Consider the following 144179-nt stretch of genomic DNA (forward strand, 5'->3'; position numbering starts at 1 on the left):
CTGCATCGTACTCCCAAAATGAACACAGCATTATGGTAATGCTACTGGAATCATAAAGCAAAAAAACAGTATGGAAAATAAAAAAAATATTTTGAAGGAACATTCGCATTTCCTGCCAAAGTTAATGTGCGTCAGCCTTTTCCCGACTAAGAACCACATCTGTCCATGCGTCTGTTCAAGGAGGCTCTTCCATCCTCATTTGGAGCAGAAATGTTTATAATTCTGGATAATACTATATGTTTTACGGTAGCGTATTTGGAAGAGCAGAGGGTCTGACTGGCTTGGAGGTGGCTCATCAGAGGCAGATGGCACAGCAGCAACACAGGTAAACGGGAGAGAAAATACACATCAAGATGGCGATTCCTACAAATAAGGAATCCCCTTCCGACCAAGATACCGCAGGACCCAAATCACGGATTTAAGTCCCTTGAGCTGGAGGTCAGATCGTTCACGGTATCCTTTTGGGTCCTCATGTGATTTAATAAGGAGGCATCACCCATCATGTATGAGCAGAGCATTCCACCTGAAGAGCACAGGTGCCTCCTTATGCAGCAGTGATAACGTCCAAACACATCCTATTTCTTTTCTCTTAGGGACATTCCAGTCTTCAGAAGTGACCGGCTTCATGGGCTACCCTTTCTGGCCCGCTCAGTGAACTCAGTGTTTCCATGTTGCTAGAACATCCTATGGGCCCCTGGGGGAACAGATATGGTGGCCAAATGCTCGTAGGAGTGAGGCAGCAAAATGTCCCCACCTGGCCTTGTGGAGAGGAAGGCTGGCAGCTTTTGGAATTTGACCAGGTTGTGTACCCCACGCACGCTGGGGGGGTGGGGGTGGGGGAGGCAGTGCTTCGAGGTGTGAGGAGACCGGGGACAGGAGGGGCCAGATCAGGACCCTCACCTTCCCCTTTCTTGTAAGGGTGTGTGTTCCATTCTAGGTAAAGTACATTTTCACAGGTCCAGCTTGCAGCAGGACATGGGATCCCAGTGGAGACTGAGTAGTTCTTGTCACCTAGGGGTGCTAAGTAACCCACCTGTCCCAGGTGGACATCCCAGGGGACTTCCCACTGAAAATTCCAGTAGCTGATGCCTTTCCCGGGTGTGATGAGGCTTGCCATTCTCAGCACCCTGCACACCATCTGGATGCGAGCAGGGGTCCTGGTCCGGCCTGTGGGACAACAGGCCCTCCCATTTGACCGTTCAAATATCTTGAAGCCTGAGGGTCGGTCAGGCCGCTCAGCCAAGGCAGTTTTGCGTACTAGTAACTTAACCTGCTGCTCTAGTCAGTCCGCTTTCCCTTCCCATAACCCCGCTCCGTGGGTTAGCAGGAAGGTAGACCTTCCATCCAACGTCCTGCTCTCAAGCCATCCTTAGATTCCTCCCTTGGAGAAAGGGCACTACCATGGACTGGTGAATCCCTCGCCAGGTAGGAACTCCAGGGAATGGTCCTGGACTCCTCCGTGGTTGCCCGGGGACGTCATGGAGCACACACAGGACACGGTGATACTGCGTGAACCTGGTACCCATACTTCAGGGACAATCTGGCACTTGTCAGCGTGCCATCCCACGGGGTTAAGACCTTCCTACGCACCCAACCCGCTGCATCTACCAAAGGGTCGGCAGCTGGGGCTGGTACTCGAGCGAGGGCTTCAGCTCCCAGGCTTTGAGGGGGTGTCACTGCCCTATGAGCCAGGAGGAGGAAGGCAGGGAGGACACCCCAGGCTCTTGCAGACAGACCTAACTGTCTTGCCACATACATTCTTACCCTGCAGGGGCCTAACCAGGATCACCCACCTGTCCGCTTCCCCTTGTCCTAGACAGTCCACTCACAGTCCATCCCCCGGCTGTGGAGAGAGGCCCCCAGCTGCGGAGAGAGGCCCCACCTGGAGGGGTGCCGTGAACACCTCGGGGAGCTGGTGCTTTGTAGGGGTGTCAGCTTTCTGTCCCCTTCCAGAGCTGTGACCAAAGTCCCAGGGACACTCTGTCTCTGCCGCAGTGCCCGCCCCGTACCTTCTGGAGTCATGCACGCCTCTAATGCACACAGCAGCCCTGCTTGAGAGATGCCCAGAGCAGTGACCTGTTTGACTAGCATTTTTGCTTTCTGGAGGTTGCTGCTACTCGGAGCCTGGATCCACATGTGCCCTCTCTTGGCCACGCAGCATAAAGGACAGGAACACTGTGCCAGAGGGGGGGGAATTAAATCCCCCATGTCCCTACAAAAGCTTGCATTTCTTTCACATTCTTAGGAGTTGTATAAACTTATAGCTTATTAATCATAGCTTTTGGGACAACAGGTGTCATACCTGGCCAGATGACACCTAAAACCTGACTGTAGTATCCGGGCCTTGAATTTCGTGTGGGTTCGCTGCCCATCCTCTTGTAGGGGCTCCAGCAAAGCCTGCAGGGTGTCCTGGGCAGCAGGGCGTAGATCTCCACATGTTAACATCATGTCACAGCCCATTTCCCTGGTGAGGGGAACCATCGCACGACAGAGGGTGGGACTTGGAGGTGGTCTGGGAGGAGCCCTGGAGGGTTCACTGCTGCCCCTGCTCCATATGAAGGTACCATGCATGTCCTGGAAGATGAAGCTATTCCACAGGGACACTCTAGCAAGAGCATCAGAGTAAGACAGTAACTGTAAAGGGCGAGACTTTAGAAATGTTCGTAATTAAAGATCTGGTAAGTTCACGGTAGTGCCAGTGACATGGGCACTTGGCTATTTCTGTGACATACGACGTGGCAAGAGAACAGGAATTATGACTGGGACATGGTAAACTTTTAGGGACTTCCTGCAAATAGAACCTAAAGGTTCAGCCTTTCTATTTGACGATGCTTCTCATGTCATTTAATAAAGAAACCTAATTAGCTTCTCGCTCTCCTGTAATGAGACAATATGTCTTTTGGGAAGTTGCACGGATCACGGATCTCGTGGAAAAATTCCAAAGTCAGCTCAAGGTCAACAAGACTCCACTTAGAATCTGAGGTTTTAAAAATGCATAAAAAAGTATGAAAAGTTATACTCATCGAATAGGATCTGTTTACCTAAAATGACAAAGCTTCCCAGGCAAATGCAGAATGTTACCTGGGAAAAAAAAAAAAAAAAAAAAAAAAAAAAGAAAAAGAAAAAGAAAGAAAGAAACTGACTTGTCTTAATAAAGAACATTTTCTTAAGCAACCAGGGCTTTCAAGGCAACCGGAGGCCCAGGAAAGGACAGAAGACAGAACCCGTTTCCAGGGCAGATCAGGTCAAAGGTAAAGAGGAACCCCGCACCTTCTGCCCAAGCACACGGCAGCGGCCCCAGAAAGCGGGGTCCCTGCAGCAGATACTTCCTTCTAAACATGCAAGGTATTGAGAGCAAAGCTGGTTTCCCTTGAAGCTGGTAAAATAGAGCCCCCCGCCCCCCCGCTGAATGGATTTTGGTCGTACCGGTGGGGTGGAAAGCCTCACAGCAATGAGCCCCCCAGCCTTGGTGCTCACCCCAAACCCCCAGCCCCCAGCCTGCTGTAACACAGGAAACTCAGATCATAAGCCTCCAGATCTGAAGTGTGTCTCCGGCAGACGAACAAGCTACCTGCTCGTGGGGATGAAGTCCCCAACAAGGTGGGGACTTCACCCAAGGGTGTCCCCTGCCCCTCAGCTGTCTTGTGGCCCAGCTGAAGCCTCCACAGGTCGCGGCCAAGGTAGTGGTGGGGGGGGGATTCAGGGTGGTCCTCGCTAACACTCGCCCCTCTAGCAGTGGACAGCGTAGGGCCACTTCTATCTCCTCCCCATCCTGCGCAAGTCCTCTCTGGCCCCACATCCTGGGATTCCAGCCCCCTGCGCCCCCGAAGCCAACCCACTGGCCGACCCCGCATGTCCCACATACTGCAGCCCTTCAACTTCCCTCAGTCCCCACCTTGAGCACCAGGGGCCGGGCACACATCCACTGCAGACACCAACCCTCCGTGCAGCCACATGCCTAGAACTTTCTCAGGTAAGCACAGCAGACTACCTGGCCTTTCCATGGCATCCTGTGTCCTCAGGGTGATCCAGAAGCCTCTATTGGATGGGCCACCCATCCCCCCCAGAGCTGGATGGCCAACTCAGGAGCCCACTGTCCCCTGCCAGATGCCTCCTCCCCAAGACCATGGCCAACTCAGGAGACCTCCTCCCCAAGACCATGTGCAGGCCACCCATCCCCACAGAGCTGGATGGCCAACTCAGGAGCCCCCCCACTAGATGCCTCCTCCCCAAGACCTTGGCCAATCAGGAGACCCCATCCAAAGACCAAGTCCAAGCCACCTATTCCCTGCAGAGCTGGATGGCCAATCAGGAGCCCTCCCCTCAGATGCCTCTTCCCCAAGACCATGTCCAGGCCACCCATCCCTGCAGACCTGGATGGCCAACTCAGAGGCCCCCAGATGCCTCCTCCCCAAGACCTGGTCTTCAGTCATGTGGCTGGCTCACCAGTTGTTCACACACTGGCCCCCACACGTGGAAGGCTGGGAGACTCCACAGAGGCAGGTCACTCCAAATTGGTAGGTGGCAGTTTTGGTAGGCAAGGACACTCACATCTGAGGAGTCCTTGGGTGTCCTTGAGGAGTGTAGCTCAACCTCCCTCACCCAAACTTGAGGTTGAGAGAGACATTCGCCCTGGGTTCAGCCCCATAGACGTATAGCAGATAGCTTCAACACCTTACTCTCTTGACAATGGTTCCCACTCTGGGAACGGTGGACAGAGCTACATTCCGAGGGTGGAGAAGGTGAGGGGCCTCCAGGTGTGTGGGGCCAGCTTGTAAGAGTCCACATCCTTGGGCAGCCTGGGTGGCTCAGCGGTTTAGCACCTGCCTTCACCCCAGGGCATGATCCTGGAGACCCAGGATCGAGTCCCACATTGGGGTCCCTGCAGGGAGCCTGCTCCTCCCTCTGCCTGTGTCTCTGCCTCTCTCTCTCTCTCTCTGTGTCTACCATGAGTAAATAAATAAAATCTTTAAGAAAAAAAAAAAAAGAGTCCACATCCTCTTCGTGACCTCAACACGCCAGACTATGCACTACTGACTGTTCACCTAGATCCACCCCTCAGGAGAACCAAGTGAGCACCCTGTCCCAGGCCTAGCTCTGCCCCGAGGCCCCCAGCTTCCAGGCCAGCTCTCCTGTGCTCTCCACCACCTTGGACAAGACCAATGTGATGTTCATCTGTTTCCCTGGACACCTCAGGCCAATAGCACCCACCTTTCCATCTTCCCGTCCCCAGAGGGGTTCCCGTGGGATCCCCATCCTCCTCCCAATTCCTTTGCTAGAACAATAGAAAACTGAAAATCCATACAAAATCCAAACACTGGCCAGCATCTATCTTCCAAAATTACAGACATTAAAGAACATAATATAAGGGCATTAATACAGCAACGACAAGGATCACGAGATAGTTTTCAGACTTTCCACCGTGATATAAATGGAGTTAAGGCCTTTCATAAACGGCACAAGATCCAATAGCGATGCTGTAAGCAACAAGAGCCATTTAGGGACCCACCTTCAGACGCAGTTTCACATCATCCTAGAACTGAAGAACCAGAGGAATTGAAGCAAATCCAACCACATTAAGTAGCAGTTGAGATGCTCTCTGTCTCCTTTTACTCCAAGTTTTATAGCTTTTTTTTTTTTTCTTTCCTTCTGATTGACCTGAAATGCTCAGCTTTTCTTATCTCGAAGAGCAGCCTGGGACCCGGAGGCAATTAAAATATTGATTAGCCATTGCCTAAGTTTTAGCATTACTGTTGCAAACGGAGGCATGTTAAAAATTTTCAGAGTTTATTTGAGCAAAGATCGATCAGAATCCGGCAGGACGGAGCCAGAGGGCAGGCAGGAGCCCCTGCGACACAAGACTCCTGTAGAGAAAAGGCGGGAGCGAAGCAAGGGAATCGACTGGCTCCAGCTGGAAGCCTGGCCCGCTGGCTGAGGCCCGTCGTCCTTGGGCTTCTGTCTGTGACCTTGAGGCCTCCTGGGCTGCGCCCTGGGTCCCGCGGGTCATCAGCCACGACCGTCCAGCCACCTCCGGCCACTGGGGCTTGAACTTACCACTTCATGGTCTTTCCTCATAAAGCCTTCACCTACTCCCAAGGGCCCTGTGTTTTATGTCGTTGGATGGGATCCAGAGAACATCTGCTTTGGCAAAACAGATGAAAGGCCGGCTAGGGGCGAAATCTCATGCCCCTTTGGTGTTCACTGCTCTGTCATCGACTACTGACCAGTCGTTAGTTCGGAAGTGGCTGCTCTCGTGTGCGCCTAAGAGGACGCACATATCCATACCTGGGGCCACACCAGGGCTCGGGCTCGACGTTCTTTTTTTTTTTTTTATATATATATATTTTTTTAATTTTTATTTATTTATGATAGTCACAGAGAGAGAGAGAGAGAGAGAGAGAGAGAGGCAGAGACACAGGCAGAGGGAGAAGCAGGCTCCATGCACCGGGAGCCTGATGTGGGATCGGGCTCGACGTTCTAACAGGAGCCGGCTTACGGGAGCTCGGGCGCATCCGGGGCAAGGGTTTTCCTCCCAGCCGTCCACTGCAACAAACCGTGACGGGATCTGGCCCGGCTTATAAACAAAGGGAAAAACAGAAGGGAACTTGCAAAGTCACATCTAAATAAGAGTAGAAATATCCACTATACCTTTTAGAGGTTTACCATTTAGGTCTCAATCCTCAAAACAAAATCTTATGCCCAAATTATGGGGTGAGGTCTGAGGGCATGTTCTTGTAGTGTAGGCATCAATTGCCAATTGGCATCGCAGGTGGTAATTTTTCGCCCCTCCAATGAGTTTATTCAACACTTAAAGGTCCATGCTAGTATTAAATGTCTCTCCCTAAAGGGTCTCCAGTTTTAATCCCAAAAGCACCACACCGCAGGGCCCAGATGCTAACTGTCCCGAGAATGACCGCTCATTTTTGGTCTGATACCAAAAGATTAGGATTTTGTACCAAGCGCGTGCACAACAGAGATCTCTTTGAGATCTCCGAGATCTCTTCGAAAAAATAACTTGAAAACCAGTGAGGTCACCTGGGTAACTTTGATACAGAGGCCCCTTGAGAGTCTTGCCGACTAGGGAAGATATGCTATTTAATCAGTTTCTTGGTTTTTCTCTTTCACTTAGACTTGGATCCATCCCCATCCTTGCCATAGTCCCAGGAATTACACTCTTGCTGTTTGGGGACTATGGTGAGCTCCCTGCGGGACAGACTTATTCCTGGAACATGGTTTCTGAGGCTCTGCTTTGTCACCATTTATACTGACTCCAGCATGCAGCCCCTGCCACCTGAGGGGGGTGCATTGGGGGTCCTAATATACCTCTTTGGTGGGGCTTCACATTGAGGGTTTATAGTTGGCACATTGGTTTCAGGTGTGCAGCCTGGTAAGTTGCTGTTACGCTACGCTCCCATCCACGCCCATATGACGCTCTTACACCACCATTGTCTGGCTGCACCTTTCACCCCCATGACTCATTCACTCCAGGCCTAGAAGCCTGGACCTCCCACCCATCCCCCATGCCTCATGCCCTCTTCCCTCTGGCAACCTGTTCCTTCCCTATAGGTCCCTATAGTTCATTGTTTTGTGTGGATTCCGCATGTAAGTCACATCACATGGCATTTGTCTTTTGGACGACTTTCACTTAGCGTAACGTCCAGGTCCGTCGTTGTTGTTCCAGATGGCAGGATCTCAGCCTTTATGTTCGCGTAATATTGCATTATGATGTGTGTAGGTATCTATTCCTTATCCATTCATCCAAATAATTTACACTACCCTTGTTTCTCTGTCATCCAAGGTGGTTGTACCTTCCCCTAACACCTTTCCTTATAGAATCGCTTCCAGAGAAGTTCATTCTGTATTTTAGATCACAGAAAATCTAGGTTGTGTTATTCTGAGCTCTTTCTATAGCTGCTTCTTTGGATAGGAATTCTCTTCAATTTGATGAGCAACTTAGGTTTATACCCTGCTTACACAGCCAGATTATTACTTGCTCAGGTACAAATAGCCTATGGCTTAAGATCGAGATAATAAAAGTTCTATGACTATTTAGGATTACAAATTTTACTTTTATGTAATTGGAGGAAGATGAACACCCATTTAACTTTCCAGACTTTCTTCAAGGCACGGAGGGGACGAGACTGTTCCCCATGCCTCACAGAACTTTTTTGAAGAGTCAAGGATGTGCTATAAAGTAAAAGCTAGCTACGGAATATTATTCAATGTAAATATTTCCCTACGTCCCTATGATCTTTCTGATCAGGAACAAACAGGATTCTGGGTAAATGAACTGATGTAGTTGAGGCAACCTAAAGTGTATTTTAAGAAATCTAACTTCCATAAGTCCTCCCTTAATTATGATCATTATGATCATTTCAAGCAACACAATCTAGACTGAAAACGCGCAACATGAACCCCTCAGCAAGGTCACTGACATCATGAGGACCTCATTTCCACTAATTTTCCTTTTCTTAGTGTCTGCTCCCTTCTGGCTGCTGTAACAGAACAGCACAGGGTGAGGACAGCAATTTCTCAGTTCTGAGGCTGGAAGTCCAAGCTCAGGCACTGAATGGTCTGATGTCTGAGGAGAGGCTCCTTCCTGGTTCACAGACCAACTTTTGCTGTGTCCTTTGGGGCAACTGGGCTCTCTGGGCCCTCTCCATCAAATTCCAACTGGGGGGGCCCCAGCCTTCTGATCTAGGCACTTCCCCCAAAGCTCTTCCCTCCTAATACGCTTAACTTTGGGATAAGGATTTCAACAAATTCCGGGAAGTATAGGATGGAAAAGTTTTTTTCTTCCCTCTTAGGTTCTTTTGGTGGCCTAATAATTAAATGGACACAAGACAAATTAAAAGAAGAAAACAAACTGCATATCCATAGGAGTCTCAAGTAGACCCATAAGAGGTCAGGAAATGGAACCTTACAGGCCGTCCTCAGCTAAGGAGAGCAGCTGTGAGGCTTCCAACAGGGGGAAGACAACTCTTGAGAAGATGAGAGCAGATGTTCGGTCATCAGACCTCCCTGCCCAGTCATGCACATAGTCTTTCTGATGTAACAAGCAATCTGGTAATAGCTCTTTTTCTGGTACTGAATCCCCTAATTAAGTTCTTTTAGGCAGTTGAGAGAAAGGTAAAGGCTTTTTCTGAGCCTGCTGGGTGTTACTTCCCTTCAGCTCAAAACAATCCACATGCCAATGTGGAACCTGTTGGGGTGACGTGTTCTGCTCCCCCCATTAGTCCTGTCAAAGATTTTCCAAGAGGCCTCGCCCAGAAGCTGAGGTGGCAGGCTGCTGCTTCACCTCTTTGAATTAGTCCTGACAAGAGGTCAGTTCAACTCATCTGACATAGAGAGGTGCGTGGGCTTCTGTATTATACAAGCAAAACAAAACCAAAACCCAGTGATTAATGCTCAGAAGCATAAATCACACACTCGACTGTAAACCCAGCTTGAGTTCTGAAGGCTGCCAGTCGAAAGCGTTTTTAGATGTCAGGCTCAAACCAACCTCAGACAGCATTGGAGCAGGCCTGCCAAGGACAGCTTGCTTTCTTTCTAGTTCAAAGGTCTCTCAGGATCTGAGAGGTCACACAGCAATAGGCACAAGGATTATCCCATGGGAATAAAGGGAAAGGAGAGAAAATGAGTGAAAATATCAGTGAGGGTGACAAAACATGAGAGACACCTAACTCTGGGAAATGAACAAGGGGTAGTGGCAGGGGAGGTGGGCGGGGGTTTGGGGTGACTGGGTGATGGGCACTGGGTGTTATGCTAGATGTTGGAAAATTGAACTCCAATAAAAAATAATAATAATAAATCAAGAGAGAGAGAGAGAGAGAGAGAGAATTATCCCATGGGAGCTGTAGTGGTGGGTTCTCTGAAGCCGGTACCAACTTGGCCACCTGTAGCCTTGCTGGGCTTCAGGGAAAGGGCAGCTACAGCTCTAGCGGCTCCAGGTGAGAAATACTGTAGAAAACAGAAATGTTACTTTGGGGACAAAGAGTCCAATATTGGAGAACCCAAAGGAATTCAGGATCTAGTTACCGTAAGAAAACAAAACTTCACAAATAATGCTACTAGGATCTAGTATGCATAAGGAGTATTACAGAAACATCCCCGTACAGTTACCCCCAATTTCTATCAAAGGTAATTAAAGACTGATTTCTTTGAAAGTCGGCCCTGTCTGAAATTTTAGCCTGATTATTTACACAAGTGCAATATGAACAGTAAATGGCCAAACAAGATCTTTTAACTCGGGTTTGCTGGAACTTTTCATAAATGTCAGATTGAGGGGGGTGCCTGGCTGGCTCTGTCAGCGAAGCGTCGGACTCTTGATCTCAGCTCAGGTCTTGGTCTCAGGGTCATAAGTTCAAGCCCCACACTGGGCTCTGTGCTGGGTGTGAAACCCACTTTACAAAAAAAAAAAAACAAAACAAAAAAAAAAAAAAAAAAAAAAAAGGCAGATTTGACTTTTAAAAGGTTCTCAAGGATGGGGAGGCAATCCAAAAACTCACCATTAGATTTCAGCTGCAATACATTTGGATTTGGGTGAATTCCTGTTTTCTCGAGGTCCCTGGGCCTGTAAGGTGGAGCCTGCATCAGCTGTGAACTCTGCACGTAGGCCTTGATACTTCATAATTTCACAGCAGGGTCCGTGGTCAAGAGTCCTTGGTGAGGTCCTTTCTTTAAATCTCACATTTGCAAAAGCATCTAAGTAAATCAAACTGTAAATAACCCTTTAAAAATGCCTGTGGGTTAAAGTTCTGGTGTGCATTCACTTTATAAGGAAACGTAATTTTTTCTGTAGCATGCAACCATTCAAGAACTAACTGGACAATAAATATTGACAGGTTTCCATAAACCCCCAACGATCTCTGGGCTGTGTTAGTGACATACCCACGGATACAACCCTAGGAAGGTTTATCACTTATTTGACAACACTTCCTACGTAATTTAACATACGAAGTCAACCAGAGTACTTGCAAATCTCAGTGTTCGCTTGCAAATTGAAAACTCCACGTAGAATTTGATTTTGGGAAAACATCAAAATATCCGAACGTGTGATTAAATAGACTCACAGATTAGAAAATAATATTGGGAAAAAAATAATAATATTGGGTTATTTAACCAAAGTAACAAGATGGTAATGCAGGGATCCCTGGGTGGCGCAGTGGTTTAGCGCCTGCCTTTGGCCCAGGGCGCGATCCTGAAGACCCGGGATCGAATCCCACGTCGGGCTCCCAGTGCATGGAGCCTGCTTCTCCCTCTGCCTATGTCTCTGCCTCTCTCTCTCTCTCTCTGTGTGACTATCATAAATAAATAAAAATTTAAAAAAAAGATGGTAATGCAAATGTACAAGATCACGTAGTTGTGAAACTCCTCAGCTCCCCTATTGTGGAGAGAACTGGGTTTTCCTCAGGAAATGGAAGCCCTGACCTGACCAAGACAATATGAAGCATGGCAAGTTATTTTGCTAAGACAAAAATCTCTGCTGTCCTGGGAAATCATTTAAGACAAAAGAAAAAAAAAAAAAAACAACTACTTGATTTTAGTCTAAGAGCAGATCGATAATCTAAAACAAAAAACTGGATCCCTGGGGGGCTCAGCGGTTTAGCGCCACCATCAGCCCAGGGCGTGATCCTGGAGACCCGGGATCCAGTCCCACGTCGGGCTCCCTGCAGAGCCTGCTTATCCCTCTGCCTGTGTCTCTGCTTCTGTCTCTCTCATGGATAAATAAATAAAAATCTTTAAAAAAATAAAACCCATTCTTTGAAAACTTAAATCCATTCCAGTGTTAGAGTTGGCCCACACATAATATTCTTGCCCCAAGATTCCTTTCCACAGAGCTCATCTAACTTCTATCCACCCCTTATTTTGACCTGTTTTTCCTGTTCCCATTTCTTTTCCTCTCTTGGATTTCATTTACATAAAAACACTATTGATATTAAAGCTTTTTTAAAAAAGACACTTGAATTTTAGCCTGAGCACAGAAGAAAAATTACGTCTCCCCTACCCAGCTTTCTATATGTGTTTAGATGGTTTTCCTTTGTCCTCTGAAGCAGCCCTTGTACTACTCTTTTAACAAAACCTCTTCCTGTCTCATAACTTGCGTTCTCTAAAACACATTCTACTTTCTTCAGAAAAAGTTTCCCTTATTTTTAGTAGTTTTATTAGAATTATTAGCTCTTAGAAACCTTCATTTCTAGTGAAAATGAAGTCAGCAATTTTGAACTGTAAAATACAGCATTCTTTAAATTGCTAAATTAATATATTTTGCAATTTCTAGAGGCAATATGCTTTCTCAGTACTTTTTAAAAAATATGGCCCAAGACCTATTTACTCCGATTCATAGATCTTTAGTTTTTCTGTAATAAGCACCCTGAAGTGTATAAGCCTACATTATGAATGCTCCAGAATTATATGTTATTTAGGTATCACCTAGATGTTCCATGAATTTCCATCACTTAACTTCAGTTAGCAGGCCTCTAAGGGTGGAAAAAATGGGGGGAATGAAGATATGCCATAAAACACATTTAGTATTAAGTTCATTTATAAGTTTTTATCTCACATCTAAGTAATTTACTTGTTACATTTCTATTACTCATGAAAAGTTCATGAGACCTTCAAAAGCAAACAATCACGTGATTTTTCTTGCAGACGTATTTTGCAGTAGAGGCCACATGAGCTTATCTACTAACCCGAGTAGGATAGGAGTTGTAGGTCTGCGCTGTAGCTCATCTCGGTAACTCTGAGGACAGGTCTGTTTTAATTAAGCCAACAAACAAACTAGATTTACTGAGGATTATCCCAAATGTTCTTAAGCAGTATCTGGGTTAGTTTCTGTTATATTTCTGAGAGTCAAAGTGTTTACCTTGGTGAGTCCTTTTTCCCTTCTTTAAGCTAACTTAGACAAGTTTTGGCATCATTATCTAGAGGAAGAAAACACACACACACACACACACACACACACACACACACACACCGGCATACCTCAGAGATATTGCAGATTCCCTTCCAGATTACAAAGCAAGTGCAATAAAGTAAGTCCATTGATTTTTTTTTTTTTTTTTTTTTGGTTTCCAGGAACATACAAAAGTTCCATTTGTGGTCTACTGTGTGTACTATGCTATAATCTACTAAGTGCTACAGCAGATCTTAAACATCTTAAGTGCTTTCATTACTAAAAACTGCTAATCATGACCTGATCTTTCGGTGGATGTCCCTTCTGCTGGTGGCGGGTCTTCCTTGGGTGAAGGCAGCTGACTGATCACCGCCACGGAGGGTACAGTCTCTGAAAGCCAGGGTGGTTATGTCAAGAAATTGCAAAGCTTGCTGCATTGATGGACTCTTCCTTCCATGAAGAATTTCTCGGAGCCGGCAATGCTATTTGGCAGCTTTTGACCCACAGTGGAGTTTCAGAATTGGACTTGATCCTTTCAAATGCTGCTGCTGCTTTATCAACTACGTTCATGAAAATTCTAAATCCTTTGTTGACATTTCAACAGTCTTCACAGCATCTTCACCAGGAGGGAATAGATTCCATCTCAAGAACCCACTTTCTTAGCTCATTCCTGAGAGGCAGCTCATTTTTGAAATTTTGAGATTGTAGCAATTCAGCCCCACCCTCAGGTTCCAATTCTAACTCTGGTTCTCTGGCTATTTTCACTTCATCCGAAATGAACCCCTCAAAGTCACCCATAAGGGTTGGAATTATCTCCCCAACTCCTTTTCACGTTGGTATTTTGATCTTGTCCCATGAATGATGTTCTACAACGGCATCTAAGGGCATCAGTTCTTTCCCGAAGGTTTTCAATTTACTTTACCTAGATCCATCAGGGGAATCACTATCTGCGGCAGCCATAGCCTTACAACAAAGCGTATTTCTCAAGACGTGAGAGTTGAAATGACTCCCTGATCCATGGGCTGCAGAATGGATGTTGTGCTAGCAGGCGTGAAAACATGAATCTCACTGTACAGTCTCCATCGGACTTCTTGGGTGACCAGGTGCATGGTCAGTGAGGAATCATGCTTTAAAGGTTTCTGAGCAGTCTCAGCAGTGGGCTCAAGATAAACCATGTTATAAACAGAGGAGCTGTCATCTGGGCTTTGTCCCGTTTGCAGAGCACAGGCTGAGTAGATTCAGCATAATTCTTAATGTCCCTAGGATTTTCAGGAATGTTGATGAGTGCCAGCCTCAACTTAAAGTCCTCAGCTTCATTAACTTCTCACGGAGAAGCCAGACACTGACTTTGCCTCTATGGCTGTCAAAGTCCTAGACAGCCTCCTCTTCCTTTTTTTTTTTTTTTTTTGACAGCCTCCTCTCCACCGTAAGGCTGTTTTACCCACAGTGAAGATCTGTTTAGTGCTGCTACCTTCGTTACCTTAGCTAGATCTTCTGGATACCTGGCTGCTTCACCCTACACAGAGATAGCTTCTCTCCTTAAAAGTCATGAACATCAACCTCCGCCAACTTCAAGCATTTCTTCTGCAGCTTTCTTACTCTCTTGGCCTTTACAGAATTGAGACTCGAGGCCTTGCTGTGGATTAGCCTTTGGCTTATGGGAGTGTTGTGGCTGCTTTGATCTATCCACACCCCTAAAACGGTCTCCACATCAGCAGTAACGCTGTTTTGTTTTCTTCACATTCGTGTGTTCACTGCAGTAGAACTTTTAAATTCCTTCAGGAACTCTTCCTTTGCATTCACAACTTGGCTCACTGGTGCAACAGACCCAGCTGTTGGCCTACGTCAGGTTTTGGCATGTCTTCCTTGTCAAGCTCAATCATTTCTAGCTTTTGATTTAAAGAGACGTGTGACTCTTCCTTTCAGTTGAAGACTTAGAGGCCATGGCATGGTTATTGATTGGCCTGATTTCATTATCATTGCGTCTCAGGGAAGAAAGAGACCTGAGGAGGAGAGTGATGGGGGCGGGTGGGGGGGGAGGCAGGATGTCCAGTGGGTGGAACACTCAGAATGCACACATTAAGGTCACTGTCTCATATGGGAGTGGTTCATGGTACCTCAAATACTATTGTAGTTACAGTAGTAATGTCAAAGCTCACGGAGGACCATAACAAGTGGGAAATTTGAAATGCTGTGATAATCACCAAGATAGGACACAGACATGGTGAGCAAATGCTGATAGAACAATGGCACTTGAGTGAAATAAGTCAATCAGAGAAGGACAAACATTATATCGTCTCATTCATTTGGGGAATATAAAAAATAGTGAAAGGGAATAAAGGGGAAAGAAGAAAAAATGAGTGGGAAATATCAGAAAGGGAGACAGAACATGAAAGACTCCTAACTCTGGGAAGCGAACTAGGGGTGGTGGAAGGGGAGGTTGGTTGGGGGTGAGGGTGACTGGGTGACGGGCACTGAGGGGGGCACTTGATGGGATGAGCATTGGGTGATATGCTATATGTTGGCAAATTGAACAGCAATAAAAAATAAATTTATACAAATTTTAAAAAGTTAAAAAAATTAAAAAAAATTAAAAAAAAGAACAATGGCACTGACAGGCCCGCTTAGTATTGGCTGGCCATAAATTTTCACTTAAAAATGAATTTGTGAAGCACAGTAAAGCAAAACCCAACAGAGGGGCATACCTCCGTATGTATCATACACAAAGCTAAAAATGCGGAGACCCTATAGCTTCTGTTTCAAACTTCAGCCACGAAGTAGGTACAACACAAACACGCAATTTATGAAAATTGACTGAATCCAAATTTGATGCTGGCAGATGTAACCACGAACTTACACAGCTAATATTTTGGTTCTTTATCAAGATTTATGGAGAAGACTTTCAAGATAGGTATTTGCCTTTTGCTAGTAATCTTATGGAGGCTCTGGAATAGATTTTAGTAGGTTTTAAGAAGGCTCTTTTCCAGGGTACCTGTGTGGCTCATTTGGTTTAGTCTCTTGGTTTCAGCTCATGATCTTGAGGTCCTGAGACTGAGCCCCACATTGAGCTCCCCACTTCGCTGGAAAGTCTGCTTGTCTCCCTCTGTCTGCCTTTTCCCTGGGTAATGGTCCTAAATTAATCTTTTTTGAAAAAAAAAATTCTTTTTATTCTCTTGCAGGCAGTGTCCTTGATGTTTTAGTTACCTCCTGGGCTGTTTTTATATCAAAGACATGGTGAGATTTAGAGATCTTCAATGAACAGAAGCACACTCCTAGGAATTTTGAGGTGTATTTCTCTAGCATGAGAAGTCTGGGGGGATTAATATTTAAGGTTTGCCTTCATTTTCTTAAGAGCAGTACTGGTCTTTCCCCTGAAGTCCTCCTCTTTCACAAGATCTACAAGCACGGAGATGAAAAAGAGAGGTTTTCAGGATTTCAACAGCAGCTTTGAATGGTTTCTACAGTTCTATCCCTGCTTTTATGACTTTTTCAGAATGACAGTTGCTTTTAATTCTTCAAACCATTGGGTTGATGCCTGACCAATACCAAGGGTTGTTGATCTGCCCCTGTTACTCCGCTCTACTTCTTTATTTATTTTTTTTTTCTACTTCTTTAGATCAAGGAGTAGACACCCCAACCCCAAATGCCTGATGGAAGTGAAACAATTTCTGGGTTTTGGAGCAGTAGGGTTTGAGGCAGGTGGCCTTTAGAAGTCCATATAAAGCATTCAATGGCAGCCTTTCATTATTTTCCTTTTTCTGAGTGTATGATTCAACCCCAGGGCAACACAGCTGAGAAGGAAAAGCCTCTGCTATTCCTTGTATTTCTAAGGCCTGAACACTGGCCTCCAAGATGATCCATTTCCTGATGTTTGTAGGTGGGCCTGGGAGACATTCTGGTCATCTGCTTTCTCAGTGAGGAGTTGTGTGGGGTGTTGGGGAGGCATCTGGTTTGTCTCTGGACTTCAATCTAATCATGGTGGGAAAGATCACCCTTAAGCAGCTAGTCAAGTGTCCTGGGAGTAGTGAGGAGACCTTTCTGTGTCATTTTAATTCTTCTCTGAATTGGGAAGGATCTTCTGAGAATGGGTAATTTAAAAGATCTGCTGCTGGCCGTGGGCCGTGAATTCTTTGCAGCGAGGGATCCGGGATATGGCTGCGAAGAACCTTGCTTGGGAAGGCCTGAGCGACTCCTGTTCTGGACTTTCTGCTCAATGCTCTTCCTGGCTTACAACATTTACACAAACACCTGCTTCCTTGGTCCTGGAGATGGGGTAGGAGTGCTCTCTGGAAATTCTGTAGGGAAAGGGGAAGGTAAAATGAGCAGCTTATATGTAATGGATTTTCTGGGAAGGGCAGAGGACTTTGGGGGCTAGAGAATTTGCTGAGGACATGAGGCAGGGTCTGGAGAAGGGAAATTGATATTGCATATGGACTTTAATTTTTGTTCTACATCTAGTATCTGTCATCCTGTTATGAGACTCCCTAGGGTTAGTGATTACACTCCTGTCTTTCATTTTGGTCTTTCCATAGGTAACAATAAGAGAGTTGTTTAGGATAGGGGTGCTCTCTCTCTGTAAATGGTTTTTGAATATACAAGTTTCTCCAAATCAAGGATCCCATCATCTGGCTGTTAAAAAATAGACTTTTTTTTTAAAGGATTTTATTTATTTATTAATGAGAAATACAGAGAAAGAGAGACAGAGATGCAGGCAGAGGGAGAAGCAGGCTCCCTGATGTGGGACTCGATCCGGGGATCACGCCCTGGGCTGAATGCGGTGCTAAACTGCTGAGCCACCTGGGCCGCCCAAGTAGACCTTTCTTAATGCAACCCCAACAGGCCTTTTCATGGCAGAGCAAGGGGCATAAGCATCCCCCAAAAAGGCTGCAAAATCTGCAGCCCTCACAAGATGCAAAAGCTCACTCCAGAATTGGCCCAAGAAAGCCAGACCTCTGTTGCACGGGCAAGTAAGGATGATGTGGTGTAAGCAGCATCTCTGGTTTTTCACATGTGAGACTCCTTCCAGTCACAGACCTGCTAACCTGTGACACTGGGCGGGCACTGCCGATGGGACCCTTCTTGTACCGACAAGACAATTAGGGTCAAGATGACAAAGGCCTTTACAGACCGGGACCCCTTATGACAAACCCCTGAGAAGCCAGGTTGGCCCGACGGAGAGGGTGCTGATGGGGACTTCCTGTCTGGAATCCCAGTCTACTCAACTGGCCACCAGAGTCTAAGTGCACCCTCCAGAAGGGAGGGACCTGACGGAACTTTCTCCCAGGTCATGGAGCCAAGCTCTCAGGTGAAGAACACAAGGAAGATGTCATCTGGTTGTTAGAAGGGACCCACAGCAAAGTTTGTCTAAACAGACGCCCAGCTGGTGAGAACCATGAATGCGCCAGTCTGGGGGCCTGGCTCCAGCAGCGGGCTAATGGGGCTGTGCCTGTGTACTGCCCTCTGGTTCCCCTCCTCCTGACAGAGGACAAGACAGAGGAACACAATGGCCACCTGCAGGAGGAAACAACAGGACTCACTTTAAGTCTTTACCGGAGTCATCCACCTGATGCACTAGGCTCCCCAAGTGATTCTTCTGACTAATCCTAATTTGGAAAAAGGAAAAGGAATGCTCAGCACTCCCACTTTCACCAGACCTTGCCGGCAGAGATCCAGGAGACCCACACGTTTAAAGTTCTTCATTTCTGCCAGCTTCTGTCGGGAGTCCCAAGATCTCCCCTGCAGCAGTCCCCAGAAAGAGGGGTTCTTGGTGGAGAGACTTTTAGAGTTTTTCCCAATCTGAAGGGGTGGGCAATTTTTCCCTCTTCCCTTTTAGGTTCTTTGGTCTAATTAGTAAGACAGATTGGCAGGAGAAAAACTTTATATGTATAGGAAAACTATAAAATTAGAATCACAGGTGCTCAGGACATTGCGCCCTGGACACCACCATCCTTAGGAAAGCACAGTAGGGCTCCAGGATCCTAATAGGGTGAGAAGCCTCAGGAAGAGGAGAAAGGCTGATGTTTGATATTCAGACATTTGCACCATGTAGAGAACTAGAGCAGAAAGGTTTGTCCCTGGTACAGGTTCTCTGTAAATTCCTTCAGGCAGTTAAGGGACAAGTAAACACCTTTACCTGAGTCTGCTGGGTCTTCTATGCATTTGGCTCAAAACCAATCCACATGCCAACACAGAACCTCTTGGGGTGATGTGTTCTCCCCTCCCCCGCCTTCATTCTCACCTGTGAAACTTCTCCAAGCAGAGTCCTAGTTGGCACATGGTTCCATCTCAACCAGCCTCATGGCTCTGGTCAAAACTCATCTGAGCTAGTTCTGTCTCATTTCTGGAGGTGCAGACACAGGTGGGCTCCCAAGTTTGGTCTATATTGTGCAAGCAACCATATCTAATAAACCACTTTCAACGGAAACAAAAAAAAATGGCTAATGATTACAACAGACCATAATCCCAGGTTTGGAGTCCTGAATGCAGCCAGTCACAAGAATGTCCTAGATATTGGGCAGAAGCATCTGCATGTGGAGTTAGGGCAGGAAGTGGCATCCTGACATTTTCCAGATTTCCAAGTTTTAATTGCTCTGGTGATCTGAGTAGGTGCACACAACAGGCATGAAGATGGCCTGTACGTGAGCTGTTGAGGAAGGTGGTTTGCTTAAGTTCATATCAAGTTCTTCCCTTTAGCTTGCATGGATTCAGAAAAGGGGCATTTTTTATTCTTAGTGATTCTAAAACAGAATAGGAAAAAATTAAATTTTGGAGTTAGATCCAAATATCAGAGAAACTTGAACTCAGGATTCAGTTTGTAGGTAGAAAACAATACGTCTGACATTAGAAGCCTTAGAATATTTACCCACAAAGGTTATTAGTAAATAGTTTCTCTACAATTACTTATTTCTAGTCAAAGATAATAAAAAATTATTGTTTGCCAAATAGTGATTGGCCAGATAGCTTAAGTCTGCTTTACCAGATTTTTAAGGAATATCAGATTCGACTTTTACAATCTCAAGATTAAGAAGCCAATCAAGACGCACCATCAGATCTCACCTGCAGTGGCTCTAAGATTGGAGTTTTCTTCAAACTGCCCCAAATACCCAGAGGCTCCTGGGCCTGCCTAGAAGTGATCTTTCTCACTCAACCATATCAGGCTGCTGGGAACCCTGTAACAATACACCAACACCGATTTTTCTAAGGGGTGTTACTGACGCCATAACTCAACTTAGTCCCTCAAAGCTCTTGGGTCAGCTCTGAGTCTATACCATTTTCAAATATGATGTCTTGGTCAAAACCTTGCTAATATAGCCAAAGCTTCCACTTGGGTCCTGTTACAAAAAAGACAGGTTCTTATTAAACTTTTGGAAGTAGTATTGTTATGGCAATAAAGCTAAGAGCTTCTGCATTCTGGAGGGATCAGATAGGAAGGAAAAGATTAATCATCTTCATTCACAAAGGTCTATTTTACCCAATTGTTGATAGCTTAGGAATAAAAATAGATTTGTATAATCTGGAAAAACAAAACAATGCTTTTGAAACATCCTACAGGTTTTAAGAGTCTCCCTGAAGATGAAACAGTTTTATACACACACTTTGCCAAAAGCATCAGAAAAAAAAATTACTGTAAATGACAAAGACTTAGGAATGGCCATGGTTAAAGTATTGTTCAGAGTTCACAGGATAAGCAGGTGTAGTTATTACGAGGCAATAATTAAGTGACAATTTAAGGTACTTAGTGGACATTTTTGACAAGTTTCCATGAACTGCAGGTGCTTTCTATAATACCTGTATTAGTAACATACCCACATATATAACTGCAGGTTTATCATTACTTGACGATGCACCCTGCATCATTTAGCAAACCAAATAAACCTAGTTAATCTAACATCTCTTTTACAATGTGAAAGACAAATATTTTGAGATTTTCCAGAGACTTGCTGGAAAATCTCAAAGTTAATTTGAACACAGACTATTTAGCATTTGATTTTGGGAAACCACCAAAACGTTTGAACATTTGATTAAATAGGATCACAGATTAAAATACTGATTTAGGGGACATGGGAACAGGATTCTAAAAGCAAGTACTGAACTCTACATAGGTGTGAAACTGCTTAGCACCCCTGAGAACAAGAGACTGGGTTTCCTTAAGAAATCAGAAAGGATGAAAACCTGAAGCTCAGGAAATTACTCGGTAAAACACACAATTTTTGCTATGCAGGCAGATTGCTTAAGAAACATAGGGTTCCTACTGAAGGAATGTCAATAATCTAAGAAAGCTTTTAAAGTAGAAAACTCAAATTCTAATTTTGCTCTAGTGTACTGATACCGAAACTCATTTTTTTTAAATCTTAAATCCATTCCCGTCCTCGCTTGACTACACATAAAGTTCCTCTCCCAAGATCCCTTTTCCATAAATCTTCTACAGCCTTTTTTTATGTATGTTCAGATGTTTTTTCCTGGTTCTTCCCCCTTTTTCTCATTCTGGAGCAAGCCATCATTTACTTTCCTTTATTATTTGAAAGTAGTTTTAATTACATGTATTGATCAGACTTTTGAACTCTTAAAATCCTTAATTCCTAGTGAAAACTAAGCAAGCAATTGTGGATATTACCCTTCTATTCTCTGGATTGGCCAACTGACAAATGCACTTCCTGAGTTGTAGAAACATTTTTCCCGATAATGAATTCTCTGTGGCATCATTCTGTGCAGGTTTCAACCAATCAGTGAATAATGTTGTGGCTGGACCAGCCCCTATGGTTCTTATGAGTGCCAGACCCCCTCAGCAATAACCATCAGGAAACTTTGATAAAATAAAGGTTTATTCCTTACAAGAGCTGGAAATTACAGAACACACCTGGGGCCACACAGTGAGGTCACAGGTAGAAGGAGAGCGTGCACATGGCCCTGGGCTTGTGCTCCTTTTGAGGGCAGGGGTCAGGGGGCACCCAGGGTTTTCTAGGCTCACTGTTCAAAGAGCAGAGATTTAAAGAATGGTGAGAAAAAAAGCAAGTGGCTTACATCGTCGGGTATCAACGTCAACCAAGATCTCCAAACACAGAAGCCTGGTTCATTATTAAGTCATGTGCTGGAAACACGCTTATTGGAGAGCTCCATCACTGGGGTGAGTGCCTGGGAAATCCATGTTTAAGGCTGAAAAGTAATACACACCACTCTGGGCTTTCAAAAAGGGACAAGACAGGTTTGCTTACAGACCCAAATACACAGTTCCTCTGTAAAAGGAAGCGAAGAGGGGATAAACCTATGTTCAGTGGTTAACGCTTCAGTATTTTATTGTATTTGGAAATCACTACAAGGAATGTCCAGCACCTGTCTCCCTGTAACTCTGAGGCTTCAAGTCACCAAAAAGATTTTTGAAACTATTTTAAGGCGACATACCATAAAACGTAATTTGTTGAAAATTTCACTTCTTAAAAAAGAATTCACTTTTCACATCTTACAAGTATTTACTTGTTCTTTATTATGTTTAGTCCCGAAAATGTCACAATGAACTGCTAACCATCTTCAGTTATCTTTCCTACTGCAAAATTCTGTAAGAAAGAATATGAGCTTACTTGACTATTAGTGAAAGCAGTAGGATAAAGTATTATATTTAATGCCGATAACTCTGAAGATGTGGACTATTTTAATTAAACAATGTAAGCCATATTTATCAAAGATTATCCTAGACCACGGGATCTTGAGAAATATTTCCTTTCTCTACTTCTGAGGGTACACCTGATTTATATAAACACTTGTCCTTAAGCAAATTAAATGGAGTTCTTTGGATGGGTTCACCAAAACTTGTAGAGGTTAAAAAAATAATAATTTAGAATATAGACACAGACATATAAATATACAATTGGAATCAGATCTCATAACTTCACTTTAAAATTTTAGCCTTACGACATTTACAATAACCTACGACTAATTGATAAACAGCTGGATTCATGCTATTGTTTCTGGAGAATAGAAGACACTTCCTTGCTCAGATGGCTCTTTTTTTTGGCTAGTAATTGTGGAAGAAACCTAAGATACTTCCTAAGACTGGTTTTTCAACTATCCTTTTCATCTTTAAGCTTCTGGAAAGAAGAATTACCTTGTTTCCAGAAGAAAAGGTACAGCTGCCAGTTCCACCAGGAAGGACGTTTGTACCCAAAATTCAGATCTTTTACAGGATGTGAAAGCCTTTTGATATGAATAAGGGGGGTTTTGGTAAGAACCCACACTGCTCCAACTGCATTATCTTCAGTTTGCTTCTTTGTATCAGGGAGATGACCCACAACTAAGACAGAAGTCAGGAGGTTCCTACGATCTGGATTTAAAGTTATATATCTTTGTAAATTTCAATAAGTCTTTCCTCAGAAGACTTAGAGTGTTTTTCTTTCCCTCTTGTTTGTACAAAGTTTTATTTTTAGCTTAGGAGACAAGGCATAAAAGAAAGTTCTTCTTAACAGGCTGTGCATATAAAGCTTCTAATCTGGCCCATTTCCGAACATAAAACCACTCAAACACCTTTTAAATCTCTTGTCAGGTTTCAGCCAGAATAGTAAAAAAAAATTTCTGGCAATATTCAACTCTTTGGATGCAACAGGCATTCCCAAAGAGGATGAAAAACATGCCACCTTCCCAGGAGCCAGAGCCATTCCCAAGGTTGGCCAGAAGATTGACTCAGACGATTCCCCTGGGGGAGTGGGGTAAGGCAACATTTAATAAGACCCCAGCTACAGATCTACTACAACCGACTTTTGTGTTCAGCCACATTTTTGGGGCTTCCCTCAAAACTAATAGTCACCAACCCAAGTTCTTGGTACCCAATGGGTACCTGGAGGCAATTTCAGGAGTCACAACTCAAAGATCTACTTATATGTATTTTTGCATGTCACCGCGACTATCTGGGAAGGAAGGGACAACAGGAACATTACTTTCCTCCTCTGCCCAGGCACAGCAGAGATTGAGAGAGTTGACCGGCAAGAATTCTCACCTGTGGCTGGATTCTGCCATTGCCCCCCCACCCAACAATGCCATTGGGAAAGGGTGGGGTGCCCAAGGGGGTCTCATCCTGGTCCAGCACAATCTGTGCAAAAAGAATAAAACAACTCTCCCTCTCTTCATTATGGGGAGTGCTTAGCTGAGACCCCTCTCTCTCTAGGACGCCTCATAAACACGAGGTAAGCTTATGTAGGCTGAACGGTCTCCACTGTGGTCACTGTAGTTCAAGATGACCTTTCATGGGGTTGACCTGCTCACTCAGCCTTAAAGCAAAATTTGATTCACCCCAGGCTCCCCAGGGGAAGGGGGTGATCCACTGTGCATCGCACGAGGACCCAGTCTCAGCTCTGGAACTAGGGTCCAGGATTTGCCAGAGACCTACCCATGACCTCCAGAGGTGTCAAGAAAGCACCGTGCTCAAGGGGCCCTCAGGTACCTTTGCCCGGCTGCTTGCTGCTCCTGGGGGTCAGTGAGAGTCTCCTTTGATCTCCTCTTCAGACATTGGAGCGGCTGTAAGATAAAATGAGGCCTATTAAAATTAAGGGGTTTTTCTCTTTGAGCCAAAATGGGTTTAAGCCAGGCAGCATTCCATCTCACAGATGGGAGGTCCAAGTTGCTGTACAAGATGGAAGAGTTTTAGAGGCGCAAGGGAGTAGGAACAAGGGGGTTATGCTAGACAGAAAAGCAGGTTGGTTAGTGTAAGGTCGCTGTCCTCAGGGGATGGCAGGGCTGTCGGGCAGATGACCTGACTCATGCAGATCAGAGGTTCCCGGTTGAGCCGTTTGAGATTCCATTTCTGGAAGAGGTTCTAATTTTGTCTTGGTTTGGCGACCATGGGGCTCAGGATAAGGTACTTTATTTTGGGTCTGTCATCTTGTTTTTAATGAGGGAGCATTCACAATCTTATTAAGAGCAGACCAGAAGTCTGAGAAAATCTTTCATCTGCTGAAAAGACAAGGACAAAGTTTTAAGTTTATACGAGCACACTACTGGTATGAAAGCTGCAGCCGCCCCGGAGGGAGTGGTGACCACCAGAGGTGCCCCACTTGTAGGGGAGACCAATGTTTCCCTGCTAGGTTCTTTGGCTGGCCTGATTATTAATGGTCATTAATAGAAGACAAATTTCATATGCACAGGAGCCCCATAAAAATAGACTCACAGGGAACCAGGCAATTCAAATATTTGTCCAGCCATGAAGTCTCAGAATACAGAAAGTTCAGCTCTGGGAAGAGTCCCCTTTCTGGTATAGGCCCCCTACCTAAATTTTCAGGCTTTTAAGGAGTTAACAAGTTCTTCCTGAGTTTGCTGGGTCTTAACTGATTTTTAGCTCAAAGAATCCACGTGCACCCTGGTAGTGCATTCAGGGATGGTCTATCACACTCTCCCTCAGAGAGTGGGGAGAGAGACAGACAGACACGTTCTCAGCCCATAGCATCCCACACAGGGGACACAAGAGCAGCGACAGCACCGCTCACATACCTCCTAATACCATCATACAGGGGTCAGAGTTGAACACAAACTTAGGAGGCATCATTCCATCGATAGCACTTAGGTTTGAGGAAGTCTGCTTACTACCCTAATTTGCTCCTAGCACTAACGCCGACAAGGACAAACATTTACCTTATCTGTGTTTCCAGGCACTCCTGCTTTAATTTGGTCATGAAGAACTGGTCATTGCAAATGCGTGAAGGACACCAGAAGATGCCAATATTTTGGATCACTATAGATCATTCCTGCATCGGAGAGAAATTCCTAAATAAGATACAAGCATAGTGATGTGGGCATCTTGGTTATGTCAAAAGATGCTAAAAAAAAATGTGGACCGATATATTTTATGAGGTCTATCAAACCTCTCAGCTTCAGAAAAATGCTCAGTTTGGCAGTGGCTACTTTGAACCATAAGAAGTATCTGATTATAATCCTTAGAGAAGGAGCATGAAGCATTTATCTTGTGGAATCCAGACTCTACAGTTCCTGATTTGTCGGCAGGCTCTCTGGGTCTTAAGAACAAGTTCTAAAAATAGGACCTTAACTCCTAGCTTAGTAAGTAGGTAGGAATAACTCTTTGTACATTAACTTTTGCAAAGAGAAATGGATAAATTCGAGTGATGAGGTAGCCCTATGGTTCAGGATTGTGACCCTGACCCCCACACAGGTCCATGTGCATGGTCTGTCCTTCACTACTCGTGTGGGGACAAACATGTTACTTGGACCCTCTGTCTCTGAGCTTCAGGTTACTTCATAAAATGGAGACAACAGTAATGAAGCCTACACCTCATAGGACCATTAGGAGAATGGTGTTCCTCTTTGAAGCCCTGAAAACAATAGCTCAGTGCCTGCTACCCAGAATATAAATGTTAAATGTATAGTTCTTCACAAGAATCCATCTTGAAGGAAGGTCCAAAATACCTACATCTTACAGGATCCCATCAACTATGCCAAGTGGCACCCAAATTCCCATCTCAACCTTGTAAGCTATTCAGGGGAAGAAGATCCTTCTAGGAAAATCAGCCACTGCTGGTAACAGGACAAGATCAGTTCAGGCTAACTGGTGTCTCAAAACTGAAGACATTTGTACAGGAAGTCCAAGTACCCCAATACCAAAAAAAGAGTAAACTTCTTTAAAAGGTGCTAGAAAGTATACATGTTACTCCTTAGAGTGTATCTGAATAAGATTTTGATAAATGGCCAGTACACAAAATCATGTTTATGAAATTATCTGAAAGGGGAAGAAAACCTTATACACAGATGTATTCAATATCCACTCCTAGTAAAGACTCTACTGTAATAAAACTGGGAACTTTAATAATTTCTGATATGTTTTTAAGAGGAAGTCTTGATTTGTTTTTATTGAATTTTGGTAAGAAAACCAGTATAGGAAGGGATGATGAAGTAAACAATACAAAAGGGTTTTGAAGACTTGCAAGGGGTTATAAAACCTTCTTAGGCTAGAAAAATAAGACATTCTAGACTGTGACAGCTCTATAGTTGACATGTTTGTCTTGATTCTCTTTCCCTTTTTGCTGTTTCAAAATTATTTCAAACTTTTAATTTTTAATATAAATGTATTCACAATTTATAACATTTAAATGTTATGAAATACTTGCTAGAGCAAAGTTCTATAATGCTTCATAACCATTGATCTGATTTTTATTGAATTGATAATGTCTAAGAATTTTCTATATTTTGAAATATAGAACATTTTGTTGTTCCATAAAAGCTCTGTAATTTAGATTATATATAATCTTTTGGGTTTTTTGTCATTTTTAAAAGTTTGATGTGCCTGTGTCTTTAGGTTTTAAAAAATAAAAGGCTTTAAACAGGAAGGGAGCAGTGATATAATTAAACCCAACAATTTAATACCCGCCAAAATTTTAACATACAAAATAAATGAACTCTAGTATCCACTTAAACAGCTATTTATTAATCCCATAACTAGAGCCCAGTTCTCAATGATCAGCACCCCTCGTAATATGATTTCAACATCCTGGATGTGAGTTATTTAGCCCTTTCAAAATTGTAGAACACAGGAGAAACAAGTTTCTTTCCTGATTAAATCACATCACCATATATACCTATCAAATGGAGTCTTGATTTTAAGGTAGAAAGTATAACAAACCCCATTTTGCCTACCACACTGTTTAAGAAATAGAGTAATAAGTACACCTCTGAAGCTCCTTGTAAACCCCTTTTTATCATGACCTTCCTCACACTCACACTGATTTCCTCAGACTCAAGGCTCACCACAATGAGTTTTAGGTTTAATGATCACTGTGTTTTCCCTTAGAGATTTGTTACCTACATACACATTCCTTTTTTTTTTTTTTAAGTTTTACGTGTATATATACTTTTATACATGAAGTTCACAAATATATACAGAGATGTGTGTCTATATACATTTGCATATTATAGTTATCTAGAAATAAACAGCATGTAATTTTATATAGTTTTTTGTTGTAGGTTTTTGGGGATTTACCTATGTTTGAGTGAAGATGGAGTTCGTGACTATCATGCCCTTTTGGGGTTTTTATTGAAGTGGTGGTCCATTGCTTATTTCAATAAAAGTATACTTAAGGTGTACAACATGGTGATTTGATACTCAGAGTGAAATGATCAGTGCAGTCAAGCTAATTAACGCCTCATCCCCTCACAACCACTGTGTGTGTGTGATGAATGCACCTAACTATCTACTCTTAGCATGTCCAGTATTCAATACAGGATTACCAGCTGCTGGCCTTCATGCTATATAGGAGATCCCTGGACTTATTCTAGAGCACACCAACTTTGGGCCAATCTCCCCCATTCCCCTACCACGTACTCTCTGCTTCCACATATTCAACTTTTTAATTTCCACATTTTTTTTCTTCTGTATCCAGCTTATTTAACTTAGCATGCTCTCCAGACTTATCCATGGTGCTGTACATTACAGGGTCTCCTTTTTCATGGCTAAATATTTTGTTGTATATATATATATATATATACACACACACACACACACACACACACACACAACAATTTCTGTATCAGTCTGTGGACACTTAAATTGTTCCCTCTTTAAACCATTGAGAGTAACGCTGTAAATGAATATGGAAGTGCAGCTATCCAGATCCTGATTTCATTTCTTCTGGGTAAATACCCAGAAGTGAAAGGGCTAGATCATATGGTAGTTCTAATTTATTGAGTTTCCATGTTGTTTTTCCATGGTGGTTGCACCAATTTATGTTCACACAAACACTGCATGGGAGTCCCTTTTCCCTATATCTTCATGGACACTTGTTATCTTGCATTTTCTGAATGGCGATCCTAACTGATGTAAGGGGATATATCTCATTGTGGTTTTGATATACATTTCCTTGGATCAATGAAGTTCAGTCCCCTTTCACATCCCTTTAGGACTTCCGTCTTTTGAGAAATGTCCATCCATTATCTAATGTTTTTTCTCTTGAGCCATAGTTCATTACACATTTTGAATATTAGCTCCTAATCAGTTACATGGTTTTGTACAGATTTTCTCCCATTCTGTAAGATGATTTTATCTTGTTTACTGCCTCTTCTGGTGCGCCAAAGCTTTTAAGTTTGATGCAGTGTACTCATTTAGTTTTGTTTCCTGTGTTTTTGTGTCACATTCAAGAAATTATCACCAAGGCCAACGTCAAGGAGCTATTTCATGTTCTCATAGGAGTTCTGTGGGTTTAGGACTTTTGTATTTAGCCTGATTGAGTTATTCTGCATGTTTTAAGACAAGGGTCCAAATTTCATTATTTTGAATGTGGATACTGTTTTCCCAACACCATTTCCTTGAGATTGTGTAATTTTGGTGCCCCTGTCAAAAACTGGTGGACAATATATACTTGGATCTCTAGGGTCTCTGTTCCATAAGTCTATGTTAGCTCTCATGCCAGTATCCCAGTTTCAGTTACAGTAATGTTCACTTATAAAAAGCCCATAGCTAGCCGTCGACAATGGGGAAAGATAAAAAGCTTTCATTTAATAGCACAAGGCAAGGATGTTCAGTCTTACCACTTCCATTCAACATAACTGCCTTGAGAGCAAAAGCTAGCAGACCCAGAAAGAAAAGGTATCCCAAAACAGAAGAAATTATCTGTTTACAGGTGACATTCTCACATGTAGAAAACCTTAAAGACTTCCCGAAACTGTTGATACAAATTCCATAAAGTTGCAGAATAGAATACAAAAATAGGGGATCCCTGGGTGGCTCAGCGGTTTGGCGCCTGCCTTTGGCCCAGAGCGCCATCCTGGGGTCCCGGGATCGAGTCCTGTGTCAGGCTCCCGGCATGGAGCCTGCTTCTCCCTCTGTCTGTGTCTCTGCCTCTGTCTCTCTGTCATAAATAAATAAATAAATAAATAAATAAATAAATAAATAAATAAATAAATATTAAAAAAAGAATACAAGAATAAGTTGTATTTTTGCACATAAATAATCTCTCAAAAAGGAAGCAGAAAACAACCACATTTAAAACAGTATCAAGAGGAGTTCTGGTTTAAGACTTAACTCATCTCCTTGAAATGCACCAAATTACATCTATTAATTTAACAATTCCTTCTGAAGAAAACCTGAGGGCTTACTGAACAGCTATCCAATAACTGGAGAGAGAAGAGCAAGAGACAGAGACATGGTGACAAAGGGAACCCCAACTCCTCAACACTGTGATGGGCAATGAGGAAAGGGTACTTAGGAACCAGGAACAGATCCCTCTCCATACTTGGACACAGCAAAAAACTGTCATATTAAAGAGGAATTAGCATACAAAAGAGACGACACTAGAACTCTAGGAAGCAGTAGAGGAGCTGTAGGAAAGCTCTCCAGGTCAGAGGCACTGGAGAACTACAGTTTATGTTCCTACCCAACCTTGGAAGTGCCCACCCAGAGCAGTGCCGGGACTCCCAAATGGGCAGATTTGCTCATCTCAGTGAGCTTGCAACTTCAGTGAGGCCAGAGTCCACTAGCCCATGCCAGCCCTGGCTGCACTGAGGCACAGGAAAAGCAGCCACAGGTCAAAGGGTCAAGTGGCTATGTGAATGTTCTCCACTTCACCTGAAAAAAAACAGACCCAAGTCTGGATGTCATCAGGGGCAGGTTCAGAAGCCATAATTTGGAGGTCACAAGGCTCTACCAGGCAAAACCAGATGCCGTCATTGGAAGCTGTCTCCTCACAGGGAGCTCACAACCTCATCAAGCCCAGGTGACTTACAAGTCACCTCCTGTGATGCTGGGGCATAGAAAACAAGGCTTTTTAATATTTTTATTTTTTTTATTTTTAAAATTTGTTTTTTTATTGGTTTTGTTTTTGCTTTTTCTTTATTTTTTTTAATTCTGTAAAAAGCCACAGTTTAATAGCCATAGTCAGCAAAAGACACCAAGCACACAGTCTGCATAACAGACACTATGCACAAGACCACTCCAACTTTAGGAGAAATAACATTTCAGCTAACCCATAGAAACACTGTCAAGCAAAATGGGGAGACAGAGGAATATGCTCCAAAAGAATACAAAAAAAATCTCATAAAAAGAACTAAATGAAGCAGATAAGAAATGTGTCTAATAAAGGATTTAATGTAATGTTCATGGGCAGCCCGGGTGGCTCCGTGGTTTAGCACCTGCCTTCAGCCCAGGGCATGATCCTGGAGTCCCAGGATTAAGTCCCGTGTCGGGCTCCCTGCATGGAGCCTGCTTCTCACTCTGCCTGTGTCTCTGTCTCTCATGAATAAATAAATAAAATCTTTTAAAAAAATAATGATCATAAAGATACTCACTGGGCTGGAGAAGAATGGAAGAACTCCATGAGACATATAATAAAGAAAAAATAGAACCACAGTTGAATAAACACTTCAGAGAATCAAGAGTAGATTAGAAGAAGAGCATATCAGCAATCTAGAAGATAAGGTAATGGAAAGCACACAAGCTGAACAGGAAAAAAAAAACCCAACTTAAAAAAAAAAAAAAGGAGGATATATGGGACACCAGGGTGGCTCAGCACTTGAGCATCTTCCTTTGACTCAGGTCATGGTCCTGGGATGGAGTCCCACATTGTGCTCCTTGCACAGGGCCTGCTTCTCCCTCTGCTTGCGTCTCTGGGTCTCTCATGAATAAATAAAATTTAAAAAAATAATAAAAAGGATATATTAAAAGATCTCCAACATCAAGCGAGTATTCACAGTATAAGAATCCCAGAAAAGTGTAGAAAACTCATTTGAAATAACTGAAAACTTCCATAACCCCCGAGGGAAATGAATATCCAGGCCAAGAAGCAGAGTTCAAAACAAGATGAACCCAAAGAGGTCTAAGCTGGAGCACAAAATAATATGTCAAGGGTTAAAGATAAAGAGAATCTTTGAAGGAACAAGAGAAAAAGTTGCCTAAAAGGGAAAACCATTAAGACTATATCAGCTGATTTTTCAGCAATACTGCCAGCCAGAAGGGAGTCCCATGATATACTCAAGGTGTTGAAAGGAAGAAATCTGCAGACAATACTTTACCTGGCAATGTTATGTAGACTTGGAGAGTTTTCCAGAAAAAGATAAAGTTTATCCGCCACTAAATGAACCTTATAAGAAAGATAAACGGTGACAGTAAGTACATACCTATCAATAATTACTTTGAATGTAAATGGACTAAATGCCCCAACCCAAAGACACAGGGTGACAGAATGGATAAAAATGCAAGACCCATCTCTATGCTGCCTACAAGGACATGCTTGCAGATCAAAGACACATGCAGATTCAAAGTAAAGGGAGGGAAAAGCATTTATCATGCAAATAGAAGTAAAATGAAACCTGGGTTGCAATACCAATATTAGACAAAATAGATTTTTTAAACAAAGACTAATGAGAGACAAAGGAAGACATGATGTAATCCTAAAGGGAACAATCCATGAGAAGATATAACAATTGTAAATATTTATGTATCCAACAAGGGAGCACCCAATATATAAAGCAACTAATAACAAAATAAATAATAATAAGAGTAATAGAAGACATTAACACCTCACATGTATCAGTAGATAGCTCAAACGGGAAATCAACGAGGACACACTGGCTTTGAATGACACATTCCAGCAGCTATATCTAACATATTCAGAACCATCCATGCTAACAGAACACACGGTCTTTTCAAGTGTACGTAGAACATTCTCCAAAATAGATCATGTATTAGGCCACAAGTCTCCACAAATTCAAAAGGAAGTCACGCCATGCATCTTGTTTAACAATGCTATGCAACTAGAAATTAGCCACAAGAAAGAATCTGCATAGACCACAAATACATGGAGGTTAAATAGCATTCTATTACACAATGAATGGGTCAACCAGAAAATCTAAGGAAATCATAAAACATATGGAGACAAATGAAAATGAAAACACAGTAGTTCAAAAATCTTTGAGGTAGAGTGAAAACTATTCTAAGAAGTTTATAACAACGCAGGCCTACCTCAACAAATAAAAATCTCAAACAAGGTAATTGTATTTGAAGTAGTTAGAAAAAACTCCAAACCAGTGCAAAGGAAAGATTTGAGCAGAAAACAAGCAAAATAGAAAAAAATGTAGATGGAACCATAAGATGGCGCTTTGAAAAGTTCAATAAAATTAAACCTTTAGGCAGACAGCTAGGGAGAAAAAAATCAGAAATGAAAGAACTAACACCACAGACATACAAATGCATATAAGAGATTATCATCTTATGAAATATTATATACCTAATTGGGAAACCCAGAGACATAGATAAATTCCTAGAAAACATAAGCTCCCAAAACCGAATTACTAAGAAATACAAAATTTAGTCTATCAACAATGAAACTGAGTAATCAAATTTCCAACAAACAAAACTCCAGGACCAGAGCACTTCACAGGTGAATTCTACCAAACATCAGTAGAAGTATATCTATTCTCTTTCCAAACTATTCTGAAAAACTGAAGAGGAAGGAAAGCTTCCAATTTCATTTTGTGAGGCCAGCATTACCCTGATACCAAAAGCAGATAAAGATACTAAAACAAAACAACACACCACAGGTCATTATCTCTGATGGACAGATGCAAAAATCTTCGATATGAGCAAACTGAATCCAACAGCATATTTACTCATTCACAGATCAAGTGGGATATTCCTGGAATACAAGGGTGGTTCAATATTGGCAAATCAACATGATACATATAAACAAAAGGATAAAAAATTTGTGATCATTCCAATAGATGAGAAATGGCTTTTGACAAAATACAACATCCACTTGTGATAGAAATCCTCCAAAAATTAGATTTAGAGGGAATATGATAAGGGCCGTATATGAAAAATCCACAGCTATCATCTTCCTCCATGGTGAAAAATGGAGCTTCTCTCTTAAGATCAGGAGCAAGAAAAGGATGAACACTCGCCACTTTTAATAAACATAATATTGGAAGTCAGTCACATCAATTAAGAGGCATTCATATTGGTAAAGAAAAACTATCACTATTTTCAAATGACAGTATACATAGAAAATCCTAAAGATAATCATCAAAAAGCTACTAGAATAAATGAAATCAGGAAAGTGGCAAGATACAAAAATTAACACCCAGAAATTGATAGCATTTCTATACCCTAATAAAGTTGCAGAACTTATAAAGACAATCCCATTTACAATTTCACCAAAAAGAATAAAATATCCAGGAATAAACTTAACCAAAGAGCTGAAAGACCTGTACTCTGAAAACTAGAAAAAAAAAATACACTGCTAAAAAATTAAGAAAGATGGAAAGATATTCCATACTCCTGGATTGAAAGAATTTATATTGCCAAGATGTCCATATTACCCTGTCTACAGATTCAATGCAATCCCTATTGAAATACCAACAAAACTAGAATCCTAAACTTTTATGGAACCCCAGAATACCCCCAAATAACCAAAGCAATTCTAAGAATAAAGCTGGAGGGATTACAACTTCAGATTTTGATATACATTACACAAAGCTATAGTATTCAAAATGTATGGTATTAGCACAAATACACACATAAGACAACAGAACAGAATGGAGAACCCAGGAATAAAGCTACAATTATACAGTAAAATAGTCCCTGACAAAAAGATGTAAGAATATACAACCAGGAAAATAGAAGTCTTTTTAGTAAATAATGCCAGGAAAACTGTACAGCTACATGCAAAGGACAACACTGAATCACTTGCTTACATGATACACAAAAACTCAAATGTGAGACCTAAAACTAAAAATCCTAGAAGAGCACAGTCATTTCTTTGATATGGGCTATAGCAACATTTTTCTAGGTAAGTCTCCTGACGCAAGGGAAACAAAAGCAAAAATAAACTATTGGGACTACATCAAAAAGCTTTCACATTGCAAAGGAAACCAACAAAACTAAAAGACAACCTACTGAATGGGAGAAAATATTTGCAAATGACCTATCTGATGAAGGGCTAGTACCCAAAATACCCACCATTTGCTTCGACGGGGATGGAACTGGAAGGTATTATGGCTGAGTGAAGTAAGTTAATCAGAGAAGGACAAACATTATATGGTCTCATTCATTTGGGGAATATAAAAAATAGTGAAAGGGAATAAACGGGAAAGAAAAAATGAGTGGTAAATATAAGAAAGGGAGACAAAACGTGAGAGGACTCGTAACTCTGGGAAAGGAACTAAGGGTGGTGGAAGGGGTGGTGGGTGGGGGGATGGGGTTACTGGGTGATGGGCACTGAGGTGGGCACTTGATGGGATGAGCACTGGGTGTTATTGTATATGTTGGCAAATTGAACACCAATAAAAAATAAATTTATAAAAAAAAAACATGAAGAACTTCTACAACCTAACACCAAAAAAAAAAAAATTCTAATTTCAAAGTGGGCAGAAGGCATGAACAGATATTTCTCCAAAGAGAGCATACAGATGGCCAACAAACACATGATGAGTGATGCTGAACATTTTCTCTTCAGGGAAAAGCAAAACAAAACCACAATGATTTATCACCTCACATCTGTCAGAATGGCTAAAATCAAAAACATAAGAAACAAGTGTTGGTGAGGATGTGGAGAAAGCTCTGGTGCATTGTTAGTGGGAATGCAAAATAGTCTAGCCACTTTGGAAGACAGTTTGGAGGTTCCTCCAAAAATTAAAAATAGAATTAGGAAAAATAAAATAAAAAAATAGAATTAAGGCATATTCGAGAATTATCACATGTAATTCTACTCACTATGGGGTATTTAGCCAAAAAATATGAAAACAGTTTTGAAGAGATATGTTCCTCCAGTGTTTGTTGAAGTATTATTTACAAAAGCCAAATTACGGAGGCTACCTAGGTGTCCAAGACAAATGGAAAAGGAGATGTACATACATTTACACGGTTTGACATTATGCAGCCATAAAAAATGATGAAATCTTGCTATTTGCAGCTATTTGGATCTAGAGTGTATAATGCAAAGTGAAATAAGTCAGAAATACTGTGATTTCACTTATGTGCAATTCAAGAAAAAAAGACCCCCCCCCAAAAAAAATACCCCAAAAAACAAAACCCAGACTCTTAACTATAGAAAACAAATTGATGGTTGCCATGAAGGAGGTGGGTGAGGGGGTGGGTGAAATAAGTGAAGGGGGCCAAAAGTACACTTATCATGAAGAGCACAGAGGAATGTACAGAATCATTGAATCACTATATTGTACACCTGAAACACTATATATTAACTATGCTGGAATTAAAATTTTAAGAACAGACTAAAGTCCTTAATATAGCCTTTTCTGATAAAGGAAGCAATTGTGTAGCAAGAAGAAAAAAGATGTTCAAGGGACCTTTAATTGGATAGGAAGTGGTCATAAGTAGACATAAGAAAAACATTAAAAATATGTAAAATATGACAATGTATACATAAGATGTGGAGAAGGGAGTAAAAAGCGGAGAGGAAAAAATCTTTTAGAATATGATTGAACTCAAATCACCATCAAATAATTGAATGTGATTCAACTTTAATCATAATTAATAGAGACTGCTATTTACTTAGAATGTTATACATGAACCTCATGGTAACACAAATCCAAAACTGAGATATATCCAAAAAAAAAAATAAATAAAGAAATCCAAACACTAAACTCATTCAAAAAGAATAAGAACTAAAAAACAAAACAGAAAACAAAATTTTAAGATGAAGTACCTATCAATAGTTACTTTAAATGTAAATGATCAAAAATAAATAAATAAATAAATGAAAGAAAGAAAGAAAGAAAGAAAGAAAGAAAGAAAGAAAGAAAGAAATGTAAATGATCTAAATGCTCCAATCTAAAGACAAAGTGGAAAAATGGAGGGAAAAAAAAGGTCATCTACATGCTGCCTATAAGATTCATGTCAGATCTAAAGACCCACGTAGACAAAGTGAAGGAATAGAAAAACATTCACCATCCAAATTGAAGTAGGAAAGAAAAGCTAGGATAGAAATACTTTTATCAGAGAAAATAGACTTTAAAACGAGGACTGTAACAAGAGACAAAGGAGGCCATTATAAATTGATAGAGGGATCTATCCAACAAGATGATTTAACAATTATAAATATCACAAGTGCCCTCCTCCGTGATATCCATCACCCATTTAGCCCATCCCCTGAGGAGCACTGGGGATTATACATAAGTGATAAATCACTAAATTCTACTCATGAAACCAATATTATACTCTATGTTAACTAGAATTTAAATAAAAACTTGATGATAAAAATATAAGTATCTATGCACCCAACAGTGGAGCACCTAAATACATACAGCAATTATTAACAGGAATAAAGATAAACTAATATCAATAGCTAGATCATCCAGACAGAAAATAAGGAAATAATGTCTTTAAATAAAACATTGGACCAGATGGACAGAAGATATATCCAGAACATCCCATCTCAAGACAGAATCTACATTCTTTTCAAGTGCATATGGAACATTCTCCAGAATAGTTCACATATTAGGTCATAAGACAAGCCTCGATAAATTTAAGAATGAAATCATAGTATGCATCTTTTCTAGTCACAACTATATGAAACTAGAAATAGATCACAATAACTGGGAAAACACCCATGGAGACTAAACCACATGATACTAAATAGCCGATGGATTAATGAATCAAAGAAGAGTTAAAAAAAATACATGGATACTAATGAAAATAGTCCAAAAATCTCGGGCACACAAGGAAAGTAGTTCTAAGAGGAAAGAATATAGCAATACAGGCCTACCTCAAGAAACAAGAAAAAGCTCCAACAATCTAAACCTTACACCCATAGGAACTGGAACAAAGTGAGCCCAGGGTGAGAAGGATGGAAATAAAGATTAGAGCAGAAATAATGTAGAGACTAAAAAAATTGAAAAGATAAAACTGACAAATGTTTAGCTAGACTCAAAGAAGAGAAAGGACCCAAATAAAATAATAAATGAGAGAACACAAATGACACTACAGAAGAAGAATACAATGAAAAATAATATGCTAGCAAGCTTGGCAACCTAGAGAGATGGATAAATCCCTGGAAACCTGTAAATCTTCCAAAACTAAACCAAGAGGAAACAGAATCTGGACAAACTGATTGTAAGTATTGAAATTGAATTGGGAGGAAAAAAAACAAAAAACTACCACCAAAAAATAGAAATTCAGGACAAGATGGATTCACAAGTAAATTCTACCCTTTGAAGAAGAGTTTATCTATCCTCCTCAAACTATTCAAAAAAAAAGGAGGGATCCCTGGGTGTTGCAGTGGTTTGGCGTCTGCCTTTGGCCCAGGGCGCGATCCTGGAGACCCGGGATCGAATCCCACGTCGGGCTCCCGGTGCATGGAGCCTGCTTCTCCCTCTGCCTGTGTCTCTGCCCCTCTCTCTCTCTCTCTCTCTCTCTCTCTCTCTCTCTCTGTGACTATCATAAAAAAAAAAAAAATTAAAAAAAAAAAAAGGAAAAGGGAAGTTTCCAAACACATTGTACAAAGCCAGGATTACCGTGCTACCAATAACCAGATGAAGACTTCACACAAAGAGCAAAACTATAGGCCAGTATCCCTGATAAACATAGATGCAAAAATCCTCAAAATAAAGGCAAAAAAAAAACAGTAACAATACATCAAAAAGATCATTCACCACAATCATCTGTGACTTCCAGGATGCAAGGATGGCTCAATACTCACAAAATCATCCTCCAGCACATTGCACCACCATTACCCTCCAGCACATCCTCCTTCCTCATCCTCCAGCACATCATCATCCAGCACAGCAACAAAAGGATAAAAATCATGGATCATCTTAATAGATACAGAGAAAGCATTTGACAGGATTCCACATGTATTCGTTATAACAAAGTGTAACAAAGTAGGTTTTGTTTAGAGAGAACATACTTCAACATATGTAGGGCCATATATGCAAAGCCCACAGCGATCATCCTCCTGAATGATGGAAAACAGCTTTCCCCTAAGGTCAGGAGAAAGACAGGATGTGCACGCTCACTGCTGTTATTCAACAAGGTAGTGAAGTCCTGGCCACAGCAATCAGACAAGGAAAAGAAATGAAGCATCCATAGTCGTAAAGAAAAACAGTCACTATTTGCATATGACAGGGTACTGACCATGGAAAATCCTGAAGATACTACCAAAACACTATTAGAATGAGTGAATTCAGTGAATTGGCAGGACACAAAATACCCAGAAATTGGTAGCATCTCTATATACTAACAAAGTTGCAGAAATTAGAAAAGACAATCCCATTTACAATAGCACCAAAATAAAATAGCTAAGAGTCAACTTAAACGAAGGAGTGAAAGATCTGTACTCAGAAAACTACTGATGAAAGAAGTTGAGGAGGACACAAAAACATTCCATGCTCATGGCTTGGAAAAATTTATATTGTCACGACGTCCGTTCACCCAAAGCAACCAACAGATTCAATGCAGTTCCTATTGAAACACCAACAGCATTTGGTGGTGTCATGCTAAGTGAAGTCAGTCATGCTAACACAAGTAGGTTTCCACCCACGTGTGCAATCTAAAAAAAAAAAAAAAAAAAAGAGAGAGAGAGAGAGAAAGAATGAGAACTACAAATACAGAGAACTGATGGTTGCCAGAGTAGGAAGCAGCAGTGGGGGAAACGTGATGGGTGCGTGATGGAAACGCACAGGGGGAGATACAGGCCCGCAGGCAGGGCTTAAGTTCCAGGAGTAACAATCAGAGCATAAGGGATATGGTCCATGATATTGTAACGGTGATGGAACGGGACAGACGACAGCAACACTTGTGAACACAGCATACTGTTTAGACTTGTCTAACCACCAAGTTGTGCACCTGAAACCAATGTGACATGGTGTGTCAGCTTTAAAGGACACTATCAGGAAAAAAAAAAATTGTATCCAACACTTATCCAAGAAGATCTGGACTAAATGTCACAAAAAATACGGATGAAAGAAATTGAAGACAGAAATCAAAGATCTCCCCCAAGTTCATGGATTGGAAGAGGACTGTTAAATTGTCCTTACTCTCCAAAGCAATCTACAGACCCAACTTAATCACTATAAAACTAAAACAGCGTTTTCAAGAAAATGCTATAATTTATATGGAATCAAAGACCCTGAATAGACAAAGCAATCTTTAAAGAATTGGTGGCATCAGACTTTCTCATTTTAAATTCTATTTCAAAGCTTACCCTCTTTTTCTCATAACAGTATATTGTAGAGTATTTGACCAGGGTAGTCTTTTTTTAAATTTTAAGTGAAATTTTGTAAACTTTTGGGATGAGAGAGACCTTTTCTATTATTTGGGAATTTTTTATATGATTTTATATAAACCTATATGTATATCATATGTATGCTATGCAAGATATATGTATTTTCTGCCTGGGAGTTTCTCCCTGATAAGAAATTTCCCTCTGGGAAGGCACTTGGAGCTTGCTAGTTTTGAAGATTTTAGGCCATTCCACAGTGGACATTCCTGTTATTCCGATCCATTAATTGGGGCCTGAAATTCCTTTCCAGTTGCTGCGACTAAGGTGATCTGTCCAGCATCCCCTGCCAGCTGGGGGCACAGACATTTTCTGATGTAGGGCCCCCACGAGACTTTGGAAATACTTCCTCCTGTCCAGTTTCTAGTACCACATAGATTACTCTAGCTTCTGGTGCCTTTTACTCCACAGATCTCTGAAAATTTGGGGGATAACTTACATAATTTTACTATTTATTCAGCCTGATTCTCAAGGGTTTTCAGGAGAGAGAAACCTAAGCATCACCATTTCCTGAGAGTCTCCTTTGATTTCATTTGATGAAGAGTTTCATTAGAGCAATTGGATCTTTTTATAACTTTTTGAGCCTTAAAATTTCTTACTAACTTGACATCCATTCATAAAGCTATCTTCTTTCTCTTCTAGATATATTAAAGTTTTGCTTTTACATTGCTCTAATACATCCTTCTCCCCATCTCCCTGCTCAGGGAAAACAACAGGACACCAAAAGCCCCACGTCAATGCCCCCACTGTCAAAATGGGGCATTGTTTATCATTTCTGTCATGCCGGGTTTGCCGTTTGTCAATGTCCATTTACATGTAGAAATGGTTTGCATTTCTATGTTCTAAGTCATTGATCAACTCTCTTTCCCTGCAGAGAAGGCATATTAGTGTTTTCACAGTAATTGATGGCAATGTATATAAATAATTTTGTAGATGATATTATACCCAAATCTGTTAATAGCTCTTATTGGTGCTATAATTTCTATAGATGCCGTTGGGGTGTTTTCATCATTTACAATTCATAGAGCTTTTACATCTGTTTTTGTTTTGCTGTTCTTGTTAGTAGCTTCTGCAAATATTATAAGTCAGGGTCCCTGGGAGTTTCTAATTTCACATTAGCCTACTTGTACTTAGTAAATATAAGGATTTAGGGTATTTGACAGATAAGTATTAAACTAGTATAAAGTTCATTTCTATTTTGAGTTTGCTATTTTTTTTAAAAAAAATTCAAGTTTTGCCTAATTTTTTTTTCTATTAATCCCTTTTGTGAGTTCTAACACCCATGGAAAAGCATTTAATAACCAAATATAAAGAATGACGTCACAGAGTATAGTTGTTCTTTTGAGGGGGAGCAATGTCAGAATGAAATATTCAGGAAGGATATGCCACCTGAATGTGGGGAGTGGGGCTGAAGCACCCCCTGCACCAAAGACAAAAATCAGATGATGTTGAAGAGGAACAGCTGCACATTTGCCACACTGGCCTTCCCCCAGGACAGAGCAGCACCAGATGCTTCCCCTGAGACTCCAGTTCCTACAGTGGGAATAGAGGGTGTAGGGGAGTCAACCCTGCCTCCACTGATGGATGGGTTTTGTTACTGATCAATCACAACCACTAAATCAAGTAACAGGTAATCCCTGGCATGCTGTCACTGCCAATTGCTCCACCTTGGGGAACCTCAAGGGGACTGGACAAACCGAAAGCATAGCTCCTGCCTGGACTGGCCAACACTGCTGCTAAACCACCTTGGTTAAACCCATCTCAAGAGCCAAGCAAATAAAGAGACAAGGGTTTGAAAAGGGGGAAAATTGGGGTGCAGGCAGCCAAGGGAGGTAGCAGACTCAAACCTTAACAACAAGCCTTCTCCCTGGGCAAGACAAATGCCTATACTTTTATAGGGAGATGTTCAGGGAGGTTTGTTCAACAAAGCCAGCAGACGGCATGTGAGCATGGGCAGAGACCTGTTGGATGTAGTCTTCTACGGATTTGACTGCAATCAGGGATTTTCTGGCCTGGAAGCTGGAATGTTCAGACCAACACCTCAAGAAAGCGTGAGAAGAAATAAGAACAATGGGTCTCAGTTGGGCAGAAGTTAAGTGGTCTTTCTATTTCTGACTATAGCTGTCAGGGTCTTATTGACAGTTTCGCCTCCCCCTCCCTTGAGGAACCATAGGAAATCTGATCATGATGGAGGATGAAGAGCTGCTTACAACCATCATCTAGATCTCGGCAGATGGAGCTTGCCACTGCACATCCCAAATAGTCTCAAAGAGCTGCTTTACTCACTTCTGGAACCTACTTGGTGGTGCAGTGTGACCAGGGGACTTGGCAGATGTGTGTTTGCCTGATTCATGTCCTCAGACAAGTTTTCCCAGCCCCAGAGCCTGGTTTACCTACCTCAAGACAAGTATCTCACAGACCCACCCACTGCAGAGTGTGGCCCCCAACCCAATCTGAAGGGAAGGGCTGACTATAATACCTGGAAATGCCTGTGTAACCTAGCCAGGCTCAAGCCAGGAGGCAGGTGGGCAGAACCAATCATCCTCAGATCAACAAGAGTGGCCAAGGAACATGGAGCACAGGTGAGCTTTAGTGGAGACCACAAATTAAGGGTCTTGTGACTTTGGAGCTCCCGGTCTACTCCCTTGGGCAGGGAAATTCAGAGCCCCACTCACCCTGGAATGCAGCCTTCGCACTGCCTGATGGGGAAGCTAATCAGAGTGCATGGAAGATGCATTTCCCCTTCAACAGTTCTGCTTACATGGCACTTGAAACACAGCCCATGATTTCTTCTGTCTGCACAGTAAAACTGGTGACCTAGGAATTCAGAGCGCACGATGGCCTGGATCCAGGTCTTCAAACAAGCTGTGCAGGCCCTCAATCGCATCCTGCTGTCCAACTTGGGCAAGGAAGCAAACTCCATCTCACCTACTTCTGAGCAGCACAGTAGTCAGTCCTGCCCAGAAACTCCACACAACCACTGAGCCCATCCTACAGCCTTCACATGGGCAGGTAACCAAGCCAACAGTCCTACCCAGCAATTGTCATTCAGTCGCAACCAGTCCCCCAGCACCCTAATAAGCCTGACCTCAGTGTTCAAAGAGTTGTCTCACCCTAAAATAGACCCTAATAGCAGACCCCATCTGCCCAAAGACATTACCAGCAGACAAGTCCAGAAACCTAAACAAAGCTGGCTTCTGAAAAAGGCTCTGCCAAAGCAAACCAGCAAAGTCTGGAAGAGAATGTTCCAACATAAGGAATCAGGAATGATGAAAAATATCAGGTAAATGGGACACCAAAGGAAACTCCTAGGATTCTACTAACGGACCTAGAAAATGGAGATCTATGAACTGCCTGAGAATTTAGAATAAGCCTCTGAAATTTCAGTGAATAACAAGAACACAAGAAAAATGAAGTTACAAAAACGTATTTAAAGAGGAGTTCAGGACTTTTGGGGAAGATGGTGGAGTAGGAGCACCATAAGCTCACATCATCCCATGGATACAGCTAGATAACACCTCAGTGTAAAAAAACCCAGAAAATGACCCAAAGACTGGCAGAAACACTAACTGTAGGGAAGAGACTACACCTGAGAGGATAGAGAAGGCAAAGGCTGGGAGCCACAGGGACCCAGAGTTCTCCGTGAGGTACAGTGTCACAGGCATGATTGCCCTGGGGAGCCCATGCAGGGAAGAGAAATCCCTGTAACATTTGGGTTTGAAAACCAGAGGGGACAAATTTCTGAAGTTCTTATCAGCAGTGAGATTTAAAACCTGGATTTTTTTTTTTTTTTAAAGTCTGTAAACTTTCTGTAAAAGAGCCACGGGGGCAAAAGGAAATGGACTCCCTGCCTGTTAAGGCAAACAAAGCTCTGTGGAGATACAGCCTGGAAGTAGTAGTTTGAGAAACACCTTCCGTCGCTCACCCCCAGCATAAGCACACAGCCACCTGCAGGAGCCAACACAGCAACAACACTTGCTAACACCATTGCCCTGCCCCCTCCAACCAGCTCTTGGCCAAAGCCCATGCAGGTTGGTGCCACAGGCCTGAGTGTGTGCTAACAGCCTTGACAAGGACGAGCACCACTACACAATGACTTCTACACCAGAAAGAGGAAAAGATAACCACACATACCTGCAGACTGGGACCCCACAGGGGGCTGGGGGCAGACAACTCTTCCGACTGCAGGCCCTGCCCACCAACAAAAGCTTCTTAGAGGACAACACAGGACACCTGCATTGTGGTCCTACTCCATCTCTAGCCAATGCATGTTCTGACTCAATCTAAACCCAAGTGGGCCCACCAATTAAAAAATAGGGACACCTGAGTAGCTCAGCAGTTGGGCGCCTGCCTTCAACTCGGGTCATGATCCCGGAATTGGGGATCGAGTCCCGCATCGGCTTCCTGAGAGGAGTCTGTTTCTCCCTCTCCCTATGTCTCTGCCTCTCTGTCTCTCCTGAATAAATAAATCTTAAAAAATAAAAAACAAAAGATAGAACATAGCAATAAAATCAGGAGCAGATTCTTTAAAAATATTAATAAAATTAAGTCTTTAACCAGACTCAAAAAAAAAAAAAAAAGCCTCATTTAAGAAATGAAAGAGGAAAAATACTACCACAGAAATACAAAGTATTTCTGGAAATTGGAAAACCTAAAAGAAATGAATTCCTAGAAACATGACCTTCTAACAATGAATCAGGAAGAAAGAGAAAATTTGAATAGACCTTTATCAGCAATGTAATTGAATCAGTACTCAAACTTCAAAGAGCCAAAGTCTAGGACAAGATGGCTTCACAGGTGAATTTTACCAATAATTTAAAGAATTTATACCTATTCTCAGACTCATCCAAAAAAAAAAAAAGGAATGAAAGCTTTCAAATTGATTAGGGCAGCATTACCCTGATACCACAGCAAGATAAAGACACTACAAAAAATAGAACTATAGGCTAATAATATCTCTGAAAAAAATGCAAAACTTCTCAAATTATTAGCAATCCAAATCCAACATTTAAAAAAAAAAATCATTCACCACTATCAAGTTGGACTTATTCCTGAGATCTAAGAGTGAGTGGTTCAATAGTCACAAAATCATGAGATGGCTGGGTTGCTCAGTGGTTTAGTGTCTACTTTTGGCTCAGGGCATGATCCTGGAGACCTGGGATCGAGTCCCGCATCGGGCTCTCTGCATGGAGCCTGCTTCTCCCTCTGTCTTTGTCTCTGCCTCTCTGTCTCTGTCTCTCTCTCTCATGAATAAATAAAATCTTTAAAATTGTCACAAAATCAGTGTGATATATCATAAGAGAAACATTCTTTCAATGGTTGCAAAAAATAAAATACAACACCTATTCAAGATAAAAACCCCCAACCAAGTAGAATTAGAGGGAACATATCTCACCATAATGAAAGCAATCTATGGAAAACTCAGTTAACAGCTTTGCCCCTAAGGTCAGGAATAAGACAAGGATATCAACTCTCACTACTTTTATTCAGTATAGTACTGGAAATACTAGGCAAATCAATCAGATCAAAAAAGGGGAAAAAGGCATAGCAGTCTTCCCAATTGGTAAGGAAGAACTAAAACTTCCATTATTTGCAGATACTATGATAATATATATAGAAAATCCTAAAGATGTCACCAAAAACCCACCAGGACTGATACATGAGTTCAGTAAGTTTGCATCATTAAAAAGAAAAAAAAAATCACGGTACAAAAATTTGTTGCCTTTCTATATAATAAGCAGTAAGAGAAAGAAAATACCTAGGAATAAACTTAACCAAAGAGATGAAAGGCTTGTACTCTGAAAAATACACAAACACTAATGAAAGAAAATAAAGACACAAAGAAAGGGCAAGATATTCCTACTCAGAGATTGAAAGATATTATTAAAATGTTCATACTACTGAAAGCAATCTGCAGACTCAATGCAAGCTCTACTGAAAAATCAATGGCATTCTTCACAGAACTAGAACAACCTAAAATTTGTACAGAATCACAAAAGAACTAGAATAGCCAAAGCAATCCTAAGAAAAAAAGCTGGAGCAATCATAATTCCAGACTTCAAGTTATACTATAAAGCTGTAATAAAACGGTATGGCACTGACACTAAAACAGAGATATAGATCAACATCTAAAAAGTCCAAAAATAAACCCACTATTATATGGTCAGTCTGACAACAAAAGAGGCAAGAATAGGCAACAGGATAAAGACCATCTCTTCAATAAATGGTGCTGTGGAAACTGGACAGCTACATGCAAAAGAATGAAGCTGGACCATGTGCTTACACCATACACAAACTAAATATGGATTAAAGACCTAAGTATGGGACCTGAAACCAGATAAACTCTAGAAGAGAGCACAGGCATTTCTGACATTAGCTGAAGAAACACTTTTCTAGATAGGTCTCCTGAGGCAAGGGAAACAAAAACAAAAATAAACTATTGGGACTATATCAAAATAAAAAACTTCTGCACAGCAAAGGAAACAATCTAAAAGACAATCCATGGAGTGGGAGAAGATATTTACAAATGAGATATCTGATAATGGGTTAGTATTCAAAATATGTACTCTATAACTCAACACTCAAAACACAAATAATCTGATTAAAAGTGGGAAGAAGAAAAAAAAAATGGGTAGAAGACATGGATACATGTTCCTCCAAAGCCATTCAAGATGGCTGACATGTAAAAAGATACTCAGGGAAATGCAAATCAAAACTACAGTGAAGTATCCCCTTGCCCTATCAGAACGCCTTAAAAAAGAAAACAAGAAATAAGTGTTGGTCAAAAAAAGGGAACCTTTTTTTGCACTGTTGGTGGGAATGCAAACTGGTGAGGCCACTGTAGAAAATAGTATATAGTTTCCTCAAAAAGTTAAAACTAGAACTACTCTATGATCCTATAATTTCACTACTGGGTATTTACACCCCAGACATGAAAATACTAATTCAAAAGGCTATATGCACCCCTATATTTGCTGCTGCATTGTTTATAATATCCAAACAATGGAAGCAGCCTAAGTGTCCATAGATGGTTCAATGAAGATGTGGTATATAGACAAATACTCAAGCGTAAAAAAAAAAAAAAAAAAAGTCTTGTCATTTGCAACATCACAGACAGGGCTAGAGAATATAATACTAAGTGGAATAAGTCAAAGACAGACATCATGTGGTTCCACTCATCTGTGGAATTTAAGAACCTAAAATGAATAAAAACAAAGTCTCTTAACTATAGAGAAACAGGTCACCAGAGGGGGAGGTGGGGGATGGGTGAAATAAGTGATGGGAATTAAGAGTACACTCCTCTTGATGAGCCCAGAGTAACATATAGAAGTGTGATTCACTATATTGTACACCTAAACTAAATAACACTACATTTTGCCCACGCAGGAATTAAACACATTAAAAATGTTTTTGCTACTCTTAAAAAGTTCAAAGAAATAGAAATTATGAAAAAAAATCTTAGGGTGAGAAACAGTAAATTGAATTCAACAGAGCTTCAAAACCAGATGCCCATACAGAAATCAGTACCTGAAAGACAACACATTTGAAGTTACCCTGCAGGGAGAGCAGCACAGAGAATGAAGAAGTGAAGTCTATGGGAATTACGGGACCCAATGTGAAAAAGCAATATTCACATTATGGGAATTCCAGAAGGAGAAAAGAGGCAGAAAGTATATTTAAAGCAATAATGGGCGAAAACTTCCTAAATGTGGGGAAAGAAATAGACCTCCAGATCCAAAAGACCCAAGAGACCCTAACAGGTTTATCCCAAATAATGCTACAATGAGATATAATAGTTAAAATTCAAAAAGGAATCTTAAAGGAGGGAATGAGCATTTACATACAAGGGAATCCCCTCATAAAACTGTAGGCAGATTCCTCAAATATTCAAAGAAAAAACATCAAGAAGTCTATGCCCTGTGAAGCTGTCCTTCCGAAAAGGAGAAATCAAAAAGTTCCCAAACAAAAGCTGAGGGAATTCACTAGTAGACCTGCCAGGCAGGAAATGCCAAAGGGAGTTCTCAGAGTGGAAATAAAATAATGCTAATTAACTTCATAAAAACAAAGTAGTGTAAAATCCACAGGTAATAGTAAGTACATAGCCCAGTTCTGTAATATTATAATGGTGATATGTAACTTCCTTTCAACTTTAATTTAAAAGTTAATTGCAGTAAAAACAACCATAGGTACATTCATCTGTTACACAACGCAAAAAGTAAACTAACATCAGTAACCTAAACTAAGAATGGAAAGTGTAAAAACTCTGGAGTTCTACTGAAACGGTTTTTGGTTTAAAATAGGGACCTAAATTTTAAGATACTTTATGTAAGCCTCATGGAAACCACAGGAGGAAAATATGTAGTAATTGCACAAAGTAACACGATCGTCAAAGCATATAAATACAAGATATCCAAACAAAAGACATCAGAACAAGAATCAAGGAACGATGGAACTACAAAACAAAAACAATTAAAATGGCAGAAGTTCGTACCAATAATTGCGTTAAATGTTAAACGATTAATTTCTGCCATCAAGACACAGGATGACTCAATGAAGACACTCACTTCAGTCTTAAGGGCACACATAAAACAAAGTGACAGGAGGGGGTAAAAAAGAGGTGTTAAACAAACGTAACAGACATAACTACTTCTATCAGACAAGACAGACTTTAATAATGGTAGCAGAAGGGTCATTATAGAAGAATAAAGCAGTAGTTAATCAGAATGATCTAGTAATTGCTACGTACCCAACCCAGGAGCACCTGAATACATAAACCACCCAAAGCAGAACTAGCAATGCAGGAAAAGTTGGGGACTTTAATATCCTACTCTCAGTAGTTAAATCATCCAGAGAAAGAAGATATTTGAACCCTATTGACCAAATGGACCTAACCCACATAGGGATAGTCGTCTACCAACAATACATTTTTTCCTAAGGACACCTGAAACGTTTTCTAGGATAGCTCAAAATAAGTCTTAGCAAACTTAAGATTGAAATCATACCAAGTATCTTCTCTAGCTGCAATTTCACAAAACTACAAATCAGTAAGATGACAAATTGGACAATTTACAAATACAAGGAAATTAAACACTCCTGAACCAATGGATCAAAGAAGAAATTGGAAAAAAAAAAAAAAAGAAAGAAAAGGAAATGCAGTATCTTGGGACAAAAGAAAATACACCAAAACTTACAGGATACAGCAAATGAAGTTTGAAAAGGGAAGTTTATAATAATAGAAGCCGGGTGGTCGCGGGTTGACTCAGCAATTTAGCACCACCTTCAGCCCAGGGCCTGATCCTGGAGACCCGGGGTTGAGTCCCACGTCAGGCTCCCTGCACGTAGCTTGCTTCTGCCTCTGCCTGTGTCTCTGCCTCTCTCTCTTATTAATAAATTAAATCTTTAAAAAAATAATAGAAGCCTATATTAACAAACAAGAAGGATCCCAAACAACCCAATGGAGCTGAGTTTGGGGATGATGGCGGAGTAGGAGGATGCTGAGCTCACCTCTTCCCAGACACACAGAGCTGATAGCTACATATATGCAACTCACTCCAAAAATGACATGAATCCTGGCAGAACAGATCTTCCACAGCTGATGTCAGAAAAGCCCACATCAAAAAGGTGAGATACTGTTGGGAACCAAAGCCCCAGGAAATCTAACAGGAGGGAGATCATAAGCACAGAGAAGGGAATCAGACCCCACATATCAGGCACCCTTGGTGCTAAAGAGCCTCTCTGGAAGACAAGTCCCCATAATATCTGGCTTGTGGGGCTTAACTGCAGGAGAGCTGGAGGGCAATGGAAAACTGAATCCTAATCCTTAAAGAGTCAGCACAATAAATAATTTGCCCTAGACTCACCACAGGAGCAGCAGTTTGCAAAGCACCTAGGGGGTATGTGAAGGACACTTATTAACTAATCCTAGAATGTGCAGCACAGGAGCAAGGATCAGATTTCTCAGAAAAATAGAAGTGCTGGTGGATACCATTCCTCTTCCCCAATCTAGGTAGGTGGACACTTGCTCCACCCTCCCCAGCCCTCCCCAGGTGACCCACCCTATTCAACCCAAATACCTTGGCAAGAGTCCCTCCAACATAACTCCCGCCCCTCCATACCTGGCAGACAGCCTGGGGCAGGGATGAGCACCAGTCCTGCTACAGGGAAGTGGGGAGATAATCCCACATACCAACCCACCTGCATTAGCTAGATGAATAAAGGAATAAGCCCTGACCTTTGGCCATTGTTTCCTCATCTCCTCTCTCTGTTCTGTGCACTTGGTCAACTACAACTCTTGGTATTAAAAGTAATGGTGTATGTAGAAGAGGTTCTGTGGTGTCTTGTAGCACAATCCCTCCTCCCAGTATCACCAGAACAGGGTTCCCTCATGTCCCCTGTGTGGGGTGCATGTGCCCTTTTGTGTGACTGAGCTGTGAGTGCCTTGAATGTATCTGGCTGCAGTGACCCCCTTGCCAACTGTGGATCCCCTGGGAAGAGTTCGCTCCCACACTGATGACAAGCCTGTCTGTAGTGGCCCTGTGCTCATGGGTGGGTCGGATCAGCACTCAGCCTCATTGTCTGCCTTTAGCCTCTTTTTGGCAGCTGCACCAAAGGTGCAGCAAACTCTTCCCAAAGAACAGAGAGATGAGGAAACAATGAAAAAAATAAAAATAGAACAAAAATCACAGCAAGAGCTAAATAAAACAGACAACCAATATGCCTGATCAAAAACTCAAACAGTCATAAAGTTATTCATTGGACTGGAGGAAAAAAGTGAACTCAATTTCAACAAAGACAGAAAATAAAGGATCAGAGCTGAAGAATTCAATAAAGGACATATTGGAGGGAGTCAAGGTAATGGAAAGCACCGGAGCTGAACAGCAAAACTACAAAGTGATAAAAGGTTAAGGAACTCAGACATCTTCAAGCATCATAACATTCACATTATAGGGATCCCAGAACAGAAGGGGGCTGAAAACTTAATGGGTAAAAACTTCCAGGAGTCAGAGAACTCCTAACATAATGTACCTATGGAAGTACACACAAAGACAAAAATTTTAAATGGTGAGAATTTAGAGATTTCTAAAGGAGAAAAGCAAATAGTTACATACAAGAGGAAACCAATAAAACTATTAGGGGATTTCTCAACAGAGACTTTGCAGGCCAGAAAAAAAAATGGTACAGTCTATTAAAAGTGCTAAAAGGGAAACACCTACAACCAGAAATACTCAACAAGCTTACCACTGAGAATTCAGTTTCCTAAACAAAAGTTACAGGAGTTCATCACTAAACCATGCTTACCAAAAGCATTAAAGGAAATTCTTTGAAAGGGAAACAAAGATTGTAATTAAAAGCAAATTAAGAAGAAAAAAAATCACAGGTAATCATACATTCATCACTTATAAAGTCAATATGGAAATTAACAAAATATAATCCATTATAAAAACTATAAAGAGATAAACAAGTTATAAAAATATGTATACATAAAATGTGGAGGAGAGTCCAAATATATGGTTTTAGAATGTGTTCAACCGTAAGTGACCATCAATATAGACTGCTATATGCAGGTTATATATGAACCCAATGGTAGACACAAATAAAAAACCCATAATATATACACAAAAAGTAAAGAAATTAAAACACTGAAGTCAATAAGTGAGAAAAATTGTGAGATGACATAAGAGGCAAAAGTTAAAAAAGTACATACCTATCGGTAATTCCTTCAAATGTAAATAGTCTAAATGCTCAATCAAAAGACAAAAGGTAACTAAATCATAAGACTCATCTACATGCTGCCTACATGAGACTCACTTCACACCTGCAGACACATACAAGAGTGAAAGTGAACTATATTTCATAGAAATCGATGTAAGGGAAAAAAAAGGTAGCAATACTTACATCACACAAAATAGATTTTTAGAATGAAGACTGTAACAAGAGATAGAGGGCATTACATAATGATAAAGGGGGCAGTCCAACAGGGGATAGAATAATTGTAAATCTAGGAACACCTAGTATTAACAGCTATAACGGGAGAAATGGACAGTAGTACAATAGTGAAGAACCTTAACACCATTTACATCAACAACTAGATCTAGGCAGAAAAAAATCAATATGGAAACAGTGGCTTTGGATACATTAGAACACATGGATCTACCATATATACACAGAACATTCCATCCAATAACAATACACATTCTCTTCAAGTGCATATAGAACCTTCTCCAGGATAGATCCCAGGTCAGGACACAAAACAAGACTCATTAAAGACTGAAATTATGTCTAGCTTCTTTTTAAAAAAGATTTTAGAGAGTGAGTGTGAGAAGGGGGAAGGGCAGAGGGAGAGAAATCTCAAGCAGACTCTGCACTCAGTGTGGAGCCCAACACAGGGCTCAATCCCATGACCCTGAGACTAGGACCCAAAGAGAAATCAAGAGTCAGATGTCTAACCGACTTAGCCACTTGGACAACCCAAGCATCTTTTCTGCTGACAAAGATATGAAACCAGAAATTACAAGGAAAAAAAGAAACTAAAAAAAAATACATACACGTGAATGCTAAACAACATGATACTAAAGGATCAACTGGTCAAGAAATAAAAGAACCAGGAAGATAAGTGAACATAAACACAAAACAGTTCATAATCTTTGGGATACAGCAAAAGCAGTGCTGAGGGAGAGGTTTGTAGCAATGACAAGCCCACCTCAAACAAGGAAATACTCCAACAACCTAATGTTAAAGGGGCTAGGAAGACAATGCCCAAAGTCAGAAGGAGATTAGAGTTGGGGTGGTTGGGTGGCTCAGTGGTTGAGGATCTGCCTTCGGCTCAGGTCATGATCCTAGTGTCCTGGGATCGAGTTCCGCATCAGGCTCCCCGCAGGGACCCTGCTTCTCCCTCTGCCTGTGTCCCTGCCTCTCTCTCTGTCTCTCTCATGAATAAATAAAATCTTTAAAGAAATGAGATCAGAGAAGACATAAATACAGAAACGATCAATAAAAGATCAATAAAACCAAGAGCTAGTTCTCTGAATAAACATAAACCTTTAGCTAGACTCATGAGAAAGAGGAACCAGAAATGAAAAAGGAAAAAAAAAAAAAAGGATAATGAATCACATGTGAACTGGACAACTTAGAAGAGATGGATAAATTCCTAGAAACAGTTTTCCAAAATTTCATCAGGAAGAAATAGAAGATTTGAGTGGAGCAAGTGCTAATAATGAAATTGGATCCCTCAAACTCAAATAGAAGTCCAGGACCAGATGGATTCACTGGTGAATTCTACCAAACATTTAAGGAGTAGTTCCTCCTCAAACTTTTCCAAAAAGGAAAAAGGAAAACTTCCAAATTCATTAGACAAGATCAAAATTAGCCTGGTAACCAAACACAGACAAAGGCACAACAAAACAGAACAAAAAACCCTATACAGCAATATCTCTGATCTTTATGAATATAAAGATCCTCAACAAATTAGCAAGCCAAATTTAATACGTTAAAAAAAATCATTTACCATGACAAAGTAATTTATTCTAGGGATGCCAGAGTGGTTCAATATTTGCCAATCAACATGCTACCTCACATCACCAAAGGAAAGGTAAAAACCACAATTATCAAGAGACGCAGAAAACACAGTTGACACATATTCATGATAAAAACTCTCAACCAAGTAGGTTTATAGGGAACACACCTCAACATAATGAAGTCCACATATGAAAAATAAAAAAAAAAACATTTTTTCCCCACCACTGAGTATGATGCTAACTATTAACTGCTAGCTTTTTCCCCTAAGCTCACTCTCACCACTTCTATTCCCAACGTGTTCCTGGAAGCCCAAGCCACAGCAAGCATCCAAATAAAAAGCATGCAAACTGGTAAGGAAGAAAAGTTGGCCTTGTTTGCAGGTGACTCTTAAACAGCCTACAGACCCCACCAAAAAAACTATTTGAACTGATGAAGTACAGAAATCTGTTGCATTTCTATATACTATTAATTAACAAGAAGAAAAATTAATGATCCCACTTACAATGACAAAGGGATAAATATATATAATAAAGTAAAATGCCTACATGCTGAAAATTACAATGAAGAAAAATTGAACACAAATAAATGGAAAGAATATCATTGAAATGTCCACACTACACAAAGCAACCTACAGATTTTAATGCAATCCCTATCAAAATACCAATGGCTTTTTTCCACAGGAATAGGATAATCTTAAAATTCGTATAGAACAAATAACCTCAAATAGCCTCAAAACTGGAGGAATAAAAACTCTAAGTTTTAATATACACTAACAAGGCTTTAGTAATAAACCAATATGGTACCATACTAGTACTAGCACAAAAACAGACCTAGATCAATGGAACAGGGTAGAGCCTGGAAATGGGCCGACACATATATGGTCAGTCCATGATGAAAGAAGTAAGAACATCCAATGGGGACAAGACGGTCTCTTCAAAAAAAAAAAAAAAAAAAAAAAGGTACTAGGACAACTGGACAACTACAAAGAATGAAAGTAGACCACTTTCTTACACCATCCACAAAAACTCAATGGAACTCCTAAAGAAAACATAGGCTGTGATGTTGGACACCAGCCTCAGGAACTTACTTCTGGATAGGTCTTTTCAAGTAAGGGAAACAAAAGCAAGAGTAACCCTCATAGACAGCATTTCTTTATATATATATATATATATATATATATATATATATATATATATAAATTTATTTTTTATTGGTGTTCAATTTGCCAACATGTAGAATAACACCCAGTGCTCATCCCATCAAGTGCCCCCGTCAGTGCCCGTCACCCAGTCACCCCCACCCCCTGCCCACCTCCCCTTCCACCCCCCCCCCAGTTCGTTTCCCAGAATTAGGAGTCTCTCATGTTCTGACAGACAGCATTTCTGAACAGTTACAATTTATATGAAAAAGAATGGAAACTTCTCTATTTCCATTAAGAATAGAACACTTAGGAGTGCATATTCAGAGACACTGATGAATGAAATGAAAGCCGGGGAGCCTGGGGGGCTCAGATGGTCAAATGTGCCTTCGGCTCAGGTCATGATCCCAGGGTCATAGGGTGCAGCCCCAGCATCAGGCTCTCTGCTCAGCGGGGAGTCTGCTTCTTCCTTTCCCTCTGACCATCACTCTGCCTACTTGTGCTCTCTGTCAAAAGCTTAAAAAAAAAATTAAAGCCAATGGCTATTTTTGTATTGTTAAAATGTTTATCACAAGTCATCTATAGATTCAAAGCAATCCATATCAAGATTTCAGCAGATTTTTTAAGAGAATCAGTTCTAAATTTTATATGGAACAAGACCCTAAATATCCAAAGTAATCTCAGGAAAGAACAAAGCAGGAGGTATCACATTTCTTCATTTAAAGGTATACCATAAAAACAAATCATCAAAACAGTATGGCCCTGGCATAAAAATAGATCAATGAAACAGAATGCAGAGCTTAGATGCCCAAGTATATATAGTCAAGCAATATTTGACAACAGAGCCAGGAACACTGAAAAAAAAAATCAGTTTTTTCAATACACGTTTCTGGAAAATTGCCTGCTCACATGTAAAAGAACTATCTCACCTGGCTTACAAAAACTAACTTGATTCAAAACTGGATTCAAAATTAATTGAATCGATTGATTCAAAATTGATTTAAAACTCCTTAAAGACAAAAAAAGGAAAAAAAAAAGGAAAAAAAATTTAAAAAAAGACAAAAAAAGGTCCTTGACGTAGGTCTTGGCAGTGAATTTTGAGATAGAACACAAAGCATAAGCAACAACAAAAGGCAAGTGGAACTACATCAAACTAAAAAGCTTCTACAGAGTAAATCAAAGTGAAAAGGCAACAGGTGGGATGGGAAAAAGTATTTGCAGATCCTATCTGATAAGGGGTTAATATGCAAAGTGTATAAAGAACTCCTACAACGGCAAAAAATCCTATTAAAAGTGGACAAACCTGTATGGACTCGTAAAGACACTGTACTAGTTAACAGGTGGCTCAAAAGATGCTTAACCACCATTCAGAAACACAGATTACAGCCACAACGAAATACCACTTCACACCTGTTAGAAGGGTTGTTAAGACTCAAGGTAACAGATGCTGGCAAAGATGTCGAGAAATGGCAATCTCCCCAGCAGTGCGCAGGAGTTCCCAACTAGAACAGCCACTGTGGAAAACAGGTGATCCTCAAAAGACTAAATATAAAACTGGCCTATGACCCAGCAATCTTACTTCTGGGAATGCGTTCCCGGGAAATGAACACACTAAACCCAAGAAGATCTATGCACCCCCCATGTTCATAGCAGCATTAGGGACAACAGCTGAGACACGAAAAGAATCTAAGTGTCCATTTATCTGTTAATAGATAATGAAGTTTTGACACAAATATACATGTCTCCACAAGTGGGTTATTATTCAGTCATAAAACAGTAGGAAAATGCTCCCATTTGCATCACCAATGGACTTTGAGGGCGTTACGTTGAGCAAAATAAGCTAGAGAACACCAGGTACTGTATGACCTCACTTATATAGGTTGAGACTAAAAACGAAAACCAAACTCCTCAAGAACATCAGATCTGTGGTTGCCAGAGACAATGGGTCAGGGAAAGGAGGAACAACGTTTCAGCTGTAGGATAAGTAAGCTTTAAGAACATAAGGTCTGAAAGTGACTAATAGGTACCAGTGTGGGGTGTATGTGCAAGCTGTTGGGGGTAAAACCGGAGTTCTTAGTCCAGAGAAAGAAAATCTGCATTCATTTTTATCTTATACAAGACGATGGATCTTAGTGATGCTCGTGTGTACGTTGTCAAACCTTCACACAGCACAACAGCTTAAACTCATCAGTGACACCCACCACCGTATCTCGAAACTGGGAAGAACACAACACAATGCATTATCACAAACCTAGGTGACCACCACCCATGTCAACACACCCAAGCGCCAGCTTCCTAGAAGCCATTCTAGTGCTCACTCCCCCACCCCCTGCCCAATAACCGGCCTTCCCCTATCACCCCCTCGCCCAACTTTTACAGAAATCACTGCTAGTGGTTTTCCCCCTCCTGGGTGTTCAACACCAGTTTAATTGTGACTACTTTTACGAAAATGTGGTTGTGTGTACCTTTAGTTTGCTGTCTTGAGAGTCATGTATTTAGTTGCATGAACTAGTATTTTATTGTGATTGTTACACTCCGCTGAATGGACCACAATACACATATCTATTATGCTTTTGATGCGTTTTTTTTTTCCAGTTTGTGGCTTTCATAAATAACACTGCCTGAAGCACTTACACATGTATCAGCATCTATGTGCACATATTTCTGTAGGGAAATAGATTTGAAAATAGGATTTCTAAGTCAGTATTTATTCATTCAACTCTGGTAGACTACGCCAAACGGTTTTTCAAAAGTGCTTGCAAATGATCCAAATTTGGTATTTTCTGAATATAAAGACCGTTATTGGTCACACACGTATGCATGTATTGTAAATAGGTCTTACCCCGTGGTGTGCCTTTGTGCTTTCAGTGTCCTTTGATAAGTTCTTATGTCCAATTTGTTGGCATTTTCATTTATAGCTAATACTGTAAGTTCTACTCAGCATGACTTTTCTCTAAGGTTCATGAAAAGGTTATAAAATTGGGGATCCCTGGGTAGCTCAGCAGTTTAGCGCCTGCCTTCAGGCCCAGGGTGTGATCCTGGAGTCCCAGGATCGAGTCCCACATTGAACTCCCTGCATGGAGCTTCCTTCTCCCTCTGCCTGTGTCTCTGCCCTCCCCCTCTCTCATGAATAAATAAATGAAATCTTTAAAAAAAAAAAAAGTTTATAAAATTAAGTTATGCTGCTTTATTTGCATCCACAATGCCTGTATTTTGTATGATGTGGAGTAGGTGGCTTTTTAAAATGGTTACACAAGTGACAAATTCCTGCTTATTGAAGATCCTATCATTCATCAGCAGTTTCGGACTCTTTAGAATCCATCTTAATAGGTGTGGGTAGGAGTCTGGTCCTCCCCTATTGCACGGTTTTTGTAGTTTTTTTTTTTTTAATTGGAGCTTGATTTACCAACATATAGCATAACACCCAGTGCTCATCCCATCAAGTGCCCACCCAGTCGTCCCATCCCCCTGCCCACCTCCCTTTCCACTTCCCCTTGTTCGTTTCCCAGAGTTAGAAGTCTCTCATGGTTTGTCACCCTCTGATTTTTCCCACTCATTTTCTTTCCTTTCCCCTATAATCCCTTTCACTATTTCTTATATTCCCCATATAAGTAAGACCATCTGAGGATTGTCCTTCTCCAACTGACTTCACTCAGCATAATACCCTCCAGTTCCATCCACATCGAAGCAAATGGCAGGTATTTGTAGTTTCTGATGGCTGAGGAATATTCCATTGTATACATAGACCACAGCTTTATCCATTCATCTGTCCACAGACACTGAGGCTCCTTCCACAGTTTGGCTACTGTGGACATTGCTGCTGTGAACATCGGGGTGCAGGTGTCCTGCCATTTCACTGCATCTGTATCTTTGGGGTAAATCCCCAGCAGTGCAATTGTTGGGTCCTAGGGCAGTTCTATTTCTAACTCTTTGAGGAACCTCCACACGGTTTTTCAGGAGTGGCTGCACCAGTTCACATTCCCACCCACAGTGCAGGAGGGTTCCCCTTTCTCCACATCCTCTCCAACATTTGTGGTTTCCTGTTTTGTTAATTTTCCCTATTCTCACTGGTGTGAGGTAGGATCTCATTGTGGTTTTGATTTGTATTTCCCTGATGGCCAGTGATGCGGAGCATTTTCTCATGTGCTTGTTGGCCATGTCTATGTCTTCCTCTGGGAGATTTCTGTTCATGTCTTTTGCCCATTTCATGATTGGATTGTTTCTTGGGTGTTGTTGAGTTTCATAAGTTCTTTATAGATCTTGGATACTAGCCCTTTATCTGATAGGACCAGTATGCACCCAGAACCAAGTGGTATACCATGCTGGTTCATTCTGGGAGATTCCTCATTCCCATTCTGCCCCCCTTGTTTATCTCATTTATATTTTGGTGGCCAATGTTGGGGCCCTCTACGAGTTTTTTTTTAATTCTTTAGTAGATAGCATACTATATTAATCACAGCAACATTGCAAAAGCTACATTATCTAAGAGAGGAAGCTCTCCCGCAGATTTTCCTATATATATATATTTTTTTGGCTACCCTTGACCTTTTATATCCTCACGTATATTTTAGAACCTTATCAAACTTCATAATCTGTTACTTTCATTACAGATGCAAGTCATCTATATTTGGGATAATATTTTCATAATCTCCCTTGTCTTGTTTTGGTATTAAGGCAATGAAAGCCTCAAAGATGGGAAAAAATTATGATCTGGAAGTTTTAAACTTGGGTATTTTGTAGACTACACTGAAATAGGGCATCGGAAATTTTATTGAGATGTTTTAATTGGTTTAAATTGCAGTGTCATTTGTAAGCTTTTGTTGAAATTGCGTATTTCTAGTTATTTCTATATTTGATCTAAATTTAAAGTAATGAAATCAAGATTTCTTCATATTTTTATCTCTATCCATTTATATTTAATAATCACTGGCATAGATGTTTAAACCACCTTTTTTGGGTCTATATGCATTGTTTTCTGTTCAATCTTTTAAAACTTTCGAGCTTTCTTTCTAATAGCTGTTACCCATAAATTTGAAGTGAGCACCAGGAAGGTTATTTTTCAACCAACTTCCATCTTTCATTTATTGAGCTGTGGACCTTTGGTGTAAATTCCTTGGGACTTTAGCCTTGCCTGGATCTTTGTCCAACCATGATCCATCCATTCAGCAGAGAATGGCCTTAGAAAAGCCAGGAACATCTCAAATGCAGAAATACCATTTGCAGAGGATCAAGTGTATGCAAGGCATCGAGAGGGTCTTACCAAGTTTATTTTGCCTGCATTTTTTTAGATAAAAGAATTGGAGGCAAATATTTAAAAATGAACCTCTCATAAAGTTCATTTTTAGGGAAGGATGAGTAAGGTAGAGGCACATGGTGAAAAACAAGTAAAAGGAGGTACTGAGCAGACCTGGCATCAGGACAAGACCTTAAGAAACACGCCATCTAGGGAAAAATCACAGGAAGTCGGATTCCAGCTCTGTCCTAGTTTTCTCTACTCCTACAGGTCAAAGATCACTGCACAAAAGGCAATTTCTCCACAATTTCACATCATATGATCTGGAGAGCCCAGAAATCCAGTAAGTGCAGTATAGCCCAGATAGAGATGCAAACGTCTCACACTTTGTCCAACTGTTTCTTGCATGTGGCTCAGATTTGTGGCAGGAAAGGCACAAACAGCAAGCCTGAGCTGTCTATCAAGAATATAAACTATAATGTTCTGGCCAAACAAGCAAGGCTCAGGGAGATGGGAAGGCATCTGGTGCTCAAGGAGCACAGCTGTGTTCAGAACTGTTCGCTCCTTTCCTCAGACATGCTGTTACTTTATATCACAGCTCTTCTAAGGTCTGTGAAGAGGAAGGATGCCCTCTGTTCTTGCACAGGAGACCAACTTGCTCATTCCTTCAAGGGCGAGCCAGTTGTGTTCTCCTACTGAAGTTGCAGGACAGTTGCCAAAGCAGGGCGGAGTTCCCCCTATTGGCAGATGGTGGGGTGTTGTCAGTATTACTTATCACCTTCTCACTCACAGCTCTTTTAGATTCACCTTACCTTTAAACAAGAATTTTAGGTTTGGGTTGTATGGGTGATGGGAGCACAGTCCTCTCCCGTCTTCCCACTACTTCTGGTTGCCAGGATCTCCCTGTTGGTCATTGGTGAGCTCAGTATCTCAATATCATGAGTTGACCTCATGAAACCTGAATTCTAAAGTTTTTGCATAGAAGTCATTTGTAAATGTGATGTTTTTCTGAGATCCTATATTTTCATAGGTTTTAGTTTTTACAAACTTCTTCAGATTTTAAGTTTCCTAATCATGAGGAATTCTGTGGGAATGGTTTGTATTTATTCTGTAAGGCACTCCTAGGACTTTCTGAGCGCTGAGTGTTGACATGAGCTTGGGAAAAGTTTTAGTCCTCTCAAATCTGGTGTCTGTTTCAATTTCTCTATTTGCAATGTTCACTGTCCCGAGTTTCAGTTGTTTTCTCTGAAGTTTCCATATTGTGCAAGTCTTTGTTATTTTCTAGAGTTCTAAAGTTTCTCTTGACAAATTTTGGAAATGTTTTTATGGAGGGGTATTTCCAGAGGTCAATGCTCTGCCATTCTGGACAATCTCAAAGTCAAATAAGGAGATCTAAACTTCAAATACTTTCCTTTAGTGTTTGAATGTCCTTAGTTTTTAGAGTTCAATGATCTTTTGAGATTCTCATTCTTTTATACCTTTGAATACAAAAAATATACTGACTATAGTATAAAAATTTATTTAGCTCCTGAAGTTCCACTTATGCTTCCTGCCTATCTCTTGACTAACTGTCCTCATTTCTATAATTGGTGCCAGACAATGTTTCATATTTAATGTTATTAGAGATAATCTGTAAAAACCTAGTAGAAACTGCTGGATTGAAGAGGAATTCGATTTTTAACTTTGAATAACAGATAAAGATGTAGTGTGTGAGTATATATATGTACATACATTTGTGTGTGCACACATGTAATATTAGCCATAAGGATAAAATCTTGCCATTTGCAATGACATGGATGGAAGTAGATGGTATAATGCTAAACAAAGTCAATGAGAAATATCATGGATCTCACTAATATGTGGAAATTAAGAAAACAAATGAGCAAAGGGAGAGACAAACCAAGGAACAGACTCTTAACTACAGAGTAAACACTGATGGTTACCAGAAGAGAGGTGAGTAGGCAGATGGATTAAATAAGTAATGGGGATTAAGAAGTGTACTTGTGATGAATACAGGGTAATGGATGAAAGCGGAACTGGAGGGTATTATGCTGAGTGAAATAAGTCAATCGGAGAAGGACAAACATTATATGGTCTCATTCATTTGGGGAATATAAATAATAGTGAAAGGGAATAGAAGGGAAGGGAGAAGAAATGGGTAGGAAATATCAGAAAGGGAGACTCCTAATTCTGGGAAACGAACTAGGGGTGGTGGAAGGGGAGGAGGTGGGGCGTGGGGGTGAATGGGTGGCAGGCACTGAGGCGGGTACTTGACGGGATGAGCACTGGGTGTTATTCTGTATGTTGGCAAATTGAATACCAATAAAAAATAAATTTATAAAAAATAAAAAATAAAATTAAAAAAAGTGTTGAGTCACTGAATTGTACACCTGAAACTGTTACTCTATGTTAACTGGAATTTAAATAAAAACTTAGGGATCCCTTGGTAGCTCAGCAGTTTAGCACCTGCCTTCAGCCCAGGGCATGATCCTGGAGTCCTGGGATCGAGTCCCACATTGGATCCGTGCACGGAGCCTGCTTCTCTCTCTGCCTGTGTCTCTGCCTCTCTCTCTCTGTCTCTCATGAATAAATAAAATATATTTTTTTTAAAGTTTAAAAAATAAAAACTTACATTTTTGAGTGTCTCTTAATAAACCTTCGCTACTACCCGGATCCCTGAGCACATCAGATCTGATATTACCTCCACTCTTTTCAAAGGACTGACATTGGAATCTGATCCTTATTATGAGTATTTTGACATCTTCCTATTAAGAGACTTTCCCTGAATTATTGATTTAGCAAATATGTATAGGACTTTTTAATCAAGTCATTATGAAATACATTCTTCTTAGGTATATGCACTTCATTTTGAAAATATTACATTATAGAACACAAATCAAACCATTTGTTTTTGAAAAACATTCTATACAACATAGTATTGGAGGTCCTACCCAGAGGAGTTAGGTAAGAAATAACACCTCCAAATTGAAAAAGTAAAATGGCCACTATTTACAGCTGACACATATATAGAAAACTGACACCAAGAAAAAAAAATTAGAAGTTACACAAAATTTGTTGTACAAATATCTGCATTTCTATACACTAATGAACTATCAGCAAACAATTGACAGAAAAAATACCTAGAAATAAATTTAATGAAAAAACGTTGAACAAAGATTCCATGTTCATGGATTGAAAAATTTCGTTAAATGTCTACTACCCAAAGTAATGCATATATTCTATGTAATCTTTATTAATACTACTGGCATTTTTCAGAAAAAAAATCCTAAAACTTGTACAGAATGACAAAAGATCCTGAGTAGCCACAGCAATCTTAAGAAAAACAATGCTTAAGGCATCACACTTCCTGATTTCAAATAAAAAGCTATTGTAATAAAAACAGTAGATTGACCTAAGAATAGTTATACAGATCCAAGGCATAGAATTAAAAGCCCAGAAATAAACTCATGCATATAAAGTCAATTAACTTACAAAGAAGGCAGAATTATCTAAGTCTATCAATAAATGGTGTTGGAAAAGCTGGACAGTTCCATGCAAAACAATACACCTGGGTCATATTACATCATACCCTGTAACTCAAAATGAGTTGAAGATTTGAACAAAGCCCAGAATAAAATCAGAAATAGGTGAAGTTACAACTGACAGCAAAGACAAGGATTCTAATAAACTACTGCAAACATATGCCAATAACTCAACAAACAAGAAATGGATAAAACCTTACAAACCTAATACTCCAAGACTGGATCAGGAAGAAACAAAATCTGAACAAACTTTCTAGTAATAAAATTGGATCAGTAATCAACAACCTCCCAGACGACCAGGTCCAGGTGGCTTCACAGGTGAATTCCACCCCAAGTTCTTTAAATAGTTAATACCTATATTTCTCAACTGACTAGGAAGACAGGCTTCCAAACTTACTTTACACCAATCTAGTATTACTGATACAAAACCCACGCAAACTCTACAAAAGATTACAGGTCGATATTCCTGATGAACATAGGTATACAAATATTTAAAATTATGCAAACCATTTATAACAATGCATTGAAGAAATCCTCACCATGATCAAGGAGAGTTTATTCCAGGGAATCAAAGATGGTTCAAAATCTGCAAATAAATAATAGACTACCACAACAGAAGAATAAAATCCAGTGATCATCTGAAAGGCAGAAACACACATTGGACAAAATTCAACATAGGATTATAATAAAAATTCTCAGCAAGTGGCTTAGAAAGAAAATACTTCAATATAACAATAGATAAAACTGTCAGGCAACAGCAGACTATGAAAAGCTGAAGGAATCCCCTTTAAGTATCAGAAACAAGACAAAAATGCCCACTACATCATTTTTAATAAACATAGTATCAGAAGTCCTAGTCATAGCAATCAGTCAAGGCATCTAAATTAGTCAGGAAAAAGTAAAAGTAATTTGCAGATGATAGGATACTCTAAGTTGAAAACCTTAAAGACTCCACTAAAAAATTCAGTATAGTTTCAGGATACTAAATACACAGTTCATTGAGTTTCTATACACTAAAAAGAAAATCCTATCACAATTGCACCAAAAAACAGATATCCAAGAGTAAGTTTTACAGAGATGAAATACTTCTACTCTGAAAACTAAGACACTGATGAAAGAAACTGAAGACACAAATGGAAAGATATACCACATTCATGGATTAGGAGATTTTGGATAGTAGAGACCTATTAAAAATAATCTACAGATTCAAAATCTATCTAAATACCAATGACATTTTTCACAGAACTAGAATAATCTTAAAATTTGTATGGAACCACAAAAGACCCCACATAGAAAGTCATCTTGAAAAACAAACATGGAGGCATCACGACTAGCACAAAAACACACAGAGAAATGGAACACAATAATCAAGAAATACACCCACATTTATATGGTCAATTAATCCATAACAAAGGAACAGGCAGTGAGGGAAAGGCAGACTTTTCAATAAATGGGGTGGAGAAAAACCAGATAGTGACATGAAAAAGACTAACTGGCCCACTGTTTTATATTATATACAAAAATAAACTCAAAATGATTTAGAGACCTATGGGTAAGAACTGAAACTATAAACTTTATTTTTGAGATTTCAGAGAAAGAGAGCGCATGCCAACACAAGCGGGAGGGAGCAGGAGAGAGAATCCAAAGCTGACTCTGTGTTGAGGACAGGGCCCCATGAGGAGCTCAGTCCCAAGACCCTGAGATCATGCCCTGAGCCAAAACCAAGTGTCAGATGCTCAATGGAAACACCCAGATGCCTCAAACCATAATTTTTTTTTTTTTTTAAGATTAGAGAGACAGCAGGGGGAGGGCCAGAAGCAACAGACTCCCTGCTGATTGGAGAGCCCAGTGTGGGGCTTGATCCCAGGACTCTGAGATCATGACATGAGACAAAGGCAGATGCCCAACAGACTGAGCCTCCCAGACACCCCTGAAATTGTAAAACTTTTAAAGAACATATAGGCAGTCATCCATCTGAGCAACTTTTTTTTTTTTTATCTGTCTCCTCAGGGAAGGGCAATAGAAGAAATTTGACCATAAACTGAAAATACTTTGCACAGCAAAGGAAACTACCCATATAATGAAGAGGCTTGCAAATGTTATCTAATAAAGGGTTCATATCCAACACATGTAAAGAATTCATTGAATTCGACATACACACTCTAAATTCAAATGAGAAGAGTAGAGTACTTAGACATTTTTATGAAGATCTACAGATGGCCAGACAGAAGATGCAGAGTATCACTCATCAGGGAAATGGAAATCAACAGTATCACCTCACACCAGTAGTCAGCAGGGCTACTGTCAAAAAAAAGTGTTGAGTACATGGAGAGAAGAAAACTGAGTGCTGTTTGGGAGAATGGGGACTGGCGCAGCCACCATGGGGAACAGTATGGAGGAATGAGTTTTTCATCCAGCAATTTCAAATGAGTATTTACCTTCAATGAAAACGATAAGACACATGCACCTTTAAGTTTCATGCAGTAGTTATTTACAACAGCCAAGATGTTGAAACAATCTAAGCATCTATTCATGGAGGAATGGCTAAAGAAGATGTAGTACATCATAAGGAATATTACTCAGCCATATAAAGATCTTAGGACTTGTAAAAACATAGACTGACCTAAGGGGATGGGGAGTTATGCTAAGTAAAATACTCTATGGTCTCAAGTGTAGTCTAAAATCAAGAAACAACTCCAAATCCATAAGGAAAGAACAGATTGGGTGCTAGATGGGAGGACACTGGGGAAATGGGTAACATAAGAGGATTAGAAGAAACAAGCCTCTAGTCACAAGTCCTAGGGATGCAAGCTACCGCACAGGATTACTGTCCATGGCACTGTAATAACGGAGAGGGGACAACAGTAACTAGACCATGTGGTCCTCATTCTGCAACACATACACGTGTTAAATGCCTATGTGGTGCACCTGAAAATATTGCGTATCAACTGTACCTTGATGGAAACATTAAAACCACTTACATAAAAATCTAGCTCTCAAGGAAGGAGGATGGAGGAATAAGGGACCCTAGTTTCATCTGGTCTCTTGGATTCAGCTAGAGCGCTATCAAATTATTCTCAACACCTGTGAACTTAACCTGTGATAGAAAAGAATTGCTGCAATTCTACACATAGAAAAGTGATCACATTTGCAAGGTAGGTGTGGAGAAGTGAATCTGAGGGTATATGTGGAAGATAAATGGCAGGGGGAGGAGGCCTCTGTAAGCTGGCTACTGGAAGGTAATAGAGCAGCAGAGCGCAAAGTCAGAACTCTCCGGAGTCTGCTATGGTGAGGGATATACCTGCCTAAAAAGCACTCAGGTGGTGGAGTGGGCAGAGTCATAGGTGGGAGAGTGGGGCCTCAGGATCCCTGGGGTCACAGGAAGATGGGGGTGGCCTGAACCTGGCAGCGTTCCCAGGCACCGGAGTGGGGGAGCCAGCTGTCATCAGCAAACCCAGGAGTGGGCTTGCAGTTTGGTGTTGCCATAAAACCACAAACCATGGCATTCAGGTGACTGCTCTCTTGAGCAGGGACCCAGCAAGGGACAGAACCAACGAGATCCCACCACCCACTACCTCCTCCAGGAGGAGCGACACAGGTGCATACTGCAGGAGTCTGGAGCTTAGAGACTCTCGAAGCAGGGTCAAGTGCCTGAGATAGAGACACTCAGTCACAGGCTGGATGAGCAGAGTGTGGACAGAGACCAGGGAGACCGGAGTGATTGACTGCTTTCCCTGAGGGCTCAGAGAAGATTGGGGGCCGAGCTTTCAGCTCCACAGCTGGAGATTGGGAGGCCACCATTTTTATTTACATACCCTAAAGAAGCGCAAAGCTTTCAGGGAACTGAAGCCACAGAGAGCAGCCCAAAGTCACTTACACTGAGCCCGGCCCCCTGGCAAGGGTGGTACAACCGTCCCAGGGCAAAGATATCGGAGAATCAGGGCAATGGCCTGTCCCCCAGAAGATCATCAAGAATGATAAACATGGTATTAGCCAGCCCAAACATACAAGGCTAGGGGAAAATAATATATAGAATTTGTGGGGTTTTTTTCCTCATGATTCTTTAGTCTTTCAAGTTTAATTTTTCTTCATTTTCAACTTATTTCTTCTTTTATCAACTTTTTCTTCATTTACATTATGTATTCTTCATTTTTTACTTCCTTTCATCATATTCGATTCTATTTTTGTATGTATGTAAGCTTTTACTTCTTTACAATTTTGGGACCAAGAGTCTTCTAATGAATAGATGAGGATATATCCAGGACCTAGTGTATCACCCTGTTCTGTTCACTTTATTATTTTTTTTGTTTCTGATCTCCTGATTTGTCTAGTGTTTATTTCACTGGGATCATGGTTGATGTTTTTTTTTATTTTGTCCTCTTGTTCATCCATTCTTCGCTGAATATTTCAAGACGGGAAGGTTATCCCAGAAAAAAAGAAGAGACAGTACTAACTTCCAGAGACTTAATATGGATATTGATGTCAGAGCTAGAATTCAGAATAAAATTATAAAGATATTAGCTAGGCTTGAAAGAAACCTAGAAGACACTAGAGAATCCCTCTCTGATTAAATAAAAGAACTAAAATCTAATCAGATCAAAAAGGGTATTGCTGAGATGCAATCTACAATGGAGGTGCTAATAGAATGAGACAGAAGAGAAAGTCAGTGACCTAGAAGATATGGTGGAGAATAAAACTGAGGAAAAAACTACTGGATCATGAGGGGAGGATTTGAGAGATCAGCGATACCATGAAGAGAAAACAATATTAGAATAACTGGGGTCCCAGAGGAAGAGGAGAGGGGCTGAATGTATATTTGAGCAAATTATAGCTGAGCACTTTCCTAATCTGGGAAGGAAATAGGCACTGACGCCCAGGAGGCACAGAAAACCTCCCTCAAAAATCAATAAAAATAAGTCAACACCTCAACATATGATAGCAAAGCTTGCAAATTTCAGAGAAAATCCTGACAGCATCTCGGGACAAGAAGTCCTTAGACTATAGAGATACAAACAAAAGCCTGCCAGGAGATCTATCCAGAGACCCGGCAGGCTAGAAAAGACTGGCACGATATATTCAGAAAAATATGCAGCCAAGAATATTATATCCGGAAAAGCTTTTATTCAGAATAGGAGAGAGAAAGAGCTTCCAGGACAAAATTCGTAATCAGTAATCCAAACTTGTAAGAAATATTAAAAGGGATCTTTTAAGCAGAGAGATCCCAAATGTAACATAGATAAGAAAGGAACAGGGACAGTATGTAGAAACAGTGACTTTACAAGTAATACAATGGCACTAAATTTAGATCTTTCAATAGTTACTCTGAATGTAAATGGGCTAAATACCCCAATAAAAAGACACAGGGGTATCCAATTTAAAAAGATCAATATGCTGACTACAAAAGACTTATTTTAGACCCAAAGACACTCCAGACTGAAAGTGAGGAGGTGTAAAACATTTATCATCCTAATGGACATCAAAAGGAAGCTAGGGTAGCAATTCTTATATCAGATAAATTAGATTTAAACCAAAGACTGTCAAGAGATGCCGAGGGACACTATATCATACTTAAAGGGTCTAACATGATCTAACAATTGTAAATATTTATGCTTCTCACCTGAGAGCTCATTGTATAAACCAATAACAAAATTGAAGAAACACATTGATAATACAATAGTAGGTGACTAACACCCCACTCACAGCAATGGACAGATCATCTAAACAGAAGATCAATAAGGAAACAAGGGCTTTGAATGACACATCGGACCAGATGGACTTCATAGATATATTCAGAGCATTCCTTCCTAAAGCAACAGAATACCTTTTTCTCAAGTGCACATGGAACTTTCTCCAGAAGAGATCACATACTGGGTCACAAATCAGGTCTCAACTGGTACCAAAACATAAGAACTAGGATTCTTCTTTGCATATTTTCAGACCACAATGCTTTAAAACTTGAATTCAACAAGAGGAAATTTGGGAAGAACTCATACTTGGAGGTTAAAAATTATCCTACTAAAGAATGAATGGGCCAACCAAAGAATTTAAGAAGTTAAATTTGGAAACAAATGAAAATGCAAACAACCTCTGGGATGCAGCAAAGGCAGTCCTAAGAGGGAAGTACACAGCAATACCAGACTTTCTCAGGCAACAGGAAAAGTCTCAAATATACAACCTACTCATACACCTAAAGGAGCTGGAGAGAGAAAAGAAAGCAGAAGAGAATATAGAGCAGTAATCAATGAAATAGAAATCAAAGGAATAGTAGACAGATCAGCTAAACAAGGATCTGGTTCTTTGAAAGATTGATAAACTCCTATCCAGACTTATCAAAAAGGAAACAAGAAACACAATAAAATCATGAATGAGAGAGGAAAGATCATGACCAACACCCAAGGAAATACAATTTTAAGAACTTACAAGCAACTGTAGGCCAACAAATTAGGCAATCTGGGAGAAATGGATGCATCCCTGGAAACAAACTATTGAAAGAGGAAGAAATAGAAAACCTGAACAGACCTATAATCAGCAAGAAAATGGAAGCACTCATCAAAAACCTCCCAACACATATGAGTCTAGGACCGGGTGACTTCCCAAGGGAATTCTACCAAATATCTGAAGGAGAATCAATACCTATTCTTCTAAAAGTTGTTTCAAAAAAAATAGAAATTGAAGGAAAACTTCCAAACTTGTTCTGAGGCTAGCATTACTTTGGTCCCAAAACCAAAGACCCCTTCAAAAAGGAGAATTACAAACCAATATTGCTGAAGAACATGGATGCAAAAATTCTCACCAAAATACTAGCTAATAGGATCCAACAATACATTAAAAGGATGATTCACCAACACCAAGTGGGATTTATTCCTGGGCTGCAAGGGTAGATTAACATCTACAAATCAACATGATGCATCACATTAATAGAGGACAGCCACTGTATGATTCTCCAATTGATGCAAAAAAAGCATTTGACAAAGTACTGCATTCTTTTTTTAACTCTTCACCATTTAGGGATAGAGGGACCAAACCTCAATATCATAAAAGCCATCTGGGAAAAGCCCACAGCAAATATTATTTTCAATGGGGAAAAAAAAGAGCTTTCCCCCAAGGTCAGGAACACAACAGGGATGCCCACTCTCACCACTGTTGTTCAATATAGTGCTAGAAGTCCTAACCTCAGCAATCAGACAAAAAAACAAACAAACAAAAAAACCCAGACATTCTGTTTGGCAAAGAATACATCATTCAGTCTTCAGACAATATGCTACTTTATGTGGAAAACTCCTAAAGACTCTACCTCCAAATTGCTAGAACTCATAGGAATTCTGCAACATGGCAGGATATAAAATGCAGACATCAGCTGCATTTCTTTAGTGAGAGAAATTAAGGAACATTCTCATTTATAATTGCACCTAAAACCATAATATACCTAGGAATAAACCTATCCAAAGAGGTAAAGGATCTGTCCTCTAAAAACTATGGAACACTTAAATTGAGAGACACAAAGAGATGAAAAAACATTCCATGCTCATGGATTGGAAGAACAAATACTGTGAAAATTTCTATGCTACCCAGAGCAATTCTATACATTCAATGCAATCTCTATCAAAAGACAGTTGACATTTTTCACAGAATCATCCCAAGATTTGTATGGAATCAGAAAAGACCCTGAATAGCCAGTAGAATGTTGAAAAAGAAAACCAAAGCTGGGGATATCAGAATGCCTGACTTCAAGCTGTACTACAAAGCTGTGATCATCAAGACAGTGTGGTACCAGTACAAAAACAGACACACAGATCAATGGAACAGAATAGAGAATCCAGAAATGGACCTTCAACTCTAGGGTCAACTAATCTTTGACAAAACAGGAGAGAGTATCCAATGAAAAAAGGACAGTCTGTCAGAAATGGTGCTGGGAAAAATGGACAGCCATATATAGAATAATGAAACAGGACCATTTTCTTACTCCATACAAAATATAAACTCAAATTGGATGAAAGACCTAAGTGCAAGAGAAATTCATCGAAATCCTAGGAAACACAGGAAGCAACCTCTTCGACTTCAGCCACAGCAACTTCTTGCTAGGCATGTCCCCAAAAGCAAGGAAACAGACAAAAATGAACTATTGAGACTTAAGATAAAAAGCTTCTGGACAGCAAAGGAAACAGTGAACAAAACTAAAAGCAACCTACAGAATGCGAGAAGATATTTGCAAATGACCTATCCAGATAAAGGGTTACAATCCAACTACTATGAAGAACTTATCAAATACCACCCAAAAAAAGAATCCAGTCAAGAAATGGGCAGAAGGCACGAACAGACATTTCTCCAAAGATGACATACAAATTTCCAATGGACATATGATAAATGCTCAACATTACTTGGCATCAGAAATACAAATCAAAACCACAATGAGATATGACCTCACACTAGTCAGAATGGCCAAAATTGGGCAGCCCCGGTGGCGCAGCGGTTTAGCGCCGCCTGCAGCCCAGGGCGTGATCCTGGAGACCCTGGATCGAGTCCCACGTCAGGCTCCCTGCATGGAGCCTGCTTCTCCCTCTGCCTGTGTCTCTGTCTCTCTCTCTCTCTGCATCTCTATGAATAAATAAAATCTTTAAAAAAAAAAAAAAAAGAATGGCCAAAATTAACTCAGTAAACCAACGTTGGTATTTACTCCAAAGACATAAATGTAGTGATCCAAAGGGGCAGCTGCACCCCAATGTTCATAGAAGTAATTCCACAATCGCCAAACCATGGAAAGAGTCCAGATATCCATCAACAGCTGAGGAATTAAAAAAAAACAGATGAATATATATGAATATTACTCAGCCATCAAAAAGGATGAAATCTGACCACTCACATAGGTGTGGATGAAACTGGTATTATGCTGAGGTGAAATTAGTCAATCCAAGGAAGATAATTATCACATGGTATCACTCATAGGTGTAAAACCACACAGAGGATCATAGGGGAAGGGTAGGAAACAAACTAAGGTTGATGAGAGGAGGGTGGAGGAATGAGGTAACTGGGTGACAGGCGTTAAGGAGGACACATGCTGTGCTGAGCACTGGGTGTTATATGCAACTGATGAATTACTGAACTCTCCATCCACAACTAATGGTGTACTATATGTTGGCTAATAGATTTTTCCCTTAAATTCAATCATGATATAGCTATTATACTACAAGAGAAAACCTATAGAAAAAGCCTAAGACCTGTAAACTCAAGTCTTATGTGGGCATCTACTTATGAGTCAGAAACAAACCTAATGTTTAATTCATAAAAGAACATTTGCATTAATTTGCATGAATTTTAAATATTTAAGTGGAGCAAAATATGTTGGAGAACTCTGGATATTTCTCTACATCTTGCCTATAAAAAAATAACAAGACTTAAAACCTAAGACCTGAAACTATCAAAGTAGAAAATTTAAGGACTAAGCCTCTACATTGGATTTGGAGAGGAAATTTTTGAAATAAAAAAACACAAGTGGGACTAAAACTAAAGCACCTCTGCAAAGCAAAGGACACCAACGTGAAAAGAGGGTAATATCCAAAATATCCAAAGTATATAAAAGATGCACTAGCAAAAACAAACCAACCCCCACCCAAAACAGAACTCAACTGAACACAAGATCTAAATAGAGAGGTTTTCAGAGACATACAGATGGCCAACAGGTACATGAAACAGTCCAAGTAAGACTACCATGAGACTCAATTCTGTTTCTGCATCTTTGGCTAAAAATAAAAACAAAAGCTGTATGTGCCATACAGTCACTGTGGCATTATTTACAATAGATGGAGAAACAAGCATCTGCTGATGTGAAAGGATAAAAGTATGATGTGTATAATGGAATACTTTTTAGCCATAAAAGAGATCTCAGAGGATCCAAAGTGGGAATATAGGAAGACTCTAAGATCACCTCCTCTAATAGACACAATCAACACCTACATACACAGCAATTCCTTCTGACCACCTCAGGGAATTGGACAGCTTCTGAACAATATAGACACCACACAGAATGGTGGGAAACAGAGCCACAGTAATTGATACTCCACATGACACTGCAAACTGTACTGAGGAGGAACATGCAGATTTACCTGCCTGGGACACAGAAAACAAGCCCTGTTTTAAATGGCAAATAGAATACAAGTGACCTAACCCTTGAGCACCCACCAAACAGGAGAACTGATGGATTTCTCTCCAGGGTAGCAGGTGCTGGTGAGCACCATTATTTCTATTTCCCCTCCATGTTGAGATCATAGAGTCCTTGAACCCTGATCCTATTTGCCTACTGCCTCAGCAAGCCCCAGATGTCCCCCAAAGGTAGCTCCCCACACCTGCAACTGTGTCAATTCCATCCCACCAAGGAGATCCTGTGAACAGTGTGGCACTTTGTCCTGCACTCGCTACAGCTCCATTTGACCTGCCAGGCACTGTCTATGCAAAGCACTCCAAGACCCACGCCCCATGTCTATTTCATTTGTCCCACCAGGGTATCCCCTTGTAGGAACACCCCCAATCCCAGAGCGCACACACACTACAGCTCCTACCAGCCAGCAATAGCAGCCAGGGCACAGGTAGTCTACACAAGGGAGAGTTTACACAGGGACATTCTGAGACGAAGTTAGAGGTTTCGCCTAATTCATAGAAACAAAACCAAAGTGAGACAAGTATTCTCCAGAAGAACAAGACAAAACTTCAGGAAAATGAAAAGGAGGTAAACAAGCTACCTGATAGAGTTCAACGTGATGATCACAAAGATGCTCAGCAGACTTAAGAGTAAGTGACTTCAGAGAGAACTTTAAAATAATTTTGATAAGAAACCATCAGAGCTGAACAATTCAATAACTGATATGGAAAATATATTAGAGGTAATCAGCACCAAGATGAGCAGGTTGGAAGATGAAGAATGCATTAGCATCCGGAAGACTGGGTAGTGGAAAACAGTCAACCTGAGCAAGCAAAAATCAAGATGAGAAAGGATAGTTTCAGAAAACTCAATCATCAAATGTACTCACATTCACATTAGAGAGGTCCCAAGGAGAAGAGAGAAAGGGAAAGAAAATGTCTTTGAAGAAATGATACCAAAAAGCTTCCTCAATCTGAGAAAGCAACAGGCATCCAGGTACAGGAAGCATAGAGTGTCCCCAAGAGGTCCACACCAAGACAGAATTAAAAGGTCAAGGATTAAAGAATCTTAAACAGCAAGAGAAAAGGAATTAGTTACATACAAGGGAAACTCCATAAGACTAGCAGGTGATTTTTCAATGGAGACTTAGGAGGCCAGATGGCAGTGTCAAAAAGTTTTTAACGTTTTGGAAAACAAAAAAATCTAACAAGCAAGAATATTCTAGGGACACCTGGGCAGCTCAGTTGGTTGAGCATATAACTCTTGATTTTGGTTCAAGTCATGATCTCAGGGTCATGAGATCCAGCCCTGCATCAGGCTCAGCCCTCAGCATGGATTTTGCTTGAGATGCTCTTTCCCTCTGCTCCTCCCATGGCTCACACTAAAATATGTTTGTTTGTTTTTTTAAATATTCTATCCAGCAAGGTTCAGAATAGGAGAAAGTTCAAGCAGTTTATGACCACTCTGCCAGCCTTACAAGAAATGTTAAACATAATTCTTTAAGAAAAAAAATTTCATGGGTAAAAGCCAACAGAGTAAAGTAGAAGATCTATTGATAATACGTTCCATATAGTATGAAGGTTAGATGGATGAACAGTAAAAATCAGTTATATCTAAAATTAGTTAAGGGACACAAACACAGAAAATGTGGAACATGGGAGGAAATTTGTACTTTTAAAATATGTTGAAAGATAACTTAATATGGATTGCTACCGACCTCAAGGTGTTTTACTTAAGCCTCATGGTACCACAAAGCTAAACACTATAGTACATGCACAAAAAGGAGAAAGCAATCCAAGCATAAACACTGAAGGACAACTAAAAAGAGCAAGGACAGGAACAGAATCACTACAAAAACCACCAGAAAACTAAAATTTTAAGTAGATACCTATCAATTACTTTAAATGTAAATGCTCTAAATGCTCCAAAAGATGTAGGATGAATTAATAAAACTCATTTATATGTTGCCTACAAGAGACTGACTTCAGACCTAAGGATGCATCCAGGCTGAAAGTGAAGGAGTGGACTAAGTCCACACAAACGGAAATGAAAAAGCCATGTAGCAACACTATCAAACAAAATAGACTTAAAATGAAGACTAACTGGAGGATTCACTACATGATGATAAAAGGAACAATCCAACAGGATGACAACATGTGCACAAGGTAGAAGTACCTATAGAAAGCCTGTATTAACAGACATGAATTGACAATAGTGAAGAACTTCAGCTTTCCAGCTACGTCAATGAATTGATCAATCTATAAGAAAACACTGGTTTCATAGGACCTATTAGACCAGATGGACTTGACATATATAGAATATTCCATCCAGAAATATTCTTTTTCCAGTGCACATGGATTTTCTCCAAGACAGACCACGTTATAATACAAGTATCAAAAAAATGGAACTCCTATCAAGCATCTTTTCCAAGCAGGAGTATATGAGATTAGAAATCAAGTAAATTTGGAAAACATACAACTAATTGACAGACCCAAGAAAAATATAAGGCAAAAAAATACTTGGACATAAGTGAACATGGAAACAAAGAAGTTCAGTCTTTGATACAGAAAAAGCAGTTTTAATTTTACAGCAAGAGTTTTACCTCCAGAAGTAAAAAATCTCTAATATTACACCAAAAAAAAAAAATTAAAAGCCCAGAGTAACAAGGAAATAAAAACCAGGACAAATAAAGACAAAACCAAGAACTGGTTCTTCAAAAAAATTAAGGAAAAAAAAATCAAAGAACCACCAACTGCACAGAAATGAAAGCATTAGGAGACTACAGTGAAAAATGACATGCCAAGAAATTGGACCTCAGAGAAATGAATTCCTGGAAACAGTCTCCCAAGACTGTATATGGAAAAAACAGGGACTCTGAACAGACCAATTAATAATGAAATTGCATCAGTAATCAAAAGCATCCGAACACAAGTGCAGCACAAGATGGCATCACAGGTAAATTTCAAGTGTTTAACAAGTTCATACTGAGGCTTCTCAAACTTCTCCTAAAATAGGAGAAAGGAAATCTTCCATATTTATCCTGTAAGTCTAGCATTATTCTGGAAGCAAAACCAAAGACACTGGAAAAACTACAGGTTAGGATTCATGATGAAGACAGATGTACAAGTCCTCAGTATCAGCAAACCAATTTCAACACTGAAAAAATTATTCAGCATGATCAAGTGTGACTTATTCCAAGGACCAAGGGTGGTTTGAACTCACCAATCTATGTAACCCTTCACATTAACAAAAGGAGGATAGGGCTTCTGGGGGAAGACAACAAAGGAGGAGGATCCTGGGCTCTCCTTGACCCACAAGTGCACCTAGATAACAGCCACATCAGCACAAGTAATTCTGCAAACGACCTGAACACTGGCGGAACAGATTCTCTACAGGTAGATGTAGAAAGACCACATTCAAGAGGATAGGACAAAGACAGGTTGGGACGCAAGGGGACCTGCTGGACTGTCTGCAAGCAGGAGGGATTCTGAAGGATGGACTGGATAAGGGCAGACTCCACAGCAGCAATGAGGGCCTACACTGGGAAGATGAATCCCTATAATGATTGGTTTTGAAATCACAAGGTTCTAACTTAAGGAGTTCTTATAATCAGTGAAACTTAACACACAAAAGTTTAAAAATCAGTGGGCTCAGCTACAGAAGAGCTGGAAGTATGATAGAAGAACGGATCCCACCCTTAGACACAGAATGAATAGCCTCAGATACAGCACAGAAATTGCAGTTTGAAAAACTAGTGTATATGGAAAATATATATATTTTTAACTAATCTCAAAGCAGGAAGACTATCTGGGAGACTTTGATAAGAACAGAAGGGTGGGTGGGTGCCATTTCCCACCCCTAGCCTAGATCCAGGGATACCTGCAGTAACCAGTGTAGCATGAACATACCACCTAGTCTTGCTAACAGCACAACCACCCCTCTACCAACACACCCTTGGCAGTTTTCAGGGTTGCTATAGTTCCTCCCACCACCACCACCCCACAGGAGACCAGCCCAAACCTTGCTGGCACCATGTGCCCCACCCAACATGTTCTGACACCCTCCAACACTTCCTTGGAAGGAGTCCATCAAAGGAAGCACTGTAGGCATGGCAGGATGTTAGCAGCCCCAACGAACCATAGTATCACACTTAAGTGACCATCCATTTTATGGCAAACACAAAGTGAAGGAGAGGAAAAATGCTTATGAAAATGGAAGTGGAAAGAAAGCCAGGATAGCAATGCTGATATTGGATAAAATAGACTTCATGGGGAGACACAAGGAGAGGGAGAGACTCTCAAGCAGACTCCCCCCTGAGCACAGAAGCCCAACATGGGGCTTGATCTCATGACCTGGGCCAAAAATCAAGAGTCAGATGTCAGATACTAACCAACTGAACCACCCAGGTGCCCTGACAAAACCGACTTTAGAATGACTAATAAGGGCAGCCTGAGTGGTTCAGAGGTTTAGCACCACCGTCAGCCCAGGGCCTGATCCTGGGGACACAGGATTGAATCCCATGTCAGGTTCCCTGCATGGAGCCTGCTCCCTCTGCCTGTGTCTCTGCAACCCCCCTGCCCCATGTCATGAATAAATAAATAAAATCTTTAAAAAAAATAGAATGACTAGTAAGAGACAAAGACAACCTGATCACAAAGGGAACAGTTGAGCAAGATAAAACAAGTGTAAATATTTATGCAACCAACATGGAAGCCTCCAAATACATGTAGCAGCTAACATAGGAAGACATCAATAATAAAACAGGATTTTAACACTCCACTTGCATCAATGGACAGATCATCCAAAGTCAATAAGGCAACAGTGGCTTTTAATGATTCACTGGACCAGATGCATCTGATGTATTCAGTACATTCCACCTTAGAATACACATTCATCAAGGGCACATAGAACATTCTCTATAACCTATCACATATTAGGCCCCAAAACAAGTCTCCACAGATTCAACAAGACTGAAGTCATACCATGCATCTTTTCCAACCACAACACTATGAAACAAACTACAATAAAATATCTGGGAAGAACACAAATACATGGAGTTTCAATATAAAAGGAAATCTAAAAATACACTGAGACAAATGAAACAATGATCAAAAATCTTTAGGATGTAGCAAAGGTGGCTGGAAGGCTGGAAAAGGGAGGTTTATAGCAATACAGGCTTACCTCAAGAAAAACCATCACGACCTAACCATACACTGAAAGGAGCTAGAAAATAGTAAAACTGAAAACCGGTAAAGGACGGACGTGATTAGAGAAACAGAAACAAAACACAAAGTAAAACGAGGAGCTGATTCTTTAAAAGAACAAAATTGGTACACCTCAAGCCTGAGTCAAAAAAAAAAAAAAAAGACTCAATTGACAGTGAAAAAAATATAACTGACACTACCAACAGTATTATGAAAATTTATATGTCAACAAGTTGGAAACTTGGAAAGGACAAACGGCTAGAAACCACCTCCCAAAAACAATCAGGCACAGAAAATTTGTATGGACCCATTACCAGCAATGAAACTGTATCAGTAATCAAAAAATTCTCAAATAGAAGTCCAAGACCAGAAGTCTTCACAGGTGAGTTCTACTGAACACTTGAAGAGTTAACCTATTCTTAAACTATTCCAAAGAAATACAAGAGGAAGGAAAGCTTCCACATTCTTTCTACAAGGCCAGCATTATCCTGATAACAAAACCAGATAAGGATACCACTAAGAGAGCTACACGCCAGTATCTCATGTATGGATGCTAAAATCCTCAAAGAATCAGCAAACCAAATCAATGATACATTAATCATTCCCTATAACAAGTGGGATTTATTCTAGCAATACTAGTGTGTTTCAATATTCAGAAAATGTGCTACATCAATAAGCATTTCAGTAGATGCAGAAAAAGCATCTGACCAAATACAATATCTATTCATGTTAAAAACTCTCAACAAAGTAGGTTTAGAGAGACTATACCTCAATACCTCAACATAATAAAGGTAATTTATGAAAAACCCACAGCTAAAACCCTAAATGGGGAAAAACAGAGCTTTTCTAAGTTCAGGAACAAGACAAGGATTCCCACTTTTATTCAACATAGTACTGGAAGCTTTAGTCACTTTACTCACAATCAAAGAAACAAAAAGATATCTAAATTGCTAAGAAGTACCACTTCCACTATTTGCAGATGATGTGATAACTATATACAGAAAACTTAAAAACTCAGTAAATGAACTCTCTAAGGTCACCAAATACAAAAACATACAGAAATCCATTGCATTTCTATACACTAATGCAGAATTAAGAGAACAATCCCATTTACAGTTGCACCAAAGATAAAATTCTAAAAATACACTTAACCGAGAAGAGACCTGTGCTCTGCAATCTATAAAACATTAAAAGAAATTGAAGACCACAGAAACAAATGAAAAGCTATTTCATGCTCAAGGATTGGGCAAGCTAATGTTGTTAAAATGTCTGTATTACCCAAAGCAGTCTACAGATTTAATGCAATCCCTATGAAAATATCAATGGCATTTTTCACATAACTAGAAACAATGCTAACATTTCTAAGAAACCACAAAAGACCTCCAATAGCCAAAACAAACATGAAAAAATGGGAGAGATCATAATCCCAGATTTCAAGATATACTATGCACACTAATCAAAATGCAATATGGTATTGGCACAAAAAGATCAATGCAAGAGGATAGAAAACATAAATAAGCCCACATTTATAAGGTCAATTAATCTTTGACAAAGCAGTAAAGAATATTCAACAGGAAAAAGACTGTTCAACAAATTGTGTTAGGAAAACTGGATAGCTGCAAAAAAAACAAAGCACCCCCCCAAAAAAAAATTACACACACCCCCCAAATAACTGACCACACTCTTATGGCATATACAAAAAAATTCAAAATGGATTAAAGACTTAAATGTGAGACCTTTAAAACCATAAAAATCCTAGAAGAACACAGGCATTAACTTCTTTGACATTGGCCACAGCAACTTCTTTCTAGATAGGTCTCCTGAGGCAAAGGAAACAAAAGTAAAAATGAACTGCTGGGACTTACATAAATTTAAAAAGCTTTTGCACAGCCAAGGAAGGCTAACAGTAACAAAAACATTAAACCCTCCCCAAATAATCCAATGAAAATTTTTGTAGAAGACATGAACAGACATTTCTCCAAAGACCTCCAGATGACCAATGGACACATGAAAACATGCTGAAAATCACTAATCAGGGAACTGCAAATCCAAACCACAATGAGTTACCTCCTCACATCTGTTGGAATGGCTCAAATCAACACAAGAAACAAATGTTGGTGAGGATGTGGAGAATAAAGGGACTCCCAGGACACCTTGATGGGAATGCAAACTGGTGTAACCACTGTGGGAAACAGTATGGAGATCCTTCAAAAAATTAAAAATTGAATTACTGTATTATCCAGTAATTCTCCTTCTGGCTATTTACCCAAAGAATATGAAAATACTCATTTAAAAAGATCTATGTTCTCCTGTTCACTGCAGCATTACATCAGCCAAATATGGAATAATGGATAAAGACATGATATGTACACATGAGAGGATATTCTATTATAAACAGAATGAAATCTTGCCATTTGCAACATGGAATGAACCCAGAGGGTATAATGCTAAGTGAAGTCAAAAACCAATACCAGAGATTTCCTGTGTGGAATGTAACCACCTCTTCTCTGCCACACCCACCACAAAGAAAACCCAGACTTAACTGTAAAAAAAACAAACTACTAGAGGGAGGTAGGTGAGAAACCCAGACAAAACTATATTCTCATTGATCACAAAGAGCAACAGAAGGAACAGAACTACAACAGCCAGAAAATATTTTTCAAAACGGCAATAAGTACATACCTATCAGTAATTTACTATGAACGGAAAGGACTTAAATGCTCTAAACAAAGGTCAGTGGTGGAGTGGAGAAAAAACAAGATTCCTCTATCTGCCACCTACAAGAGTCTCACCTCAGACCTAATGAGCCATATACCAGTGAAGGGATGAAAAAACATTCTCTATGCCAATGCAGTAGGGAAAAATGAGCCAAGGTAGCAATACTTTTATTAGGCAAAAATCACTTTTAAAACAGACTAACAGGAGATAAAGGGCAATTTGTATTGTTTTTTTTTTTTGGGGGGGGGAGTGCAATTTGTATTGTTAAAAGGAACAAGGAAGACAGGACCATTGTACACCAACACTGGAGCACCTAAATACATAAGCAAATATTAACTTATAGTGCAGTAGCAGGGGCCTTTAACACTCCACTCCTATCAGTGGATAAATCCAGACAAAAAAAAAAAAATCAATAAGGAAATAGTACCTCTGAAAGACATTGAGATGGACATAACATATAATCACAATATTCCACCCCAAAACAGAATACACCTTTTCAAGTCCACATAGAACATTCTCCAGAATAGATTACATATGCCATAAAACAAGCTTCAAATTTAAGATTGAAATCATACCATGCATCTTTTCTAACCACGACTACATGAAACTGGAAACCAATAAAACAAACTGGAAAAAAAAAAAAAAAAAAAAGCATGATTCTAAACAACCAATGTGTCAGTGAAGCAATCAAAGGAGAGATCAAATAGAGCCAAATGAAAACAATGGTCCCAAATTTCTGGCACACAGTGAAAGCAATTGTAAGGGGAAATGTACACAGCAATACATGCCTACCTCAAAATTCAATCTAATCCTATGACCAAAGGGTGGGGGGAAGCCCAATGTATGAGCAGAAGAGAATCAGAGCAAAAGTAAGTGGTGTAGAAACTAAAAATATTAGGGAAAAATTGATGAAACCAAGAGCCAATCATTTGAAAAGAAAGAAAAAATTGACAAATCTTTAACCAGACTCAAGAGAAAGGACCCAAATAGAGTCAGAAATGAGAATGGACACCACAGAAATACAGAGGTTTATCTATGAAACATCATATGCTAACACAGCTGGCAACCTAGAATAAATTCCTAGAAATGTACAATGTTCCAAAACTGCACTGGGAAGAAATAGAAAATCTGAACAGACCAATTACAAGTAATGAAATTGAATCAGTCATCAAAAAGCTTTCAGAAAATAAAAATCCAAGGCCAGATGGATTCACAATTCTAACATTTAAAGAATACCTATTCTCCAACTATTCCAAAAATTAAAAGGAAAGCTTCCAAATACATTCTATGAGGCTGGCATTACCCTGATACCAAAACCATTTACCACACACAGTACTACAGGACAGTATCACTGATAAACATTCGTGCAAAAATCCTCAACAATATAGGCAAAATGCCTACAACAAAACATGAAAAAGATCATTCCCCACAAGCAGGATTTGTTCTCAGAATGCAAGGGTGGTTCAACATTAGCAAATCAACACCATAAACCACATCAAAATGAAGGTTAAAAATCCTATCTCAATAGATACAGAAAAAAGCATTTGACAAGATTCAACACTCATGATAAAAAAAAAGTCCTCAACAAAAAATAGTGTTAGAAGAAACCTACATCAACATAAATATCACAAATGAAAAATCCACAGCTGACATCCTCACTGGTGAAAAACAGCTTTCCCCCTTAGGTCAGGAACAAGGATCCACTCTCAACTCTTATTCCACATAGTACGCCACATCCTGGGCACAGCAATCAAATGAAATAAAAATAAGAGGCATCCATATTGGTAAATACTTACTACAAAGAAAGTCCCAGAGATTCTACCAAAAAAACTACTACAATAAACAAGTTCGGTAAAATGGCAGTATGCAAAATACCCAAGAATGGACAGCATTTCTGTACACTACCAATGAAATTGTTGAAATTAAGCATCATTTATAATTGCACCAAAAATAAAATACCTAGGAATAAATCTGATGAAAGAGGTAAAAAACCTATACCATGAAAACTATAGAACATTGACGGAAAAAAGATTGATAACACAAATGGAGAGACATTTTATCTTTATTGGAAGAACACTGTCAAAATGTGTTCTCCAAAGCAATCTACAGATTTGCTATAATGCCTGTCAAAGTACCCACGACAGTTTTCAGAAAAATACTGAAACGTGTATGGAACCACAGAAGACTTTAGAGCCCATGAATCCGAAGAACAAAGCTGGAGCTATCCCAATTCCAGATTTCAAGATCTACTACACAAAGCTATAGTAAGCAAAACACTATAGTACTAGCACAAAAATAGACACTCAGAATGAGAGCCCAGAAATAAGTCTGCATTTATATGGTCCATTAATCTTCAAAAAGGAGGCAAGAATATGCCATGGGAAAAAGTCTTTTCCACAATTGGTGCTGGGATAATGGATAGCCACATGCAAAATGGAACTGGATCACTTTCTTACACAATACGCAAGAGCTCAAGATGGATTGAAGACCTAAACATGAGATCTAAAACCAGAAAAATCCTCAAGGAGAACACATGCAGCGACTTCTCTTACATCAGCCATAGCGACAGTTTTCTAGATATGCCTAAATGAAATAAAAGCAAAAATAAACTATTTGAACTACATCAAAAAGGGATGCCTGGGTGGCTCAGCAGTTGGGCATCTGCCTTTGGCCCAGGTCATGATCCTGGAGTTCCGGGATTGAGTTCCATATCGGGCTCCTGCCGGGAGCCTACTTCTCCCTCCGCCTGTGTCTCTGCCTCTAATGAATGAATAAGTCTTTTAAAAAAATTAAAATAACTACATCAAAAGAACTTCACAAAACTGAAAGAATCTACCTAAATGGGAGAAGATATTTACAAATGATATATCTGATGAAGGGTTAATTAACATCCTAAATATATGAACAACTTCTATAACCCAATACCAAAAAACCACCAATAACCCACTTAAAAAATGGTCTGAACATGTGAACAGGCCTTTCTCCAAAGACCTACAGATGGCCAACAGACATGAAAACATTCATCAGGGAAATGCGAATCATTTGGGTAGGGGGTGAGGAGAGAGAGCGTGTGAGGCACACAAGCAGGAGGGAGGAGCAGGCTCCTACCTAGCACAGAGCCCAATGTAGGGCTCATCCCAGGACCCTGGGATCATGACCTGAGCCAAAGGCAAGCCCTTAACCAGCTGAGCTACCCAGGTGCCCCCTAGGGGAAATGCAAATCAAAACAAAGAGCTATCACCTCACACTGTCAAGAATGGGTAAAATCAACACCAGAATTAAGTGTTGGTGAGGGTGCAGAGAAAGGGGAACCCTCACCAACAGTTGGTGGGAATGCAAACTGGTGCAGCCACTCTGGAAAACAGTATGGAGGTTTCTCAAAACAGAACTACCATAGGATCTAGTAAAATTTCAATACTAGGTATTTACCCAAAGAATATGAAAACAATTCAAAAAGATATGCACTCCATGCTTATTACAGCATTATTTACAGTAGCTGAGATATGGAAGCAGCCCAACTGGCCATCAATAGACAATTGGATTAAGATGTGTATACATACAATGGAATATTACTCAGCCATAGAACAATGAAATCTTGCCATTTCCAACACGGAGAGTTCTAGAGGGCATAATGCTAAATAAGTTAGAGAAAGACAAATACCACAATTTCACTCATGAGATTTACTGACCGAAGACTCAACTATTAAAACTAATGGTTATCAGAGGGGGAGGTGTTGAGGGGTGAAATTAGTGAAGGGGATTAAAGAGGATACTCACGATGAGCACTGAGCAATGTACAGACTGGTAGATTCACTATATTGTACGCTTGAGATTAAACACTGTATGTTAACTATACTTGAATCACAGAAGAGGAAGGATTAAAAACCCTATTTGAAGAGATGCAGAAAAATGGACAAAACTCATCAATTCATGAGATAACCCACTTTGCTGAATTTTAGAGACAACTTAATAAAGGCCATATTTAACAAATAATTATCCTACTCAATGGGGAAACAAAGCTTTTATTCTGAGATGAACAAGGATGTCCACGGTCCCTCTTTATTCAACATAGTACTGAAGTCCCAGCTGCAGCAATCAGACAAAAAAAAGCATCCAAATTAGAAAGGAAAAAGTGAAACTATTTGTAGATGACAGGATAGTACGTATGGAAAACTTTAAAGACACCAAAGAACTGTTAGAACCAGTAAATTCAGTTAAGTTTCAAGGAAGCCAACAACTGCCACTTTTTTTTTTTAAAGATTTTATTCATTTATTCATGAGAGAGACAGAGACAGAGAGAACGAACAAGAAGCAGAGAGAGAAGCAGGCTTCATGCAAGGAGCCCGATGCGGGACTCAATCCCGGGACTCCAGGATCAAGCCCTGGGCAGAAGGTAGGTGCCAAACTGCTGAGCCATCCAGGGATCCCCATCTGCCATGTTTTTATACATTGAGAAGATAAAACAATTCCACTGGCAATTGCACCAAAAACAAATACCTGGGAATTTAACCACAGTGGTGAAAGACCTGTATTCTCAAAACTAAGACATCATTAAAAAAAAAAAATTGAATAAAAATGGGAATATATAACATGTTCATGCATTGGAAGAATGTTGCTAAAACATTTCCTTCAAGCAATCTACAGATTCAATGCAATCTTTATAAAAAAAAATACCAATAATATTTTTCACAGAAGTAGAATCATCTTCAAGTTTCCGTCGAACCACAAAAAGCCTTTAAAACTTAACAAAAGCAATCTTGAGAAACAATACTGGAGGTATCAATCCCAGATTTTAAACTATACTATGAAGCTGTAATAATCAGAACTGGCACAAAAATGGACACAGATAATGTAACAGAAGAGGGCTCAGAAATATACTTTCACAGTCAGTCAATAACACAAGAGGTAAAAGTATACAATGGGAAAAATACTGCCTTTTCAGTAAGTGCTAGGACAACAGCTTCTGGACCATGTTCTTACAACCATGCACAAAAATCAACTCAAAATGGACTGAAGACTAAAGAACAGAAACCATAAAAATCCTGAAAGAAAACACTGTTGATCTCTTGGACATTAGCTTTAGCAACATTTTTGTGGATATATTCCCTCAGGCAAGGGAAATGAGCAAAAAAAAAAAAAAATGAATACATCAATCTAAATACCTTCTGCAACAAAGGAAAACAATTTATAGGATTACCTACTAAATGGGAGAAGATAGTGGCAGATGATATATCTGGTAAGGGGCTAATGTCCACAACACAAAAAAAAAAAAAAAAAAAAAAAAAAAATTCAGCTAACACCAAATAAACACGATCCAGTTAAAAACTTGTCAGAGAACCTGAAAAGACCTTTTTTCAAAGACAACCTACAGATGGCCAAGAGACACACAGAAGGATGCTCAATATCACTCCTCAGGGAAACAGATTAAAACCACAATGAAATATCACCTCACAACAGTGAGAATGCCTAGTATCAAGACTACCTAATGAGTGTTAAAGATGTGGAGAAAGGGGAACCCTCGTGCACTGTTGGTAGGAATGCAAACTGGTGCAGCCACTGTGGAAAAACAGGAGGAAAATTCTTTCAAAACTGAGTTACCGGAGTTCCCTGGGTGGCCCAGCAGTTTGGCGCCTGCCTTCGGCCCAGGGCCTGATCTTGGAGTCCCAGGATCGAGTCCCCCATTGGCTCCCTGCATGGAGCCTGTTTCTCCCTCTGCCTGTGTTCTCTGCCTCTGTGTCTCTCATGAATAAATAAATAAAATTAAAAAAAAAAAAACCTGAGTTACCATGTGATCCAGTTATTGTCCTACTTGCTAAAGGTAACAGATTAGTTCAAGAAAACATGTGCAACCCTAGGTCCATGGCAGCATCATTTACAACAGCCAAGGTATGGAAGTAGCCTAAGTGCCCATTGACTGATGAATGAAGATGTATACGATGCAATATTACTGAGCTTTAAAAATGAGATCACGCCACTTATATAACAAAATGGACAGACCTAGAGGGTATTATGCTAAGTGCAGTCAGAAAGACAAATACCACAATTTCACTTATGTGCAATCCAAAAAAAAAAAAAAAAAAGAAAGAAAACATTCCTACAGAGAATTAATGGTTGCCAAAGGGAAGAAAAGTGACAAAATGGGTGAGATAAGGGGAGTAAGAGGCACAAACTTAAGTCACAAGGATGAGAAGTACAACATAGGGAATGTAGTCAGTGCTGTACTATGCTTACTTTGGTGAGCATTGTTAAGTGTATAGTTATTGAATCACTGTCGTATACCTCAAACTAATAGATCAGCTATAATTACAAAAAGGGCAGGTAGTATTTAATAGTTATATGGACTGTCCCTTTTCCAATATATTTCCATGAAAATCAAGGAATCACTCAGAACCAGGCTACTACCTGTTAAGTAGGTTTGTTGTTCATGACCAGCAAGACATTTCCCAAGACACCAGGAGAAAACTTTTTTTTTTTTTCAGGAGAAAACTTCTAATCTATATCAAGACATACAGATGCCCAAACACATCTCAGTATCACTTAATCGGAGAAATGCAAATTAAAACCACAATAGCCCCTTACCTTAGAGCTGTCAGAATGGCTAAAATTAAAAAAAAAAAAAAAAAAAAAAAACAACACAGCAAGTGTTGGCAAGGATGGGGGGGGTAGTAACACTGTGTACTCTGGTGGGAATGCAGACGGGTGAGGCCACTGTGGAAAACTGTAGGGAGTTTCCTTAAAGTAAACCTAGAATTACCATAGGATCCAATTAATTCCAATGCTGGGCATTTACCCAAAGGAAGGAAAACACGAATTGGCAAAGGCGCATGTATCCCCTATGTTTACCACAAACTTATAACTTTACTTATAACAGTAAAGCTATGAAAACACAGTTGTCTATTTGTAAGTAAATGGATAGAGAAGATATCCATCCTATGTGACTACATGTAGTAGATAAATTCAACAGAATATGACTCAGCCATAAAAAAAGAATGCCAACTTACCATTTGCAACATGGGTGGTCCCAGAAAGCATGCTGTTAAGAGAAATACCATAGGATTTCACTCATTTGTAGAATCTAAGGGAAAAAAGGCAAGTAAGAGGACAAGACTCTTTCAGATGCAGAACTGGTGGTTGCCAGAGGGGAAGTACATGGGCGATGGGGAAGATAAATGGGATTGAAAGTACATTTAACTTGATGAGCACGGAGAAATCCATAAAGTTTTTGGCCACCACTGTTAATTTTATTAAAAGGAAATACAATTGCAACAGAAAACAAAGGCCAAAACTATCCATGACAACAGTAGGCATAGAAAAAACTCAAGAACGAAGCCAAAAAGCTCAAACTCTCATACATGAGGCCTCAATGTACGTCAGGGGCATTTTGGAGCTCCTGGTGAAGGCTGAACTATAATGTTATTAGGATAAGGGATCTCATTCATTTGGGGAATATAAATAATAATGAAAGGGAATATAAGGGAAGGGAGAAGAAATGTGTGGGAAATATCAGAAAGGGAGACAATATAAAGACTCCTAACTCTGGTAAACGAACTAGGGGTGGTGGAAGGGGAGGAGGGCGGGGGGTGGGGGTGAATGGGTGACAGGCACTGAGGGGGGCACTTGACGGGATGAGCACTGGGTGTTATTCTGTATGTTGGTAAGTTGAACACCAATAAAAAATAAATTTATTATTAAAAAAAAGGATAAGGGATTATCTACATGAAAACATTAAATTGGGTGTCCGTTTCAAACCATTTCTAAAAATCACTGGCAGGTAAATTAAAGACTTCTATGAGAGGGAAGTTTGTGGGGCTTTTGTTTCATTTCGTTTTTTAAAGATTTCGACAGCAAGCATAAGGAGAAGAGAGGGAGAGAGAAACAAGCTTCCTGCGTGGAGCTTGATCCCAGGACCCTGGAGTCATGACCTGACCCAAAGGCAGACACTTAACTGACCAAGCCACCTAGTCACCCCATGAAAGGGAAGCTTTAAATACTGCATAAAATGATACTGCTGACAATTTTGTCATGACCGTTAATAAACTTGAGAGCAGCCCAGATGTACTAACCCTAAGACGCAAGATTTTAACACATCTCGATACTGTGAAGATCCTCCATTCACCCCAAAGGAAAAAAAGAGCAAAAGACGAGGTACTAACTGGGGAAATGGATTTTCGTACTTTTAAACAAATCATAACTTGAAGATAGCACGTAGGAGGCAAAATACCTACACATTTAAAACACATGAAGGAGCAACAAACAGGAGTCTAACCTCTTATTAATGGCCAGTTCCAAGTAACTAATATGCATTTTTAACTATGCATTTGACAAAAATAGTAAAAAGTCAATTTATATTAAAAATTATTGGTGAAAGGAAATTTTGGGCAGAAGTCTTCAATCCTCTCAAACATGCACACACAGTATGCTCCAGTAAGGTCCCTCCCAGAAAGAAGTTCCCACATGAGCAGAGAAGATGCTCAAGAATGTTCATGGCCACACAGCTGAAAACAGTCCAAGGTTGTGCACAGTATAAACCTCCATGAAGAGAAAATAATGATGTGTGATCCTATAGTATTATACAGCCCTGGGAGTAAATGGAGTACAGCTACATAGGATAGGAGGATAAAGCTTAGGATGTCGTGCAGTGAAAAATAAAATTCTGACTACACACAGCCTGATGGCATTTATAGGAGAACTAAATAGGATGTTTACATGGATAAAACTAAGAACAAAGGAAATAGGATTCAGGAGAGTGACTTCTCCTCCACATCAGACTGGGTTTTGGAAGAAGCACACAGGTATCTTAATGGCCTTGCTATCTTAGTCTAGATGTTGGGTTTGTAAGCATTAATTTGTTTCTTCTGGTTTTTACTATTTCTGGATTCTTTTATTCTTCCTTCAAATCTTAGATTCCCGTTAACATACAGTACATTAGGAGTTTCAGGTATAGAATTTTGTTACTCACCACTTTGTCATTTCATCATTATGTTTTGTGACATAATGTACATTCTCATAAATGCATTAATACATTTACAGATTCTTGGTGTATGATATGAATCAGTAATAATGCTCTTAGTTTAACTTTTACTGAATGTAAAAACCAATGAGAAATAGGTTACTAAAAGTACATTTTAGAGTATAAATAGGTGATGAAAGTAACCCCAACTATGTTCATTAAGACAAAGTTCTGATAAGTTAGTCTTATAAATAATCTGGAAAGATCAAGATGCTAAGAAATGCTCTCATTATAAAAAGTCTTCAACGTGAGCTAATCAAGGCTTCTCAAATTATGACAGGGATTGAAACCTTGACACAAATATGTTTTGACAGTAGTCAAGGGATTCACAGTAAGTCTATAATTTAATCAAGTGATTTCAAAAAGGAGTCACACCAGAAACACTCTTGCACAACGCTGGCAAGGTGGCCAGTAAAGAAGATGAAAACAGCACACTGCAAGTGATCGAAGTTCCATTCTGGAAAAGGAATCCAGCCTAACAACTTAAGATAACCTCTGGAAGTGCAGGAAATTCCTCATGTGCTTATGTAGATTTTTAAATATTGTAATCCTGCAGGCCCCCACCTCTACCCTTACCTCCCCACCCCCACAGCAGCTTAGCCACCAGATGTTATTAGTCCACAACACATTAAAGCAAAATACCTAAAATGCTTACCAAAGAACACCACACTACACTTCTTTCTAATCCTGCAAAACCACAATTTTAAAAGAGCATGAGATTGCTGCTGCAATCAGGCTACGGCCACAGTTTTGCTTATCAAAATCTCAAAGATTTGTGTAGGTGTAATTAGACACTAAACCAGATGTTTAAGACAACTGCAATAAGTCATAATTGAAACTTTAGTACATCTGGAATTTTCCAATCCTAGCTGAAAATAAATTTACAAATTCCTACTTGGGAATGTTAAAGTATTCAACATCTTTCTCTTAGGGCATTTTCGGCCTTCAGCCTGTTACAAGGCAAAGACTGTGAGAATACCTATCAAAGGAATATTATCCCGTCTTACACACAAATACATTCATATTTGTACATGCAGGGACATGGAATTCTTAGTGCTCATGGATGCACGTATTTAAAATCCTGTTAATCAAACATCTATGGCGTGCACACAGCAGAGTTACTGCTACAACTTAAATACGGAGTACTTTAAACTTGAAGTTGCTTATTCAAAGCACGTCTTGGGGTTAAAGTGCAAAGAAATGTACTATAGGAGATCCTCGCCACAAATCCTCAGTACTAAAGACATTTAAAAAAGATAAACCCACAAAAATGGAACAGGAGAGCAGAAAGCCATTAATATTAAATCTGGAAGATGGACAAATAGAAACTCAGACCTAATAAGGCACCTATCAAACCTGTAGTAAGCAACCCCCACCCCCCAAAAAAAAGATTTAAATAGACTCCTCAAAAGCTCAGAATCCAGGGGCTCCAATAACACTGGACTGAGCACAAAGAAGGAGGCTAAGTCAAAAGGTGGTTTCTGAAGTTAATTTTGTGTGTTTACTTGACCAGATGTGGGAGTTCTTGAACACGTAGAATTCTGGGTGTGAGGGCATTTCTTGATGAAGAAAGCACTTACACCGTGGGGAATACAAGCTGATGCAGCCACTCGAACAGTGTGGAGATTCCTCAAGAAGTTAAAAATGGAGGTACCCTATGACTCAGCAATTGTGCTATTTACCCCAAAGATACAAATATAGTGATGTGAAGGGACACCTGCGCCCTGATGTTCATAGCAGTGATGTCCACAAGAGCCAAACTGTGAAGGGAGCCCACATGTCCAACTGATGAACAGATAAAGATGTGGTGTACAGACAACAGAATACTACTCAGTCATCAAGAATGAATGAAATAATGCCATTTACGTAGACGTGGATGAACTGGAGGCTATCATGCTGAGAGAAAGGTCAGAGAAAGACCCTTATGGTTTCACTCATACGCGGACTATAAGAACCAGCACAGAGATCTATAGAGAAGGGAGGGAAAATTGGGAAGAAATCAGACACAAACCATGAGAGACTCAACTATGGGAAACAAACGGTTGCTGGAAATGGGGGGAGGGATGGGGTAACTGGATGATGTGATGAACACCGGGTGTTACATGCAACTCATGACCTCTACATCTGAAAGTAATAACGTACTAGATGTTGACTAATTGAACAAAAATGCACTTAAATCAGTAGCACTGACTACATTCCACACTGTGGGTGATTCTCCAAGTATCTGAAGACCAGAATAGAACAAAGACCGACCAACCCACACTAGGTTAAAAAAAAAAAAAAAAATCCCATGTTCAGACTGGGACAGGAGTTTTCATTCAATGAGACTCAAACCCAAACACCTCCTCTTTTTGGGTGTTGAGCCTACCAGCCTATGGAATGGAAGCCATTGAGTCTCCTGGGTCTGCAATTTAGGATGGTAGATCTTTGGACTCTTCAGCCTCCATGTGGTATAAGCCAATTTTTAATAAATTTGTTTTTAATTATTTAAACTCAATTTAATTAACATACTGTATTAGCTTCAGGAGAATTAAGTGATTCATCGGTTGTATAGGACACCCAGTGCTCATTCCATCAGGTGCCCTCCTTAGCATCCATCACCCAGACACCCCATCCAGCAACCCTGTTTCCTGGGTTTTCTTTCTATGGATAACCCTAATATAAGTTAGTCATTTAAAATGTTGAGCAAAACAATCTGAGGAGCAAATTGCTTCTCATCTCCAGGCTTCTGGTTAATAATGGCCCTTCCTTCAATTCACTGAAGTCTGCAGGTTTCTTCTAACATGAAGGGTAACAGCAGCTCAGGACTGGACGACAGTCACAATTAAGGGAATGGCTTTCATTCCACCAATAGTAGGATCCACCTTGCTCACTGGAGGCTGGTTCCCAATTTTTCCAAACATGGCTCACTAAACACTGTTGGATGGATTCCCTTTCAGAAAGGGGACTCTTATGAAGAACCTGAGATCCCCAAGAACACATGATAGGACATTGTGTGATTCACAAAACCAACTGTTTTATCCACTAGATTTCATAGTAAAGCTCAAAACTGACAAATGCCATCTCCTGCTCATAACTTCCAGTAGCTGGTTATTCCATTATTCTCATCTACAAACATCTGTGAATGGCCCAATTTCCAACAAAAGTCTAACACCTGAAATACAAAACTTTTGAAAAGTCAGGCAACTACTAAGCTTAAAAGATAAAAAGACACAGGAAGGGGATAAAAAGTCATCCACCATATCATTGAGTTCTTAGAGTAATACAATTGTAGGCAAGAGATATGGCACTTCGCATGAAGACATTTGGACAACATTTAATGTTTGAGCTATACTGAAACCTCAGTAGAAAAACGAGTATATAGATGAACTCTTTCAGAAGCACAGACAGCAGGAACAGAGAGGGAACTTGAAGGGCTACTCCTACAAGTCTCACATCTGAGTATCAGGACCTTCAGTGGGTAAGAGAAGTGAGCTGCATGTGAAAAGGGAAGCCTCAGAGTGAAGCATTGTTTCCTAGCCAAAAAAGCCCACTCAACAGATCAGACTATGCACTTCCACACTATGACACATCAATGGTAAATTTTGGGAACACCAAGATCAAAACTTCCAGGAGAAGAAAAAGGTCTTACTGGAAAAAACAAAACAAAAAAAAAAAACGAGAATTACAATATCCCTAGGTTTCTCAGTACAGATTAGGAAACTGAAGAAAGGATTCCATAACACTGAAGTTATTTCTTATGATTCTATCCCCAAACTATTGGTCAAGTGACATAAGGTTGCTACTCTTCATGAATTTTGTAACAAAACCTCACTCCCATAGCGTCCTTTTTGCCAAAACCTACCTTAGGATGGGCTTCACCAAAGCAAGGGCAGAGACCAAGAAATATAAAAGGATCCCAGAAAAAAGGAGATGGAAAAACCAAAGAGGATATTGAAGGTCATTCTGAGGGCTACCACGGGCTAAATGCACAAAGCAACTATTCAAAATTGGAGTAAAACAGAATCTTAAGCTGGGAACATTGCATGATTTGTATTCATAACGGTTTCCCTCCAATGACAACCGAGAATTAGAGTGAAAATAAGTAGAATTAATCTCAGAACTTTGATTGGTATGTGCCTGACAGTTTCAGCTGTTACCATGAAGCTTGGTGTTCTTTTGTTAATCAGCTTTTTGGCTAGAGCATCCTCATCTCCATGAACATAGAAGAAAACTCAAATATGCCCAAATAAACTCCTATATATACACACACATGATCTCTGAAAGAGCATAACCTAGCATCATGGCTGTCTCGAACTTGTGTGACCTCAGGAACAGGTCATGAGACTTATGTTCACACTATTGTATTTTTTAATTTATCATGACCGCACCTTATTCAAATTGAATACATTTCCTAAAAACATTAGCAGCAAATGCAAATACAATTTGAGCCAACAATTTTACTTCTAGGATTAGGTCTTGTAGGTTTATATATACTTCCATGAATATAGAGGGAATGTCATGCCAGATTTTCGTTGCAATATTGTGCTACAATACCAGAAGGGACTGGAAGTCAAGAGACTAAGAAAAACACTGCAGGCACACAGAAGTATGAAGAGAGTAGCTAGATATTGATACAGAACAGTTTCCAACATTCATTATAAAGTGAGAGTAAAGAATATATAATATACTGCCATTTGTGTAAGGAGTAAAGTTTTATGTATCTAATCAGATATGCATGTGTGATATGAGAAAGGATAAGGGATAGCTGAAAATTTTGGTTTTATCCAGTGAAGAGATTTTGGTCAGGAAACATGAATGGAATTTTTTTAGTCTTTTACATTCCAAACATGTGGGTATATAACCCATTCAAAACTTTTTGCTTGAGGTCAAGTAGAGTGAGAAATTGGGAAATCAAGTGAAGATGGGTGATGTAAGAATGAATACTTAAGATTCTGTATACCATCCAAAGTTATTTATCCCAATGTAAGGGAGAAACTAGACAGGATTAAAACTCCCTAATAGTGAATTTTCCAGTATGACTGGAGTGTAAAAGTAACAAAAGGACTGAACACTCATGTCAGATGGTGCTGAGTGCTTGGGATGGCCATCTGAATGGTCATCTGTCAATCAGTCTGAGACTAAAATGACAATGATAATCTCAGAAATTGCCTTGTTTACAATCATGCATTGTTTTCAAATGTGGTTTTAGGTTTTTCTGAAAATTACTCCTACTGTATTTTATCTTCCGTTTCTTCAAAGTATTTTGCTTAGAGTTAGTTAACCACATGAATTGTCATGCATGTAGCTTTCTTGTATGGGCATATCAAAAACTTAGAACATGTTTGTCAAAATCTTTGAAAAGTTGTTTTGTCAGTCAATGCGTACAAATGTGACCTGTGTCCTCCTCTTAATCTTCTACTTCCCTTGATGGTACTTTGAAGACCTTTCTAGGCCAGGCCTAGGGACTGAGATATTAAGTTGTAGAATTTTTAATTATGATAAATCTTCTGAAAATGTTAGATTGAGTGGATGCCTACAGTGTTGAGATGCTAAATCCTTAAGAGAAATGGATCTACAAATAAACCCACATTAGGCAGAGTAAATGTGTTTAGTCCCTAGCAGATTAGTTCCTAAAGCAATCTAAGTGATCACCATTTAGCACATTTACCAACAACTATCGTGCAAGGTTCTTGGCACAAGAATAAGTAGCTCCTGTCTTTAAAGAGAACATAGACCAAGTGAAAAGGAAGGAAAAGATTCCATGAAAGTGGAAAGCAGAAGACAGCTGAGGTAGCTACAGTTATGTCAGAAAATAGGCTTTAAGACAAAGACCACAGTAAGAGACAAAGAAGGGCATTACACAGTAAAGGGGTCAACACGAGGACATGAAGAGGTTTTATACACCTAACAGAGGAACCTAAATAAAGCAATTAATTGAAGCAAAAGTAGAAATTGACAGTAACAGTAAAATAGAAGACTTTAAACACCCTACATATGCCAATGGATAGATTATCTAATTACAAGGAAACATTAGCCCTGAATGACACAGACAAGATGGGCTTTTTGGATAGAATGTTCTGTATATAAATAAAGCACGTTAAGTGCACATGGGACATTCTCCAGGATAGAAGTTAGGCCACAAAAGACTACGTAAGATTGAAATCATATCAAGAATTTTTTCTGACTGCAAAAAAGGTACGCAAGTAGAAAGTGATTATATAAAAATTAGAAAATCCACAATATATGTGGAGATTAAATATGCTACTGAACCAATGGGTCAAAGAAATAAAACACCTTTAGTAAAATAGGGCAGCCTAGGTGGCTCAGCGGTTTAGCGCTGCCTTCAGCCCAGGGCCTGATCCTGGAGACCCAGGATCGAGTCCCACATCGGGCTCCCTACATGGAGCCTGCTTCTCCCTCTGCCTGTTTCTCTGCACCCCTCTCTCTCTCTCATGAATAAATAAAATCTTAAAAAAAAAATCTTGAGTAAAATAGAAATCTATCAAAACTTATGGGATATAGCAAAAACAGCATTAGAAGGGAAATTCATAGCCATAAGTACTATTTCAAGAAACAGGAAGAAGTCTCAACTTTATACCTCAAGACACAAAAAATGAAGCAGTAGTTAGAAGTAAACATCTGAGAAGTAAAATCAAGAATACGAGAGACCAATGAAACTAAGCTTTTTCTTTCCAAAGAAAATTGACACCTTTAAACTCGAAAACCAAAAAAAGCAGGGAGGGGCTTAAAATGGGAAAAACTACAACCCACACAAAAATGGAGGATCACAAGAGATCAATGAATCTAGTCAAGTCGCCAAGTCGGACAATCTAGAAGATAAATTCCTAGAAAACTACCACGATCCAAGATTGAATCATAGAAAATCTGAGTAGACCAATTACTAGTAAGGGGATTGAAGTCAGTATTCAAAATCTTCCAATAAAAAAACTCCAGGACCAGAGGTCTTCATGGGTGACTATTTCCAAACATTTAGAAAATTGATAACGTTTCTTAAACTTCCAAAAAAGATGAACTTTTCCAAACTCCTAGGAGGCCAGAATTACCATGACAAAAAACACAATACGGACATAAGGAAACTATAGTTCATATCCCTGATTATCATAAATGTCAAAATCCTCAAATTAGTGAGCTAAGTCTAATAACGCAGTTAAGGGATCACTGATCATGTTTGAGCTGATGTGTTCCAGGGAGGCAAGAATCCAAGGTTCCACACCCACAAGTCAGTCTGTGTGATACACACCCATTAAATTAAGGATAAAATATCGTATCTCAGTAGATGTAGAAAAAACATTTCCCAGAATTCAACATCTGCTTATGATAACAAATTGGGTATAAAGGGAAAATAAAGCCCGCACAGCACAAGCATACAGTAGACATACTCAGTGTGAAGAGCTGAAAAGGTTCCCTCCAAGACAAGGATCCCACTCAGCTACAGGACATAGAATTAGGTCCTAGCCAGAACAATTAGGCAAGAAAAAGCACCTAAATTAGGAAGCAAAATTAACTATGTACAGAGGACTATGGTGTTTTATGGAGAAAACCCGAGGACTCTGACGAAAAAAAAAAAAAAAAAAAAAAATTAAAAAGTTCAAGTAAATTCAGTAAAGTCGCAGGATACAATAGCAATATACAATAACTCATTGCATTTATATGTGCTAAAACTATCAGCAATTAATCCCACTTACAATTGCGTAAAAATACCTAGAAACAGATATAACAGATGGAAGACTTGTACACTGAAAGTTTTAAGACTGATGCAATTAGAGTAACAAATGAAAGATCTCACATGCTCATAGGTTGTGAGACTATCATTAACGAGGTCCACCTACCCCAGCAGTCAAAGATTCCTAAGATTCGATACAATTCCTCTTACAATGCCAGTGGCGTTTTTCACAAAATAGATCCTAAAATGTGTGTGGAAACACCAAAGATCTCTAATAGCAAAATCTTAAAGCTGGAGGCATCGTGCTCACTGACTTCCAACTAGATTAGAGAAAAACAGTAATCAAGACCGAATTGGCCTAAAAACACACTGTTCAATGGAGTCCAGGGCCAGAAATATGGTATTTACAGTCAGTTTCCAACAAAGACGACAAAAGGACAGTCTCTTCGATTAATAGTGCTGGGAACACTGGACAGCCACATGCGGAAGAATGAGTCTAGCCCCCTGTGCCAGGTAATACACAAAATTAACTCAAAGTGGATTACAGCCCTGAAACCTTGAAACTCCCCAAGGAGCATGGATGGTAAGCTCCTTGATGTTGGTTTGGCGAGGATTTTGCTCATTTGATGCCAAAAGTAACAAAATTAAACAAGCGGGACTACATCAAACAGAATCCATCTGCACAAAGGAAACTATCACCATGAAAAGGCAAAACACTGAATGAAAAAATATTTACTAGTCATATCTGATGGGGGTTGATATCCGGAATAGATACAACTCCTAGCATAATACCAAAAAAAATACCAGAAATGGACAGAGTATCTGAATACTTTCCCCAAAGACTAGACCGAAATGGCAACAGGTGCCCTGGAAACATGTTGAATGTCTCTAATCAGGAAAATGCAAACCAAAACCACTATGAGACCACACATTTTTCAGAAGATCATCCAAGGGACAGGAAACTAGCGTCGGAGACTTGTGCACCGTTGGTGGAAACGTAAATTGGTGCATCCGCTATGAAACATAGTACGGAGGCTCCTCAAACCGGAGAACAACCTATCCAGCATTTTCACTTCTGGGTATCTGAAAATGAAAGTACTAACATGAAAAGAAACGCACCCCCACGTCCACCGCAGATTTACAATAACCAAGATCTAGAAACAGCCTGAGTGTTCACTGATGGGTAAATGGGTAAAAGTACATACGTGTAAACAGTATTTTTCAATAAAGGAAAGTTTACCATTTGCCATGGACGTGGGTGGACCTTGAGGGCATTAAATCAGAAGACACAGGATCTGACTTATGTTAAAAACGAGTCAAATATAGAGATTGGCGGTCACCAGACTTGGAGTGTGGGAGAAAGGAGTCCAAAGGTCCGAACTCCCAGTTCTAAGTCATGGAGATGCAATGTACAGCAGGACTCTAGTTAACACCTAGTTGAGTATTTGAAAGTTGCTGAGAATAGACCTTAAAAGTCCAAGTCACCAGAAAAATTTATAACTATGGGGAGGGATGTTAACAAGACTGATTTTTCTCAATGTAGACAGGTATTGTGTTGTACAAATACACACGTTGGTTGCAGGTCCATTATACCCTAGATAAGGACTGAGGGGAAGAGGCGATTGCTGAGAACACTTTATTGCAGATACACACGAATTCAATGCAATGAGGCATTAATGTGATTTAAGTTTTGGTCTCCTTTGAAAGGTATAGAAGGGCATATGCACAGGTCAAGACCACAGGTTAAAAAAAAAAACATGGATTTAATATGTTTATATCCTCTTTTTAAGAGTGGGACAGGTGAGGGGGGGCAGGGGTACAGGGGCAGTGAAGAGGGAGAGAATTCTAAGCAGGCTCCACGCCCAGTGCAGAGCGCAATGCGGGGCTAAATCCTAGGACCGGAGATCATGACCTGAGCTGAAATCAAGAGCTGGCCCCATACCCGACTGCACCTAGGCGCCCCCCCCCCCGCCCCTCCACCATAGGCTTATGTCTACATATACTTCATTTCAGGAAGAGCACACCTAAGTTCAACATCACCACACATGCCCTGCAAGTAGAACACCTCTACTTTAAAAGAAACAAAACCAAGACAAATTTCCTGTAAGGTGTAAAGAGATACAGCCTAATGAGAAAATTAGCAAAGTGGTTTGGAAAGGTGACCATTCGTGATCCCAGGAGAACACGCCCCAGACTATACTCCCCGCCGAGCTATGGTGCGAACGCACAGCTCTGCTGGCGACCTGGTGAGACTTAGCCCGTTGTGTCACAAAGCCTAAGGCCATCCACAGACACCAGCAACAGGACTGTCCTAACACGGATCACTGTGGACTCAGCACCAATTCAGACAGGTGTTCGAAGCATAAAATTACCCTTAATGTGTAATGAATATTTGCTAATGACAAGTTGCTAAAACCTGGTCTCCTAAATCCAGTTTCAACAAGATTATACTGTGAGAACTTACTGTAATCACCGTAAGATCGATTTCTTGTGAATATTTTAAGTTTGTAAAATGGTTGTTGCTGCAAATTCTGAACGTGAAAGCAAGTAGCTTGCCTATCCATGAAAATTCCCATCTTTGAGACATTAGAGAATAATTCAAAGGGAAAAAGCCAAAAAATAAAAAAAGGGAAAAAGCCTTGTAGTACATCAGTCAAAAGAAAGAAAGAAGGAAGAAAGAAGGAAGGAAGGAAGGAAGGAAGGAAGGAAGGAAGGAAGGAAGGAAGGAAGGAAGGAAGGAAGGAAGGAAATAAATCCATATATAATTGCGACTCTAGGACTACCTATCTATCCCAGGAGAAGAAAATATCCAAATAGGAAATTTGTGGGAAATTCAGCTTTTACCCAAGAAAAAGGTAAAATGCAGATCATGTTCCTTCTTTGGAAAAAGAAGTCTTTCTCCCCTCCACCCCCCATCGTCCCCACCATAACCACCACTTAGTAAATAAGATCCACCGGGATGTTTAAGATCCTGGTCATGCTCTGAACGGTAGGATGCTGTCGGAGTAGCGTCTGACTGTGGCAGGAGGTCAGCTGCTATCTGGGGAGGCTCGGAGTCTTCCCGGACCCAGCACGTGGAGATCTTGTCAGCATGTGGTTTTTCTGCCCTTTGCTGGCAGCTGTCAGACTTGTACTTATGTAGCAGTCGGCAGCACATTATTGTTCCCAAGGAGAGAAACGGCCCATCCCTGACACCGCAAGATCTGACCCACGGCTTTAATTAGCATTTTTTTACAAAGAGAAAACGTGAAATGACAGCCACGCTTCCCCACCTCCTTCTCCGCATCCTGGTTTGAGAGCAGCATTCAAAAACTCCTCGTGGAGCTACGCAAACTTAACATTACCCTTAGCTACTCTTGGGTCACCAACTAGTTGTAAATGGTTGCATTTTAAGATTGACTTAAAGTGTCAAGTAGGAGTTCCCTGAACCCAGCACGGAAACACTCTTGACAAGATCTAGAGACTAGATAGGGTCTTAGTTTGCCGATTTTTAGAGACCTCTTTGTACACGATTAAGCCCAGTGCACGTGGAATCCACGGAGATAGTCCGCTCAACACACGTGTCACCGAATCGAAGCCCCATGTCTACCGAGTGTGGTCTACACGGTCACCCTGCTCTTCGAGCCAACAGTATCCTACAGCTGACTTTGAAAGTTGACCCTTAATGCTCATCTTTCTGCCAAAACATCTGGTGATCTGATGTGACGGGAAGAGGATTTGTTGCCTTCCAGACAGGATTTGAGCCACTAGACCTTGCCCCCCACCTTCAGATGGTTTCTAAGTTGACAAGCAAATCACAACAGCCTAAAGTTTAGGGAAATCTGTTATTTCGTTATTAAGAGCTTGTAATTTGCAGTGCATGTCTCAGGGCTAACAGATACCCCCTACCCCCCACTTCATAGGATGGGAGAACAGATGAAAGAGAAGCATAATGGTCTCCATCCCATTAGGACACCGGCATTAGTGGGGGAGCAATTATAGAAGTAATGGACGATGCTTTACCGGCGTCGGGAGGGGGTCACTTTGGGTTTTTTTTGTTTTTTGTTTTTTTGTTTTGTTTTGTTTTGTTTGTTTTGTTTCGTTTTTTTTTTGAGGGGGTCACTTTGAAGACCCATCCCGCTCCCCCTGGTTGGTGCGGCATCATTCACCTTCTGCTGTGTGCCCATGTGTTCGGGTTGCTCTCCTCAGAGGCATGAACGTTTCCAAGACCAAGCTCAGCAGAACGATCTCAGAGGGTCGGTTGCTGCTGCCGACAACTTACGTTCACCCCATGCTCAGGCAGGGAAAGCCAGGGTGTCGCTTCCATCTTGACGCCATCAGGGTTTTATCTGGAAGCCAGTGTAAGGCATGCGCACACTCCTTCGGGGAGGTCTGACTCAGCGAGCGCAGAGCATGGGTAAAGCTTTTATTGTTGAGAGGGGTTAGTTCGTAGGGCGGGTCTAAAGTTTACAAGAGTAACAGGACCTAAATCGTTTAAGTTTCAGTAGTTTTAGGTTTATTTAAGATGAAGATAGAGATCTACTCTACAGCCAGTTGAAGGCATCACGGTACATTGGTCACAACCGGGGAACGAATATGAATCATCCTTCACTAACATGCCTGTTTGCTTCCTCCTTCAGGGACCTTAATTCAAACACGCACAGCGTTCGTTGGTAGAAATGTCTGTCCCAGTCTGCATTCCATCCTGGGATCCCCTCGACCTCCCAGATCAGGTCCCACACGGGAGGCATTCTGCGTCCCGGGCAGCCACTGGGACGGTAACGTACAGGATACTCCCAGCCCACAGCTTCACAAGTCTGTTCCACGCCGTATTGTTAGAAACTCGTTTGGAAAGGACCCTTTGGTATCAACAACTCACCAATAAGTCGAGTCTCCAATCATCACCGGGATCAAATTTGATTTGTTGGAATAAATCTTATTCTAAAACTTAGGAAAGCGAGGAGTTTCATGAATTTGATTCCAGGAGACTCACTAGACCAGAAGGGTCCGATGGTAAGGCGTTAGCCTCCCGTACCAGCACCTTGGACAGGTTTTAAGTGGCTCCGTAGGTTCTAGACAAGAATCACCTACCTTCAAACAGGACTTTGTCCAAGCAGCAGAGATCTACGTACATCCAGGACATGAGGGGCTGCGACACCCAACTTCCTTGTACTTTTACGTGGCCTCATCACACCAGTCCAAAGGCCAAGATTCCCGGGAGGGACCACGAGGTCTGGTCACGTTCTGTTAAAACATAGCGACAAAATAATGAGGAATACCCAAGCAGGGGACAGACCTGTACACTGAAAACGACATACAAAAATTGGTGACACACGGAAAGTGATCCTGTGCTCATGGACTGGAATGCTGCTGAGGGGTCCACGCTACACCAGGGGACTTACAGAGTCAATACAATCCCTATGCAAAATTCCAATGGCACTTCTTCAGAAACAAAACCACCCTAGGGTTTGTATAGAACCAGAAAATGACCCTAAAAAAGCCTATGTGAGGTCTTTGTTTACGTTCAATTAGCCAACATACGCTAGTTTCAGATGTTATCAATAATTCAGTTGTAACACCCAGTGTCCATCACATCATGTGCCCATCTTAATGCCCATCGCTGGTTACCCCATCCCTCCACCTGCCTCCCCCTTCAGCCACTTTGTTTCCTAGAGTCTCTCCTGGTTGGTCTCTGATTTCTTCCATTTTCCTTCCCTTCCTTCATGGTCTTCTGCTCTATTTCTCCTATTCCACGTACACGTGAAACCGTGTGGTGATGGTCTTTCTCCAACTGACTTTCCACGTAGCCCAATACCCTCCAAGTTCCAACCATGTCAATATAAATGGCATTCATCTTGATGGCTGAGTAGCATTCCATTGTACATATACCTCTTTATCCATTTATCTGTCAAAGGACACCTTGGCTCCTTCCAGTTTGGCTGTCATGGACGTTGTTGCTGTGGACATCGAGGTGCACATGACCCTTTGTTTCACTATACCTTCGTCTTTGAGGGTAAACACCTAGTATAGTGCAAATGCTGGGTCATAGGGTAGCTGTTTTCCCCTTGAGGACCCTCCAGACCATTTCCCAGGGTGGCTGCACCAGCTTCCATCCCCACCAACAACATAAGGTGGTTCCCCCTTCTCCATGATTGTAGGTAACACAGCTTACCTACGCCATGGGGATATGGTGTACAAAGTGGCAACATGAAGACCTACCAAATTTCAGATAATGCGGTATTAAGTCCTCAAAAAATTGTCATGAAATAAGGTGACGGATCTTTACTGTGATCTTTCCGCAAACACGGAAGTCTCAGGTCATCGTGTTGAACACCCGAAACCAGTGTCCCAGGTCAGGGAAACCTCAAAACCTTCCAAATACAAAACGTCAATGGCAATTATTCTGAATGGAACTTCCCAGTGATTGTATTCTCACCAGTGTTGATTCTAGGTCAGCAAAAGCTATTCTAAGACTTAAAAGGGATTAACACTAGTAAAAAAACTGAACTAGCCCAACATTTAACAGACGATTCAGATGGAGGAGGGAGGGGGACAGCAAGGGCTGCTGTGAACATCCATGCAGGTGGGGACCAGGCCCCAAGCGTGTCTCTGGCAGTGTGGGGAGTAAGCCCGGGCAGGTTGCCTGCCATTAGGGAAAAATCCACGAGCAGACCTACCGTGATTAAATCTTCTGGAATTTGAGGTCATGGACATGTAGCATTGTAAGTTTAAAGGGTACAATGGGATAGGATAGGTGTTTATTTTCAAGTAATTGGCACAAGATTAACCCATCTTACTTCATGTATTTTTTTTCCCAGGACAACATGAAGACTCCTGTTCTTCAGCCCACAAATGCACCCCATAGTGTGAGCTACAGTCCCCCCACTATGTGTGAGGTCCCTGGAATGGTTTAGACCAACCACCCCCGCTGCCCCCCAATCCCTTGGCAACCACCCTTCTGTTTCTGGGGATCCTTTCAGTTTCTACATGTGAGCTCGTACGATAATTGACCTATAGAACCCCAAACTAGCAAATCAAGCTACCACTTGGGATCCCAAACTTTGGGGAAAAGACATCTGCTCATGTTTTCTGTGTGTTTACATGCACTTCCCTGTAGTGTTTGGATGAAGCAGATTCATCCGTCGGGGAAAGGCGCTGGCTTCTGGCGGCAAGTCGGGAAGCCCGGGTCAGGTTTCCGTACATCTCGCAGAAATAGATATGGGTGGTTGGGGTCTTCGTGGAATTTGAAAGAATTTTAATACTGCCCCCATCCAGGTCCTTCAACCTCTAAGGGACCTGCTACTGTAGAAAGATTTCCTTCCTTCTTTCCTTCCAAGGTCCTCCCAGAATCCGCGTGTAGATCTCAACTGGAGGGTCTCTGAACATCAGGAAGACCCCCCGAGGCTACATGAAGATGTCTACGAGGAGGAAACAAGACTTAGGTGTAAACCCAGAGGGGTGTGGCCACAGCAGCTCCAGTCCACCACCACCTCCTCCACGACCCCCCACCCTGAGAGCGGGCCATGGTAACCCCCCCTTACAGACCCGTCCCCACGCTCCTTGGGGCCATCAGGAGCCAGACCTCTAGGTCCCCAAGAGCAACGGACGCCCCCCCAGGGCCCTGAGGCTTCAGGAATCAGCAACAGGGTGTTTGTGGCTCTCTGTCCTCTTCGCCCTTGGCCATTGCCCCCTCCCTCCTCGGCTGAGGGACTGGTTGTACCTCCTCTGACGTCCCCGTGCCCTGGCGGGAGTACCTTCGGGGTCTCCCCTCGCATCGCACTGGGATGGGATTTTACTCCCAAACTGGGGGCTAAAGCCAGGCCAGCAGGTGTGGGGCCTGAGCAAAGTCACCGGACTGCTGCAGGGTCTAGGGCCCACCTGCATCTGTTCCTTGCACCCCACCCCAGCTGTGACTAGCTGCTCCACTCGTGACCCAAGAACCAGGGGACATGGGAGGGGGGGCTCGGGGGGCTCCAGGGTGCCCTGCACCCAGACCCACTCACGCAGGCTCAAGGAACCCCTGCCAGTGGTGCTCAGACTTTCGGCAAACCTTCTGAGTCCAGAGAACCCCGGCAGCCCCCCAGCTGCACCATGTCTAAGCTCAAGTCACCAACGGGGGCCCCCCACACCGAGGGTCTCCCAAGGAGCAGGCCCCCCAGGACAGGGGTCTCCCCTGGAAGGTTAGGAGCCCAGCTCACCATGAGCTGCCCCAGACAGAACTAGGGGACATCTGGTAAGGCGGCACAGGGACGCTCTGTGGGTGTCCGTGGGGTAGATGCAGGATGAGCCCTGGGGTCCCAGCCCTGGTCCTCACCTGGGGTCCTCTGGACAGGAACACGGAGAGCTAGGAACAGACCCAGAGCCCTTAAACACTTAGTGGACATTAGCTTGGTGTGGTACAAATGCTCAGGAAAGTGTGTGTGTGTGTGTGTGGGGGGGTGCTCAGGAAAGCATCTGGGTGAGGGTAGGGGGCCAGGAATGCGTCTCCCTGGGGGAAGGGGGGGCTGGGGGTGGCTGAGCTGGGGGACCCTGCTCTCTGCAGCGGCCCTCACTGGAGTCACCTGCGGGGGCCTCCCAGTGACCGGACCCTCCTCCTCCTGGGCCCCGGAGTCAGCCTTCGCTGCTCATGTCCCGCTGAGTGGGAGGGACAAGGGGGTGGTGGGGAGAGCCTACCGTCAGGCTTCTGGAAGTGTTCTGTGGAGGTAGACCCGGGAATAGGGGTGCAAAGGTCCTGGGGTGACCGTGCAGTGCACGCGGTGTGTGCGAGTTCAGCACAGACGGGGCGGGGAGCAGGGGGCTCGCAGGGTCAGGGTCTCTTCTTCGACCTCCAGGGGCAGCCGAGGTCCGCGACCCTGGGCAGAGGCTGACAGCCTAGATTTCTGAGGAACTGCAAGCCTGTTCTCGCGCTTCCTGAGAACAGGAAGGCAAGTCCGGGTTGGGGCACATGGGGTTTGAAGGAGCCAAGCCTGCGGTCGGAGGACCCGGTGAGAAGGGAGGGAAGCACCTCTTAGTCCAGGGGACAAACCCCAGTCACCTGCAGGGCGAGGTGACGAGGATAGACTGTTACATCCTCCAGGATGCGGGCAGCGGCCCGGAGCCCCTCGCGGCGGTGGGGTGCGTGAGGTGCTCCCTCGGGGGCAGCCCGGCTGGAAGTCCCCTTCTGTGCAGGAGCCGGAGCCTCCAGGACTCTGAGCGAGCCCCTTCCTGGGCCAGCCCTGCACACCTGCAGCACCCCTGACCCCCAAGCGGGTCTGCAGGCCCCAGCACGACGGAAAGACCCGGGGAGACCCCCCCAGCAAGCCTCCTTCATGGGCCAGCCCTGCAAACCCACGGTGCCCCCGAGCCCCCAAGTGCATATGCACGCCCCAGCACCCATGGGAGACCTGGGGAGGGGGCCCTGCAAGCCCGTGGTGCCCCCAAGCCCTGGAGCGGGCCCCACAGGCCCCAGCGCGCCAGCCGCGGGGGAGCGGACACGGGGCATCACCCGAGGCACCCACCCGGGCCCCGAGGTCTAGGCCCACCCATCAGCACAGGCTGGGCTCCCTGCCACGGACATGACCTCACAGCGGGGTGGCAGCTGGAGAGCCCCGGGCGAGGCCCAGTGCGAGTGCCCTGCTCAGGGTGGCTTCCCTCCCAGGGCAGAAAGAGGTCCCCGGGGTCCTCTGAGGCGCCTTCCCCCGTGTCCTCACCTAGGGGAGAGGCTCCATGTCCTCCCGCGTCTATTCTGTAAGCACAAGGCACCCAGTCCCGCTCCGTGCCCACGGGCTGCTCTCCGCCCCAGCCCACCTGCCGCCACCATCACCTGGGGCCAGTTAAGATCTCAGCCCCCCCCCGGGGGGGGGCAGGGACACAAACATTCCTCCACAGCACCCCCCATCCCCCAACTCCAAAACAAGACTCATCACAGTCTGAAGGCAGTCTTGATTTAAGGTAAAACTGCATCTTTCAAAACCCTAAGTAAATCTCACTTTTCGACATCCATTTTCATGAGAGCAGCACAAGTTGAAATTTTATTTTTTTTTAAGATTTTATTTATTTGTTCATGAGAGACACCGAGAGAGAGGCAGAGACACAGGCAGAGGGAGAAGCAGGCTCCATGCACCGGGAGCCTGACGTGGGATTCGATCCAGGGTCTCCAGGATCACGCCCTGGGCCGAAGGCGGCGCTAAACCGCTGCGCCACCCAGGCCGCCCACAAGTTGAAAATTTAAAAATCAATCAGGAAAAAAAAATTAAAATTAAAAAATAAATAAATAAAAATCAATCAGGGAAGTGGTCAGCGTGTTCTGAGAGAAGCCAGGTTTGACCCGATGCCCTCCACCGGGAACCTGGGTCTGAGGGGCCCCACTGTGTCCCAGAAAGCCGTCTGGCTGGAATTCAGGGGAACTCGTGACATTTCGCCAGGCGCCGGGAAGTATTGGCACGTTTAATGTCACCTCGTGGACTAAGGACATTTAATTACGGGAGAATGTGGGTAAATAACGTTCGTGCGATGTCAAATTAAAACCACGGCCTCCTGGCAGGCACTTAAACACGTTCACCTGTTGCTGGGTTACTTGTGACTCGTTCATTCGATCACCTGGTACCACCCCACAGCTTTCTAGAAGGCAGGTTTCCAAGGGGGGGAAATGTGGGTGAAAATGTGAAAAGTGTTCATGTTAACTTTACATAAAACATCTCTAAAACACCGTCACAGACGTCGATACATACTTCGCTTTTACAGATACGAAAGCAGTGAGTCAGAGGAGGGAAGCCAGGTTTCAAGGTCACACGGGAAGATGACAGCTGCATCCACCCAGGCCCGGGCGCCTCCAAAGCCTACGTCTTCCACACCTCACTGATGCTTATGACCTCACATGTGATCCTACCCTAGAACGTTTGCAAAAGCCTAAAAGTTCTAAAGTTTTGGGTACTAATAACAGCACACAACTTCCTTCCTAAAAAAGAAGACTTTCACTTTGATTTTTTTTTTCCTGCCACACGGAATAACTTTTTCGCCCCCCACAATTATGATCTTAAAAGTGAATATGTGTGGGAGGATAATTTCAAAGATAATATCAACGTCAGGAAGTTCAAACATAGCAATTAGGCATGCAGTACTTTTTGAGAAAGCCTCGGAATATGAGAATAATATTGGCAGCAAATATATCACCCTGGCAGTGCTTTGTAAGCGTTGGAAATTGCCCTGTATAGGCCTGTTTGTGTGAGTGCAAACGTCTGAATAGTCAGAAGGATGCCCCCCGGGGTCCGCGTGCTCTGCTCAGCCCTACCCTGGGGTGTCTAGATTCTACAAATCCCCTTCTTCAGGAATCTGTCCCATCCAAAGCCCTCTAGTACCGAGCCGCCACGACCCCACATCCCTGGTAGTTCCCAGTGCTTGATGAGCAATCAGCAATTGATTAATACAGGTTGTTCCGGTCAAGGGACTTCCCTTCTAAGGTTCCCTAAAGAATATTAACAAAGTCCCCTCAAGGTCATGCCGACAATTTATGTGGTCTTATGTCCAAATGCAAGTAGCCAACTTGGCAAAACAGAATTATAAGTGTGGCCAGGACAATATTGGAATAACGCAAGCTAGCCCTCGCTTCTGCGTGCAAAGAAGCCGTGGACTGATTTATGCCAAGTGACCTCTCAATACTCCGTTTTTTAAAAGATTTTATTTATTTATCCATGAGAGACAGAGAGGCAGAGACACAGGCAGAGGGAGAAGCAGGCTCCCTGCAGGGGGACCAATGCGGGACTCAATCCCAGGACCCCGGGGTCACGCCCTGAGCCGAAGGCAAATGCTCAACTGCTGAGCCACCCAGGGGCCCCCAAACTCCATTTTTCAAATATTTGCCATGAAAAAGCGAGGCAACAGCACCAGAATTTCAAGCTATGCCCCCATTGGCCTTAAACAAGCAATTGTCTCTTGTGATTTTTCAAATAGGAGATAAAAAAATCTGGATCGGGATCCCTGGGGGGCTCAGCAGTTTAGCAACTGCCTTTGGCCTGGGGCGTGATCCTGGAGTCCCGAGATCGAGTCCCATGTCGGGCTCCCTGCATGGAGCCTGCTTCTCCCTCTGCCTGTGTCTCTGCCTCTCTCTCTCTCTATGTCTATTATGAATAAAAAAAGAAAAAAAAATCTGGATCACCGAAATGTTCAAAAGCCCCAAACCTCTTTTTCCCAAATCATGTGCAGCAGACGGAAGTCCCCTACGGAAACCTCAGTTGGCAATAGTGGCACAGTTACCGGTTTGCATCAACCTAGCATCATGTATCGCATCTGCGATCATCAAGGACCCCATCACCCTGGTGTTTCAGTTGCTAAACCGAATTACATAGAACAATTAAAAAAAAAAAAAAACATGTTCAGACAGATGTTCTAAAATTAATTTTTAATACTGATTGTATTTTAGTCTCGATTTACTCCAAAAAGTGGTGAACACATCAGGATTTTTAAATTTGCCAGGGAGTAGTCGGCCTACGGACATAAAATCACATCCTTGAAATTCCTGAAAAGACTGGCTTTTTTTTTTTTTTTTTTTAAAGCCTCTCGCCAGTTCGGCTATTATGAACTATGCTCTCGTTATTCACGTTTTTGCTGACGTGGCCAGATCCGGATGCTTTTCGTGATTGATTGAGATTTGTGAGCGGCGCCCGCCCGGGCCGGGGGTGCGCTGGTAGCTTGGCTGTTCCCGACAGCTGCGTCTGGAGCGCGGGGAGGCCTCGGAACAGGGGCCTGGAGCGCTCCTGCCCCCGAGCCGCTCAGAAGCCGCCGCACCTGCTTTCCATCCATCCTTATTAACAAGCCCGCGACAAAAGCGGGAGTGGCGGGCCGCACTCTAGGCGCCAGCAGCTGGTACCCGCAGATGTCAGGACGCACGGGCATCCAGGTGGGAGACCTGCCTCCCACACGACCTACAGATGTGTGCGCCGGGGACCCCACAACTTTCCTCCGTGGACCAGGTTGGGGCCGCGAGGCTCTTATTCTCAACGGGCAGTGCCTACCCTGCTTCTGAAGGGAGAGAAGGAAAATGCATAAACGCAAGTTGAACAAAGTGAGAGCTTTTTATAGCTCAGGAGCTGTTTTTGTGTCCCTGATGCAGGCTCCAGAGATAAACACGTCTTAGTGCCTCATCTTTGATTGGGGTTTGGAACGGGCCCACTTGCTTGGGAAGAGCGGCGAGCGAGGGCACCCATTGTCTTCCCAGCTGGGAGAGCTGGCACCCAGCGGCTGGTGGAACAATCACCCAGGGAAGGGATGGGCCTCAATTAGAAACCCTCGCCAACGTGTCTGGTGCTCGCGCTTCGATAGTCTCTGCATTGAGGGAGCCCTTCGAAGGGACAGACTGGGAAGGCCTGGTATCGGCCATCCCCCCCACCCCTGGCTTGCAAATTGGGTTCCTTGAGATGAGGTGTTTTGCTGGACAAAACGTGCTAAATCGTATCACAGGGTTTTTTTTTTTTTTTTTTTTTTTTTAGGATTTTATTTATTTATGCATGAGAGACAGAGAGAGAGAGGCAGAGAGGGAAGCAGGCTCCATGCAGGGAGCCCAACGTGGGACTCGATCCCGGGACCCCAGGATCACAACCTGGGCCGAAGGCGGCGCTAAAATGCTGGGTCACCCAGGCTGCCCCACATCACAGGTTCTATTAGTTAAAGAAATAGTTGGCATGAACCCGGGGGAAGAAACAGCAGAGTGACCTAAAACCAAGCCGATTAATTACAAACTTGTGGTTCTTTACAAATATGATTGCAGAAAATAGAAATCTTTCAGAAATAGTGTTGTTAGATTCCACAGTGCTTCTAGATGGAGGGGTTAGGGGTGGGGGTGGGGGTAGTGCTTTAGCTCCTCCTGTACTCTGTTCCAGAAAGGAAGGGTCGGTGAGGTTAGAAGCTGTGAGTGTGCACGTGTATGCAGGTGTGCGTGTCTGTGCGCAGGAACCTGTAATTGCATAGTTGTCAGTGAAAAACAAGGAATGTGCTGCTGTCCTAAAGGCCTTCCTAAAGCCGCAGTGTCCGTACTAGATTACAGTAACTCATAGACAACCTACCAAAATTAGTTTTCTTCGATCCATTTTTTTATAGGAAAAGTGAAGAGGAAACAGTCTTTAGAAAGCAAAATAAATAAATAAATAAAAGTATAAGAATTGTTCATGAGAAAAATCAAGAAAGTGAAAGTTAAAAAAAAGTGTAGGAATTATTCATGAGAAAAATCAGGAAAGTTAAAGTTAAAAAAAGTGTAGGAATTGTTCATGAGAAAAATCAGGAGAGTTAAAGACCTTGGGACTAAGAGAAACAAGGTATTTCTATGTTCACTTCCCACTCTGTTTGAAGGGCTGCCTCTTCTGGGAAGTCTTCCAGGATTAGCTCCTGAAAGCAAACTCCTCACTCTCTGCTAGTTTCCTAACTTCCTTCCTCCCCGCCGTCACTTTCTGGCTCGAGACGCTGGTTGTGGCTTTGGGCTGTTTTCGGAGGCTCAGTGGTGAGCCTTGACCACATGAAGACACGCAGGAGGAACTTTTCATCACCGCATCTCTCGAGGCGGGAGAGCCTGAAACCTACTAATTCAGTGAAATGTGGAATGAATAACTGGTACGAGCCGAAAAAAATCCTTCTGCAGAGTCCTAGCTACAAATGAATGAACCTCATTTTCCGTATGTGAACAAAGCGAAGAAACTTCCTTTTTTTTTTTCCTGCTAAAAATACATCTTTCGTTCATAAATGTCGCAAACCTCACACCAATTATTTTTGGTCCTTGTCATTGATCAAGGATTAAATTGAAAGCGTAGATTCACCAGGGTTCCCCATTACTTGTAGGAGAAAAGCAATTTCATCATTTTGGGTGGCGGCTCTCCAGTGGGGATTTGCATGTCCTCATTAAAACCCAGAACACAGGGGATCCCTGGGTGGCTCAGCGGTTTGGTGCCTGCCTTTGGCCCAGGTCGCGATCCTGGAGTCCTGGGATCGAGTCCCGCATCGGGCTCCCGGCATGAAGCCTGCTTCTCCCTCCTCCTGTGTCTCTGCCTCTCTCTATGTCTATCATAAATAAATAAATATAAATCTTTAAAAAAAATAAAATAAATAAAACCCAGAACCCACAGACGTCAGTTTTGAGAATTCCCTGAGCAGGTTAAACCAGGTTAGTCCTACAAAGTTTAATTTGGCTTATTTTGTGGGACTAACTTGACTGGGGTCACTGTTGATGCCACCAGAAATCACACGTGAAACTGAACTCGTTTCCCAAGATGGGTCTGAGGTGACCCCCCCAACGACTCCCTGTATTTAAGAACCTTGGAGCCCCATGAGGAGCTGCAGGTGACATGTAGGTACCCCAGGGCCTGGGTGCGGGTGTGGCGGGAGCGCCCTCCTTCCCCCACTGCGAACTCCCACAAATGAGCACGTCGGTGAGTCCCTGATTTTATTTCTGTCATTTCTAACTTCTGCACCTTTTGAAGCTGTTTTGAGTTCCTGCTTTTACCTTAAATCTGGACTTGCAACCACCACCGTTTACACCAGTTCCGAAACAGAGAATCCGGCAAGCTAAGTCCAATATCTTAAGCATGAGTAATTGGTGTGCCGTATACAAAAAAATGGATGCCATAACAAAAAATATTTATATGTGATTCTACAAAAAAAAATCTTTTTTAAAAGATTATTTATTTATTCAGAGAGAGAGACAGAGACACAGGCAGAGGGAGAAGCAGGGAGCCCAACGTGGGACTCGAACCCAGGTCTCCAGGATCACGCCCCAGGCTGCAGGCGGCGCTAAGCTGCCCCCCCCCAAAAAATCTTAATTTTACTACATTATAGCTCGAAAGAATGTGGTCTGTTCCTTTGTTTCCAGAACGTTTGGCTTGATTAGCATCTAAAACTCTTACAACTGAAATAGTCAAGTGCACCAATATCCAACGGTGAAAAGTCCTACAAGTATTAAGTGGACTTGAAAGTTGTAATTAAATGCCTTCCGGAATTTATTCACCTACTTTTATTTTATTTTTCTTTAAATATCGTATTTATTCACGAGAGACCCAGAGAGAGAGGCAGAGACACAGGCAGAGGGAGAAGCAGGCTCCCTGCAGGGAGCCCGATGTGGGACTCGATCCCAGGACCCTGGGATCACGCCCCGAGCCAAAGGCAGACGCTGCTATTCACTTTTAAAATATAACAAATACCACGATGTGGATGATATAAGCTCACACGCAGTGTGTGTCAGGGTGTCTTGCACACACTACCCTGCTTTAGGTTTGTTATACACCTGTGCTAAGTGGCTGTGTCGTGAGTGCATGTGTGTGAGCCCGTGTGTGTGCAGGTGACCTGCGGCTCTTCGCTAAGGCCCAGTCTTCAAGTCATGGGTTCTACGGACTCTGGCTTGGTAAGGACTTCCAGGACACGGCAGTCTAGAACGCCCGTTTACATTTATGGCCTTCATTCCTCTTCTCGGAATTTACTTGTGCGAACCGCGCTGGGCAAGGACTCCCAACCTTGCCCAAACGGATACCCCTAATGGCTTGAATCGGCCATCCTTTCCCCAACGGCTTAGAATCCCTTTTTTGCTCAGAGCTGGCTTAGGATTCTTTTGTATGGTGCTACAATATCCACTGTACCACGCAGTGTTCAACACATCCTCACTGCGTCCTCATCCCCCTCCTGCAGCAGCACGGGAGCATCCAGGTCAGAAGACAAGCGGGAGCGGGGGGAAGGAAAAGAGGGACCCAGAGGACGAAGAGGACCTGCGCTTCTCGAGGATTTATTCTCCACCACAACTTTGGCTGCGGGAAACACAACCCCAAAAAGTCACGGGCCTTACTCCGTCCTCACTGGGATCAGCCACAGGAGGAAAATCCTTTTTCTTCCCCCACAGACGACTACTGTGCGATACGTGGCGTCAGTAGAATGAATCTTGGATGTGTAGGCAGCATGCCGGAGTTCACGGAAGGTCTTCCTTGGATGCGGAGCCCCGGTGAGGACCAGCGAAGATGCCTTCTAGAACAGGACATTTCCTTTATTTTATTTTATTTTTATTTTATTTATTTATTTATTTTATTTTTTTGAACAGGACATTTCCATATGGGAGTTAGGAGTCAGGCGTTTTTGGTGTCAAAGATGACCCGATGTGTCTATTACATTCTCATTTAAAAAGTCACTAAGGAGGGATCCCCAGGTGGCTCAGCGGTTGAGCACCTGCCTTCGGCCCAGGGTGTGATCCTGGGGTCCCGAGATCGAGTCTCACGTCGGGCTCCCTGCAGGGAGCCTGCTTCTCCCTCTGCCGTGTCTCTGCCTCTCTCTCTCTCTCTCTGTCTCTCAAGAATAAATAAATAAAATATTTTTAAAAAGTCACTAAGGATTAATATATATATATTTTTTTAATTTTGTGAACATGCAAATGAGCTCAGCACATGCAGCTTAAATGCTGGCATGAGCTGGGCCCCAGTGACTCTCCAGGGCATGCGGGCCCTAGACGGGGCTCCATTTGGGGTCATAGATGCCACGTGAACGAGATTAAACCAAGTTGAGCAAACAGACGATCGCCCCACAGCAGGACTCTCTGCCGACGCGCTTGACCAGGTGTAGTTAAAAGCTCCGGGATTTGCGAGAGGAATAGCCAGGAAGAGCCATCATCACTCTCTGATGCACAATGAGTGTTAAAAATAGAAACCTTAATTCAAAACGTGAGTTCGAATTTACATGTAAATACATTCCATAATATAAAATAATCCTATCACATATCTGACGTGTATTACTCCGTCTAAATTATTTATATTTTGCTCACAAACAGTCCATATTCATAAATATCATGTTCGGATTGATTTATTTTTGTCTTTATACACAGTCTGTTCTCCGAGCTCCAGGCTTTTAATTAATCTGGATTTCGGGTATAAATTCTTTGTGCCTTGATTAATACCAAACAGGCTTTATTTAATTAAAGAGACAGACTGGTGAAAGACATTTTAATCAAAAATTTCATATGCATCCAGTACATCTGTATTTAATACTTGCAAAGGAAAAAAAAAAACCCTGATTTATCGTATTTATTTTTTAAATGTTTTGAATAAAGCAATAGTTCCTGTGATGGATGCCTTGGTGCACCTACTTCATCTCGAAGCCATCACCGGAGAGGAGAAAGGGCGCGGGGGCCCAGAGAAAGTCCCCGACGAGGCGTGCGGCAGGAGGACAAGCAAACCTAGGAGATTGTCCTTGGGCTTTGTTTTCGTCGCTGGCACCTCCCTTCGGGCCCCTTGAGGACGTCGCTCTTCAGGTCGGTAGGTGAGCAAGCGGACGTTATCCTAAAACTTGAGAACTGCTTTTGGGATTTGGGATTTCTGCTCCTGAAAGTGGGCGTCTGTTTAGAAAGGTCTGCGTTTGCACACACAGCCCGCTGCCCCAGTCACGCGTGGCACAGTGTCCTCGGCGAGGAGGACAATTCCTCCGAAACACCCCAATCTCTGGCGGCTGGAATCAATTCCTCCGAAACACCCCAATCTCTGGCGGCTGGAATCTCAGGGTGAAAGGCAGGGAGTGTATGAGCCGGGAGGCGACAAGGGGACCGTCCTGCTGCAAGCTCATGAGTCCCGTTCCTCGTGGCTACGAGCGGGGCGGTGGTCACGGCAGGGACACGCGCCTGCACATCTGTGTGGAAGGACTTTCTTCTCTCTCTCTTTCTTCTTTTTTTTAAAGATTTTATTTATTTATTCATGAGAGACACACACACAGAGGCAGAGACAGGCAGAGGGAGAAGCAAGCTCCATGCAGAGAGCCCGACGCGGGACTCCATCCCAGGACCCTGGGGTCACGCCCTGAGCTGAAGGCAGACGCTCCACTACTGAGCCACTGGGGATCCCCCAAGTCTCTCTCTATTTCCCCCTCTCCTCCCTCCCTCTCCCCGCTCTGTATTAGGGGATCCTCAGATGTGAGAATGAGAGCCCCGCGCAACATGACCGCATGTCTCTTGGCGCCTCCAAACCGGGGTCAACCAACGGACACGAAGACCCCGGAGATGGAATCGAGGAGGCCACACAACAGAAATACACTAGCTCATCAAATAGAGTTTTCTTTCTTAATGCACTGAGCTCCGTGGTAGTTGGGGACATGCCAAGAAGTCAACGTGAAACCTCAGAAACGGGAGCTCCGGTGGCCACACGTGAGGTCGCGGGTGCGGCAAAAGCACGTCCTTTTCTGCAGGACAGAACCGAGGTGCAACACCAGCGTCCTGCAACGCGTACCCTAAGGTCGAACCCACCAGGCTGACGCCACGGGTAGGCGCTCTGTGTCCCCGTGCGTTTCAGTGTTTTAACCACGGGCGGTTCCTACACGAGGCTTGTTCGGACCCTCGCCCCTCATTACGTTACTTCGTCCGTCGTGGAGACGCAGTTGTTCCCGAAATCAAAACTGTGAGGGAATGTCCACAGCCAAGGGAAAAGAGACCACTCACGATGCAAATACTCATAAAACCCTGGAAAAGACTCAACCACCCAGGTGACCTCATAGGAATAAAAATATTTGCGTGGAGCCTCGTTCTTTGTGAACTGGATGCGCTCAAAGACGACAGGTGTCTGCTGCACAATAGCATTGATCTTGAATCGGAAGAAAAGGAGGGACAGTTATTTTGCCATTTTATGCATTTTATGCAGGTTTAGATGTGGAAACGTGAATTGCTAGGACACAATATGCTAATAGAACCTCACTTTTCTGCACAAATGTTGAAATAAAGGATATCCGTACGTTTTTCACTGGCGATGACCGCAGTTTCTAAGTAACCTATTAGGACTATTTCTCTCTTCCCACGCAGTCCCTGTTGCCGTACAATAGTAGTACCCAGGCTGGTGAATTCAAAGACTCACTCTATTTTGTAGGAGTTTGTTTCTGTTACTTTTTGGCCACTGCGATTTGGCCTTAAATTCGTTATCGGAGGAAGTAGGAACTACGTGCTTCTGTTTTAGGGGCGAGAAGGGCACTGAGCCGTGGGAAGACCTGCATCTCCGTCTGGCCGAGCCACGTAGGGCCGGCAGCGCTGTGGGCTGGGTGTAACAGAAATTCTGACACACCTTAGCTAAAAAAATATTTAATGTTTTCACACAACGACTTTAGATAAACCCCTTCTGTCGTGGGTTCGACACCTCGAATCTCAGGTTGTTTTATCCAGATGTTTCCCGAGTAGCTGCTGCAGCTCCAAGCTTGTGCTCCGTGTCTAAAGGGGGAGCGAAGGGATGGAAAGAGAAGGTCCCCTGCCGTCTGTCCCTTTGCATCAAGTGGAAACTTCCCCAGGAACAGCCGCCCTGCATGCTGCTCTGGGCTGGGTCGCATGGGGGGCTGTCCTGCTGCAAATGGGGCTGGGGTCGGGGTGTGCCTCCTGTGCCCTTCCTCACAGGGCTGTGAAGGGGGACAGGGGATTTCTTTGGACACCAGGCTCTGACGCTGCAGAGGCAGGGCCCCTGGAACTGCCCACTGAGGAAGGGGAAAAGTGTGGAAGCTGGTCCACACCAGGATCCACGGGGATGGGGGTACGGGGTGCCCCCCCAGAGGTCGACAGGGGAGGACCTCTTTTCCTGCAGGCACCTTCAGGATGATGCTTCCTCCTTTATCCTCCAGGACCGCATCCTGGGCAGGCGCCGGGAATTATGCCCAGCTTGGCCTAAACTGGCATGAAAATCGGGCATGCGGGGGATATGTCAAGTCTCAAATAGGGAAAAGTGTTCACCCAGGCTTCTGATTTCTCTGGCAATGGGATCCCTTCAAAATTCTGTGTATCTGGGCAGCCTCACACGCCAGTAACTGCGCCCAGCGTGTGTCCCCAGGAACAGGTGTGGGCTCTGGGGCAGAGCAGTGACCCAGGCCACGTCCTGGCTGAGGACAGGGAGCAAGCTTGTGTCCCCAGGACGGCGGCGCAGACCGGCCCGTGGGCGCCCCGCATTTCCGACTCGCCGATGCCGAAGCCGCAAGTCGCTGCTGTGGAGCGAGGCCGGTCTCCTGTCATCCAGGCTGGAGGACGCAGCACCCGGGGAGCCTTATAGGGATTCCGTCTACAGGGGCCACGCGGGCGGGGGCACACCTCATCCTCGCGGCCTGTCCCGTGTGCCCCCCACGGTGATCCCGCGTGGGGCAATTCTTCACTGCTGGGACAAGGGTGCTCACGGGCTCCTCGGGCCCAGGAGGACCCCCTGGCACAGATTCACGGGGGTCCGTGCAGGCAAAGGCCCGGGTCCCCCGAGAAAGCAAGCAGGGGCCATTACTCGCTCCCCCAGCATCCAGGCCATACCCACTTCCCCAGGAGCTAGGTGAGGTGCTCGGGCTTCCCGGGAGCCCAGAGAAGGGGGTTCACGGAGGCGGTTATGACCTGCGGCCCGGAGGCCAGACAGGCGGTGCAGCCAGTGAAACTGGGTGCAAGCGTGAATATCGGCGTCCCTTGCGGGCGAGGCCATGTAGCCCAGGGCACCTCCAGGGAAGGTTCTAGCTGCACCCCTGCATCATGGACCAACAGTGAAGCCACTTCATCTGCTTCTTGGGCAGCAGCCAGCACCTGGGTGCCGGACATCCCTGCAGGTGACCTGCAGCCTGATGGCTCATTTCCTGTGTCCACCTTACTCAGCATGAGGGGCTCAGCTGGCTGCCTGCACGCTCTCCTGGGGTGTCTGTGACAGTGAATCGGTGGACTCAGGAAAGCAGACCCCCTCCTGCACGTGGGGGGGCTCACCCGGGTCCCTGCGGCCTGCACAGAATAGAGGTGAGGCAGGAGGACTTTGCACACACCTCCCCGCTGCCTCCTGAGGCCTCACCACGCGGCCTGTGACTCACGCCACCGGCTGCCCCGGCTCTCAGCCTCCAGACCCTGGAGGGACCTGCCACCGGCTCCCTGGGGTCTCCAGCCGCCCCCAGCACCTTGCACGGGAAGACTGCAGGGGTATTTTCACGAAACTGAATATCCGACGCTGGATGTTTACCTGGGGCTGCAAGAGATGTGAGCTCGGAGTCCAGCTAAGGAAAAGGGCGGGTGGACGTGGGCACACCGACACACCCAGGTGTGGGCCTCTCACGGGCCTTCTCCATCACGCGCCATTCTAGGGCAGGATGAAAAGTTACCGCCACGCACACTCACTTCATCGTAAAGGTCCAAGGACAGGCGATTCCCGTCTGGGAGCGACCACCCCGCAGAGAGCTGCATGGTTCCGTGTCACACACCCTTGGGCTTTGCTTTGGGTTTGCAGTCCCTTCGGCCCCCGCTCGGGCTCCGTTTCTCTGGACTGCAACATTCTCCTTGTTGCAAGGTTTGGTTGTAGCATCGCAATGGCCTACCACACTTCACAGAAAAGGTTTTTGGAGTCGGTTCATTGAATACTTTGATTAAATAGTTCCCACTATTTTGACTGAAATGCAACCAGAAATCAGAATTCTTATTTCTGAATAACGGTAATAATAATACTAGTTCTAGTGAGAAAAACGCTCCTGTTGCAGGAGACTCGGAAAGCTGTGTGGTTACGGGCGTGTGTTCGACACGCCTCATCCCACCTATAATTTTGAGGTACCGCCTGTGCCGGGAGGTTTGTGCATCGTGTGCTCACGTGGGAGAGCACTCTGCTCCATCAGCAGGGATTTCCCCCTCCCAGATCCCCTTAAGGGGCGGTGCTGCTGTTGCTGCACCGGGAAGTGTGGCAGCCCAGGTCCTCTGGGCCTACCCGTGTGCTGAAGTGGCATCTTCGTCAGCAAGGCCACAGGCGGGGGCTCAAGGGCCACACGCTGACGCCTCACACCTCTGAAGGCTGGGAAGTCTGAGATCAAGGCCCTGCAGCTTCGGGTCCTGGTGAGACACCTCTTCCCGGCGGCCGCCTTCCCGCAGGTCCTCGCTCCAGGAGGAGAGTGAGCACCAGCCTCCTCCTCACCTTATCGGGGCACTAACCCCATTGCGGGGGCCCTGCCCTCGTGGCTTCACCTAATCCTGCTCTCCTGGCAGAGGACCCACCTCCGAAGGCCGTGCACTGGCGGTCAGGCCCCACACGTGAGTCTTGGTGCTGGGGAAACACTTGCTCGGTCTAAAGCAAGTGAGGATGTTCTTCCTTCCTTATGGAGCTTAGTGGCAGATTGGAGAGGATGCCTGGAGGTTCTCCAAGGCCACTCGGGGTTCACCTGGAAGCATCTGCATGCGCGTTAATGCTACTAAATCCCCAGCACACAAACATCTGTAATTGTGGTCACACCTAACATCAATCTACTATCTTCGCCTGTATATTCATTTAAGAGTTTTTATTTATTTTTTCATTTAGCAGTTTTTAAATAAACTTTTTGTTTTGGAACAGTGTAATATGTACAGAATTAATCTGACTGTATTACAGAGTCTCACGCACCGTACCCCCAGGTTCCTCTGTTGTTAACCTCTTAGTTAGCAGGTACCCTTGCCAAAATTAGTTAACAAAAATGAATATATTATTATTCAATGAAGTCAGTGATCTATTTAAATTTCTTCGGTGTTTTCTCAACAACCTTTTTCTGTCCCAGGCTCTTGCCCAGGAAGGCACACAACATGTACAAGTCGCCCAGCAGTTTCCTCAGACTCTGCTTGCTTTGCCTGACCTTGACAGTTTTGAGGAGTGCCTGGCTGGTGTTCCATGGAATGCCCCCCTGTTTGAGTTTGTCTGATGTTTTCCCAAGGTTAGAGCAGGACAATGTACCTGGGGGAGTGATGGCAGCGGGCAAGGGCCGATGTCATCATCTGTATTTACTTCCCCGAGCTGGAGCCATTCCTTCTTGGATCCCAGTTCCCTTCTATAGAGATTGGTATTAGAAACCAAGATCTGGGAGCTGGGGTGCTCACTGCTACTGAGTGTCCTTGTTTCTAGGCCTTCAGCTGACAAAGCAGGGAGACATGTGTTTTTCCAATCCCAGGTCTATACAGGTATCTCCACATTTTGGTATATAATCACCTATATGGACACAGCTAAACAAAAGTTCATCCTGACATCTGCAACTTGCATCCATTGCCACGGGGATCATTCTGGCCTCTTCCCCTCTTACCTGTAACCTCCCGACAGTGGAAACCTGGCTCCCACTCTTCCCCATCCAGGTACTTCACCATTCAATTCCAGCGTGCATGCATATAGTGTTTCCAGAACTGTTAATCCCTATGGGGAAGAACTTCAGCTCTGCCAAACAGAGTGCATGTTTATGCACAGCTCCTTTTGCCCTTAATCTTACAAACACATACTTTTCCTAAGCTACCAAGGTCACATCCATTCCCCGCAAACACAAAGTTGTTTCACACATTATGATTCTTCTACATGTGTTTCTCACCTTCTACAACTTATCCACCCCCTCCTAAATGATTTTTTTGTATTTGCATTCAATGAAATTCACTCTTTCTAAAGTTCTATGAATTTTGGCAAGTGCTCTGCATCTTGAATTTATCATTATAGCAACCTGCAAAATAGTTCACAGCCCACAATTATCCCTCGTGCTTCACCCATTCAACCCTCTAACCCTTCTCAAAACTGTTGCAAACACCAATATATATATATATATTTTTTTTTTTTACCATCACTATAGTTTTAGCATTTAGAAGGACATATAACTGGACACATCAGTATGTGTCTTTTTAAAGACTGGCTTCTTTCACTTAGAAATAGGTATTTAGGATTCATTATTTTCTTTTCATGGCTTGCTAGCTCATTTATTTTTATCACTGAATAATATCCATTGTATAGACATAAAACAGCTTGAAATCAACTCACTGATTGAATTTTGTTTGCTTCCTGTTTGGGGCTGTTATGAATAAAGCTTCAATAAACATTAATGTGCAGGTTTCTGTGTAGACATAAGTTTTCAAATCAGCTGGACAAATCCCTAAGAATATGAGTAATGGATCATATAAGACTGTTTAGTTTTATAAGAAACCACCAGACTCTACCCAAGTCACCGCACCATTTTGCACTCCCACCAACAGTGAGCATTCCACACCCGGACCAAGAGTCTGCATTGTTAGTTGTTTTGATATCAGCCTTTCTATGTCAATGTGTGTCAATAGAAACATCTAATGAAATGTCTAATAGTTATGACATTGTTGCATCACTTTGCTCTTTCCTAAGTACAAGGTGTTGTATGAAAGTGCTGAATCACTATATTACACACCTGAAACTAACAGAACACTGTATGTTAACTAACTGGAATTAAAATAAAAACTAAAAAAAATGATATTCTCTAATGACAAATAATGTTAAGCATTTTTTCATACACTTATTTTCCATCTGCACATCTTCTTTAGTAAGGAGTCTGTTCAGATCTCTTGCCTATTTTTAATTGGATTTGTTTGTTGTATTACAGTTGAAGTTTAATTACTTGTATAATTTGAACATATGTCCTTTATCAGAATTTCCTTTTGCAAACATTTTCTCTAAGTCTGCTGCTATCTTTCCATTCTCTGATAGTGACTTCCTTAATGCCAACATTTTTTATTTTAGCACATTACAAATTATCAATGTTTTCTTTTCAATAGATTGTTTGGTGATACGTCTTAGAAAATGTGTCACCAGATCCAAACTCACCTAGATCTTCTTCTATATTTTCTTTAAGAACTTTTAGAAGTTTGAATTTTATATTTTGGCCTTTGGTCTACTTTGCATTGATTTTTAAGGAGGACTATGCCTAGTTGTTGTTGTTGTTTCTTATAGCTGTTATCCTATCACCATTTGTTAAAAACACTATCTTCTCTCTGTTGAATTGGCTTTGCTCCTCTGCAAAGGTCAGAGGCCACAGGGGACTATCAACTCTGTTGTGTGGGTCCATTTCCATGCTCTTTATTTTGTACCATGGATCTATGCGCCCATTCTTGCAGCATTTCCACTGCTCTGATTATGGTAGCTTCATGGTACTTGGTGTGAATCTGTCCAACCTTGGAGTTACAGAACTTTGTTCTAACATAACTGGCAATTCTAGGTCACACAGCAACAACACTTCCAAGCTGCATTCTGCCTCCTGCAAATTTTCTTCTCCTGGATTGGAGCAGAACATCTCAAATACAAATGAAGAAGTAGTTTATGGATTCACTTAAACATCTATTTTGGGTTATTGAAGAAACTCAATTTTCTCCTTAAAAGTAAGCAAATCTGATCCCTTTCCTTCAATTAGGCCAAGATAACTAACCTAATTAACCACCAGTTAATTTATCTTGTGATCAAATTGATAAAAGTCAACATTTGTCAGGGGGGTGTTTATATGCCAATTACAGTAAAATATTACTAGCCCCTAATTAAGTTGTTTGTTTTGAATAAGCTGGGTTTGGTCTCTAGGCTTCTCTCATAAATTAGTTGCACATTTGAGTTATGGGAAATATAATTGTCACTGTAACACTCAAAGAGTACACTCTCTCAGTACCATAAATACTGAAATATAAACTCTATTTTTTCCACTAAGTTATTCCAGTTCCAATAATTAGGTTGTAATGTTTATTTAGTGTGTTTCTTTTAATGAAAACTTAGATCCCACTAATAGTTCAAATAATGTAATTTTAAGAAGCTTGTGTTCAGGATATAATCATAATATTTTAAATAGTATCTCATTGTTATTATACTCATTATTTTGGAGAAACTACATATTCATTATTTGAAGAATAATGAATTATATTGATATCCCAAAAGAATGGCATCTTGGCTATCATTCCTTGGAAATCTTTATTATAACTAAGAATTTGGTACTCCAATAATGGAAGCTCCCTTTGACTAATCCATGACAGTATAAATGTATTCTGAACCGTGTTCTACACATATGGAAGGCATAGGGTATATTAAAAAAAAAATTTTGTATGCAAGTAAACACTCTCTTACTTATGCTCTATAAACACGTTGAATGTGACCTAAATGAACAAGAGTAATCTTAACGAATTTACGTTCTCCTGTTCTATTTATTTGATTTTGTGACTTGGTGACACTAAGAATCTGAGCTTTCATTTTCTAAATTAAAAAAAATAGAAAATAACAATAATGTATGTCATCTATCTCATTGTGTTTTTTTAAACATTAGATGTTAGATAAAAGACCTTGCATAGTGTCTAGCCAGAGGAAATGCTAAATATATACTCAGTCATCACCTATTGGTTGTCATTGTTAATATTGAAATTAATACTACCTTTACTTTTTATTGTTTATGATAATCCTTTCAATATTTTTTGTGGTAGAAAATAAGATTTTGAAAGATACATGCATCAGCTTACAAATTTTTCCCTCCAGAGCAAAACCAGGGAATCGCCATAAAAATTGTAAGAAAGCTGAGGAAGTGACCCTTATGGTATAGATTCGGGGATGAGAACAAATACTCACTGTATGGAGGTCATGAAAAGCACTTTTCTCTTTTTCCTGTGTGGAAAAGAATCTATGATGCTTAGGCATAGTTACCTACCTAAAAGTTCCCAAAGAAGCTTTTAAAAAAAAATCTACAATCTATGGATATAGTCATTTTCACTTTGAGGATACTGGTGAAAACCCATTTCAGCTAGGGTAGTGCAACAGGAGAAATTCCCCTCAGGCCCGGAAAGAAGACATACATGTGGGGTCAGACCCATACTGGCAGAAGAGTAGGGGTACCAATGAGGCTGCAGATCCACAATCCAGGAAGGTATGTCTTCCCAAGATGATAATTAATCAGTAAAACAGATTCCACAGACCAATAGATACAAAAGAAAAAAAAAAAAAGCTGAAAACTCTGACAACGTAGATGAAATTGACCAACTCCTTGAAAGACACAACCACCAAAACTCATTTAGGAAGAAACAGATCACCAGCATAGTCCTATATCTATCAAAGAACTTGATTTCATAGTTAAAAGTCTTTTGATAAAACTGGGTCATATGGTATCACTGGTGAAGTATACCAAATGCTTAAGCATCGCTAGCAAGTCTACACAATCTCTGCCACAACGCAGGAAAGAAACAGAGTATAGAAAACCAGACCAATGTTGCTGTAATATGGAAACCAGACAGAGATTATATGAGATAAGCCAACTAGAGAACAGTATCTCCCATGAATATAAACACAACTATCCCCAACTAAATATGAGCAAATTGAATCCAGCAAAGTCCGAAGACGATGATCCATCAGTAGAATGTGATGTCTACCCCAGGTTAAATGCCAGCATATCAATCAAGGTAATTCACCATATTAATGAGATTAGTCACAGTAGATTCAGGAAAAGTGCTTGACAAAAATAGATAATCTTCATTCATGATAGAAATTCTCAGTAAATTAGGAATAGATGAAAATCTCCATAAAGTGCTGAGTGGCATCTATGAAAAACATACAACTAGCATTGTAACTAATGATGGAAGCCGAGTGATTGCCATCAGACTGAATGCCAGGCAACAATCCTACATCACCACTATAATTCGACATCATGTTGTGCTGTAAATCAGAGGTCTCTATTTATAGAAGACACTGTTATCTACCTAGAAATTCCCAAAGAATCTTTGAAAAAGAGAAATCTTCTAGAAACAGTGGGTAAGTTTCACAATATTGCAGGATAAAGTCATACCAGGTCTATAAAAGAAGATCACTTATGCTTCTACATGCAAGCAATGAATAATGAGTACAGAAAATCATATTTGCCAAAGCAACCAAAAAATATAGTGCTTAGGTATAAGCCTAAGAAAATACGGGTGCAAGTCTGTGTGCCAAAATCCACAAAATGCTAATGAGACAAAGAGGACCTCAATAAATGGTGATATACACCCTGCGCATTCTTGGAATATCCATATTGTTACTATGTCAATTCTCCCCCAGTTTAACCTACAGATTCAATATAATATCAAGCACAATGCTAGCAGACCTTTAGGAATACATTGGCAAGTCTCTTCTAAAATCTAAATGGAAAAAAAATAAAAAAATAAAATCTAAATGGAAGAAACAGATGAACAGCAAGAGCCAAAACAATGTTGGAAAACAATAATATAACGTTAGGCTGCAGAGACTATCTAACTCAAGGGAAGGTGGGACCCTCGATTGGATAACGGGATAGTAGTCGTATTTATAGTATTTCACCAATGTCAAATTCTCAGTTTTTAGAATGGTATCAGGTTTACGGAAGATGTTATATTAGTGTAAATTGGGTGAAATATATGTATGAGATCTGTGTACAATTCTCTAGACAAATTTTCCACTCTGTGTGTCTAATACTGTTCCAAAATGGAAGGTTTTAAATGAAAGAGGACTCAGATGCAGGCTTTCCTTAGGGGATTTCTGTCTGTAAGTCGAGGGAGTGGGAAAGCTAAGCCACAGACTACTAACGTGCGTGGTCCAGGGGCATGGTGGACGGTAAGACCATGGAGGGGAGGGCTGGTCGTCATTCCACTTTCAGAGTTTAACAAGATAAAAAGGCCACGTGTGAAAAGCCAGTGTGCCAGCTAAAGCTGTAGTGAGGAATGCCATACATCCGCAAGGAGAGGCATCATCGAAAAGACACAGTTCTGTGCGTTGGTGACGAGGTGGGGCCGGGAGGACTCTCATTCATGGCCTGTGGGGATGCAAAATGGTGCAGCTGCTTTTGGAAGACACTTTGGTGGTTTGTGTAAAAATTAAACATAAACTCAATATTCAGCCTAGAAATTCTGTTCCTAGGTATCCATCTAAGATAAATAGAAGTACGTGTCCACACAAAGAGGTGTCAAATATTCCGATATTCCATTACAGTAGCCGAAAAGTAGAAAGAACCTCAATGTCCATAAACTGATGAACGAATAAACAAAATACAGTATTTTATTACAGCAGAACGCTGTTGAGTGTTTTGAGACATGAAATTTTGATGCATCAGGTTTATACATGGATAAACCTGAAAAGCATTATGCTAAGTGAGAGAAGCCACTCATTACAGGATCCCTCTCACAGAATAGATGCAGAATAGAAAATAGATAAATTTATACACATTGCAGATCAGTGGAGATCTACTGGAAACAGGCCTGAGGAACTGTCTGGCATGAGGGAAACGTTCTGAAACTGGATTTGGGTGAAGGTTGACCAACTGAAAATGTACTGAAAAAAAAAAAAAGACAGGATTGTACTCTTGCCACAGTAAATTTTATGCTGTAACTTACTCCTTATTAAGGCTGCTGCTAAAACCAGTTTGCTGAGAGAAGCCGGTGAACAGAGGCCGCATCACTGGGCGCCCCTGCCACACGCCCTGGGCTCGGCTAGTGAACAGGACACACGTGTGTGCACAGTGCGGCCCGCTCTTCAGAACGGGTTTTCCGGGCTCACCACGGAAGACTTTCACGGCTTCCCGGAGAAACAGGCCTGACGAGCTGGGGAAACCTGGAACTGGTACGGGGAGAGAAGCAGGGAGCGGTGGAAGCCCAGTGCCAGCCGGGGGGCGGGGGGGCGGGCGGTGCTTATGTGCTCCGTGGCCTGGATGGAGAAGACTGGGGGCCTCCCTGAGCTCCCCGACCAGGCCGCACCTGCTGCCCACGAGGCCTGCGATCGCCACACACCGCAGCTTTTATAGCAGGCGTCGTGATCTTCCCTCTGGTCCCAAGACCCTTCGCTGTCACAAGGGTCAGGTGGATGAGCCCGATTTCCTCTGTAAAAGAGAAATACCCATCAAGTCCCAGGGATCACTGGGTGTCACTACTGAGGGCGTAACGTGCACGGTGATGCTTGCTGACACCAGACCAGACGCCTCTCGTCTGGGCCCAGGAGCGATGCTGGACAGGAGATGCAGCATTCAGGCTCATGCCCACCGTGGAGAAGATACCCAGGGAGGCGATGACTCGCCGCTGCTGGGGTCATCGGAGGGCGGGTGGTGGAGCCAGCACCGGCGCCAGGCGGCCCGATTGCCCACACCCGCCCAGCTGCCCCTCTGCACCTGGCCCGCGGTTGGACTTCAGCGGCCCTACGGGGGCCACCAGACACCAGGGAGCACAGGGTGTGAGTGCCCTTCACCGAGGAAGGGGCAGGTGCCGTCTCCCCGACACACTTCCCTGTTCCAGCAAACCTTAGGCTGATCTAATCCCCTTTCCACACCTGCGCTCCTGGAGCGAGACGTGCACCAGGACACATCTGTAGCCACTGGGGACTTTGAAATCACTGAATGATGGAAACTAACTTAAAAAAAAGGGTCACCTCAAAAAAAAAAAAAAAAAAAAAAGGTCACCTCATGATGAGCCTTTGCAGGAAAAAAAAACAAACAAACAGATAAAGAGCTCAAGTATGTGACTTAAATATCTAAATGACATTTAGCAGGTTTGATGCAAATTTTGAATGCTAGGAAATGAGATCTGCATGGGCTCGGGTGAAAGCTGCAGGCCCGTGGCTGTGGGTGGTCCCCGATTGTCATCCGTGGCCGAGCACACACCTGGGCTACAGGACGTGGGGATCGGGGTCCCTGCAGGCTGCTCAGTCCCTCCCTGAGCCCCCTTTCCACACCCCCAGGTAGGAAGGAGATGCTGCAGGGGACGGAAGGGGGCGCGTCCGCCTGGCAAAGATCGGGGGCTGGAGATGGGACACCCAAGCCATGGGGCAGCGGCACAGGGCCCGCCCGAGGGGATCGCTGCGGGGCTTGACGGCTCCTTCTTCCTCCGAGCAGGACCGCTGCCTTGAGGTCACCTTCGCACGGGCCTTTCGTCTGAGGCTTTACTCACCTAAACCCACAATTAAAAATCATTTTTGGGGGGCAGCCCTGGTGGCGCAGCGGTTTAGCGCCGGCTGAAGCCCGGGGTGTGATCCTGGAGACCAGGGATCGAGTCCCACGTCGGGCTCCCTGCATGGAGCCTGCTTCTCCCTCTGCCTGTGTCTCTGCCTCTCTCTCTGTGTGTGTCTCTATAAATAAATAAAATCTTAAAAAAAAAAAATCGTTTTTGGAATCTCAAAGCTAGCTACCTTTGCGAACAGCAGGCTTTGGATTTTTAATGACGGGCCTTGCGGGGTGTGGGGGGTTATCTGTGAATCCAAACAGAGAAGTGGCTAGGATAAGCTTTCCGTCTGCCCCGCTGTCCTCCCCGAGGCCCGGTTCCCTCCCGTGCTGGGCCGCTCGGGTCCTGGTCCCCCAGGCCTGCACCTGCCAGGTCCCCGGTCGGTGCTGGTAAAGGAATGCGTGTGCCCGAGAGTCGGACCTCGAGGATGACAACGCCTCTGACACCGCACCCCCGGCCAGTCCTTTAGCTGAGACCGAGAAGTACTGTATTCGAATCTCATAGAATTCACGGCAGAGGCAGCCCTTAGCATCCCTTAACCAGATTCAGAGTACTGTGTGCTCAGTGCCAGGGCGACAGGCAGTGAAGGAATGGCCCAATGAGTGCGCTTTTTTTTTTTCTCTTTTAATTTAAGGAATGGATTGAAAGTCTTAGGGATGAAAACACTATGACGTCCTTTAGTTTTCCAACTCTGTGACATTCTGGAAAAGGCAAAACTATGGAGAATATTAAAAAAAAAAAAAAAAAAAAAAAGGAAAGAAATCCGTGGTTTCCGCGGCCGGGCTGAAGAAGGGAGGGATGAGCAGCTGGAGCCCGGGATTTTTAGGGCAGTGGAAACACTCTGTGATGCCACGATGGTGGCTATATGTCATAAGACGCCCGCCCGGCCCCATGGAACGTACACGACCCACAGGGATCCCAGTGTAAACCATGGACGTGAGGCGACGACGACCTGTCAGTGTGGGTTCATCAGCTGTCACAAACGTTCCCCGGGGAGTGGGGATGGGGGGCGATGCCAATAGTGGGCATGTGTGACGGGGTGTGGAGGGCATATGACAAATCCTGAGCCTTCTCCTCGATTTCGCCGTGAATCTAAACGTGCTCAAGAAAAAGAAAAATGGAGCCTTAATTTTATTTCTTTTTTTGAGCCTTATTTTTAAAAGAAAGGAGAGAAAAAGGAAGAAAGAAGGGGAATAAGCCCAAGCCAAATAAAATTCATGCTTAAAACATTAAAAAAGAAGAAGAAGAAAATCTGAAGGCCGTGGTTGGAGGATTTGGTCTCGTCGCGTGCCTCTGGCCCCAGACTCAGGTGCCGCGTGCCGGCGGTACCCCTTCCCCGGCCTGCAGCGCAGAGCTGGGGCGCAGTCGTCGTAGAATGATAAAAGCTTAGCGCATTCTGAGCGGTTCAAGCCTGGAGCACAGCCTGGCTGCTGGGTTTTGCCGGCCGGCAGGCTGCTCCGAGCACTCGGGAAGCTCCAGGTGGACCCCGCTCCGGAGGCACCTGCACGGCCTCAGGTGGGGTCGAGCTGGGCCTGGGGGGGCACCGCCTCTGCGGGCCTCCCCGGACCCTCCCACCTGGGCCCTTGCCTGCGCCTCCCCCTCGGGGGCCGTGTTGGATCACCCCGAGGCCGCCCGCAGGTGCGCCCGACATGTACCCCCCGAATGTGATCCGTGGAGCCGGCCCTTGATAGGCTTTTCCTCCCACACAAACTCCTCGTTTGCCCGCCAATTTCGTTTGTGATAAAAGCTCACTGAAAGCAGGGTGATAGGAGGTAACAGAGGTTTAAGGAAATTTTACACAAAGAACAAATGTCAAATGAAGGAAATATCACCCATTAAATCTTCTGCAAAATGGGGGTGAAAAAAGGCTCTTATTCAATTTCAGGAGGAAGACACCCCGGGTCAGCTCTCAGAAACCCGCTCCCGCTGGAGCATAATTTGAGAACTCAGTGGGGGAGGATGTGCTGTCATTGTTGGGGCCGCTGCTTGGAAAGCTCTGGAGGGATTACAGGGCTCCAGAGCAGCAGGCCAAGATAGGCAGCTGGCCCTTTGTGTGCCCGGCAGGCAACCTCTCTCGCCGCCCCTGAGTGTGTTGCGTGGGTGCGGGGTGTCCATAAGCTCTTCTCAAACCCGTCCTTCTGTGCTTCTTTTTAAAAACCTTGAGAACTTTTACTGGGGATAACAAATATACAGTGAAGGGCACAGACGTGAAGGGTGCAGGTCAGTGCACTGTGCAAACATGCAGGCCCTTACAACCATGGCTCATGGCGGCAAGGAAAGTCCCGGTGACCCTGCTGTCTCCCCCAGGGTCCCCGCGAGGCCTCCAGAGCCCCGGGGGCCACCACTCGGGCTTCCAGCCTTCTGCTGGGAACGTGACACGAGTGGAATCCTACAGCCTGTCCTCCTGCAGTGCGCAACCCTGAGAGCAGGGCTGGGGCTGGCCTCCCTGGCTCAGACATGAATGTGCAAGGCGTGTACACGTGGGGATGATGAAGGTCTTTCCAGATTGAGGGACGCCTCTCAGGGGGCTCCAGGGCAGGAGCGAGGTGGAGCTGGTGAAGAGGAGTGGCCACCGCTCCCCACTCCCTGCTGGCCACAGGACTCCCCCCAGGAGCTGCAGATGATACAGGGCACATTCAAGTGCTCAGGATCGCATCACAGCCCAGGGGCCCTTGCTTCCATCGCTGCTGTCCTTACCCTTAGATGGAGCAGAGAGGCCTTGACCCCACATAAGTCGTCTTCCGGGAACTGCTGCCTTGGAATTGCCTGGGAGGGCTAATCTGAGTGTATTTTAACTTGTGGCCATATAAGCAATCATTTGAAAAAAAAATAATAAAATAAAATAAGAAAAAAAAATAATCCTACACTGAATGGCTTCCCGTTTCATGCACACGAGGGCCTGCAGAAATATGCCACGGAGCAATTTCTGGGTCAGAATAAATTAGAGTTTGTAATGCATTTGCCTATATTGAGAAAGCATAAAAAGAAATGAGGTAATTTTGTCAGGGCTTGATGCTCATTGTTCACTGAAACATAATGCAAGTTATGTCTGTGGCTATAAAATAAAATAATGAGGCGATAGATCCCCAGTCATTCTCATAGATTATAAGCTCAATATTCCAATTGTGTGTATTTAATGACTCCACAGTGCTGATCACTTATTTTCAAATGGTATTTGGAGATAATAAGCCCGAGTTTTCGCAGTGGGCTGCGGAATTTGCTCTCCCGAAGTGAAGGGTGAAGAGAAGTCCCCTTACGCTCCCGGCCGGGGTGAGCCCCACAGCAGAGGCGTCCTCGCCCGCCTCCCCACCAGCCCTCGAGGCCCTCACCCGGGCCGGCCCGACGGACACCTCCAGAACGGCGAGGACAAACTCCGACCGGTCCCCTCTTCATTAAATGCGTGAATCGCTCTTCATCCGGGAAGAGGAACTGGCTTCTGAACCCCAGGACGGACAAGCAGACGCGGCGACAAGGCCCCCGAGGAATGACACCGCAGCAGTGATTCACTCGCTGAGCGATAGACGTCGCGGCGTTTAAATACTCTCTGCTCAAGGAGAGATTGCGGTCAGAGGCCCACCATCAATGACGATTGTCCTTGCTTCTCCGAGACTCTTAGGTGGAATCACTTTTCACACTTGCTCAGGCTTCGTATCCGTAAGTCACGGTGAGGACGGACCCGGATGAGGCTTTCACTTCCCAAAGATGACATGAAGGCGGGGAGAGGGGTCGACCAGAAAGTGACGGCGGACGGCAGGAGGCAGCGAGTGGGGAAGCGTGCAAACACGAGAGCTGGGGCCCCGATCCTGGATCCAATCCTAGCTGGGATCAGAGCACATGCGGCCTCGCGCCGTGACGCTCAGCACGAGGACCTGCCTCCCTCTGCAGCCCAAGAGCAGGCAAGGGAGAGCGAGAAATGTTGCTCCTGGAAAATTCATTCTGATGACAGTGCGAAGCAAGGACGTGAGGCGAGGAGAAGGCGAGTGCTCGTTAGGCTGCTCTGGGGCGGGTGCTGCCAGAGAAGGGGTGCAGAAATGAAGGGGACGAGGGGTGGCCTCCGAGCCTCTGCGCACACGGGCGTGTGACTGCGTGTTCTGCACGCCGGAGGTCCGAGAAGACGGAGCCGGTGTCCTCTGTCGGGACCCAGAACCTTCTGCTGGAAGTCACGTTCCTCCATAGGCAGGTTTCCGTACAAAGGATCTCGGTTTGTCAACGACGCCTCCACAAAGACAGAAAAAGACACAGGCAGGTAAATAGTGAACAGGGCTGCTCACCCCTTATCTCCGGGCACTCTCCGTGACTCGCGAGCTCTGTGGTCAAGGTGTGGTGGCCACGGGCCTGGGCAGGCCCGGGCAGGCCCAGACTCCCGGCAGCAGGAGGGTCGGGCCCCCACAGAAGAGACTTCTTATTTCTGCAGCTCTCATGCTCTGCGTCACCTACTCCCACGGGGCTGGGGACTTCTCTCGGTCTCCCCACCTTGCCAAGCCCTGTGCCATTAGCCCACCCATCTACGAAGTCCACAGTGACATTTTCTACCCTGGGTGCTTTCTGCCAATAACATGTTACCATTAAAATAAACGTACTCGGGATCACTGGGTGGCTCAGCGGTTTGGCGCCTGCCTTTGGCCCAGGGTGGGATCAAGTCCCACATCGGGCTCCCGGCATGGAGCCTGCTTCTCCCTCTGCCTGTGTCTCTGCCTCTCTCTCTCTCTCTCTCTGTTTCTCTCATGAATAAATGAATAAAATCTTTTAAAAAAATAATAAATAAATAAAAATAAAATAAAATAAACGTACTCAAGTTATGAATTGCTTCATCGCTCGCTGAAGGAATGCAGCCTGTGCCTGGTTTTCCCAGGATGTTAATGTAAAAATACAATTTAATATCAACATGTCATCTTATCGAGCCCTCGAAGCACGAGAGGCCCATCATTCTGGCCCAGAGGAAAAGCAAAAAAGCGTTTAGATCCTCCCGTCGATGGAATCAGGTATCTCTACGCTGATCAAACTTAAGGGACGCAGCCACTTCCTTTAAGTGCTGTTTGCATGAAGGCATCAGGCCAAACTGCAATTGTCTTTTTTTTTTTTTTTATATTTTTTAAGCAGCTTCTGTTTTTTCATTAGAACGTATTTCAATCCCCCGACCAAATGTGTTTCTGCTTAATTACTATACATTCTTTCAAACCATAAGGGGACGTCCCCGAGGGAAGAATGTTACTAGGACTCCCTCTCCCAGAATTCTTTCCATGTCTCTTGAAGTCAGCCCACAAATGCTGTTTAAAACCCACAAGCCACGTGCTTGCTTGGTGCTGGACGTGAGGACAGGAGGCCCCTGCCCTAAGGTGTCAGAGTCCTTGTGGGATAAAGGGCTGGGAATGGATGGCGTCGGGATAGTGCAGGCCGTGCTCGAAAAGGTGAGGTCAGCGTGGGGAAACAGGGTACCTCAGACCCAAGCCCATGGCCTGGGGACCTGCTGGAGCAGGTGATCCCAGACCTGCTCCCACACCCTCGGCTCCGGATGCCTAGGTGGCAGTCCCCGGGGGTTACCATATGCACTATGGCTTGGGAATCACCATCCGGATGGACAGGATGTTACTCCCAGCAGTGTGTGCATCGCAGAGGGGGCACATTTTGGAGGGGACACTAGCATCGTTCTGACAAGATCCACTGTCAGAGAACAAAGTTGCTTGGGGACCAAAAAAAGAAAAAGTCTCAGAACAGTCCTGGCCAAAGCATCCCCCTACCCCGGAAGCACATACCTTCCTACCTTCTCTAGGAAGTGTGACGGAGTCTGCTCACCTCAGGAACAGAATTTTCATCTCAGAGCCAAATGTCACTTTATCTCCTCTTTGGTTTGGAAAACGGGCCCCTTTTATGAAGATTCATAAAGATACTGAGAGATGACTTCACTATCGCTTATTGAGAGGATATGGAGAAGCGACTTTAGAGTTTTGTGGTTTTGGTTGTTGTTGGTTGTTTTTGTTTTTGTTTTTGTTTTTGCTTTGTTATAAAACATAACTTAAAAGTCTTCATAAGGGACACAAAATTGAGAACAATAATACTTTTTATCCCATCATTATTATCTTTATAGTATTCTTGAGTAAATATCATTTATGTAGCATATTTAATTTTTATTTTTTTATGTAGCATATTTTAATGTCTACATTTGGGATATATAATACATAAATTATCTTATTCTTCACATTTCTGTTCTAGATTTATTTCTTACATAAAAATGCATCTTAGGGGCACCTGGATGGCTCATTGGTTGAGCATCTGCCTTCAGCTCAGGGCGTGATCCCAGGGTCCTGGGATCAAGTTCCAAATTGGGCTCCCTGCATGGAGCCTGCTTCTCCCTCTGCCTGTGTCTCTGTCTCTCTCTCTGTGTCTCTCAGGAATAAATAAATAAAATCTTAAAAAAAAAAAAGAAACTCACCTTAAAGAAATACATCATAATTGCAAATAGGCATATACTTAACAGGGACCATTGACTTTATACATGGAGTTATACCTACAAATAAGTCTTTATAAGAGCAGATGAGTAGCTTATTACGAGGGAAAAAATAGCTTATCATAGGAGAAAAATATAGCTTCATGATAAAGTCACTATAATTTCTGATTTGGCATTTTCAGCCTCAGACAATGCATCATTATTAATCACTCTTATAGGCAGCGTGCTGAATATGCTACAGGTTTTGAAATCGCAAACATTACACAGGCGAGAGCAAGTGCGAGAGTCGTATTCATGGGCTTACCTCTCAAATCAAGTTTAAAGATTATCTTAAATATTTGATTAATCACCGAATGAGAATAGCGCCATTGTGGGATAGAACATTTATCACGTGGCCCAGACAGATGATAGAATGCCTTTTATTTTCTGCACGTTTTTCTAGAATAAAAAAGAGGGAGGATCCTGACACTCTCAGAGCAGGGAAGGATTTTTTTTTCTACAATTAGCGCCCCATTCCGCACGTTCCATCAGCAGGCCCTGGACACATGCTCCCCCAGGGACAGGCATCCAGACTCCAACATAAAGGTACATCTTTCTGGGGTCTGCTGCAAGGTGGGCACATCCTAGCCCAGCCCAGGGTAAGACCTTAGGACGAGGGTCCCCCACAACTGGCAGGAGGAGGGCAATGTCACCATCTATCCACCTGAATCCACTCAGGTGGAAGTCAGTACAGGTGTCTGAGATGCAAATAGATGTGTAGCCCCCAGTTTGCAGGAGGTGCCACAGCACAACACTGCACTCTACCTCACCTGCCGCAATACCGCTTTTTCTTTTTTTTCTCATTTCTTTTTTTTAATTTTTTTTAAGATTTTATTTATTTATTTGAGAGAGAGGCAGAGACACAGGCAGAGGGAGAAGCAGGCTCCTTGCAGGGAACCCGACGCGGGACTCGATCCTGGATCCCGGGATCACATCCTGGGCCAAAAGCAAATGCTCAACTGCATCTCAACCCCTTTTTCTTTAAATGCTCCAGAATGTGTACCTCACCAGTCACTCTGAGTTCCTTCCCCTTTAGTGTTGCTGCTGCCTCACAGAAGAACAACACACCCATGGAGTCTGTGTGCAGGTTGGGGCACAAAGTGTCATCCCCCAGGTCAGCCTCCATCTGCAAACAGGCCCAGCTAGGAAACAGCTCGCTCTGCTGAGAGTGGAGCTCACTGACGGTGCTGACCTTACGTCCCCGTTGTGGAGGAGGGTGCGACCTGACCGAGGCCCCGGGAGGAGGAATCTGTTGTTCCATCTTCTTATGAGGAGCTGATGTTTTCTGCAAAGTCTTACTTGATTCAACGTGGTTTTAAGGTACGACTTTGGAATTGGAAGCCTCACATCTACCACACAAGCGTGGCTCCCAGATGCATCCGCAGCACAGGAGACTATTTGTCACTAAAATGCATTTACCGAAATTCACGGAAATGTGTACGGAGAGGGGCGGCTTTCACCGAATGCACACAAAGCCCTCGTTTTCAAAAGTTCAAGTGTTATGGGTTGAGCTGATGGAGAGTGAGTGGTTAAATTAGTGGATTCTGAAGAATATTCTCAAATGAGTTGTAGTTCCGTATTGAAAGGGATAGCTCAGAGTACGGTTTAGTAGGGTAGCCAGGGACTTTACGTGTCCAACGAAGAGAAGCTACTGGTTGACACCTGTGTTCACACGTTAGCTTCTACTTAAAAAGCAGACAGAGAACCCGTGCTGCACCCAAGAACAAGCACACCCCAAGGAGGAAAGCGAAGGTTTGGTAGGCTTGGTAATGCTAGAGCTCATGTTCAACACCTGAGATGCTATGGTCGCTGCTGATGAAGTGGCTTAGGAATCTCAGAGGACATGTGTATAATCAATAATATTTACATTAAAAATGTGGAGAGGTTTGTTACACCTCCTTCAACGCCTTAGCCACTATTGTTCCCTGTAATGTCCTTGCTGTCTCCGGAAGCCTGACGCGTTCAAAATTATTCTTGAGAGGAAGACAGGTGCATTTGAGCAGTCACACGTCTATTATTTAGTCTGAGAAGCAAATATTACACAAAGGACTCGGGCCAACGGGAACATGGGTGGTAAAGCCTTCTGAAGATAAACTGTGTGATGCTTTCTGTCCCTAAAAACAAAACAAAACAAAACAAAACAAAACAAAACAAAACAGGCCATGTCATTCCTACTGGAAAATCTGTCCTAAACCACTGTGGACGTTACACAGGAATTCCTGGCAATTCCCCTGGCGCGGTGATCATAGAAAATAAGGCTGGAGCATAAACCCCACCGAGGGGCGCAGCTTACACACCCCTTCACCACGTGTTCAACGTGATCCTACCAGGATCGCACGCTTGGGTGCGACTCTAACAACAGGTGGCCCGAGGCACCCCCTGCCGTGGGCAGTTTCCAGTTAGATCCACACCTGAGCCTCCGACGTGTATTTTCTTACAGAAACATAACTTCTGAGAACTTTTAGAAGGCTTTTCAGTCTTCTAATAAGTAGCGATGACTTTCTGGCTGTCAAGCCAGCCGCCTCCTTTGGCGCTGCCCCTGAATTAAACTACCTAATACTATGTCATGCAATTACATGGTTGGGTCCTTAGGAAGAGCTGTCATATCCAACCGTCATCATGGTAAGGATTCAGCATTTCAGGGGCACCCGGGGGGCTCAGTCGACTAAGCACCCGACTCTTGGTTTCGGCTCAGGTCATGATCTCAGGGTCACGAGATCGAGCGCTGCATCTGCTCCGCACTCAGCACAGAGTCTGCTTTAGATTCTCTCTCCCTCTGCTCCTCTCTCTCTCTCTCTCTCTCAAATAAATAAATAAATATTAAAAAATATTTGATGAAAAATAAAGAATTCACCATTTCACTGGAGAGTTTTGCTTAATTCTGCAACTAATACAAAGGGGAGAAATGCGGAACATCACTGAGTTTCTTTGCTAATGTGATATTGTCAATTGCTAGTTCGTGGATTTTTTTTTTGTAAAATCAGTGCCATATATATTCATGGGAAAATAAAAAATAGGTGAATGAATAATCTAGTACTTTTTCCCCCCTCATTAGTATTCTTAACAGAGTAAAGACAATTACTGCATTTATGTTAAATTCCTGGAATGGGCTCTACACGGATACACTGCCTTAGTTCTCATCCGTATTCCCAAGTAAAATCCACTGGAAACTTTGCCCAAGAGAATAAAATGTCCACAAAAGTACTGAGGGAGCAACATCAGGATTCCGTTCTGGAGATGAGGTAAAGGGAAAGGCTGGATGTATTTGCTGTTGCCCCAGAAGCATTTTAATTTTATTTTTGTGTGTATGATTTCAGGACTATTTATAACAAAATATGCATTGTTTGAGAGGAGGAACAAATGAATTAATATGCAGTCACGCTCTGTTTAACGTGTTGCTTTAGGATTTATGTATTAACATGGAAATATTCCCTGATACATAATTAGTAGAAGAAAAAAAAAGATGATCACAAAGCCACACGGCAAGAATGGTCTCGTTTTATTTCAAGCTCTCCTGGTAACAGCTGAACTCAGAGTTTATTGGAAACGGGGAGAAAAAGCGAGTCCTACTCCTCCTCCCTCTGCCTTTCCCCGCTGCTCACCGCTTCTGCCCCCTGGAAGCACCTGCGTTCCTGGCACTTGTCCTCTGTCTGCGGTTTCACAGACGGGGGTAGCCTGGTATTTTCCTCCTACAGGTATGACCTGAGCAAGGCCTACTTATTCACTTAATTTTTTTTTAATTTTAATTTTTTTTTTTTTTTTTTTTTTTTTTTGGTGAACCTGTTCTGAGCAGCTGCATAGCTCTGGACATTGCACTTCCCCGCACGGACGTCTGGCAGTAAAGAAAACCTGCAAAGAATTGGCTGCCCCAGGCTAGACCTTGTATCCTGGTGGTGATCATTGCCGTCGGGGAGAAAAAGACTGGGGGTGGGGGCGCATAAGGGGTGTCGTCAAGTGGGGGAGGCAGGAACAGGCAGCGAGGCTGAGCGGCGTCTGCAAGGAGAGCGAGGAGAGTGAGCGGGCGGCCGAGACAGCGGTGCTGGGCACGGGGACACAGGCCGGCCACGTGGAGCGAGGCGCAGCTGCTGGGGCAGATGCACAGGGTGCAGGGGGTGAGCGTGCCCAGACTGCTCCCCACATGCGGCCTGGACACCTCGCTGACCCGGGACGGCATCTGGGAGCCCAGTCCTCCCAGTGAGGACAACAGCACGGGCCGAGCCCGCTGGCATCCCAGCCTCTGCGGCCCTGGCCAGAGCCGGCCGTCGGGCGCAGCCCTCTCATCGGCGCCTGGAGCCCGGAACAGGCTGGGGGGGCTCTGGGGTGAGCTGTGAGGCGCTCACACGGCAGGGGCTCCGTGGCCCGGCTCCCGCCTATCATCCCCTGCAGTTCCTGAGGACTTCCTGTCTCCCCTCGGTGCTGAGCCGGCGTGCGCCACATACGGTCGTCTCACGTCCTGGCTGACGTGACAACTGTGCCAGGGAACAAAGACATGAGCTCAGGTCGCCCGCAGCGTCATCGACAGTCGGCAGGACACATGAGCGGCCTGAGCAGCCACTGGCACATGATGCAACAGAAAACACCAAGTGGGATATTACACATATAACAATCCACGTATAGCATAGATGTAAATGCATAGGACATGGCATCATTTGGCCATAAGGAAGAGTAAGACCTGGCCGTTTGCGACGACGTGATGCCCCGAAGCATTACGTCAAGTGAAATAAGTCAAAGACAAATACCATAGGATCTCACTGACCTGGGGAATCCAGAGTAAAAAAAAAAAAAAAAAAAAAAAAAGCAAAAAACCCTACACAGCTCAGCTCACAGAGGCAGAGAACAGACTGGTGGGTGCCAGAGATGGGGGTGGGGGCAGATAAAATGGGTCAGGATCCAACTTCTGGGTATAAACTAAATAAGGCTTTGGGATGCAGTGCACGGCATGGGGACCATGGTCAACACTGTGTTGCATATTTGAAAGTTGCTGAGAGAGTAGATCTTATGAGTTCCCATCACAAGAAAAAACTTGTGACTATGTGTGGGGACAGATGTTGGCTAGATTATTATAATACAGGATCATTATGCTGTGCACCCGAAGCTAGTGCAACGCTCTATGTCAGTTATACCTCAGAAAGGAAGGGAGGGAGGGAGGAAAAAAGGAAGGAAGGGAGGGAGGGAGGAAGGGAGGGAGGAGGAAGGTGGGAGCAAGGGAGGGAGGGAAGGAAGGAAGGAAGGAAGGAAGGAAGGAAGGAAGGAAGGAAGGAAGGAAGGAAGGAGGGAGGGGGTCCACCTCCGGCCGAAGGTCAGCGGGCGCCTGTGGCTCCCGTCCAAAGCGACTGCATTTCTTGACCCTGCAATTTAAATTTCATGCAATGTTTGTGCACAAGACATTCTTCTTTTGATATTTTTCAACTAATAAAATAAATTCTGAGCCCGAGAGCCGACCGCGAGTGGGCAGCAGGCTGGATTTGGCCCATGGGCTGCAGACTGTCCTACTGGGCCGGGGGAAGGGAGCCAGCGCGGCAGAAAGAGCAGAAGGAGGCTGTCACGGGGGCACCCGGGGGCAGGGAGGGTGGAGGTTCAGCGGGTGAGCACCTGCCTCAGTCCCAGGCCATGACCCCCGGGTCCTGGGATCGAGTCCCGTGTCAGGCTCCCCGCAGGGAGCCTGCTTCTCCCTTTGCCTGGTCTCTACCTCTCTCGGTGTCTCATGAATAAATAAATAAAATCTTAAAATAAAAAGAGGCCATTGCAGTAGCCTGCATGAGGCTATGGGTGTTGGGGCTGGGCTAAGCGTAGAAAAGGCTCTCAGTTAAAGAAATAATCTGATTATGGTTTGAAAATTGAGGATTTTCATGAGAGTTTGGGTAGAAGGAGTGTGGCAGGGCCTGAGGACTTGGCGACGGGGAGCCGGCGGTGGCGGCTGTAGGGCGGCTGCACACGGGCTTGGACATGCTCATGAGGTGGTGGCCGCTGAGTGTCCAGGTGCAGGGGTGGGGCAGGCAGGTCGGGACCTAGGGCAGCAGCGGGGCTCCAGCTGGCCACAGCCAGCACACACCTGCCTTAGCCCTGGGCGACCCCACAAGGAGCACCTACGGCCTTGGAGGGCGCACCCCCGGGCACCCCACACCCCGGGTACCCCACACCCTGGGCTGGGGGCAGGAGAAGGAGCCTGCCAGCGAGCTCCGGTGAGGGCCCCACTCAGGTGGGCCCGGCGCGGCCCTGGTCTTGACACCTGGGCATCGGCCACATGGGAGCCACTGGTGTCCGTGGCCTGTGCAGTCTGGGAGGCTCCAGGAGGCGGCAAAATGGGTTTCAGAAGGAATGGGAGGAGGGGGAGTGAGGGAACGGGTGTGGACGACCCCCCAGAAGGAATCTCCCGTGGCCAGGAGGAGAAGCAGTGTTGGCTGGAAGATGAGCAGAAGGTTTTTGGCTTCTTCGTTACCAGGTCAAGAAGACGGTGCAAAAGAACAAACAACCCACCGAAAACCTCAGGTGCCCATCACTTAGATCAAACGATTATTATCACTTTCTTACATTTGTTTCTTTTATCCTGTTTTTAACATTTTTTGAGGTACTGAAAAGCAAATCCCCGACCCTATTATTTCATGCACAAGTATTTCAGAGTGCAGATCTAAAAGTCCGGGCCGGCCTGCACGACCACACGCTTTCCTAGCCTGGTGACAGCAGAACGCGGACGACTCCGTCTACGCAGACGGTTTTCCTTTTTCCTTTGTGTTGGGAGATGTCTGGACAGAAAATGAGAGATCCTGGGGTGAGATGTGGCCTAGGGGGGAGACTCCAGCACGCGAGGCAGGAGCTTGGTCTTTGCAAAGAGCACGCTTGTGTGTTTTGTTTTTTGTTTTTATTGTTGTTTTATTTATTATTTTATTTTATTTTTTAATAAATTTATTTTTTTATTGATGTCAGTTTGTCAACATACAGGATAACACCCAGTGTAAAATAAAATAAAATAAAATAAAATAAAATAAAATAAAATCTTGCACCCCCTATTTTATTTTATTTTTTAAAAAATATTATGTATTTATTCATGAGAGACACAGAGAAAGGCAGAGACACAGGCAGAGGGAGAAGCATTGCTCCCTCAGAGCAATGCGGGTCTCGATCCCAGGACCCCGGGGTCACGCCCTGAGCCAAAGGCAGACGCTCACCTGCTGAGCCACCCAGGCGTTCCTGTTTTTATTTTTAATCATAACAAGAGGGGAAGATTTATTATTATTTTTTTAATGGCATCTTGAAGGGAATTGGACACGTTCATTTGTCATCCATGACACACACTCAGGACTCTCTCCAAGTCTAGCCGCAGACGTTCAGATTCTTATTTCAGGAGGAAAGAAATTGCCAAGCAAATGCCAAAGATCTCAAAAACACCGCTTTGCTAATTCTCATGCAGGGGACAGACAGTAACATTAATACAGTTTCTTAAAAGTTCAGAGCCTCTGTCCAGGAATTGGTTTTTACAGAAAGCTGACACACTTCTACGATTTCTCAATGACGATGCTATTTTACTACTTCGGGAGAAGCCGTCAAGTAGTGTCGAGTGCAAATGGAAGGAATTGGATATTTTGTACGATGTTATTGGTGTCTCTCCACCTTAGCCTGCAATGTGATTTCCTCGTTCAGTCTTATAGATCATTCTGGCGCCCATCCTTTGTTTCAGGGAGCATGTGTTATGGCAAGGATTTCATTTATTAAAGAATTATGACGTCTTTCGGGGCAAACATGATAAAACTGATGCTTCCCTTTCCTTTCGTCTGAGACACACTATCAAAACCAACTTGATAAACAAACTCTTCTCTGGCTCAG

The 144179-nt window shown here is 42.7% G+C and overlaps 1 long non-coding RNA gene across 3 annotated transcripts; it reads right to left on the reverse strand.

The window, feature by feature from the left end:
• Positions 1 to 21737: 21737 nt before the first annotated feature.
• On the reverse strand, positions 21738 to 88667 carry LOC140632936 (uncharacterized). Of its 3 annotated transcripts, none has more exons than XR_012030582.1 (4): positions 88588 to 88667; positions 25508 to 25620; positions 24324 to 24397; positions 21738 to 22048 (listed from the first exon to the last, which is right to left on the reverse strand). It is a non-coding gene; the product is annotated as an uncharacterized lncRNA (long non-coding RNA). The 3 variants fall into 3 exon arrangements; XR_012030580.1 differs by lacking the exon at positions 88588 to 88667 and adding an exon at positions 52000 to 52188; XR_012030581.1 differs by lacking the exon at positions 88588 to 88667 and adding an exon at positions 51809 to 51916.
• Between the last annotated feature and the right edge of the window lie 55512 nt (positions 88668 to 144179).

The sequence above is a fragment of the Canis lupus genome, chromosome 5 (genome assembly GCF_048164855.1).
Source record: "Canis lupus baileyi chromosome 5, mCanLup2.hap1, whole genome shotgun sequence".
NCBI classification, from domain to species: Eukaryota; Metazoa; Chordata; class Mammalia; order Carnivora; family Canidae; genus Canis; species Canis lupus.